The sequence below is a fragment of the Mus musculus genome, chromosome 17, assembly GCF_000001635.26.
Source record: "Mus musculus strain C57BL/6J chromosome 17, GRCm38.p6 C57BL/6J".
NCBI lineage: Eukaryota > Metazoa > Chordata > Mammalia > Rodentia > Muridae > Mus > Mus musculus.
In genome coordinates this window covers 69,372,082-69,516,260 of record NC_000083.6, presented here as the reverse complement: position 1 = coordinate 69,516,260, position 144,179 = coordinate 69,372,082, and the positions used below count along the sequence as shown (strand labels likewise).

General features: G+C 43.1%; 3 protein-coding genes and 3 long non-coding RNA genes across 9 annotated transcripts; 3 read left to right on the top strand and 3 right to left on the bottom strand.

Moving 5' to 3' along the window:
- Positions 1–27,027: 27,027 nt before the first annotated feature.
- Positions 27,028–78,350, bottom strand: Akain1 (A kinase (PRKA) anchor inhibitor 1). 2 transcript variants are annotated; one of them, NM_001145192.1, is made up of 2 exons: positions 76,720–76,935; positions 27,028–29,107 (listed from the first exon to the last, which is right to left on the bottom strand). In NM_001145192.1, exons 1-2 carry the CDS (start codon positions 76,733–76,735, stop codon positions 28,914–28,916), a joined length of 210 nt encoding a protein of 69 aa, NP_001138664.1. In that variant the 5' UTR covers positions 76,736–76,935; the 3' UTR covers positions 27,028–28,913. The 2 variants fall into 2 exon arrangements, with proteins under 2 accessions (NP_001138664.1, XP_006524478.1); XM_006524415.4 differs by lacking the exon at positions 76,720–76,935 and adding an exon at positions 77,148–78,350 and having other exon boundaries at positions 27,044–29,107.
- A730049N16Rik lies at positions 40,347–42,859 on the top strand. Its single transcript, XR_876920.3, has 2 exons — positions 40,347–41,296; positions 42,553–42,859. It is a non-coding gene; the product is annotated as an RIKEN cDNA A730049N16 gene (long non-coding RNA).
- On the top strand, positions 76,021–93,135 carry A930029G22Rik. The gene is made up of 2 exons (XR_003952217.1): positions 76,021–77,084; positions 91,733–93,135. It is a non-coding gene; the product is annotated as an RIKEN cDNA A930029G22 gene (long non-coding RNA).
- Positions 93,136–97,067: 3,932 nt separating this feature from the next.
- C030034I22Rik (RIKEN cDNA C030034I22 gene) lies at positions 97,068–99,814 on the bottom strand. The gene has a single exon (NR_026848.1). It is a non-coding gene; the product is annotated as an RIKEN cDNA C030034I22 gene (long non-coding RNA).
- A 25,694-nt stretch (positions 99,815–125,508) lies between these two features.
- On the bottom strand, positions 125,509–133,086 carry Zbtb14 (zinc finger and BTB domain containing 14). 3 transcript variants are annotated; one of them, NM_001356283.1, is made up of 3 exons: positions 132,992–133,086; positions 130,757–130,840; positions 125,509–128,949 (listed from the first exon to the last, which is right to left on the bottom strand). In NM_001356283.1, the coding sequence occupies exons 2-3, from the start codon at positions 130,757–130,759 to the stop codon at positions 127,603–127,605; spliced, it is 1,350 nt and encodes a 449-aa protein (NP_001343212.1). In that variant the 5' UTR covers positions 130,760–130,840; positions 132,992–133,086; the 3' UTR covers positions 125,509–127,602. The 3 variants fall into 3 exon arrangements, with proteins under 3 accessions (NP_001343212.1, NP_001343211.1, NP_033573.1); NM_001356282.1 differs by lacking the exon at positions 132,992–133,086 and adding an exon at positions 132,841–132,942; NM_009547.3 differs by lacking the exon at positions 132,992–133,086 and adding an exon at positions 132,036–132,457.
- Positions 132,080–135,518, top strand: Gm49894 (predicted gene, 49894). The gene is made up of 3 exons (XM_030250167.1): positions 132,080–132,161; positions 132,250–133,085; positions 133,963–135,518. The coding sequence occupies exons 1-3, from the start codon at positions 132,080–132,082 to the stop codon at positions 134,008–134,010; spliced, it is 966 nt and encodes a 321-aa protein (XP_030106027.1). The 3' UTR covers positions 134,011–135,518.
- The last annotated feature ends 8,661 nt before the right edge of the window (positions 135,519–144,179 follow it).

The following is a 144,179-nucleotide window of genomic DNA, read 5'->3' as shown; positions in this document are numbered from 1 at the left end:
TTCGGCCCCTTTTCATCTTCATTGTTATCCTTAGGCAAAGTATTTTTAAGGAAAATATTTTTGTCAGGAGGGTAACTTTTTCAGAAATATTTAGTTCACTAGAAACAGGAAAAAGCAAACTACTAGAAATGTACTGAATTAAGTTGTGAGATTTAATTTCAAACCCATGTAGGTCCATAAGATCTCATAATGGAATAACCACATTGCAGAGAAAGGAATGTGCAGAGCTCATAATGGTTTGCATCCTTGAGGTGATACAAACAGACAAACCGTGTTAGCTTCCCATGGCTGTGACAAACAGTCTGTAGTAAACAGTGGGGAATGGAGAAGGTTCATGCGGGCTGGGGTTTTCAGTTCATGGTCTCATGGCCTCCAAGACCAAAACCTTCTGGAACAGCAAAGCTGTCCTGGAAAGCACTGTGAACAAAGCCAATAATTCCAGTCACCGTCTCCAGGACGCTTCTATTTAAATGAGAGAAACGGTTCTTCAAAGTAGGGCAAGAGAAGAAATAAGAAGTCAGGAGACAAGACTGTATTGTGGGGGAACAGGTAGCTCTCAGACTCCAGCTTCTAGTCAGCAGAACTTTAGTATCTGGCCAATCAGAAGCCTCCACACCTCAAGAGTACAGAGTGCTCAGGGCCCCAGGACTCGGGAAGCTCTGACACACTACCTAGGCTTATCATCACGGCTGTAGGAATCCCTGTTTGGAATGAGAGACTGCAGGTTCTTACATCTTGTTCAAACACTAAGAAGGAACACACTGAAAAGCAGAAACAAAGAATTGTACTCAGAAGCAAAGAAAAACAGGCCGCAGGCCAGACAGATAGCAAGAGAGCAATGGACTCTTGATCAAGCACACAGCTCACTAGAGCCCTCTACTATCTGGGCTTCTTTTAGTGAGTCCAGGAAGAGGAAAATCCAGTTTCTAGGCAGGCTTGTAGATGGCCCTTTGGTTTTAGTTGATAGGTTCAGATTGTAAGCTTTATATCCTTTGCCATGATGCATCTGATTTTAATAAGGCATAAGATGTGAAATAGGGAATTCCCCCCTGAAAGTCTATTCAGGGCAGTTTGTCTAAGTGTGCACACACCCAAAGCAGTAATACCACAGTGGTTAAAAAATGGCAGAAATAGTGAGGCTCACCTCCTGCTCATAGTGTACACAAGCCAGTGGGGCAGAGACAAGGTAGGTGTGAAGTCATGACTCTAATCCCAAAGACCAACACCAGTTGAAATATATGTTTTTCTTTTCTTTTAAAAAAAAAGTGTGTGTGTATGTGTATGTGTGTGTGTGTGTGTGTGTGTGTGTGTGTGTGTGTGTGTGTGTGTGTATGTGTGTGTGTAGTTGAAATTATAAGCCGGGGCCTGGCAAACACAGAAGTGGATGCTCACAGTCAGCTATTGGATGGATCACAGGGCCCCAATGGAGGAGCTAGGGAAAGTACTCAAGGAGCTGAAGGGATCTGCAACCCTATAGGTGGAACAACATTATGAACTAACCAATACCCGCCCCCCCCCCCCGGAGCTCGTGTCTCTAGCTGCATATGAATCAGAAGATGGCCTAGTCGGCCATCAGTGGAAAGAGAGGCCCATTGGTCGTGCAAACTTTATATGCCTCAGTACAGGGGAACGCCAGGGCCAAGAAGTGGGAGTGGGTGGGTAGGGAGTGGGTGGGGGAGCGTGTGGGGGACTTTTGGGATAGCATTGGAAATGTAAATGAAATAAATATCCAATAAAAAATATGGAAAAAAAAGAAATTATAAGTGGTTGTAACCCATCCAACATGGGCACTCAGAACTGAATTCTAGTCCTCTAGAAGAGCGGCAAGTGCATTTAACCACTGAACAATATTCCAAGCCCCTATATTTGTTTCTGAAAACATTATTATACACTTTAATACCGTCTAGTTAATTATAAGAATGAAATTTAACACTAGCTGTGAATTACAAGTGCTCTTACGTACCAGATAAATAGACAACATGTGTTTACTAAAAATCAAGTTTCAAAAGTATTCACACCCGGTTTTTAAAGTCCAACTCACTGGCAACTAAAATTTTATAGATATAACTTCAACCAGGTATAGTAACTCATGCCTGTAGACCAAGCACTGGGGAGACTAAAGCAGGAGAATTGTGAGTTCAAGCAAACCTGTGCTACAGAGCAAGAATGTCTCACAAAAGAATGTCTGGTACTATAGTTCTGTGATCAAGTACTTGTCTCACGTGTAGCCTTTTCCAATGGCCAATCCCCAGCATTGTTATATGTAAGAGAGAGAGAGAGAGAGAGAGAGAGAGAGAGAGAGTGTGTCCATGGATGTGTACATGGATGAATACCTTAATCTCTTGATTTAAGGTTGTCCTCCTTATGCAAATCCCTTATGAAAAGTTACTTTCTCACTAATATGCTCCAGCATTCTTTATTTCCCTGGAAGATTGGCTTATCTGGGAAGAAATGGCAGAAGCATGTATTTGAGACAAGGAATTCCATGGTGGAGTGTGCTATGGTTGACAGAAAACCCCACACACACAGATGTTGTCAGTTGTTGGGGGTGATGGCATGTGCATGTGTTACATTTTGTTGTATACATGTATGAAAGTCTCGAAGAGTTTTGTAAACAGTAATGAAAACTGAGGGGGAAATAAAATAATATGGACAACTGACTCACTTTAAATATGAGAGGTCAGCTTGAGAATGTGGCTGGGTGGACCTTATGCAAACAGAGGCCAAAGAGCAAAGATGGATGCTACCTGGAGAAGGAGTTGTATCTCTGGGTTGTAGCTCAGGCATCCTGCCTCAGTTTCTAGCCCACTCTGCAAACTTTAGACGTTTTATACCTCCACCCTCACATTAGCCAGCTCCTGAAAATAACCTGCCTCTCTGTCTTTTCTCTCTCCTTCCTCTCTCTGTCAGAGAGAGAGAGAGAGAGAGAGAGAGAGAGAGAGAGATCTATAGAACTCTAATATAGGAATCACTTCTACAGTTGGAATGGTACAATTCTGCACAACTAAGACATTAAGATGTCCTCTTGGGATCATTTGAAGCAGGACAAGAAAAGACACAACAGTGTGTGTTTTCCTTTTCTTTTTTGAAATTACATTTTGTTTGCCACAGTATGGCCATAGAGGTCACAGGACAAAATGTGGGTGTTAACTCTCTCATCCCACCATGTGAGTCCTGCAGGCTGTGCCACCAGGCTTAGCAGACTTTCTTACACTCAGGGGCATCTTGACAACCCCACTGGGTGGGTTTTATTACAGAAGAGCTAGTTGTTCCTCTGCCATTTAAATGAGTCCCCACAGCACCACAGTGGCATTCATCAGTGGCCCAAAATGACAAGGTCTAGGGTCCACAAAGCAGATGCCATACTGACAACCAGATAGATCAAGTTTAAGCTCCAAGCTGAAAACAAAACACCAGCCATGAAACCCAGCGAAGCAGCTTCCGTGATCGGCAGAGGCAGTGCGGATGGTCCAGCCTCATGCCTGTCACATTATGCTGTTGTAAGAACTTGGGCATCATGTATGAACTTTCAGAATCCCCCGGATTCCCTTGTGTACTTGCCTGTGATGGTGTGCACTGCAGACCAATAAAACTATTGTTCACAGAATCAGAATCAATGGAAACATGTGGAAAGGAGAGCCTACGGGGAAGCGTGGGGTTGGAGGAGGGTGGGGGGACTGTGGACTTACATAATTCTGTGCGTGGGTCATTGTCCCCATGTGCTTAGTCGCTATTCAAAAATACCCATACCCAATGGCAGCTACCCTAAGCATAGTAAGATTACCTATCATGAGGCTTTCTGTGTTGCCTGGTATTGATACAGAAGTACCCAGCTATAAATATCTCTGGAAAACCTGTTCCTTGCCTCTGGTTTAAGCAGCTTAACACACATTTGCTGTCTTCAACACAAACAACCATACCACATGGAACGCAGAAGGGTCTTTCGACTAAGTGGTGACTCTTCCATTTTGGGGACTAACCCAGATCAAATTTCACAAAGCAGAGAGAAGGTGCAGATTTGACGAACCACTGACCTACCCATCAAAACACTAAGAACTACACACCCCAAGTCCTCTTCCCCTCCAGAAAAGTCCAGATGAAAGTCATGGACTGTCCTCTTCACCCCACTGCTGTGGGGCACAGAACATAAGCTATTGTCCACATCCGTGGTTACAAGATCTCTTCTTCCTGTCTTCCTTCACACTTACCTCCTCTCGTCTCCCCAAGCAGAGCCCTCCTCACCTCTGTTCCTAAGTCCTCTCCTGCCCATAAAGAATCACTGAAGCAGAAAATGGCACCTGTGGGTGACCCGTCACTCACTCGGGAGGACAGTGTTCAATTGTTTACTATTTAAAGTCCAGTGGCTGAGATCGGGAAACAGGGGACACTTACCCTGCCGTTTCTGTAACGTTTCTGGTTGTCTCTGAGGAGGACTGTCCAAGAAATCACATAGCAGGGAATTTTTTGTTATGTTTTAGTTTTTATTTTGTTTCGTCTTTTCTCAAACGGCGTGAACATCTAGGAGTTATTCATCTTGAAGGACAGTGATGTGCTGGACCCTCCAGCAAGAATTATGACAAGTCTTCAGATTTGCTCACCGCTCCTCTGGCAGGCCAGCGTGGTGAACGCAGGGTAAAGCGCGACGAGGTGCAAGACACAGGAACGGCTGCCCTGAAGCAACCATATGTGCAGTTATCTAGCCACTGATGACACCGTGGGACACAGGAGCAGAGGACAGTGCTGAAGGACTGTAATGGAGGGAAGGCGATCTGTACTCCAGAACATGAACAGACCTATCTGGACTGGTTCTTATCACGAGTGCCCCATAGTGCCCGTAGTAGAGCATCTCTTCACTTTTTACCAGGAATCCTTCAGCTACTCAGCAGTCTCATCCATTCATGAGGCTAGAGCCAGGTTTGCACAGCTATCCCTTGGTGGTCCTCTAGGAAGCCAGGACAATAAGACTCTTCCAGAACCAAAATGTCACTCGGGCCATGTCCATGGCTCCTACTCAAGTCATTCCTACTGCCCCAGTCCTTGACCATTTGTTGACCACGAAGGTGAGGTTTAACCCCAATGGCTGCCAAGTCTGCTGACTCCTAAGTTGACAAGTAAAAAGCTCCCATTGTCACCTCCACCCAAAGCATGACCTTTCCCTACTCCGTGTACCCCATCCCTCTCTGTCACGGGTAGCTCACCTCATGAATGTGAGGTTCCTGGACTCCGCTCAAGTCGCTGAGTTTAAGGGAGCACATGGCCTGGGTCTAGCCTCGGGATCCTGAGAAACAACTTAGCTCGTAGCTACCTAAGGAGACATACAGGACCTGGACTTCTTCTTCAGGAGAGAGGTCTCCTCTTCTCTCTTGGATAATAGGTCGGGCATGCACACCAACAAGGTGGACCCTTCAGCACTTCATTATTTTTTAGATGAGGACAACCGAGAAGCAACAGGTAGGAAAAAACCTCTCTCCTGCTGCTATTTGCCTACAGACGGGAAATAAATTTGGAGAGTGTCCCTCTCGCCTCGTGGCAGAAAGTAGTTAACCACACAGACTATTCTAGACCCTCACCTGAGGTGCCTCCAAAGCAATTGCATAGGGGCTTGCCAGCTAGGCATTACCCCCAATTCACTGGTTTGTATGTTTGTCTTTCTGTAATTTACCTCTCTAGAAGCTCAAAGACTTAGTCTTGGGTCTCCCTTTGTCACGAGGCTGAGTCCTAGACAACTCTGAGGATGTCATGGCTCACAAGTGTTGCATGCTAATGAACACATGAGAATGAATTGCAATGTCCATGCTAATGAAACTGCCTGAGTTTTCTCTAGCTAGTGTGCCCCTTTCAGTCTAGTTTGCAGAACCTCATTCATTCATATGAGGACATAGAGGAAGGCAAAGTGATGTTTTCCCCCCACGGGGATCACGTCAGCTGGAGAAGCCAGTGTTGACCTGAAGCTGCTATATGACCTCATTTCCCTCTTATCTTAGTGACTACTGACCTTGCAAGGTTTTCCTCTGTGTGTGTGTTTGTGTGTGTGTGTGTGTGTGTGTGTGTGTGTGTGTGTGTGTAGGCCCAAGGTCGATTGCAGGTGTCTTCATTCCTATTCTATTGCTGTGAAGAGACCATGACCAAGGCAATTTATAAAAGAAAAACATTTACTTTGGGGCATGCTTATAGTTTTAGTTTATAGTATTAGTTCCATGATCATTATGGTGACAGGCAGGCAGATATACTGTTAGACCTGGAGCTGAGAGTTTATATCTTATCAACAAGATGGTAGCAGAGGGACAGCCTGGGCCTGGCTTGGGCTTCTGAAACCTCAAAGCCCCGCCCCCTGCCACCAGTAACACTCCTCCACCAATAGGATCACACTTTCTAATTCTTCCAAAACAGCCCACCAACTGGGAACAAAATGTTCAAATGTATGAGCCTTTGAGCCCCTCTTATTCAAGCCCACCACATGGAGAATCTTCCTCCATCCTACCTCACCATATCCCTTTGTGACAGGATCTTTCGCTGGAATGGCTAGTCAAGATAGCTGGCTTGCTCCTGGGATACTCTCTGCTTTCTCACCTGCAGGGGCTGCCACACTCACCTGGCGTTTACTTGGGTTCTTGCACGGCAAGCACTTTAACCTCTGAGCCATCTCCCCAGCCCTGTGTGCCAGTTCTGACTTTTTTTTTAATTTTTAAAGCAAATATTAATTTTTTGAGATTATCATATAAATTACCTATATGTCCCTCTTTAAGATAGTCTTTTGACACATAGCTAAGGCTTAGGAAATTCAAAATAGTGTATGAGAAAAACAGAAAGGCTCAGAGATTCCTCCAAGAGAAACTTCTCTGTGCCCATGATGCCTCCTTCATGCCAGCATCTGCATCAGCATCGGCATCTGCATCTGCATCTGCATCTGCATCTGCAACAGCATCACCACTGGTCCAATCTGCCTGAAACTTCATCCCTGTCTGTAAGCTGTTTGACTATATGCCTACTATGAAGACCAAAAGATCCCTGCTAAGTATTTTCATGCTTATCTTCTCCCCAAAAGTTTAGTATGAATATACACTGTCTTACTGATCACATATCAATAGCTTACTCTTCTATTAATTAAACTTGCTCTCTGATCATTTTAAACATGTATATAATGCACTCTGGTGGCTCTCAAATCTACCATCTTTCATCTCCCTCCCACAATTGTCAACACAACACCCCCTCCTAAGAAGTCTCTTTCCCACATTCACATCTTTAGTCTGTTTTTTTGTGATCCAGTGAGGTGAACCGTCTGTGTAGCTGTGGAGTTAGAACAAGCCACTGGAGTGTGGTAGGCGCCTCAGTGGGCAGACAACTGGAGACAATGACTCCCCTTCTCACAGAACCGATCTGTAGCCGTCAGTTCTGCAGGGAAGCTTGTAAAGGTGACTGCCCCTATCCACTGTGAGCTTTGTCTATCCAGGCAGCTGCATCTTCTTCTTCACTATAATGTATAGCGTCTGTTGCAAGATGTTTCACAAGTAGTTCCAAACCAGTAGAGAAATGATCCAAGTTCTCCCAAAAAGGAGACACAGAGGATGGACACATAATTTGATTGTAAAGCCAGAATCCCAGTTTATGATTCAGAGTCCAAGGAGTTTCACTATAATTATTTTTTTAAAGATAATCAGAGCTTATTCAGAAAGATTCTCAAAAAAGACTAGAAGAGTGTCTGGGTTTCAACATCGGACCAAACTAATTTATAGAATTGTTTTCCTGCTCATATGTCAAGTTTGCTTTCTAACTCATAGAAGGAAAAGATGGAAAAGCTTGCAAAGGAAAAACTGTCTATGAAGATGCGTTGAACGCCAGCAGGCCCGGCTAGTGCAAGTTCCAAGAAAACAGAGAGCCAGTACGTTCATCAAAGCCACACAATTAGGTGGGAACTACCACACTAAATGAAGTAAGGGACTCAGAGGAGGATAGTCTCGTTTTCTCAAAAAGAAAGGCCATAAACCTGCACTAAAAGAGGAAAGCCAACACACATCTCTAAAATGGTGCTGTTGTGAGTGAGGCACTGCTAAGTGAGGAATTTATAAACAAGAAGAAAAAACTGATGGTTCTTCTGTGTGACATACCAATGAGTTTCCAGAACAGATCAGTAATGTGCATTGAGCTCCTTAACGATGTTCGTTCTTCTTGTCCTGATATTTCTGTTTCTAAAGTCTTCTCCTTGAGAAAGACAAAAACTAAAGCTTGACCACAAAGACATTGATCTTCCCAAATGCTGGGAATTAGTGCAGCTATCCTATCAAAAGAGGCAAGCAGGCTGGCTGGGATTAAATTTGTCTACTCACCAATGTCAAACTCACCCTAACACACCCCACCCCACCCCCTGTGTGTGTGTGTGTGTCTGTCTGTCTGTCTGACCCTGTGTGTCTGTCTGTCTGACCCTGTGTGTATGTAGTTGTATGTGTGTGGATGTGTGTATATCTGCCTGTCTCTGTGTGTCTGTGTGTCTATGTATGTCTCCCTGTGTCTCCCCATTATCTGCTTGATGTTTCAGTGTTGTTTTTCAGTTCCAGGGGACTTGTACATGCTAGACCAACTGTCTACCACTGAGCTACATCCCTAACCTAAGCTATTCTGATTCAAATTAGAAAGCTAATACATTCCCTTTAATTAACCAACAACCCAAGAAATTAGTCCCTTGTAGTAATCAATGAAATTTAATCTTTTATTGGTCTTTTGATTGTCTTCCTGGAGTAGGCTTTTCTCTCCAAACATAGAAATGGTTTTTATGTAATGACCTTTCTACAAACATCTGTCGCATATTATAATGGGAATGAAGAACTCCTATCTTTAGTAGCAGTCCATCTGTCCTGTTATGAAATGGACCTTGATTTACTTGTGTGTTTAAATGGTGCTGATGGAGGCAAATCCTCTCCTCCCAAATGAAGTGATAACACATAGAATTAGGCACAATGCAGAAAACTTGGGATTACATGGGTATGCTACTGGTTTAGGTATTTCTATCGCATGGCTTAGTGTGATGTCAATGCACTCACCCTACTAATGAAAGAGTTTACCATGGATAGGATATTAAGCCATGTTACACTGGCAGCAGTGGGCAGCTTGAATTCACCAAGTCTCTTCACAGGATCCTTTTCTCTTAAGCTTGACCTGGTTTCACATTGCTTCCTTTGTACTGGTCTGAAGAACAATAGCCTATATCATATCTGTGTGTGTGTGTGTGTGTGTGTGTGTGTGTGTGTGTAAGTATGTCTATATGTATATGTGTGTACATTTATGTATGTATGTCTATATGTGTGTATATATGCATATAAATGCATGTCTATATGTATATATATATATACACACACACACACACACACACACATACATTCACACACACATACACACACACATGATACAGCTGGCCCTCAGCACCCTGATCTGAGTAAGTGCACTCTATGGTATTCATCGCCAGTGCCAGGCAACCATGACTACAGAAGCACACACTGGCACACAACACTTTATAGTGCAGTGACTTTGTCCAGGTCAGGCCTTGGTGCTGCCATGCACACTGGCCACATATGGAGCAGGTAAGCCTGGCTTTTGAGAGTCCACACCGTGCATAGCTTATTAGAAAGGTAAAGGGTGTTTTGTGTGCTTGTGGGCCAACTTAAAACCAAGTCAACACCCTCAAAACCAATGTTTAGTGGTCCAAGACAGTTACTTAGACAGCTGATTGGCATTTGGCACTTTGGAGTTTGGGCTTGTTTTTACTTCAGACTAACAGATGAAAGAAAAAGAAAAAAAAAAACTAATACTTTTCCCCAAGTAGGCAAGTAAAGGCAGAGTTTTAACCCAATCAAAGTGTATGTCTACCAACGCATGTACTAAAGAGAAAACGCACAACTCAGAAAAGAATTAAATAGTCATCATTGAAAATTATGAATTTCAATAGAGCCTCCTGTTCCAAGAATCACCCGGAATGTTTCTTTGCATCTAGGGTGCCATCTAGTGTCTATCTGGAGAAGTGACTCAGCTCTCAGGTGTTAGCCTAAGTCAGTTTTTCTCTTACTTCTAGTCCTTCTGGATTCAACTGCACACTCACAAGATTCTCCTGTCTCAGATTTAGGACTGAAAGTTCTAATCCCTGCTGCTCAAGTTACCATCTCTGGCAATGTCAAGGAGAAATTCAACTTACAATTCAGAGTGCACATGACACTCCCTTGGAAATTCAAGTTCAGAGTAGATTAAAAATTACTATCCTAAGGTCTAGAAACACTCTTTAACATGAGATGTATTAAATTACGAAAAAAGACTTTTAGGAAACTGTGTGACTCAAAGTTTAGAATGTTTATTTACACGGGAGAGAAGTGTTTGGGCTATCCTGCTAAGAGGGGAAATGTATTTAAAACACCAGATACAGAACCTTGTAATTAATTTGTTATAAATATATTAAAATTCCCAAAATAAGCATGGTCAGAATGTCCTTAAGAACAACAGTATTTCCCTGTAGTCAGTATGATTATGGGTGATTTTGTTTTCTTTCTCATAAGCACATATTACATTCTAAAAAAAATTAGTTTAAAGCTATTTTTTGTGTGTTGAGTGTTGTGTGTTTTTGTTTTGTGATGTGTGTTGTATGTTATATGTTATATGTTTTATATATATGTCTTATATGCATTATATATGGTGTATATGATATGTAGCATATAATATAAAATATGTATGTTATATAATTTTGAATATTTTGTAATAATTGTATGTGTGTAATAATATGTAATGTATAATATATAATATATAAAATAAAATAATTGAATAATGACATAATATATAGTAATGTAATATCTAATTTCTAATACAGTATATATTATACAGCATATATACTAGACTATATTATAGAGTATAGATTATATGTAACATAGTGTACATTATATATTATTATATACATTACCACAAATTAGATAAATAGAATCCCAAAATGGGAGCAGGCTTATACATACTTGGGTAAAAAGAGATACATTCATAGATATCAAGTCATCAGGGATGTCACCCATCTTCCTGATCCATCATCTCATCTCCTTAAACATTTTCATCTCCCTGTCCCATCTGCTATAACATTGCTATAACATAACTCAAACGTCCTAAGGGTCAAGGATATGTTCGGTATGGGTAAATCAAGTTACAAACCAGAGTCACCTGTAGGATTCTACAAGTATGTGTATGAACACATTCAACCTCTTGTCTTCTACCCTCTCTCCCACTATAAATCATACACGCTACTGAATCAAGACCTTTTAATGCACTATTGTGATTAGCTTCAATAACCTTGATATGTCACAATGAGACTCATTTCAGAGTGTGATGGCTGGATGAGCACTCATTCAGGCACCCCCATTTCCTGTTCAAATGCCCTGGGTAATCAGGATCAACACTTAACTGTCCACTAAGAAATTAAGCCGGTAGTGAGCTGAGTTAAAGGTGCCAATCTTTAGACACAAGCAAACCCATGATTGACCCAGTCCGAGGGTCAGTCAACGGAGTCTGCAAGAGAGAGAGTGGGGACTGAGGGACAAGAGACTCGAAGAATAGAAACAAAACAGGCGATCAAGGATCAAGTCTCGTTTACTGAAAGGCAACTATGGGTATATATGCACTGGCTGGGGAGTGCAGCTGGAGACACTTAACCACAGGTCCAGGATGTGTAGGAGAAAAACAAGATGTTATCAGAGTGTGTTTAGCTGTGGTGGGCTTCTTGCAAAAACATCATGCTAGGAAGACAAGTCTCTCGTCAGGGTGGAAAAGTACCACCTGTAAGTAAATAGCCCAAGATGGCTACAGAGATGATAGCCGCTTTCTGCTGAGTCGGCTCCCAAAAAAATGATAATCCCTGTTTTGCCACCGTTTAATACTTTCAGAAAATATCTACCTACCCTCTCTTAGTGTTCACATCTGTGTGTGAACAATGATGGTGTGTGGCTGTGGTGTGCTCTGTAACACCAAGAGTGCTCCTCCCTGCTCGTCACTGCTCGGAGCTGGTGCTCCTACCATCAAGTAGATGTCAGTCTGAACGCTGGTTAAAAGCTGAGTCTGAAAATCAGGAGTCTTCCCCCCTCCACCCCATTCTTTGCCATCTTCTTTCTCAGGCTTGCTGTTCTGTTGGTTCAACACTTCATCATTTCACACGGAATGCAGCCCTCACAAAGTCACTCTCTCAGCTGTTCTGAATGGTCGGCCCTCAGTTTGTAAGTCAGCCGGTAAACATCGCGCTATGCTGAGGAAAGACTCAGGACTCTTGTGCACACAATGCCTACACAAAGCTCCACAGTCCCTCAGTCCCCTCCAGGTGTCATTTGAGACTGGCCCCTCCTAATCCCTCTACTGCTATTGTGGGGATTTTCTCAGCTCTGGTGTGTCTGTAGCGAAGGATCAAGATTGCACGGGTACCTCAGATTTTCCTGACTGCTATTTTCACTACTAATCCCTGTTTTCAATAGGTTAATTTTGACTTTGTTGGGTTATCTTTCACAGTTAATGATGCTATGGTGAAAGCAACTTGGGAGGAAGGGGTTTATTCTGTGTATATTTATATCGGTCGGTGTTCTAAGGAAGTCAGAACAGAAACTCAAACAGGGCAGGAACCTTAAGTCAGGAGCTGATGCAGAGGTCATGAGGGGGTGCTGCTCACTGGCTTGCTCCCCATGGTTTGCTCATAATACTTTTTAAAAATTTATTTATTTATGTCATGTATGTAAGTACACTGTCACTGTCTTCAGACACACCAGAAGAGGGCATCAGATCCCATTACAGATGGTTGTGTGCTACCATATGGTTGCTAGGAATTGAACTCAGGACCTCTGGAAAAGCAGTCTTAACTGCTCTTAACTGCTGAGCCATGTCTTTAGCCCTCATCCTACCTTCTTATAGAACCCAGGACCACCTGCTCTGAGGTGATGCCACCCACAATAGGCTGGGCCCTCTCACAATGATCACTAATTAAGAAAATACTCTACAGGCTTGCCTACAGCCCCATCTTATTGAGGCATTTTCTCAACTGAGGCTCCCTCCCTCTGATGACTCTAGCTTGTATCAAGTTGACATAAAACTAGCCAGGACCACTGACCACATACATGTCAACTTGACAAACAAAATCATCACCGTTGATCCACAATCCTTCCTTTCCGTTCATCTCCGGGATTACGCATTAATAATGGCATCACAATATAAAACATTTGACAATTTAAAATGTAAGTTTCACAACCTTACAAATTCACTTTAAAAGTTGTCTACATAAAAACACCAAGTCTTCTTCAAAATTCAAATTCTCTGTAAAACTAAAAAAAAAAAAATCTCTTTTAAAAGTTTGAAGTCCCAACTGTGGGCTCCTGTAAAATCAAAATTAAATTTAATACTTTCTTATTTCAAGAAGGAAGAACCAGGGTAGAGTCATGATCTGAACAAAACAAAACCAGACTCTAACAGTGTCAATAACTCTAGGCCCAATGTCTGGGATCCACTAATGGTTTTCTGCTTTCCTCCAAGGATCTTGGATCACCTCTCTGGCTCAGCTCTCTGTAGCACATACAGCTTGTCTTTGAAATGCTACTGTTGCTGCTGTTCTTGGTGGTCATCCCAGGATACTGGCATCTTGAAAATGCTGGTGTCTTCTGCTGAAACTGGACTGCATTTTTCACCAATAGGCTGTCAGAGACTCTCTTCATGGTGGCAAGCCCCAACTTCTCTGCATGGCCCCTTCAATCCTGCACCTTCACCAAGGGTCTTTCCTGGCCTCTACAGTGCCAAGTTTCAGGTGTTGTCCATGTCCTCTTCATGCCTTTAAAAGCAAATACCACCCGTGTGACTCTTACACTACCAAGTTCAGCTGTAGTACAAGGTACAACAAGGTACAACACAAGGTACCTTCTCTACTTCTGGAACACAGATGCTGTGTGCCAACTCTGAGGAAATACTTGCCAGTAGATTTCACCTCAGCGATGCTGGTCTCTCCTTAATCATGGCTACATTCTCAACTTCAGCTAACTAACATCAACTGCCCCAGTAATACACAGTTTTCACTTCGATCGTGCTGGTCTCTTATTAATCACAGCTGACTGACTCTTCAACCCCAGTTGATCAGAATTGGCAAACAGCCCTGATAGAGTCTTGAAACTTCCCTCTGAAACTTCACAAACCGGGCCTCCATTGTCTACACTGTTCTCAACAGTCTTGTCTTCCAAACTCCTAAAACTTTGAGCCCTCAAAGTTTTCACTCAATGGTTTTCCCAACCTGAAATCCTTCAACAATCTTTCCAAAAATATGATCAGGTCTGTCACAGCAATACCCCAATATCCTGGCACCAACTTGTCTTCATTAAGGTCGCTCACTATTGCTGTGATGAAACACCATGAACAAAACAACTTGGGGAGGAAAGGGCTTATTTTGCTTATGCTTCCACATCACTGTTCATCATCAAAGGAAGTCAAGACAAGAACTCAAACAAGGCAGATGCTTGGAGGGAGGAGCTGATGCAGAGGCCATGGAGGGATGCTGCTTACTAACTTACTCCTATGGCTTGCCCAGGCTGTTTTCTTATAGAAACCAGGACCACCCACAATGGGCTGGATCGTCTCCCATCAATTACTAATTAAGAAAATGCCCACACAGGATTGTCTACAGCCTGATCTTATAGAGACATTTTATCTGTTGAGGCTCCCTCCTCTATGATGACTCTAGCTTGTGTCAAGGTGACATAAAGTTTTATCCAGGAAGATATAAAAGAAGACATAAATATATCATACTAAACAAACATTAATCCAAGTGTATATGATACCTTTTCTGGGAAAAAAATCTAGAAATACCATAGGGTTAAAATCTAATTATGGTGTTATAATTTGGATATTACGTGTTTGGTGATCATACGTGTGGTAAAGCCTGCGTCTCCAGGATGTTGCTACTGGGAGGTGAGGCCTAATGGGAGGTCTCTATGTCATTAGAAGCATACTTTTGCTGAGAAGAGTGAACTCTGGGTCTCCTAGGTCCTCTCTTTGTGGAAGTTTTGCTTTATGACATTCCACCATCAGGGGCTACCTAGTTATAGATTCTAAACAAAGTGAGTTACAGTTCCTGGTCAGAAACCTAAGTCAGACAAGATTTTTGTCTGATCTTGTCTGATCTTATAGAGACATTTTATCTGTTGAGGCTCATTTTTCTCTAGAAATGCTCATTGTCTCAGGACTTTGTTACAGCAACACAATGCTTTCTAATGCATTGAGCACATGATATACACAGCTTTAAATCTTTTAATGTGCCTTTCCAAAACTTAAATGGCTAATACAGACATTCAATTAAATGACGCGTCATTAATGTTGCTATACATCACTGCCTTGATCAAAATGTAATGCAATGATCCACCTTTTTTTTTCTTTTACAATTAAAGAATAAAAGGGAAAATTATCCAAGATGTATAAAGTTTTAATGTAAGAATAATTTATTGCTTTGAAGCAATTAAATTTCCAAACCAAAATATGCCAGGTGGCCCTTGAATATGTATTTACAGAGCACTGTGAAGCCAAAACAAAAATTAAGATTCAAAGGACTGAAGAGTGATTTCAAGTTGCAAAGCATAGTGATTACAGACTAAGGGATTTGACCAAAAAAATACTTTAGAAGTATGACAGAGAGGATTTGCAAACACTTTCATAAGATAATCACTGGGGGCTGGAGAGATGGCTCAGTGGTCAAGAGCACCAACTGCTCTTCCAAAGGTCCTGAGTTCAATTCCCAGCAACCACAGGTAATGCCATCTGTAATGGCATCTGCTGCTCTCTTTTAGTATGTCTGAAGACAGCTACAGTGTACTCATATGCATAAAATAGACAAATAAATTTTGATATAAAAAATAGACAATACCTAAAAGTAATCATATGTCCTCTAATACTGGGCCATAAGATATATATATATGTGTGTGTGTGTGTGTGTGTGTGTGTATAAATATGTATTATGTATGTATATATATATATATATGTATATATATATATATGTGTGTGTATGTATATGTGTGTGTATATATATATATATACACACCATATATATATATGGTAAACTATACCGGATATCTTGTCAATAACAGAGTGGGTGATGGACTTTGCTACATCTCAGGGTCCATGCACACTGTAAGCATACTGACCTTTCCTTTGGAAAGGGAAGATATATGAGCATTGTTTAGTTAGATATAAGTTTCATATAAGAAATATGTAATCAATATCCTGTTGTAATTTCCTTTTGTGTAATGATTTTAATCTGCTTTTGAAGAACATGTCCTTGTGGCGATTATCTCTGGAAAAATGTGTAACTTGTGGCTATGAAGTAATTGTCTTTCTACTAGAAAAACTTTGCCTTAAGAGATATAAAAGGGGTCTAAGAGAAAAATAAATCACTGTGGCTTGTCTATTTGCTTCAACCATTCTGTGTGTGCAAGCATGCTCTCGAGAAAGGGAGAGAGAGAGGGAGGGGGAGGAGGAGGGGGAGGGAGAGGGAGGGAGGTCTTAATCCCCCTTCTCTCATTGCTAGCTGCCACAGGCAGCAGCCCCCCCCCCACACACACACACACAATCTGAACTGACCCCTGTCAGCTGCTCTCAGCACTAACCCCCGCTGAAGCCACTCCTCATTGTCTGCCTCGGTTTGCCCTGTGATGTCAAAGCTACTCTTTGACAGTGGAGCCACGGTTGCTCTCCATTGTTTTTGTAACGTGGTGAGCCTATTGGCTTCTATCTTCTGATTGACGCATTTGCATGAATATCATATTTCATGTCTTCACTTTCACACACCTTTAATCAGAAACAGCCAGCCATTGCAGAAACTGCACTTGCTAAAAAGCATGAGCACTTCTCTTAGATTGCCAGGTAATGGACAGTAGGATGAAATCTTGGAGCACTGCCTTTATTTTGTGTCCCGACATTGTTGAAGGTGCAGAGATAAGCCACTATCCTTAACCTCTCTCTTCAGTCGCTTTGAATTCTGGGAAGATCAAAACATCCCAGGGCCTACATCCTCACCTCCAAATGGGGACAGTTTTCTGAGTTTTGGGATGCACCTTAGTAACAAATTACCAGCTTAACAGCTTTACCAAAACACTGGCAGCACAGGTCACTCAGCTCAACGCTGGGTGGCACCACACACAGACCACAATACTTAACTGTGCACACCAACTGTGCTATGTTTAAACATAGAGCTCTTGGGTTTATCTGTTTCTTCCCCAGTGCAGCCACATTGGATAAATCTCTCTCTGCAGTTTTTTTTCCCTTCCTGCTTTCTTTTTATTAGATATTTCCTTCATTTACATTTCAAATGCTATCCCCTTTTGTACTTGTCTGTTTTTAACTGGTGTGTTGGGAAGTGGGGAATAAACCTACCCTGTTAAAGCTGCCATTACTCTGGCTTTTGCTTTGAAAACTCTGACAACAAATCTATCTTGAGTTCCTACACAGTTCTATTATTATTAATTATTATTATTATTAATTGATTATTTTATTTATTTACATTTCAAATGTTGTCCCCCTTCCTGGTCTCACCTCCACAAGCCTCTTAACCCATTCCCCTCCCTTTTGCCTCTAAGAGGGTGCTCCCCCATCCACCTACCCACTCCCAATTTACCCCTCTAGCATTCCCCTATACTGGGACATCATGACTCCACAGGACCAAGGGCCTCCCCTCCCACTGAAGCCAGCCAGATAAGAGCATCCAATGCTACATGTGTAGCTGGAGCCATGGGTCCCCCTATGTGTACTTTTTGGTTGGTAGCTTAGACCCTGGGAGCTCTGAGGGGTCTGGTTAGTTGATATTGTTCTTCCTATGGGGTTGCAATTCCCTTCAGCTCCTTCAGTTCTTCCTCTAACTCTTCCATTGGGGTCCCCGGGATCAGTCCGATGATTGGCTGTATCTGCATCTGTTTTAGAGATGCGGAACCTCTCAGGGGACAGCCATACCAGGCTCCTGTCAGCAAGTGCTTGTCGGCATCAGCAATAGTGTCAGGTTTTGGTGTCTGCAGATAGGATGGATCCCAAGGTAGGAGGTCTCTGGATGGCCTTTCCTTCAGACTCTGCTCCATTTCTTGTCCCTGAACACAGCTCTTTTCCTTTTCACCCGACTCTGTGCAGTACCTTGAACTTTTCTAAGCTTGTAGGTTTCCTTGAACAAATCCCTTAGTAGTATGAATGACACACTTTTACCCCTAGAGGGAGTTTGACACATTTCCTTCTACTCCACAGTCCTGTTGTTGTTGTTGTTGTTGTTGTTGTTGTTGTTGTTTAATGAATCAAGAGCAAAAGGCAATATTTAAATCTAAATCTAGATCTTTAACCAAGAGATATATCTTCTAAAAAGGCAGGTGTAGCTTTGTGGGAAGAAATATAAATAGAACTGGACCCTTCTTTCTTCCTTTGCGTGGGAACAACCTTTTGGTGGCTCCCAGTCTTCTACGACTAGTAGAAGACCTTGCCTAGTATTACACACCCTGGGAAGGCAAGTAAGAGAGAAGGAGACATCTTAAAGGACACAAATCAAAGGCAGAAAGGCCTTCTCCTATTATAGAACAAAAGGTTTGTCCTGCTTCAGAGAGAGACCACCGGGTGGGGTTGGCATTGCTATCTAGCTAGTATTAAAAGAGATCGTCTACACAGCTTCCTCTTCATTAGTCCTTGGGACTCCTCTGGATCTATTTGAGTAATGACAACATCCTGATGCCAGTACCGTACTGGACTGACTGACAGAAAATGGGATTGGTATAATAATCCTCTTTCTCTGAAATAATGAGAACAAAGAGGGTAAACAAATGTCCGTTTGCTTATGGTCACAAATCCAATCAGCTGTGAATGAATGTCAACACAGTCATTTATAATAGTTTAATGATCACAGTAATTCAACATGAACTCTCATTTTCAACCTTTAATTCATAAAATAAAAAGTTTGAGCCAAATCATGATCTCAAGCTACTTCAGAAAGAAAAATCACTTTGCAGAAATAATAGAGGGTGTTTGCTATGTGTCTGTTATGTGCGCTTTCTGTTGCTTTATGTTGGATTTGTTTTATTTTCTAAAACAACAGCAGGATGTGAACTCTATTGAGCAACTCAGAATGATAATTCTTGGGCCGGGGGCTATGCTCAGTGGTTGGGTCCTTACCTAGCACGGCCAGAGCCTCTGGGATGTGAGGTAGAGAAGAAAGAATTCTCCGTGGAAGTCTTACCAGTAGGTTACAAGGAGATTATGAAATCTGTGTCTAAAGAGAATTATTTGTAATTTTCTTGATGCCATACATCACCCACCTCTAGGCAGAGACCAAACCACAGTACCTTTATATAAGTTATCAATATCTTTACCAACTGTTACAAAGCAGGCTCATTTTTCACTTAGGACCAACATTTTTAAAATTGCTAATTTCACCCTAAGCCTATGAGTTTGGATTTAGGAATTAAATGTGTGTAGGCACCATTACACACATAAACCACTCTCTCCCCACATTCATGTGAGCCTCACGTTTCATATTCCTTGCTGTTTATGGCTCTGTCTTCCACTGCTTGGGGATGATGATGAGAAAGAAAGCTTAGTGGGGGGTAGGAGGAAGACGGCCGAAGAAGAAATGCAAAAGGACTTGAGGAGACCCAAACGACAGAAACATATGGTAGGGCAATTGTGTAATAATTCTGAGGGTCTGTTACTCACTTCAAGCCAAACTTTAATTGACTTTGGTCCCATAAAACATCCCCATGCAGAAAACATCGGCAGGCTGAGGGTGCCTCCAATTTTACGATTCTGAAACCAACCAAAGTGAAGATTATCTCTATACTTGAATTTTACCTCAAAATATAGAGACCATACATTTAAAATAGATATATGGCCTAAGCAGAATACTGAAGTCACTGACACCAGCTTTGCTTACTCATGCTTACTCATGCTTACTCATGGGAACAGAGGTCCCATGCTCTGGAGAATGAAATATCTCAGAACTCTCATTGCAGAGACTTTAAAATGAGTAGAGACGTTATTCTTAAGTGGTTTAAACAAAGCAGAATGGTGTGAATACAGTGAGTGGGCTGGAAGTCTACTGACCCAGTGGGTCCACAACTGATCTCTTACAAGGGAAAGGTTACAGGTGTGTTAGCTAACTCACTCCAGAGACTGAAGGGAGGGGAAGTAGGAAAAGATTTTGGGCACTTGGATGAATTTAAAATAACTAAAGCAAAGTCAGTTTTCCCCCCCCAAAGAATTTCTGCTGAGTTGTGTGTGGCACTACACAGCAAAAGGGAGAGTGAAATTTTCTGTAACCTTATGCTGTTTACAAGCAAAGCCTCTTTGGGGAAAGATATGACTCAAACACAAAGCGATTTAAACTGACATGGTACTCGAAATGTTGAGTGTTCAGCCAGGCAGATGCCATCAAAAAATCAGAGGTGTCCTGTACAACCATCTTTTTTCTGGTTAGGATCCCCTTGGTGGGTAGGCACTGAGTAAGACACCTGAGGAAACCACAGAAACCACAGCTATGCCTTTGGAGCTGTCTCCCCCTGGTGGTTAAAATGCTCCTATCAATCAACATCCTTAAAGCTATAGCTTGGCTCTTCCACCAAATCAGAAATAAAGGTCCCAGGGCACTTTCCAAAATGACTGCACATGTCCACCAGCAAAGAAACATCCTGAGAAGCAAAAGAAGAAGAAGAAGAAGAAGAAGAAGAAGGGGGAGGGGGAGGAAGAGGAGGAGGAGGAGGAGGAGAAGGAGAAGGAGAAGGAGAAGGAGAAGGAGAAGGAGAAGGAGAAGGAGAAGGAGAAGGAGAAGGAGAAGGAGAAGGAGAAGAAGAAGAAGAAGAAGAAGAAGAAGAAGAAGAAGAAGAAGAAGAAAAGCAAACCACAGAGACATCCCAACTCCAGAGCATGCGCAGTACAGTGGACTAAAACAAAGATGATACCCAAGGGGAGAGACTTAACAATGAGGAAAACTGTCTTAGTGAGGGTTTTACTGCTGTGAACAGACACCATGACCAAGACAACTCTTATAAGAACAACATTTAATTGGGACTGGCTTACAGGTTCAGAGGTTCAGCCCATTATCATTGAGGTGGGAGTATAGCAGTGTCCAAGCAAGCATAGTGAGGGAGGAGCTGAGAGTTCTACAACTTCATCTGAAGGCTGATAGAAGACTGACTTCCAGGCAGCTAGAATGAGGGTCTTATACCCGGCCCCCACAATGACACACTTGCTTCAACAAGGCCATACCTAATCCAACAAGGCCACACCCCCTAATAGGGCCATTCCCTGGGCCAAGCATATTCAAAACCACCACATGAACCAAGCTTAAAAATGCAAAACTGTAAAATTCCCCAACCCAGAACTCCTTGGTTATTCTCACACCTTGAACTATGCCACCCTGAACCTTTGGGTACATGGGGATTGGTTTGCTTTACTGAGTCAACTTTTGCTTAACCTATTTCTCAGCTCCATTCTTTCCTTTAAGGAGAACTAAGGAATACATTCCATCATATAAGAGTAGGAAGATTTTTAAAAAATAAAAGAGTAGGAAGATAAATTAGTACTACCACATTGGAAACACCTTCAGCAGGGTCCTTCAAATTAAATATATATATATATACTATGATCCTGTAATTCTATCCCTGAATACCTACCCAGGGGAAGTGTCATATACCTAGCCAAATATGTGTATAAGAATGCTTATTAGGATCTATACTTATAATAAGCAAGGTTAGTGTACCCTAATATTCAGTGTTTGAGTAAGTAACAAGTGTTATATTCATACAATATGATATGCAGCAAATAAAAACAACATATTACCTCAGGTTTCAAGGCCATGATTAAATCTCTTACTGAGTGGGAAAGAGTATACACATTCATATACTTTCATATGAATTACAAAATGAGTAAGGCTGGTCTATGATTATACAAGTCCTGCCACTATTTTGTCTGGAGGAAGCTATAAAAAACAATCTTTCTAGAGTAGTGGATATGTAGGCTATACATATAAATAAAACGGCATCAAGCTGCCCAATTTGGTGGTGCCTCAGCAAAAACCATGAAACACAGAGGATCGTTTACTTTTAGAAATAGAAAATAACATAACAGTGTTTGCCAGCATGGATTCCACACATGAGGAGACAAGTGGGAAAGTTAATAAAGCTTGCTAATATTGTGCAACTAAAGAGTCCAATGTTAAATTCACTGGGAGCTTACCCTTTGCTGGAACTCTACTTAAGCCATACATGGGTTCAACAGAAGAGTCATCCTAGTTTTCTCTCTGAGGCTGTGATAAAGCAATGACCAAATCAGCTTGGAAGAGAAAATGAGTCCTTTGGCTTAGGAGTTACACTGGAGTCAGGAGCTGAAGCAGAGACCACAGAGGAGTATTGCTTACTGGCATGCTCTCCATGGATGATCAACTTGCCTTCATATATAACCAAAGACCACCTGCCCAGGGGGCCTACAGCCCACAGTGGGATGGGCCTTCCCACACTAGCCATTAACCAAGAAAATATCCCATAGGCATTCCCACAGGCCAATTTGATAGAATCAGTTCTTCAACTGACATCCTGTCTTCCCAACTGTCTCTAGTTCCTGTCTACTTGATAAAAAAACAAGCCTGTGTAGAACAGTATCCCTTTTTTATGAAGCACATGGTATCACCATGAAGATAATAATTAAACAAATAATCTAATAATAGAGATATTTTTCCATTAATGTTGTATATATGAATGGGGAGCCCAGGGTATTTTTTAGCAAGTAAGCCTGAAGTTGAAGACAGATCACTGGCTCTCAGAGTTCTGTGTTCTTGAATTTACCCATCCTACCATCTTCCAAAATCTGTAAACTCAGCCCTCTATGGAGTAATTTCTCAATATTTCAAAAACCAGCAGAATAAATGGAAGGGTGTCTCTGTGTCTCTTCTCCAGTACTTCCCCCCAAATATTCCGTTTCAGAAAGGAAGTCTGATAAAACTATTGCTCCTGAAATTTGACTTCTACACACTAGGTCTCTTTTATTTAGCTTTGTAAATTACAGAGCCTGGTAATAGTTTCTCTGCCTCCTTCCCTTCAGATATCTGCCTCCTGTGTCTATTTGATATGTATGTGGACCCAACGTAGCCAACATAGGAAACAGAGCCAACAGTAAATTCATCCTGAGATAACCAAGACATCTGCAATAAAATCAAAGCACACATCTGAGTTCTCAACCATTCTCTGAGTAACAAGCCACAGGTCAGTATTTGGCTGGCACAATTTGCTGTGCAGAAAGATTCCTCTTGGTTCCATGCAACAAAGCACAAATCACGAGTAGCCTCAACTTTCTTGGACAGAAGCACGGTAACACCACTCTTCAGGGTGGAGCGGTTTGAAGTAGATGCTGAGACAGGACTGGAGCAAGCATGATGGTTTGATTCAAGAACTCATCCTAGGAAAGCAGGAGAGACTAGAGAAGGAGAATGCTGGGTTGTATGCATCTGGCCTCCATCAGAAGACAACTAGGAGGCTGGGAGATATATTTCTGAGATGGTCCACCTGAGAGGTGGAGAACGCTGGTGTGTTTATGCCCCAGCTCCCATCAGCAGTGCCTGGGGCGCTGCTCTTGTGGCTTTAACTCTCTCCGATTTCCAGTATGTCCCTTACAGAGGCTGAGAACACAGCTATATGTAGCAAAAGCCCACAGGAAAAAGTCAACAGCCTTCGCAGCAGGACACCATCTGTGCAGAGGGAAGCGGCAAATTTGAGACCATATGGATGGATGGTAACACAAATAACTCAATTAGTGAAGCATTCACGTGAAAGCATGCAATGGAGTCATTCTTTGAACACAAGGGCCAGGTGTGTGGTCTTACTCAGTCCTGTGAAAATTCAGCTGAAGGAAGACATAGACTTCACTAGCAACTGCTTTCAACACTGGAGAGCCGGCTAGGGATATGCCATCCTTTTCTCCCCCCTTACTTAAACTGTGGACAACCTTCGGCCTAATTCTAATGCTTAAAAGAATTCTTGTTCTCTGCAAAAGTTACTCTTGTCCTTCATCTGCAGCAAAATGCTTCCTGTGCATCAAGGGATTCTTTCCCTGGCCAAAAGAAAGAAAGAAAAGAGAATAAAGTCCACATATATTATATTTGATATATTCTGAACGTACCGAAAAGGTAAAAAGAAGTGGAAACTGAAAGAACATTTGCACAACTCTCTCCTCTTCTACTATTTTCTGAAGCACTGCTCTAAGGTTAAGAAGAAATTATAAAATCTAATAAAAGGTTGGGACTCTTAGGATTTATGACCTAGATCATTCTATTTGAAGCCGTGTAAATGTTTTCCTTTCCTCAGCGGATGACCTCATGAGCATAACGTCATTTCCCTTTCCCATATCCTTAGCTCTGCTACTGACCTTCCCATTCCATTGAGACACACCAGTTTACATACTTCTTCCTTTGTGTCAGAATTGTCAGGATTCTCCCTTGACCGTTTTATACTTAAGTAAGAGCCCTGTTCTTACCCATCCTTTCAATATGACCTCTCCATTCCTTAAGTGTTTATTTTCATATGTCTTTTTGTTGACTCAAGTTCTTGGTGAGAAATTTGCTTGCACGGAGGAGGCTCACAAGCACAGGTGACCACTAAGAATTTCTCATCCTTGCTTTTAATGTAAAGTGGCATGCTGGATGCAAATATGTACTTCCTTCCCCCGTCCTCCCTTCCACTTCTGCTTCCTCCCCCCTGACCTCACTTCCCCCATCCTCCCTCCCCCCACCCTCCTTTCTCCCTGTCCTCCCTTCCCTTGTCCTCCCTTCCCCCTGACCTCCCTCCCCCTTCCTTTGGTCACAGCTCTGTGTTTGCCTTTCACCCCTGTGTTGGGGCATTGAACATCATTCTGAAGAAATCTTATATCTGTCTGGAAATTGCTCTTTGAAGATGCTCTCTGTCAGTCCAAAAGTTTCACGATTTTTTTTCTTATACTCTGGTAGTATTTGTATTGAGCATTTTGTATATATTTTTCTAACGTATTATATATTCTAGAAATATACAGATTTCCTTCTCTTTTCCTTTGTTTTTTCTTTCCACTTGATGAGTTCAACACTTTTACCTGAAAACAGTCTCTTCTGCGTTCTCACGTATTTCTTCCCAATGGTCTCGACTATTGCACTGTAGCAAGAACACCAAGAGCAAAGAACCTTAATGTCCTCACCCCAGGCTCAGGCTACAGTTTACACACCATATGATCTTCTACTTTGCTACCTACCATTCCCTGTTTCCATGACTACTAGTATGGTTCAGATGAGCATCTAAGAAAGCCCAGGGGTTAGAGGTTTGGTCCCTCAAGGTGATGGTTTCAGAAAGTGGGAGAGCCTTTATGATGGAGAGCCTTGTGGCAAGTGCTTGGATCATTACGAGCAAGCCTTTAACTGGGGTTATGAAGCCTTGGTCTGCCAGCAGTACCCTGAGTCACACTGTCCCCCGAGTCACACTGTCATTGATCTGCTCTTGTTCCAGCATGCCTCCATCAGCAGGATCCCAAAGCTATGAGACTCCCAGCCTTGGAATAGATCCTCTAAAACAATCAGATAAATCAACTTTATGTCGGTATAACTTGACTGCCCCAAGTATTTCATTATAGTAACGTGAGGCTACAAGTGTTTGCGGTTATTGGCATTGAGCTGCTTCTGCTGGCTAATAGTTTTTCTGGTTCTTTGCTATCGTAATTTTAATGTATCCAAGAAAGTATTCTGTAAGGCTATCTTATGCTTCCATTCTGACATAGGTACTCCTAAAATTTGTGTTTCCATTGATTCAAATCTTCAGGTTGAACTCAGCGGTCTCTTTTATGAAGCTGGGCACTGCTTACTTTTTTCCATGTGTTATATTAATCCCCACCCAGACCTAGTCAAATCTTTCTCTGCCTAGGCCTTACTGTGAAGCCGTAGCAATAAGATAAACAAAGGTCACGCATTTGAGAAAATGTCACCAACTCAAGTTCCCTTAGGAGAGGAATTTGCTCAAATATGGGCTCTTCAACATCACTGGGGGCAGTACAGGTGTTAAGTGAGTTGTCTGTGTCAGAGGTGTCATTTTCTTTACTTGCCACTCCAGTGAGTAAATTCAAAGATCTCTTCTTATGTAGTATTTTACTACAGGGGTCATAAAACTGCCTTGAAAAACACTCAGGTGATCATTCCTGAATGGTTCAAATTCAATGATTTGAAAACACCTTAATTTATTTGCAGCCTAAAATCCTATAATGGAAAGACTAAGCAACTGGGTATTTTAAAGAATGGGGGTGGGGAAGGTAAGATAGAATGAATCCGAGGCAGCCAGTAAGTTGTTCATGTCTATTTGTAAAAAATGTTTGCATACTGAAGATATAACACAAAAGGGTTTCTTTCTTTAGTTCTGTCCTGAAGATCGATAAGCTGAGATTAACAGCTGAGCATGGAGGGGGGGGGGGTGGAAAATTCTTGTGTGCTTTACCTTGCCATAAATCAAAGAAATAAAAGACATTAAATAAGTTTTCCTCACAATTTTGAAAAATGAGAGCTGAGTACTGGCTTGTGACAACAACCAGATGGAAACTCACTGTAAGTTTATGTGATGTGAAGCCCTGCAGGTCCCTGTGAAACCCAGTAGTTCTATCGTCATACTGGGGGTGAATTAAGCCATGTTTCTTCTTATGACTGGGCTTCCATAGATCCTTCATAACGTTCTCACCCTGGAAGGCTCTGCCCCTCTGTCCTCTCAGAACTCAGTGTCATGATTCCTTTTTCCAGACTCCCACTCAACCAAAAGTACAATGAACACTTAGCCAACCAGATCTCCTTATCTTTGCTTTCCACTTCTTAGTATGCTTCTTTTCCATAGACAAAGCTACCCTGAGTCACAGTAAAGTAACAATTACGACATACCTCTCCTGGCCATGGTAGGAAAGTGTTTAAAGACACACTTCCATGGAAAGCCTTCGGTGTCATAGGCAGGTGAGAGACACAAAAACATAAGGCAGACAAGAGCATGTCAAAAAACTGTTCTATATGGATACTGGATACGTATCTCAAAGCTGGATATAGTTTATTTATAAATAGTATTTAGATACAGAATTTAATAATATTTCCCAGACCCGTAGCGTAGTAGTACATACACACCAGAGAAGAAAGATAACATATTTATGTTTCTGACATTTGACAGAGAAACAAGGTGGGTTATAGACAGATGTCTCAGCAGAGACACAGTGGCAGGTCACCTGCAAACTACAAGCACTGGGTTTGCTTCTCATTTTGGGCACATCTGGATAATTTCTCCAAGTGCCCTTATCCCGACTTGCCGCCCTGGCTACACTACTGTGTCACCATATGATCTTAGGTTCATTGTTTAATTGCCATGAGCTCTGCTTTTAAAACATCAATGAATAAACAATATCTGAGATTGCAAACCTTCTGCCTCCCATGGATTCTTTCTCTCTAAATTAATTTGTTCCACCTATGCACCACCAAATATAGTCTAATATAGCAAAAATAAATAGTTTTACCCATCTAATGTTATCTGTATTATCCCTGGTCACACATAGCATAGAATATTGGAATTCTGGAGGTGTCTGAACACCAGCCACATTTTGTGTGCTAGCAATACTTGGCATTTAGAACACGTGTCAGTGTAGACACTGACACTCTGTAGACCAGAGGTTTCTAACCAAGGCTAAATTCTTCTGCTATCCCAAGGAGCACCAGCCCAGTGGCCTCTGCAAAGCACGGTAAACAGACTCTAAAGGATGTCTTCAGAGAGACATCTATTGTCCACACAGGAGCAGCAAGAAGTTATGGGGTTGCATGGAGATGGCTACGTTGATACACATGCGCACACATCTCTCCAAACCCCTTCAGCCTGCAGCCACTTCACTCTTCTCGTTCTGTTTACGCGCCTCAGAGAATTAAAAATAAAACAGTTTCCTGAGCCGTGACCTTATGGTTTTTGTAGTGGTCATGCTGATTTCTTTTGTGGAAGAAGGAGAATCCCTGTCAGTAGGGGGCCCAGTGGAAATGCAGGGCTGGGTGATGGAGCAGTGATCATAGGGTCCAGACTCCCTGCCAAGGATGCTGCCCTCTCCACCCATAGGGGTAGGTCAATGCAGGGTGAGGAGCAGCGTGGGGACTCAGAGTATATGCACAGAGTATGGCTGTCCAAGATGGCTGCCAAAGAACTGCATCGTCAGCAGTTCTGCATACAGACTCAGTCATCTCATTTAACCCACAGCTAAGAACACCAGATCTCCGCACTGAAGGTAAACACCAACCGCAAACAATTCAGAGAACAGAGATTAAAAGGGCTGAGTTCTCACACAGCATAAACGCGTCTCCCTCTCTTTTTCTTGGAGTGTTATAAACATAGGCTGTAGTGCAGGGCTGGGCTCAGAACATGCCTGTTCAATTTGACCTTGAACCTATACTTATACCATTGTAACAGCCTGTGAGCCTGTATTTGAACAGGGCTAAATCCCTATCCCGTCATCTCTCTAGTGTGTCTTTTAATAGTTATGAAGAACACAGGACTGCACTCAGTAGCTCTGAAGGGGAATAAAGGCTGCTGGTTGAATTATACATAAAAAGAATGTATAAATAAACAAGATGTAGAATTTTTTTTCTTTTAAAGAACTTGGAAAATAGGTTTGTTATAAAATGACTTTCGCGGTGTGAGTGCCATGTCTGGCTCAACTGCTTCCAGAGGTATTACAAAGACATGAAGAGCCCCTAACGCAGCTTTGCAAACCACAGCTTGTCGTAAAGGCTAGCGTGAACTCATTCTACTGACAGGCATCCATGACGCTGCTTCGCTTATTGGCAACATTTTGGCGACACGTCCTATGCTAACAGGAAAGGCAGAGACCAAGCATGGGACAAGAGCCAGAGCCAGCAGCACCCGTTACTTCTTTTCATGTTTCTTGGTCAGCTCGCACCCTCCCAGCTGGCCCCAGGCCCTGCTGTCACCGGGTCTGCCTTCCCTCCGCAGGCTCTCCTGGGAGACTTGCCGCATGGCTTGCAGGATGGCATTCTGGACAATCTGCTTGCTGGTGTTCTGCAGCTTCACCTCCTCTAGCTCCTTCCCAGACTTCTCACCTAAAGCAAAAACATGAAAAGGGGGAAGAGAAGAGAAATCAGTCCCGGGAGCTGTGACCCTGAAGGGGTTGAGGAGCAAGGGAGAAAGTGCTGCTGTGAGGAGCCCTCATGGAGCCCTCATAGCCCAAGACCTGAGATGGTAGGCACCTCCCGGCTCCCTGCCAGATCCCTGGCCTGGAACACGGGCCACACTACTCACACAAGGAAGCGTGTCCTATAGTCATGTAGGCCCAGAACAGAGTTCTCTATGCTAATGAGGTACCTAGAAGCCCTGAGGGCTTATCCAATAAGCTCCCGTTCCCAGACATTCCTCCCTGCAAAAGGTATTTAATCTCGGGTCCATCCTGAGAAGTTGGTATGGTAGGCATGCGTTTTCCACTATGAACAACCAATAAACAGTTTGGAGCCAAGGACTGTCTCTTTCATTGAGAACCACCATGGGGAGCATGGAGCATGCATGCCTTCATCTACAAAGCCAATGTCTAAATCTCCTGAGATGTGGCTGGAGCCGCTGTGGTGGTTGACATTGTTGACATCAGGACCTCCCAAACCTAAGACAACGAAACTCCCAGACCTGTTGCCAAGACAACAGGCACCATATTCTCAGAATCCACTTGGCTCACCTCCCATCTTTACCTGCGTCATTTTCCATATAAATAAGGGGAATGCCCCTCCCTTTCTCTCTCTTTCCCTCTTCTCTTTCTGCCACCACCTTCCCTCCCACCCCCTTCTCTCTCTCACATGGAACTGTTTGGGCCCAGTGTGCTGTGTTCAGATGCAAACCTCTATTTTAACACATCAGACATGGCTTGTGCTCCAGGACCTCACACAGGTCTGGGTCAGCAAGATTTCCCAAGCTGGTCCCTAACTCTGCTCAGAGCTCTTTTAGAACTCTAACAGCTCCAGACACCCCCAGACAACCACCTTTACCATTGCCAATGAGCTAAGCTGGAGCACCCAACCCAGGCCCAAGCTAGACACTGTCCTCAGCCAGAGGACTCCAACAGTCCTGTTGTCCTAGTGAACCCATGGATTCCTGACTATTCCTTCCCAACTTCTCTGTGTAGTTTTCTACCAGCAAATAAATGCCCAGAAGTTAGGGAATACCCGTTTCAGACTGCATTTTCCCACCCCCAACCCTCCGGGCAGTACAGTCAAGCTCTCTGCATTTCACCTCCCCAGTGGGCCATGCCTAGCATCAGGGGGAAACTCGGACCCACAAAGAAATAGACTCCAGGGGATTGCTATTAGGAAAAAACTTTTATTATCGTTGTTGTTGCTTCTTTTTTCTTTTGAGATTTTAATATAATTACATCATTTTTCCCTTTCCTGTTTGACCATGCAAATCCTGCCGGTGGGGGCAGTACATTTATCCCTTTCTCTCTTCAAATTCTTGGCTTCTTCCTTCATTAATTGTTGTTGCAAACATATATGTATGTGTATGTGTGTATATATATATATATATATATATATATATATATATATATCCCTAAATACATAAATATAACCTACTCAGTCTGTATTGTGTTGGTTGTATTATGTTTCTGTTAATAATGTCAGAAGCTATGCTGAGAAAACCTCACCCACATCACTGCCTAAACATGAGCTCAACAAAGGCAACAATATACATGCTAAGGTGGGTGACTTAAGACAAAGGGGGCTCAACCCTACACAAAGAACTACAGCAACTAACAAATGCTAAGGGAGGAAGAAAAAGTCTCACCAGTGGCCAAGCACACCAATTGGCTAACCAATATCAAATGGTAGGCCCTGAAAACATGCTGTAAGAAACAGTGGGGCTTCGTTTAAATCCTACTATGCCATACAGCCGTGAATCTTGTACAAGGCATTTGAACTTTTGAAGCTCACTTACACATCTGTAAAATGGCAGGCCACACCTAGTATAGAGGATTTCTATTGAACGAAGCATAAGACTGCTCCATGGTGTGTGTGTGTGGGGGGGGGGGGGGGTTGGTGGATATCTTAGGGTCTCTGTTGCTGTGGAGAAAGTCAGTGACATAGAAACTCTTATAAAGGGAAACATTTAATTGGGGCTGGCTTATGGTTCAGAGGTTTAGTTCATTATCATCTGTTAGGAGACATCTAGGAAAAGCTAAGGCTAGCAGGTGACTTTCTTGGATGTAGCTAGCCCAGTGGTTTTTGCATGGCTTAGGGATAGGTGAGCTCTGAGAGGCAAGGTCCTAGGAGACGTCATCTTAGTATTGCTTCTTGTAGCTGATATGCCTTTCCCTATCACTAGTGATTACATTGTCGAATGATTTCTGAGCATCAACCCACCCTGTTGGGCAGATTTCCTACAGCTCAACATGAAGATGAACTTTCATGAATAAATGCTGTTTTTTTTAAGAGATGGTTTTAGTTGTTTGCTAGTAAAATGTAATAAAATTAGAATCAAGAATAGAATGTGCCCACCCCTCATAGAATAGTAAGTAAAAGCTGCATAATAAGGAATACGATTAGTTTTCACAAATACACTAAAAAGAGAAATAGGCTTGTGACAAATTTGTAATCAAATTCATTCTAGGTCAGATCCAAGGATGAGGCCACTGGTGTGCACTATGATAAAGCAAGGCCATGGGAAACTGTTGCTTTGCACTTATAATGAGATTATAGAGTAAAACACTGCTTTGAACTTAACAATTAGCATCCCTCTGCAACTCCCCTTTTGTGTAACATTTTATCTATGTGGCAACTTTCTAAAGAACTTTTGTTTATGAAGATATAAAACCGCAAAGAAGAAGAAGAAGAAGAAGAAGAAGAAGAAGAAGAAGAAGAAGAAGAAGAAGAAGAAGAAGAAAGAAAGAAAGAAAGAAAGAAAGAAAGAAAGAAAGAAAGAAAGAAAGAAAGAAAGAAAGAAAGAAAGAAAGAAAGAAAGAAAGAAAGAAAGAAGATCGAGGCTCTGGGGCACTGCCCATTCAACACACCAAATGTATATGTATGGCTTGAAGGACTCTGCCAAATCCACTAAAGGTATATATGTATATGTCTGTCTGTATTTATGTATATACATACTTATGCAGGTACTTAGCCTGGTGTGGCCCTGATGAAGACAGAGTGGCATAGCTCCTGCCCCTGGGATAGGGCCCCAGTGTGATCCTCCACCAGTGTGGATGGCTGCTGTGGGCATAAGGCTTGGTGTTTGTTTGCTTGTTTGTTTGTTTGTTTTTGATACAGGGTTTCTCTGTGTAGCCCTGGCTGTCCTGGAACTCACTCTGTAGACCAGGCTGGCCTTGAACTCAGAAATCTGCCTGCCTCTGCCTCCCAAGTACTGGAATTAAAGGCGTGTGCCACCACACCCAGCAGCATAAGGCTTATTTGTATAATAATGTACATATTTTACATTCCTCAGAGCAATGTCTCCCCAGTTAACATTAATGACACCATGATAATCAGATAGCACGAGTCCAGGAGTCTAAGGTGTGAAAGATGTCTCAGCAAAATGATGAATGTTGGACCTTGAAGACAGCCCTTAAGGCTGTGGGAAAGAACTCTAAATACATGAGTTCAAAAGTATATAATTTCTCAACTATGCAAAATATAAGGGGCTTCATGAATCTAAAGGAACAAAGGCAGTTACACTGTAAACCAGCTTGTCAGGCAGATATAAAAGCAGGCAGATTCCTGAGTTCAAGGTCAGCCTGGGACACAGCAAAGTTAGGCCCAGGTGTGTTAGAAATGGTCATTTCAGGGCAGGGTCCCATCCAACTAACTTACTGTCTTTGCTTAACAAAGGCAGACAGATCTCTGAAATCTTTGACAATGTTAAGAAAAAATAAATAAATAAATAGTGTATGTTTGCTGTCTCCCAAGAATCCAGGGTCTGGGTGGCAGGATGCTGATTCAAAAAATAATCAAAATGAAAACCTGGAGTAAATGACTGGATTGTTATGTAAACAAAAAACTGAGCTTCTGGCCTACATGAGATGAGCTAGCAAAAAAAAAATGCAGTTCTTTAGAAATTTCTCTAGTGAGAACAGAGCTATCTGGAGATCTCTGCAGAGCAACACAGCTCCTTGAGAAGATTTTTCTAACAGAATTTTGGACTTGGTCAGAAGATCCAATAATTTTTTTATAGCAGCTTTTCTGACTTGGGTCAAAAAAGCCATGAGCTATCCAGATAGCATTTAGAATTTTTACTAGCAGAGAGAACTATCTCAACCGGAGTGTTTTTAGAATAGCAAGGAAAAGCTGTGTAGGGGGGAGGGGAGAAAGAGAGAGAGTAAGAGGGAGAGGGAGAGGGACAGGGACAGGGACAGGGACAGTGAGAGAGAGCGAAGTCTGGAAAACCATCTCAACAGAATCTAGGCCACCAGCTTGGACCCACAATTTGACTTGAGTCATTCTTTTTGCTGCTCCCAGACACAGGAAGGTATATGTGTATATATGTAAGTAAGTATGCATGAAAACTTGTGGAGTTGACAAAACAAGTGATCGGGCCTGACCAGAATGTGTGTGTGTGTGTGCGCGCGCGTGTGTGCGTGTGCATGCGTGTGTGCTCACATTCTCAAATTCTCCCTTTCTTCCTTTTCTTTTCTTTCTAGTTCACAAAGAGTTAACAAGTCAGAACCTCTTGCCTGGCCAGTGAGGCTAGAAAAGAGCCCTAGCAGTAAATCTTTTACTTAATCCGCCCACCCCCTGCTGTTAAACAGCAGATACTAATTGCCTGAATCCAGCAGTTTCTGGTCTCAGAGTATCAGAGTTAAGAAAGATAAATATTACAAATTAAGCAACATTTTAGCTCTTGCAAAATTTAGTTTTGCCCCTGGAAATCTCCACTGCTGCCCCCATTGATGCCATCAATAGTGCTTGGATAACTGGTGCTTGGGCAGGCTCCCAGCAATCATCATGGTTGGAAGCATGGTAGCATGCAAGTAAACATGATTCTGGCTGGAGGGGTAGCTCAGAGTTGTATCATGGAGATTCACAGGCAGCAAGAGACTGAGACACACTGGCCAGACATGAGCTTCTGAGACCTCAAAGCCCATGCCCAGTGACACATTTCCTCCTACAAGGCCACACTTCCTAATAGTGCCACTCCCTATGATCAAGCATTCAAACAAGCAAGTCTATAAGGGCCATATCTATTCAAACCACCACAAGGGGTATTTGTGTTCTCCCACATCTCAATACAGATAGACCCCATGTGTGTCTGTAGTTTTGTCTCCTAGTTGTCTGAGGACTTTTCTTCCCCCTGTGTTATTATCCAGATGTTCTTACAATATGACCTTCACTTGCCTGGGCGCCACCCCAACTGGAGCTGGAAAGAGAGAAAAGAAGTAACAGAGAGCAAGAAATTTCCTTTCGAAGATGTGTAAAAGAAGCAAGGTGTGGTATTATATGCTTGTAATCCTTCACATGGGAAGCAAAGGCAAGAGGGTCAGGACCTCAAAGCCATTCTCAGCAATGCAGTGAACACAAATGGATACTAAGAAGTCAAAATTAGTGTGCCCCAGACTCAGGCTAGAGGTCCCTTGAATGACCAGAAGGTCGGTTTCACCAAAGCTCACTGTGAGCTAACCCTTCACTGTCCTCATTAACACTTTATCCTGGATCATGAATATCTCCTTGCAGAGGACATGAGCTGCAAAGTCATTTGCAGGGAAGGCATAAGGAAGACGGAGAAATGACCAGCCACACTTTGCAGACAACCGAAGACAAAGAAAGCCATGTACAAGAGTCAGTCTCATACCTGTGCATCAGGCATTTGGGTCTATCCTACCCTTTCCCCCTAAGCTATAAGGGTAGGGACAGGGCTGTGACTATGAGATCTTGGTTATCCCAGATGGCTTATTACCTGAACCGCATTGTTCCAGTCATTGTTTGTCTGGGTTTCCTCTGTTGAGACAGTCAGCCCCTCCTTTGCTCTACCAGCTAACACCCTCTTCCATTCTTCTTCCTTCCCCCAATCCATGGCACTGGTTATCTATGACTTGTCTCGTTGCACGACTATACAGGCTTCTCACAGGTATTCCAGCTGAGTAACCACCTGCCCTCTGGCATCTCTTCAGCTGAAACCCTTTGGAGAGAGCCTGTTAAGATACAGCACGCCACTGCCATCCTTAGAAAGCCACCCTGCCATTCGTCAAGCTAGCCATGTCTCTTGTCAACGGTCACTGAATATCTGTCACTCATTCTGGCTCATTCATCATGTCTAGGGAGATCAAGTCTACAAGTAAGAAGACAGCTCCTTAAAGGAAGAAATCACTTGGACCTTGCAATGTGGGCAGAACATGTGTCCTGTGTCCAGGATAGTACTGATGGCTCAGCCAAGTATTCATTTGCAGGAACATAACAGTGGAGAAACTCTTGACTCAAGATTTCCCATGAGTACAGTATGAAGATGTATACTATGACCCAACAGAAGGCAGAGGCAGCCACAGAAGTGCTTGGAGCCTTGCCATTGACTTACAGGCATTTCACTTGCTTCTGTGTAGCAAATAATCTATACATTTTAGGTGGCCTGCTGCCTGGTTTTCAATGACGCCAATGTCCTCTAGCCTAACTGGCATTTTCAATACCATTTTCCTATTCCACAAAAGATGACAAATTGATTTAATTAGCTTTAAAGTCTGAGCACCCAATGCAAAGTCAAGAACAAGATATTGGTAAATTTGTCTTCGGCGTTTTCCTGTGGAAAGAGAATTGTTAGTCCCTTCTCTGTCCAAGCTCCCAGAATGCCTTACTTTCCAGTGACCATCCAGCTTTGTCTGTTAATGTGCCACCTTCCAGAAGCCAACAGAAGCCCTGCTGCTCCCAGCTATCCCTGTCAGAGCTTCTTCTTCAGAGTCCATCAAACCCACCCTGGGGAAAGGTCTCTAAGGAATGTAATTGTCACGTGGCTAATGGTTGGGGGCTAGAGTAGACTGAAGACTTCCCAGAGACCCAGATAATTGGATTACATGTTTTGCTCCCTGCCTTGCCAGGATCATATCAGACAGACCAGCTATGGACTTGCACCAGGGGCTGTAGTCCTATGGTCCAGGAACTGGCACTTGACATTTCTCTCATTGGGTGTGGCAGAGTGTTCCAGGGGCTGAGATGTGAAGTGCTATTTGCCATCCCAGAATGCACCTCACTAACAGGGAACTTGATATGTCTTCAAGTCTCTGTAATTCTGCTGTCTGATACTTTTTGTTGAACACACACACACACACACACACACACACACAAGAGCTGTGCATTTAACAAACTTGATGGCCTGGGCCATCAGTCCTTGGAGCCCTCCTGACCCAGCTTTTGCCTCGTTCCTTTCATTGTCTATTTATTTGGGGGCCCAATCACCCAACCCTGGGACTTGACATTTCTCTCGTTAGTATTAATTCTTCATATATCGCTGACAAAATTATGCTTCTGACAACTATAGGGAGATAGAAATTTCCATCAGTTCTTCGCTCCAGAACCCTAAATGCCATCACCTCTGTTAAGTTAAGCCTAACTTATCCTGTTCCAGTGGATATGGGTAAGGGCCACTCTTGCCATTCAGTTTAGAGGCAGAGTCCAGGTGGTGACCTTACCTGCATCACACTGAGAGAGGGACAGTGGTTGTGTCAGCAGCAGCAGAACCTCCAGTTTATCACTCTCTGGTGGGTCACCAAACCTGCCAGCGGTTAAGTGTTTCTATCAGGACAGGAGACAGGTTACCACCTGTCCCACGACAGGCTCTCTAATACATCAATCATGTTGTCAGTGGCAACCAGCCAGGCATTCCATATCTCCCCTTCTGATCATTTGACATTATAAGGGCAGCGCTGTCGTTCATCAGTGACCAGCATGTGACACACAGAGAAGAACTAATTCTGGTCCCTTTAATAATGTAATGATAGTCATTTCTCAGCTCTGTGCATACAGGAATTTTCCATGAAGGACCAGATGTTAGGTCTCACCCATCTGTGCCAATTGCTAATGAAGAAGTGCTGGCTGCCCTACTTTGGGACCAAAAGGGGTGACATACCATACCCTGGCTTTCCAGCTTGATGCCGACCTCGCCAATCTACTCTCTTCCCACCCACTCCATAACCAAATACAAAGGAGCATTTTGGAATCTCCAGAAATAGTTGTAACGATATAACATTGCCAGCAAGCAAAGGATACTTCTGATCATATTTAAGATGTACCTTGTTATTACAGCTCCCACCCCACAGCAAACCAGGTATAGGGCATCAGGAAAACTCTGCCTTCCGTGGCATGCGCTATGACTTCATGACCTGATTACTCTCATAACCTGTATGGAGTTCTTTATTAAAATTCCTACAGAAAAAAAAATGAAAAGAATCCCAAAGATTTTTTAATGAATGCATCTTTGATGGTTTCATATGCACATTTAACTCATCCCTGTTACATATTCTCCTCTAATTCATGCAAGGTCCTCTCCTCTCATCAAGTCTCCACCTTTAGTCTGTGTCTTTTTTGTTTGTTTGTTTGTTTGTTTGTTTTATTTTTTACTTTGTTACCAACTGGGCTTAACTAGAGCCTCAAGCACAGACCTGGGTGTGAAGCTCACCAGAGTAACATGGGCCACTCACCAATGGCTACAACACTCAAGACAATGAATTAGTTTCTCCCTCCCTGTAGCCTGGAATACCATTAGTTTCCCCTGTGTGTGGCAGGGCCCCACAAGCCCTTCTCCCCTCTATGCCTGAATATTTAGATGCTCAGTCTAACAACCACAATGATAGTCACAGATCACCTCTGTGCGTGGCACCACGGAGGGGAGCAGAGCCCTGCAGCCTGAAGCATCTGTTTGTGTGTGCATTCTTCCACAAAAATAATTACCGAGTACTTTCTGTAGAATGCACACTAGCTTGGGAATTAGAGGTCACAATATTGAACAGAACAGTCATGAGCCCTGTCCTGTTTGCTCATAGAATCTAATGGGAGAACTGGGTTTTAATTGAATAATTGAACAGGCTTTGAGCTTGTCTTGAGCTATAGCTTTGAGCTGAGACATATACACTGTGAGAGAGGAACAACCACATAGGTGACTGATCTAGTCTGGGATGAGCAAGATTCCTAGACAAGCAACCTATGTGTGGACAGGGAAGTAAGGCAAGGAGAACTGGAACAAAAGAACAGGTCAGGGAAGGAGGTCAGAGTGCAACGTTCCAGATGTGTGTAAAAGCAAGGCTCACCAAGATGTGAGGAATGCTGAATGGCTGGGTGTCTGTGACAGGGAGGGAGATACAAGAGTCACACTTAAGGGGGGGGGGGGGCATCCCAAAGTGCTCAGGCTGTGGAAAGGCTCGAGGGGACTTTGAGTGGTTTGGTGACAAAAGAGCATTGATTGTCAAATCTATGCCATGCAGCATAGCTGGAGGAACCAGAGGAGACCTGAGTCATCACACTGGAAATCTGTGCATCTGGAGAGCCCTAGAAAGACAAATGGAATCTGGACCTGTCAAGAGGAAAACAAATTGAGTCTCTTCTGGCCCCAGGAGGCCAGTCAGGCATGGGGCTCGCTAACAGAGCCACAGAAGGCTTTTAGCTTTAGAGCTGTTAAATTATTTTAGCACATAATTGAATTTCTACACTATTACTAGGTTGCAATGCCTTAGAGAAGCCAAACAGAGCAGTGCCAATAAAACCTGAAAAGGAAATAGCAATTTAATCTAGGATTCTGATTTGATTATTTCAGGCACAAAAGACCGGGGTAACTTGAGAAAGAAAGAAAAAAAAAAAAAACACATTAAATGCAAAGGCCTGAGTTAGCAGCTACCAATATCAGTTATAAAGCAACAGTGATCAACACAGAGTGAGAACAGCATTTACAAATGTCTTGAAAATCATACTAAAAGAAATGCAGGGACAAAATGGAACAGAGTCTGAAGGAAAAACCAACCAGTGACAGGCTCAACTTGGGATCTGTCCCATGGACAGGCACCAAACCCTGACACTATTACTGATGCTATGCTGTGCTCACAGACAGGAGTCTGCTATGGCTGTCCTCAGAGAGGCTCTACCAGCAGCTGATTGAGACAGCTGCAGATCCTTACAGCCAACCATTGGAATGAGGTCAATGACCCCTATGGAAGAGTTAGGGGAAGGACTGAAGGAACTGAAGGGATGGCAACCCCACAGGAAGAACAACAGACTCACTAACACAGACCCCTGAGAGCTCCCAGAGACTAAGCCATCAACCAAAGAGCATGCATAGGCTGGTCTGAGGCCCCCAGCACATATGTAGCAGAAGGCTGCCTTTTCCAACCTCAGTGGGAGAGGGTACACCTAATCCTATAGAGACTTGATGCCCCAGGTAGGGGAGATGGGTCAACGGGTCAGAGCCACACAGACTATTGACCAACTCACACTCCACATAATCTTTTCTAGGTCAATTTTATATCTATGTTCATTATAAACTTGGAGCACAGACGATGTTTCAGAAAGTGAAACTGCTCCTATAGAAATAATAGGAATGTATTATTTCTCATAGTTCATTTACCCAAACCCAAAGCGGCTCATGATACGAGGGAAATGCCTTTCTATGTGTACCGATTCATGAGCCATTGTCTGGAGTGTTGTAACTATGGGAGTTTGTACATGTGCAAGGGCAGAGGGCACATAAGATATCTGTGTGCTTCTGATTTTGTTGTGCACCTAAAATTTCTCTAAAAAAAAAACAATAAGTTCTTTATTTTTGTTATTTCTAAATGTGTTGGGTGTCTGATGGCAGAGCATTGTGCAAGCACTCACTTGAGTGGACTCTGGTGAGGGTGGAGGTCAGAGAGGGGTCTGTCCTTCCCTTCTATACTGAGGAAGTATCTTGTCCACCCCTACATTCCCCCTGACAAACCATCCCACTCCCCTTCTGGGAATCCTCTCGTCTCTGGTCCCATCTCCCAGGAGGTGCTCCTGTCACATATGTGGCTTTTAGGTAGGTCCTGAGTATCGGAACTCCAGTCTTTAAGTGTAGGGGGCAAGTACTTTATCCACTGAACCGTCTTCCCTGTCCAAACACGAATGAAATCTTAGAAGAAAAGGACACAAAAAGCAACTGTTATAAAGGGAGGAAATGTTCTGAGAAGGAATCACGGAGTTTGGGTGGCGGTTTGAAGGGAAGACTTAAGAGAGAGAACAAATTTTGCACTGAAAGGAGCTGGAGCAGGGCAAGTGTTCATGAAAGTGTTATGCCAGAGGTGTTTAAATGTTGCATTTTCTGAGCATGCGGAGATCGAGAAACTCAACCAAAAGTGGGTTATGAGTCCAGAGAGCTCCCAAAACTCCTGAGTACAAGGCTTCTAACGGAGTTTAGCAGAAATCTGGGTTTCTCCCTTTCACACCATTCCTTCCAACTTCTACTTTCCCGGCGAGCCACGGGGATGTGGCTTTCTATCTGTCCAGCAGCTCAGCTTGCAATGCTTTGGGCGAGATAAAACTTCCTGCCCCTTGTCTGAATCTGCAGGATTGGGGCAGTTGAAGGCAGATGGCTCCCGGCAACCGTCCCTGCAGAGCCTTAAGCACACACTGAAGAGCATGGTACCCGGCCCGGAGGATGGACGGTGGAGCGAGGTTCGGGTGGGCAAAAAAGCCAGACACGGAGTGGCCTCGCTCCGGGGCAACCGGACATAACTGGAATAGAAACCTGGGTGGACTGTGCAGCCAGACAGCGCCGCCCCACCTCCGCTCACGCAGCCTCTGCCGCCCCCTGCCGGCTGCAGCTGGAGTTGCCGAAGCCACGAAGACCCCACTCCACCCCAACCCCAAGCCCAGGGCTGAGCTGAGAGTCCTGACCCCTGTTTCTGATTTACCAAACCCACTTAAACTGCTCCAAGGACCGTGCTTGCTAGCCCATTTACTTAAAAAATGGACTTACAGGTCCTGCTTGGAGTTCGGAAGCAAACCAGAGACTTCCTGCTCAAAGATTTTAATTACTTGAGCACAATGCTGAAGATCTAAATACTTAACAAAATATTTTGATCTCCTAGGCAATATTAACCAGTTACTGGCTCTTCTCACCCACCGGGACAGTGGGAGAAATCAGTGTAAGTATAAATAGTATGAAAGATTTTAAACGAACTCTTTAAAAGCACCCTCTCATACAGACAACATCTTCTGCTACGGGAAGAGTCAAAGACCCGGAAATGACTAGCCATCGCAAAGTATGGTTCTAGATCAGTTTAACCAATCAGCTCTCACAGGTCACTCATGGTCTCCGAAGGAAAAGTAGCCAGAAGGGTAAGTAGAGGAAGATGTATGCCATTTCTTTGAACAAGTAGGTTCCGAACACTTGGAGACAATCCTTTTATAATGTCAAAATATCTCATGTGTTCTCCTTATATGCTAATGAAACAGGATATGGATTCAGTCACGCTTAGATGAATTTAGATAGTGAAAACTCATGCATGAAAATATTCAGGAGAAGCTGTATTCCAGCTATGGAAATTCATAACACAAACATGGCGTGCTGGTTTGAATGAAATACTCCCCCCCCTCCTTGGGCTTATATATTAGAAAGTTAGATACACAGTACTTGGAAGTACTTGGATACACAGTACTTGGAAGTACTTGGATACACAGTACTTGGAAGTACTTGGATACATAGTACTTGGAAGTACTTGGATACATAGTACTTGAAAGAATTCGGAGGTGTGGACTTGTTGGAGGAGGTGTATCACTTGGGGTAGATGGGCTTTGAGGTTTCAAAGGCCCACACCATTCCTAGTTCTCTTTCTCTATCGCATGCTTGTAAATCAGAACACAAGTTCTCAGCTACTGCTCCATGCCTGCTGCCATCCACAGCCATCCTTCCTGTCAGGATAATCATGGACTCTAGCCCTCTGGAACCGTGAGCCTGCAAATTAAATGCTTTCTTTTTAAGTTGTCTGGGCCATGGTGTCTCTTCACAAAAATAGAAAGGTAATTAGCACACTTGGCATCCTGTGCCCTAGACAATGGGCCGCTTGCCTTCAGCCCTACCAATCCTGCCTTGTGCCATCCGAGGCTGGCATTTGAAGCAACCTTAAAAAGCAGACAGATGTGAATTAATTCCTGGAGATGAATTTGCAAAACCATAATGAAGTCTGGAGCATGGTTGATGTGAGATCACAGACTTCCACCAACTGTGATTTCCGGTCTCTGCTTAATAATCGTGGTACATTAATTCGATGACTAGTTCTGCAAGGTTTGTACAAAGTAGACACCTTTAGGAGTAATGAAATGGCTAAGGTTTCTCACGATTTTAAATTTTTATGTTAAATCATACTTATTTATCTGGGGTCGGGGTATGCCTGCCACACATGTCTACAACGCATGTGGATTATAGTGCAGCGGGTGGGAGTCATCCCTCTCCTTCCGGTGTGTTGGTCTGGGGATCAAACTCAGGTCTGGGGATCATCAGGCTTGGCAGCGAGCAGCTTGACCCCCTCCCCCCCCCCCAAACCATCTTGCAGACCCAAATTCTTATGTTATTGTTGTTGTTTGCTTTTTTTTAGGTGCACTATGAACTGTGTTTATCGGTTGGAAGAACATGAAATCAACTCTATTCCCAATTTCTTTCCGTCTGGTTGCTCCCAATAAAGCTTTGATTAGTGTTAATAAGAGCATTGTGAATGGACAGCCATGGTCACGTTCTCCGTTTTAAAAGAAATGCTTTCAGCATTTTCCCCATTCCATCAAATGCCGGCTGTTGTTTGACATGTGAAGCCTTAATTCTTTGGGGATGGGACCCTTTTATTCCTAGTTTGTTTGGGGCTTTAATTGTGGAAAGATGTTGAATTTTATAAAATGCTTTTTACTGAATCTATTGAGGTAATGGTGTGTTTTTTTAATCCCTCATTCTGCCACTGCAAGATATTGTTATTAATTTGTATATGTTGAAACACCCTTGTAGCCCTGACATAAAACCACGTGATCATATGAACACCTATTATGTGTTCTTTAACTTGACTTGATAGGGTTTTACTAAGAATGTTTGCATCTCTGAGTACGTGGGCTTTTGCTGTGTCCTTGTCAGGGTAAGATGTCACTTGCTTTCATGGTGTAAATCTGGCAAGAGTCCTTCCCTTGCAGTCCTCTGGAAGAGCATGCCAGGGGTGATGTTGGCTCTCCCCCAAAGCCTTCTTAAAGCTCTGTGGAAACAAAGCACCTGTGGAAATGAAGGCACAGAGTGTTCTTTGGAGTCACCTTCTTGAGGCCAGAGCTCCAAGCTTAAGTCCTGACTAAGCTGGAGTCCTTTCCTTGTAGCCTTGTCTGAGGCTCCCAAGCTTGGGGTAAGGAAGGACTATAGCATAGGTAACGAAGAGCCCAGAGGCTCTCTGCTCTCCACAGGAAACTGACAGTTTTCTGGGGCAGCCTCACGCCCATTTCCTCAGAATCCTTTATCCCAACTTAAGTGACCATCTTGTCTTTGAACTTCCACTAGCTCCGACAAGAAGGTCTTTTGAAAATGAATCAGGCAAGTCGTGCCTTGGTGGGAACTATCTCACCGAATTGGAAATGGAAACTCAACACCCTGATACGGTACTGGTGGCTTTCAGGGCCTTCGAGACCATCTTGCCCCTGCCCCCACTCAGCTGATGTGGATCTCCCTGTGGTTCTCAAAGTCGCATACAGGAGAACCGACTCATAATGTATGACTGGCTGGCATGTGTCCACCGACTCTGAGACCCTGATCAAGCTAGTTTCTTCCTCTATGAAAAGAATACAGCAGAGGCACACCCTCATGTGCTTGTAATTAACAGTGATTATGGCCCCTCTCTCTTCTCGAGGGTGTCTGATCCCAAGGGGGACACTCCTGCCCTGTCTGGCTCACTTCTGTCCCCAATGTCTTATGTTCCTGGTTGACACTGACAAGCCTTGCTCAGTGGATGACCTTCCCAGTAAGTAGCTTTCTCTTTCTGCTCTAATTTCTCCCTGTCTCTTGGCTCCGTCTGCCCTTTTGTTACTTTGCAACAGTGTATTCAAGTAGGAGAAGAAATGGCGCTTAGTGAGTGAGTGATGTGTTCTGAACCCCCGCTCCAGCCCTTGCCAGGACAACTGCAGAGCACAGGCAGGAGTTGAGGTTGTTAGAAAACCTTTGATTCCCAGCCTTCTGGCCCATGGTGAATGTGTAGTTTGGAGATAATTACATTAAGTTCCCATCTTCTGCGGGGCAGCTTCCGACTCTCTCCATCTCTGCCTCCTTTTGCATCTCTGTAAGCCCCACGCAGGGTTCAGGGTTCTTGTCCTCAGCTCCCTCCACTTGGGGTAAGGAGCTTTTCAATGTGCGAATGCACCAAAGAGATGTCCAGACAATGCTGTTCCTGTCAGCCAAGCACTGTGTGTGTGTGTGTGTGTGTGTGTGTGTGTGTGTGTGTGTGAGAGAGAGAGAGAGAGAGAGAGAGAGAGAGAGAGAGAGAGAGAGAGAGAGAGAGAGAGAGAGAACATAATCCATGAGGTTATAAACTCCCAGAACCCTGGACACATTCGTACATGATCGTCAAGTTCCACCAGTCTCTGAGAAAACACTCCTCCAAGACACTATTAATTTAAATCTCATCTCGAAGCCTGTCTGGCCGTGACTGAGCACACACCTGCATTCTCATAGGTTCACATAACGACGGTGGAAAGCTTTGTTTCCTCTTTGAAGCCAGGGGAGAGAAGACGCGTTACCATCCCTTCACCTGAACAATGCAGAAGTCTCCCTCTGTGCGTGGACTCCCTCCCCTGGTGAAACTCGAGGATATGCGGCTTTTCTCGTACCTTGTTTTTTCTCTCTCTCCAACCATGTGTACCTTTTTCCCTCCACCCACAAAAATCTTGGCTCCTTTTACTATGTTGGGGTTAATTAGAAGAAGAGAACAGTTGGCTGGCAACAGAAAGGGAACTGAAGAACGAGATCAGATGTTCCGTGTCTTTTTCCCTTCGGTGGTATTTCAGGAGGGAAATGAAGCTGAAGAAAAGTAAGCTGACTTGATAAGTGTTTGTTAGAGCCATGCACCACGAGCTTCATGTTTTTACCCCCATGTCTCTGTGAATTTCATGTTGCCAGAAATAAAAACTTGAAGTTAAATGCGTTGAGATTTTTGCCTCAGAACTAGATGCTGGGAGAAGGGGTGGGGTGAGGAAGAAGTAATATCTCCAAGCATCCCAATTTGCTGTCCCAAATATAATTAAAAATAAAATTGTTGTTTCCTGTGTCTAATTGTAATGGGAGATGATTCTGTGAATATTTCTAGCAAACACGTTGGACAACAGGAATGAATTACAATACCCAGTAAAGACGTAGGTTGTGCTTACAGAATCGGCGTGGTAAGAGCTGTAGTTTTTGTTTTGTTTTGTTTTGTTTTCTTGCTCTTTCTGGAGAAAATGATCCACAGTGTACTCAATGCCCCCCTCATCTTCATTTTTCATAGAGCAGGATGCTACAACCACAAAACTGTCACTTGTCATCTGTTACCTGGTTGCCATCTTTATCCTCCTTCTGTGGAAGAACTAGCCCACATGACAAGCTTCCCAAGTATCGCCAGGCCAGCGTATCCTCTCTTCCCACTAAATAAGGAATCACCTGGGTTGTCTCACAAGCTCTTCCTTGCTTTTCTTTAGTATTGTTCCAAAGATTTACAGCGTTGCTGACAGTGGCAGTGTGATCCTCTTGGATGGCATGAACCATTTACAGAGCACATTCACAGAACAGATCAAACCCAGTACAAGTTTGGGGGCAGGGTTGCAAACACTGTTGTCTTGTTAAGATATGTTTACTTTTACTATATGCATAGAATGTTTGTGTCCCACCCCCCTCCCCGTGTATATTCAGCTTCTGCATGCCTGGTGTCAACAGAGGCCAGAAGAAGCTGTCAGATTCCCCCAGAACTGGATTGTCGGACAGTTCTGAGCTGCCAGAACATCAGCGCTGTTCACTGCCAAGTCCTCCCTCAGCTCCAGTATCCTGTTATTTGATGGTCAGAATTATACTCACAGAGAATGACTTATGTACTTAACATACATGACCAAGCAGATGATTCAAGCCCCCACATGCACAGTTTGCCTTTTGTATCTAAGCAGCTAATTTCCAAATGTGCACTGTACTTTGAGAAGCAGAAGCCGAAAATTAACGTTTGCCAAAGTTTTAAACCATTTATTTCAAAATGCTGTCTACCTCACCTCCATCTCTCCAGGCCTCCAGCCACTGTATCATTTTGAGGTTTGTGTGTTTTAATTATAGTTGAACTTGTCAAAGGCATGCAGTTTGTGGACAGTGTCTACTCAAAGACGTTTTGAGAGGAACTGTAACGATTTCTCAATAGTTCTATAATAGTTTTTTGACCATTGGCTACAGTAAATCACATAGAAAATTTTCCAATTGTACTTCGTGTTAATCCAAAGGCCAGAACTGCCATCGGGTATATGTGCTCCCCTCCCCCATAGGCCTCTCTTCTCCCTTTTCTCAACCCACCTTCTCCTGTGAGACTCCTCTGTCCCCATAGGTAGTCATGTTATCTATCATCCATCCATGCATCTATCTATGCACAGTATGTGCACGTGTGTGTGCAAAAGTGTGTATAGGTGTGTGTACTTGTGTGTTTGCACATGTGTGATGTGTTTGCATGTGTGTGTGCACGTGCGTGTACATGCCCGTGTACATGCCCGTGTGTGTGTGTGTGTGTGTGTGTGTGTGTGTGTGTGTGTGTGTGCCTGTATGTGTGTGCATGTGTGCGAGTACACGTGTGTATGCCCATGTGTGCATGGGTGCACATGTGTGTATCTGCGTGCATGTGTGTGCAAGTGTGTGTATGCACATGTGTGTGCATGTGTATACTCTAAAATCTAGGAACCACAGATGAAAGAAAAATGTAATACTTGTCTTTCTGAAATTGGCTTAACATTTTCTTTCTGGCTCCTAAAAAGCCATTTTAATTCATTGCTATTAACTTTAATCAAGTATTAAAAGACATTGTTAGGTGGCTGCCAACATGACAATGACTTTAGAGAATAAAGAACTGTGAGTATGTATAAGGGAGAAAGTTTTCAATCATAGAGGGACAAACGATACTAACATGAGGAAGACAGGTGATAATGAAAGAACTATGCCCACTATACAATATTTATGAATATAAAAGGATAAAAATGAAAACAAACATTTAAAGCTGAATTCTATAAAACCTTACTTTTCTGGGATGAGTGAGCCTGCATACAACAAGCAGAAATAAGAGTTAATTCAATTTTATAAAAGTAAGAAGATAAGAGAGGATCCACTTCCACTATCATGAGGCAGGAACAGGTGATCCAGCAGAGAGACATTCACAGGAGGAGAAGGAAATGCTGGCAGATACCATGACCGATACGGGTGTTTGAGGCTGAACAACATGACTCAATGTCTTTGGGATCCATCTGGTATACTTATTTGAATCACATAATGTCCTGGGCAGTTTATTTTTAAAATCCATTAGTACAACAATTATGCCTTTTTAGAAGACAAGGGGACGGGTACAATTCTAGCATTAGATGAACAAAAAAGTCCAGTACATATGTGGGGACATGTGACAAGCTGTGCAGCTGCAGGTGAGCTGCATGTGGGATGGATGCTCTAGCCATGTGCAGAAAACCTAGAGTAAGATTAACAAACCCATGCCAAAAAAAACCCTCATATCTGAATACAAAATGCATATAGAAATGAATTTATGCAAAAGCATACACTTTCAAGCTGTAGGTAAACTACTGTATAGCAAGATGATAAAAGATGTTAAACATACTTACTGGGCTCTGTACTTATTATTATAAAGGTTTTTTTTTAACCATTAACCAGAATTCAACCAATTAAAAGAATAAACATTTAATTTCTTAGAATTTGGGGTACAGTTAACGCAAAGAAATACTACTGGGTTATAAATGTATGGTAATTTTGAATTTAAAAGTATAATGTGTCTTGCCAAAAAAAAAAAAATCACCAAAGTAAAAGCATGTTAACTTATTTATTATATGGAATTAACTCAGTTGTTTTCTATAGTGTTCAGGGTGGACCTGTGTCTATAATTTGAACAGGTTAGAAGTTCGAGATCCCCTTCAAGGATACAAATAACATCTCCTTGTGATTTAAAAATCACCCTTAATTTATTCCTCAGCCATATAGGGGAACATGTGTTTGAAAGGCTGTAGCTTAGCAAACATTTGAAGAATCTATGGCATCTGCCTTGGTAGAAAAATTAATAACAGTTATACCATCTACATATACTGGAAAAGAAATCAAGGCAGAACTCCATTCCCAGTGGAGTTCCAGGTAAGGTGACGGACCAGCAGTTCCCTCCATGTGGCCAATTAAAGAGAACAGACAGAACAACAACAACAACAACAAACAATAGGCTGTTACAAAGTGAGAGGGTAAGACTTCAGAAATTCACAAAGGTAATCTCAGAACATCTGAAGAAAAATGCAGAGAAAAATATGGACATCTTACTCAACAGAAGCCAAACAAACAGGGCCAGAGACATGGAGGCCCCACTCAAAAGACATTCCACACAGCTCTGATGAAAAGTGACCCTCAGGACAAGCCCCAGCCCTCACAAGCCTCCTGTACAGTTATGGGTTCATTGGGTGAGCTAGTGTGACTCCTCCCGAGGGCGGGTCAGCAATGCAGAGGAAATCCATTTTGTTACTCCTGGGTGCCATCTTGAAAAGGGTCCTGTTCTGTCAAATAGAGATTCCTGGGAGCCTGATAGCAGGCAAAAACCACAAGCCATTTACCAGTTAGCAGGAATTTACCCTGTTACAACCCCCCTAGTGATAGACTTCCTGGGAAGGCAGCTGCGGAGAGCCAGGGATGCCAGACACTGACAAGCCAAAAAAAAAAAAAAGCGGGTGGCAGGATGCTCAGCTCAACCTTTGCCAACAGTGCTACCACAGATGCTCTTCACAGGACAAAACTGAAAGGAAAAAGGACATGACCCAAGCTCATTCTGCAAAGCCTTGCCCAAACTGAGTAAAGATGTAACAGATCAAGCAACAGAGAACAATAGGCTGTTACAAAGTGAGAGCACAGAAACTTCAGAAACTCACAAAGGCAATCTCAAAACATCTGAAGAAACGTGAGAGGAAAAATACGGGTCTGGACCCACACAATAGTTTGTTAACAAACGTTCCAGGAAGAACTGCCCCTTGCCTAGCCTGCAAGGCTGATTAACTGATGGGAACTTCTGTTGGGTAAAGAACTTGGAATGTTGCAATTCCAGAGCCAAATTACATTTACCTTGGACTATCTTTAGCTCCCTCAGTAGCCTTTCCTCTCTGTCTTACCTAAATAACATCCTGTGACTAACAGATAAAACCCTTTTAGAATACACGGACTAAACAAAAACCCGAATTTCTACCAACCAAAAGGCTAATCACAGCATCAAGTATCATTTGTGACCTCTGGCCCAGATTCTCCTGTTTTGCTCTAAGCCATTTGTGTAACTCTTTGGATATATTTGGAAAGTGCTTCAATTTAGGACTTTCTTCATTCCGTTACTATAAAAGCTTCATCAAGTTGTTACCACACTGAGACATAGATTTTTGTGGCAACCTAATTCATGTACTCCAGCCATTCTTTCTCATCTTTGGATCCAAAATAAACTATTTCCTGTCCTGTAGAGGTAAGAGCTGTGGTTTTGCTCACACAAGCTCGTACAAAGGAAGGAGAATTGAAAGCACCCTATTCAAATGTTTCAACCAGTGTGCTCTGCTGATGCTGGGGAATCATCATGCAAGGCTTTCATTGAGAGGCAGTCTAGAGGGGAGAAATGGACCACCAGGTCAGCCTGTGAGATTCATAGCTGGAGAATGGGCAGTAAGTCTATCAAGAACCCTCAAAGCTCCCACAGTAGCAGGAAATGATAAACACGGCATGTGAGCTATGTCAGCTATGCAGCAGGACCCTACCTGGTAGCAAGCTTTTTCTTAATTATCGCCCACGCAAGTGCACACACACACACACACACACATGTGCGTGTGCGCACGCCGCCGCCACCACCACCATCATCATTGGTAATTTAAAAATCATCGAAAGGACCATGACATTCTTGAGCTGTGGGGAGCCTCTGGCAGACCCCTTGTGAGCAGTGCCATCCCTGGGCTGGTAGTCTTGGGTTCTATAAGAAAGCAAGCTGAGCAAGCTAGGGGAAGCCAGCCAGTAACTAACATCTCTCCATGGTCTCTGCATCAGCTCCTGCTTCCTGCCCTGTGTGAATTCCAGTCCTGACTTCCTTTGGTGATGACCAGAAATGCGAATGTGTAAGCTGAATAAACCCTTTCCTCCACAGTTTGCCTCTTGGTCATGATGTTTATGCAGGAATAGAAACCTTGACTAAGACAAATTGGCCTTTGGGGGTGGGGGGGCTTGGCAGGAATCTGACATTGGCCAAGGACAAGGAAATGGCTTTCAGACAGGAATCTGACATTAGGTCATGACAAGGAAGTAAGTTCAGGCAGGAATCTTAATTTTAGGGTGGAACAAAAGAAGTAGGCTTCAGGCAAGAATCTGATTTTGGGCATGGACAAGGAAGTGGGCTCAGATATCTTGGTCATCCTGACAAGCCCTTAGACACAGTGATCATGGGACTTTGTTTCTTGCCTTGGTTGTTCCTTATTGTATTGCTTGCATGTAATTAAAATGGTATAAAAGCAGATTGGAAAAAAATAAACCTGCCTTCAGTCTCAGAATTGACTGGGGTCATACTGTGGCATTGTCTAATCGTCTCTCTTTTCAATCCTTGCTCCTGCGCTGGAGAACCTGTTGACTGACTGATTGGGCTTGGTCATTGAGCTATATACCCACTTCTCCAGGAAAGCAGAGGTAAGAGTTTGCAAAGATAGAACACCAATGTCTATCTTCTCTTGGTCTAGCCCATCAGGTAGTGAAGAGATCCGAAGTGGCCTACCTGGAGTCCATCATAGGCTAGCTAAGAATATCTACAAACCCAGATCCTGAGAACTGGAATTGCAACACAGACCACACATACCCCCACCTCTCCTTATCAGACACAGCAAGCCCACTGTGCAACTTGATAAAAGACAGCTTGGCTGGAACCTGAGAATCCTCCTGTACTGTCCCTCAAATGCCCCTTTTCCTTTGATCCTTGAGGAAAGAAGTTATGGGCTGAGTGTGAAGATCTGGGATACAGCCAGCCTTCCCACTAACCTATCTGATGTCAATAACCATGATGGGCCCAAGTACTCCTTCCTAGAAAATAAAAACCCCTCTGACACACAGAGCTCATGGATGTGCCATGCAGTTTCTGTGAGAAGTCATTATTTTCACATTTTAAACTGATTTCTGAGAAATTAATTAAAACGTAGAGTATCTAGAAAATAAGCACTTATGACTAAGAATATTTTCTAAGCTAAATAGCAAATTAAATTAAGTGATGGTCCTTCCTCCGACTAACGGTTATAGTACTGATTTTTCACAGGCGTAAAATACTCAGGACATATAATAATGCATTTAGATCTGTTTCAAGACAAACTCCCGGGGTTGGTTGGTTGTTTTGTTTCTGAGAACCTTTGATTCCACTTGAATTATAGATCATCAAATCTTCACTTTCAGTTTCCTCAAGAGCCACAGGAAGATGTTTTCACAAGCTTTCTCTTCTCTTTCTCATTCTTCAACCAGACATACAACTTCTACCCAAGGCTATTTCTCCATTCTATGCCCCAAAACACAAAGGAATTCCCCCCAACACCCTCCCTTCCCACACAGTTCACTGGAATGCAAAGCAAGCCATATCTCAACCAAAATCATGCATGAAGATGGAATTGGTCAATAAAAAATCTCAAGTCCCATGCCCCACCCCACCCCCAAATATTTCTCACCATCTGCAATGAGCTATGCATGCTCGGCTTAGGTGACCAAGGCTAGCCACTTGCTAAGCAAAGACGCAAGGATGTGAAAAATCACCAAAGAACAGCTCTCTTTATCATGTTAAAAGCCAGGTTCAGGATGCTGGCAAAATAGCTCAGAGGTTAAGAGCACTGACTGCTCTTCTGAAGGTCCTGAGTTCAAATCCCAGCAACCACATGGTGGCTCACAACCATCTGTAATGAGATCTGATGCCCTCTTATGGTGTGTCTGAAGATAGCTACAGTGTACTTATGTATAATAATAAAAATCTTGCCGGGTGTAGTGGTGCTCGCCTTTAATCCTAGCACTCGGCAGAGACAGGCAAATTTCTGAGTTTGAGGCCAGCCTGGTCTACAAAGTGAGTTCCAAGACAGCCAGGGCTACACAGAGAAACCCTGTCTCAAAAAACAAACAAACAAATATATCTTTGGGCTGGAGCAAGTGGGGCCAAGTGAGGCTGACCAGAGCAAGCGGGATTGACAGGAGGGAGCAGAGGTCCTAAAATTCAACTCCCAACAGCCACATGAAAGCTCACAATCATCTGTACAACTACAGTGTACTCATCTAAAATAAATAAATCTTAAAAAAAAAAAGCCAGGTTCAATGAAACACAGATGCAGTGCAGAATATTTTGCTACTCATAACTGAAATATTTCTAATGTATAATAATTAAAGCAGCAAGTGGCTAGCACAGAAATGTACAGATGACAAATGAAATAGGCCGAGACAAAGATGATTGTTCAAATGAGCAGAAAAAAAGGGACAGAGAAAAAGCAGATGCGTGGTTTAATCATCAAATCTATAGCTCTAAGTGGGAAACAATGACCTGGGAAGTGCTTCCCCTGAGCATACCAAGCAGCAGGTGGGTTCTCTAGTCCCTGTGGTCATGTGACCAGAGTTTCCTGTGTCCCAGGAAATAGGAACAGAACCATCAGCATAGCCTAGTGCAGAGCTTCTACCTGAGACTCACTGGCAAAGGCTAGATACCAGAGCAAAACTCAGAATGAAAAAACTCCCCGCTTCGACTCCAATAGGAATAGGGTGGGGGGGAGGGAGGGGTGCTGTGCCATTGGCTCAGCAAGCATCTACATCTGTCACACCAGTGCTGCCAACTGTGCAGAAATACCAGGCAAGATTATCCTGCGGGGAGCCTAACAGTTGACTTTGTGACAGAGGTGATGGTGCTCTGTGGGACAGATTCTTAACTTATTCTTCACCAAATGGGAGTGCTGGCAATAATAACCATAAAGCCAGACAGGAGTCATATGACATTATTCTACCCATACCTCAAGTATTTTGCTTTTTACTAATCTCTAGTGAAAACTGCTTTGGGGTAGAATACAAAATATGTCGTATTTATCTGCCCATCTAGCCTGCTGCTGCTGCTGTTGTTGTTGTTGTTGTTTGGATTTTTGTCTGGTTTTGTTTTGTTTTGTCTTTTGTTTTGGTAGTTTGTATCTAGATTCAATCTTTGCAATAAAATTGCTGCCATTGCTGCTGGCTACTGTGCTCAGACAACCTATGCTGAACTCTTGTTGCAACCCCAGTGCCACTTAAGCAACTTTTCAAGAGTGGTCCAATGGGTTCTTGTAAATGATATTATGTATCAACACCATCCTACCTTGATGCAAGCAGAAAAGCACGCAGGGGCTGTCTGAGAAGGGAACCATCATGTCTCCAGGGTTATACCAACACAACTTTTCCTGCATTCTGGTTACTACCAGAATTGTGTCACTGGCTTACTCCTAACCCTTCTTGGAAAAAAAAAGTGAAAAGTGTGTTTACCTTCATCAGGAATGACAGTCCTGTAAGTAGGGTATAATGGGAGAAACAGAAAAGGTCCACTAGAAGGAAACCTAGAGTCCAAGGCCTGCCTGGGCTTTGTGGTGACCTCAATGCCACCCAGCCCAGACAGGAAGGGAAGGAGGGAAACAGAGACGGGGTGGAGACAGGAAGGGAGGAGGGTGTGCAACAGGTAAGCATTTCATTATTTCCCCATCCCTTAATGCAATTTTTCTGAAGGAGTCGCCATTCCCTGAGCTCTGTAAGTATATACCTGCAAGAATGTGAGAATTGTAATGTTGCATTACACATAAAGAAAGCTACAGCTTGAAACTCTTAAATAGGACCGTTCAGCAGAGTAGTTTGGGTTCTCGTTTACCCAACTCAATTGCAGAGCTCATGCGCACCACCGTCGCTCCACTCCAGAGCTTCTTGACACTCCCCTTTATCCTGAAGTTAGACAGGTAGGTTGGTCAAGATGCATCAAAACAAGAGAGTTTTCCTTTAAGGACTTAGTTCCTGTGAGGGTGGAAGCTGATATTGTGCAAGGAAATGCCTGGAGACCCAGGAAGAGCTGAGGTCCCCATTTGGAATGCAAGTCATTATTAGGGCGTCATTTCAGCAAAGTGGACCATCTCCATGCCGCAGACATAAGGGTGATTTCACCAGCAGCAAACCCGGCGTTTTCTCTTAAGTCTGTTAACTATTGTGCAACATCCAATGGTATCATGGAGAATAATCTGCCTCACTCAAACACGATGATTCAAACGTTAGTCATTCCTAACCATCACCTACTGAGCAACACCTAGACCAGTGTTTAACCAAATTACTGACACCACGGTCTAGACAAGTTATCATATCCAGGTAACCACCACAGTAGGGATGAGCAAAATTCACCAAGATAGCAAATGCATAGCAAAAATGTATAGCCAACTCCTCGGCCTGGGACCAGGACTGACACTCTTTGACAGCCAGCACCCCCTCCCCCAAGGAATTCTCCACAGCTCAACTCCACTGGAAAATGAGGAATAACCCAGAGGCTATCGTGCAGTGCAGATCCATCGCGTGGGTCACCATCTGCCACTCCAACCACCCCCCCAGAGGTCTCTCTGAACTTAGCTGCGTTATGTCAGAAAGCCTTTATCAATTAATTTTTTAATTCATTTTTAATTAACATGTTTCAGATCAAAATGGCCAGCTTAATAATAAATCACATTCCTTATTCTCTAGGTAAGACATGATGATAACTCAGCAAAACCTCTTTGCATTACCTACCACTCGAGGTGCTGCTTGCCTGGCTACTGTCATTCTTCACGTGCAACCTTTCAGCTGTATGCTGGCCTGAAGATTTAGCAAGTGTAACCACAGGAAACCACATATTGTATGCAATTGTGCTTGATGCCAAGATGTGTGTGCCTTCTATAGTATCAATTCATACATTTTAACATTCAAAAGTACTCTAATATATATATATGTATATATATATATATATGTGTGTGTGTATATATATGTATATATATACATATATATACACACACACATATATATGTGTGTGTGTGCATACATATATATACACATATATATGTGTGTATATATATATCCCATTATATATTATGTAACATTCAAGATCTTGGTAGAAGTTCCTTGATCAGATTAATCCACAGAATAAGTGTTGAAAAACAACTTTGCAACTGATCATAAATACACTTCAAAGTAAAGAGAAGACCTAATTCTTTAGGGTCCGGGCTGTCTTCAAGTCAGGATCCTCAGCTCATGAACACTGGGTGTTCATTACACGCCTTCACTCGCTATTCAGAGGTCTGCTCTGTGGCTGCCAACTCGGCAGTTCTGTGTTGTAAAGTCTGACCTGTGGTGACCAGTTCAGTCTCACCTTTGGTCTCCTAGCCTCAGTTCCTTCTGGATGACTGAACAAGTTAACCCTCGGGCTTGAAGTTCCTCTGCCTGAACTGACAACGCTACAGTCTGGGTCTCAACAGGTCAGAGACCCTTTCACCGTAGACTGGCACAGTTACATATGCAGTAGCAATAGCACACTCACAGCTGCCAGTTACAGTGTACGGGCTATATCCTTTGTACATATCGGCTCATTGGATATTCGTTAGAGCTGTGTTAAGTAAGTGTGACAGTGTATTCTATAAAAATTTACCATAGCAATAATCCTCTCTGTCCTATATTCTTAAGAACTTTGCCACCTCCCAGTAAAGGGTCGCTACCCTGTCTCCTTGAACTGGCCTTAGTTAAAATACAATATAGTAATTCAGGAATCGCGAAGGCATGCTATAAAAGGTGACCTCGTCTTTTCTCCTTGTATGCAGCCATCCTACAAGAGTTCCAGGCCTTAAAGCAAGTAACACAAAGGGGATGCAGTCAGCCAATATCTTATCTGACAGGCAATGCCAATCACAAGTCATCGAGTACTGAGCCTTTAATCAAAACCTCTGACATCAAAGTCTTCCTGCTAGGGACAATTCTGGCAGAGCTGAGCTCTCTGCAGAGCCCACCCTCCAAATCGAAGCTTTGTGACCAGGGTTATTCAAAGGCTGGTGACCACACTGCTTAGCTGCTGAGCTCCAACGGAGCTCCGTTTGCAGAAATAGGTAACTAGTGTACGGCTAATTGCATGTCATCCTCGTTTTACACACAAGCCTGTGGCCAGGAGTCTTCTCACCGGGTCCTTGCAGACTGTATGTCTTCCTGTATCAAGGCCTTGTGGAAAGAACTAGTCCTTGTGCATAACTGCATTTACTCCTTAAAACGTTTCTCAGCACGCTTCACCTAGCCATGCAGATCAGTTAATACGAGTGATAAATTTAACATAGCTTTTAATGTAGCCTCATGTATTTTACCCAAGAAATCATGCCACCAGAAGGTAAGGTGGCTGGTGACATTATTGGAATAAAGGAAAGAAGAAAACTAATATCAGAAAGGAATTTGCTTCTCGGACTTTCCTGTGGATACTTACTTACCAAGAATATAAGAAACTGAAATTTTACTGCTGGGAACAGCAATTTCCAGGAAGCCTGACTCACTTCACACATCTTTAAGACTCTCTCTGAGGGACATCTTCAGACTGAACATGAGGCTCCTGCCAAGAGGTGAAAGAGCTACCATGGATGGGGTTGATGGTGGCATTGTCTAAATTACACAAAGGCTGTAACTCTGGATTGATTCCTGAAAGGCTTGTGTGTCCCAGATGTTGTCACCTCAAAATTGTGTATGTGGGAGCGGGTGGGGGGGGTGCACTATAGTTCGTTTAACAAAAGGGCAAAAAGATAATCATAAAAAGAGAAGAATGGGTAATAAAATCGGCACAAAAATAAAATGAGAACATAAAAACAGAAATTAGGTTTAATGGAAACTACATCAAGTTGTTCAAGACGCCGCATGCCTGTGCGATTACTACTTGAGTTTAATGCTACAGATTGCGAGCTCAGGGGCAGCCTGAGAACCACGGTGAAACGCACAGGAGCTGGCATCACCACCTGAGATTAGCATAGGAATTTTCTGACCAATTATGCAAGCTGAGCCTCTGACTGAGGTTAGAAATCTAAATACGATTATAATTCAATTTTCTATGTGATGTGTAGTTCATCAGGCACTTTACATGTTTCTCTTTAAGTCATGACTGTAATTCTATAGATGAGAAAGATTATTATAAATTCTATAACTAGGTCGTTGGGGGTTCAGAAAGACTAAGAGACTTCCTTCAAGGCAGATATCAAGTAACTAGAAAAACTGCTAAACCAAAATTTCTGATTCAATGTCTTAGTTCATCTTCTAACTGAGTTATATTTTTTAAAAGGACACTGTATAATATTTTACATGATAAAATATGGTAGCTTCTACTTTAAGTAGACGTGTGTGTGTGTGTGTGTGTATGTGTAAAATCACCCTTTGTAGCATTATAAAAACCAGTTTAATTCCTGGATTCTCAAAGCAAAGTGAGACACCTAGCATATGTGATTACATTAATGTTCTTTTCAAGGTTATATTTTCATTATATCCTCTATAAATAAAAGATTTAGTAATAAAAATTCAAGGTTTGGGTTTGAGAGGAAACTAATTCAATAATCTCCTTACCTTAATTCTATTTTCTTGTGTTTGAAATTTTCAATAATATGCTCTTCTGGAATATGAAACCAAGACAACTATCCCTATTTCTCCATCTGGTGCAGATTACTGTCTGAAAAAACACACCAAACCCTGATGAAAATGAACTGGAAAGGCTACCCCTGAGTTGCAGTCCTCATGACTCCTGCTTGACTCCTTCACTAACTTAGATTCTGTCTCAGAGTTGACTCTGATCAAACAGCCAATCAAGACACTGCTGGTGCTTGTTTCAAATCCATGGCTATCCTCCAAGTGGCAATGTTCTCCTAAACCCTGCATTTTACCCCCTTGCAACGAAGGACTTTGCCACCTCAGGTCTGGTGATTTGAATAAGCACCCCACCTCCCATAAGCTCATATAATTGAATGGTACTGTTTGAGAAGGATTGGGAGGTGTGGCCTTGTTGAAGGAAGTGTGTCACTTGGAGTAGATTTGGGTTCCAAAAGCCAGTCTCTCTCTCTCTCTCTCTCTCTCTCTCTCTCTCTCTCTCTCTCTCTCTCTCTCTCTGTCTTCCTGCTGCCTGCAGATCCAGAACGCTCAGCTAATTCTCCACCACTGCATCTGCCTGCCTCTTATCATGCTCCTCACCGTAATGATAATGGATTAAACCTCTGAAACTGTAAGCAAGCTCCAATTAAATGCCTTCTTTTATAAGAGTTGGCATGGCCACGCTGTCTCTTCCCAGCAACAGGACACTGATTTAAGGCACAGGTCTATCCCCAGCCTAGAATGCAGCTAGAGAAGGCCAGGCCAACCCTCCCACTACTCACTACTCGGTATTTCTGTTTGTACGAGAATTTCAATAATCAGACGATGGAGACGCCATCAGAAGTGGAGGGACGAGACCATTCCTGGTGTCTAAAGAGTGACCAGCCTTAGAGCTACCACACAGAGGTTCTCTCTAACTGTAGAGGGCCTTGGTAAGCAGCAGGGTGAGAAGCATCACTTAGTCTGTATTTGAATGAGAACACTAATAATGAGTATTCATCTGTCCATTCATTCATTCATTCATCTAACGAGTGCCAGGCCTCTCTCCACAACAAACAGAATGATGAAGAGTCCTGAAGCACACCGTGCTGACCTTTAATACTTTCCTGCACACCAACCATTGCCAAGAGAGCTATTAAAATCCTCACACTAGGGCACACCCCTGGGATTTCTGTTTCACTAACCTGTGTTCGAGCCAGAGCTTCCCAGGTGATTTTAATGAGTTGGTAGCACAGAAAACCCTGAGCCACAGCACAGATGGCAACTGGGTAAGCTGGACGTGATGGACCAAGAGGTAAATTACCTATGATCAAACCAAACTCCACCTTTTCAGAGGTGGTGTGTTTGTGTTTGTGTGTGTGTGTGTATATACAGGTGTGTATATGTGAGTGTGTTTGTGTGAGTGTGTGGATATACATGAGTGGGAGAGAGTACAGGTATGCATGAGTGCAAGTGTGACTACAGGTATGTGTGTGAGAGAGTAAAAATGTATCAGTGTCTGAACAAAGGTGTGTATGTGAACACAGGTGTGTGTATGTGTGAATGTGTGTGTGTGTCTGTGTGTGTGTACACAGGTGTGTTGTGTGAGCACAGGTAGTAGTATGAGTATAGATATATGTGAGTGTGTGAGTGCAAGGTGTGTATATGCAGGTATGTGTGTGAGATGTATGTGCATATGTGTGTGAACACAGGTGTGTGTGGATAAGTGAGTTCACATGTTCATATGTGGAGAGTATATAGAGGACCATCTGGACTGCCCTCAACAGGAACAAGATTCATCTGAAAGAGACAAGTTCTCTCACTGATCTAGATGTTATGGTTAGATGAGGTAGAGAGCCCAGGGGCTCCTTCTGTGCCCATTTTCTCAGCATGGCATCACATGCACCTATCGTCGTAGCTGACTTTTTTTTTTTTAAAGATTTATTTATTACATGTAAGTACACTGTAGCTGTCTTCAGACACTGCAGAAGAGGGCGTCAGATCTTGTTACAGATGGTTGTGAGCCACCATGTGGTTGCTGGGATTTGAACTCCGGACCTTCGGAAGAGCAGTCGGGTGCTCTTACCCACTGAGCCATCTCACCAGCCCCCTGTAGCTGACTTTTTGACAGAAGTTCTGGGAACCAAACCCAGGTCCTGTGTGTAAGGAAAGCGCTTTACTTACTGAGACATTCTCGCGCACCAGCCCTTAGGATATTTACCCAACAAACACACATAGAGATACGCTATGTCTCTTGGGTTTGCTCCTACTTTTTGGTAAAAGTTCACCTCAGATTTGCTTAGAGAAAAGAGAGAGTGATGCCTGCCCATGCTTGAGGTGCCTTTTTAAAGGAAGCCTAGCACACCTTTGTCCTGTCCTAGTAATAGCAACTGTCACTAAAGGAAATTTATCTCTATCCGGGCCACAGTGAGGAGCCAGATCAAACACGCCTGCTCCAATGAAAGATGTCTCCTTCTTGAGGCATCTTTATGGCCATTCAAAGGTGGTAGTGACCATTTCTTGGGTCTGGGATGTATCTCAGTGGTAGAGTTTGTGCCTGGGTTAATCTCAGTATCCCTTATTCAAACACAGTATACTTCCTCATAGGGTACATCTACGCACTTAAAAAGACATAATGAAAAGGACTCTTGGTTGTCCCTCCTCCCATCCTCCCATCCTCCCATCCTCCCATCCTCCCATCCTCCCATCCTCCCATCCTCCCATCCCCCACTCTAGCATTCAAATGGTGCCCAGCTGTCCTAAAGAGCCAGAGAAGAGGATTGTTCTGGATCTCAAACCTTTTTTCACCCCTCCAGAGCCACCCTCTCAAAGGGAGTCAGACCCAGCTAAGGCAGCTGCCACTCAACAGACTTAAGCCATTTTCCCTTTTGATCCCCTTGACCCTTTGACCTTCTAACATCTGTTGTCCTCTTTATGAAAATTCCACTGTCCACTGACTAGTAGACTATAGGATTCACAGAAGATAAGCACTTTAGCGAATATATAATTTTTTGATAGTGAAATTATCAAAAGCACGTGCCCACACACATATATAATAGCACACACTGATTTGAGTTCTCCTGATCTTCTAGCTCCTGCCCCACCATGGCCGCTATTTTCTTTCCTTCAGGACATGTGACCTTCACTGACAGGTCTGGTCCTTTATAGGGTTGGTGGAAGAGAGGTTATAACCAGAGTTTTGTTTTGTTTTGTTTTGAATCAGTTCAGCCTCCTACAACTAGCATCAGATTCCAGGTACAAATGAAATAAATAGCAAGGTGAATGAAGCTTTAAAGGCTGCCCTCTTTGATGTGAGTTCTTCTTGAAGTAAAATAACATATTTATTGACTTTTATGTCATGACCTCATAGTGTGGGAAAATAATATATTCTAAGCTATAGAGAATTTCAGCCTAAACTCCTCATTAGGGGTGATTAAAACCTCATGGATGATGCTGCAGTGAGCGCATGATTTTATTTTTATGAAAGTGTACAGTTTAAAAGCGTACTTGTAGTGACCCACGTCTTTATTGAGATGCATTTGAAGGGACTTGGGAGGAAGTGGCTCTCTGAGTTCAAGGTCAGCTTGACCTACATTACAAGTTCCAGTGATGCATGATAAGACTTTGTCTTAAAAGGCGAGGAGAAAGAGAGAAAGGCCACGATTACCTAAGAACTCTATAAATAAACCCCGTGAAGACAAAAATAACATTTCTCACCAATACGAGAAGTGGGTTGCAAAGAGGCATCCTATCCAAATACCAAACAGGCCACCACATTCACCCCGGAAGCAATACTAACTCAGACGCTGTGATTATTTCTCAAGAACCATAAGGACTATTTGTCTAAGTTTGAAAAAAAATACATTCTTAAGGAAACTGGAGAAATCATTTCACATTTGTCTCCTTATTTCAGCAAATAAATCCTCTGCAACTGCAAGGAATGTAGAGAAGCGCAGTGGCCACGGGTTAAAGGAAGTTGCAGACATCCCATTACCAGAAAGTTATTCCTTGCCGTAGCACTCCATGCAGCTCATTTGGCACGTGGCAGGCTTTCCCATAAGTCTCCCTCCCTTGCTCTGTGTAGATCATCTCTTCTGTTCATCCCGGTGATGAAAGGTCTGTACTGAGAAGGAAGAGGCTGGGCTGCAGGTGATCGTTTAGAAGAGGAACGGGAAAGAAGGCTCAACCTCGTAGCAAGCAGACGTTTCAAAACATTGGTCCTCTTGAAACCCCTTAGAGAGGACTGCGTGGTCATCTCACCAATAACACTGTGGCTGCTTCTCCCTAAGAGGATTCACACTGGGCCAAAGATCATGTTTGAAGAATAGTTCCTAAGAATGTGTGAGTGGTCAGGGCACAAGGCCACAGTATGGGAATTAGTTCTCAGACAAACCAACAGATACCAGATGGGGAATAGTGCCTTGATACACAAGTTGGACTAACTCAGTACAAAGTATTGGAAACGTGGGATATGGTACCCTCATCAGAACAGCAACTCTGCACTGCTCGGTGTTCTTAAGAGTTCATCCCTGCACCTAACTACAGTCAGAGTTTAAATTTAGACAAGATCAGAATTACTCAGATCAGCAAGATAGCCATTTGCTTTCAAGCATGCAGCTGGTAGCCTTTAAACAGCAGCTTTTCATGATTCATAACTTATTCATCCCAAGATGCGCTCAGACATCTGCTTTATCATCAAGTCAGCTTGGTGAGGCATTTTGCTTTAAAGTTACATAACGACTACCCAGGTAAGTAACTTTCCCAAGATTGATTTAAAAAAATAAAATCCAAACTCTAGATGTTCCCCCTAAAGTAACAATGACAACAGCAATAGCTACCATTTAGTCTACTGTCCCGGGTTTTACTGGCATGCACTCATGGGCTCAACCCACCAACGTTGCCAACAGCTACTGTTTAGTCTACTGTCCCCTGGTTTTACCAGCATATATGAACCAGGCTCAGCTCACTGCATTAGCACGCATTTCCACCTCCTCATGCTTGGAGACTTTGGATTCTTTCCTCTAGATGTCCCTAAACTATATAATAGATTGCTGTGAATTCCAGTCATCCTGTTGTGTGGTGGAACACCAGCACAAATTCCTTCTATTCCTATCAGTGTGTATTTTTAACTCACCTCCCTTATCTGCCTCTTTCTTCTTCCAGCAGTGACTGTTTTTAACTCAGGTCAACATAGGTTAGCTGTACCACAGAGAGTGTTGTCGTTTTGTGTCTGGTTCACTTCACATTACAGGATGTCCAGCTGCAGTGACTAGATATCACTATTTATGACCAAATAATACCCAGTGTGTGTGTCCAGTGTTCTTCACCATTCTTCCATTGATGGACATCTAGGATGGCCCCATATCTTCTCTATTTTGAAAAGTTGACACACTGACTTTATTTTCATCACTACTCTGGGAGTTACACATTATGATCTTCCTTTCACAGCTGGGAAAAATCAACAAGATTAAATAACGTACTCAATAACATTAATGGCAGGGATGGCAGAGGAGTGTTGTTGAAAACCAGATACATCTGTTCTCAAATTCGGACTTCTGCAGTAGACGATGCAGCACTCTTGTTGCAATGTCTACCCAGAGTTGAAACGTCTTCATCACACTACAAGGAACCCTATGACATTTTACCCTCAATCCTGGAAACCTTCAGGTGGCCCTTCAGTCATTGAAATGCCCTGTATACACTGAATGCATTCTTTGAACTCTGCTGGACAATTTAGGGCAGTCACAGCTACCCATTCTTCTTTCCATCGTTGTCCACAGCAGCTGGGAAGATGAGGAATCCAGGATGTACCCAAGGACAGCCTTATTCTATACTATCTGAAAGTTGAGATCCTGTCCACTCAAACTTGGAAGGAGCATTTAACACATGGGAGATTCTCTGTGAATAAAACCAGTTATGTTAAATACGTATATTTAACATATTTAGGTTATATCTAACACATACATACATTAAAAATTTAAATGACAGTGAAGTAATTCAACAGGTAAAAAGTACTGGTCTCCAAGTTGGTGACCTGAGTTTGATCCTCAGAGCCCATGTGGCAGAGGGAAAGAATGGACTCCCCATGGCATGCATGCATGCGCACACGCGCGCACACACACACACACGCACACACACACACTCAAAATAAATAAGATAGATGCAAAACCTGGCACAAACTGCCTGCTGTCTCCTGCTACCCAGGTCCTGATTCTGTGACCCAAAAGAAGTCAGGCTTCTTTTAAACCTCACATTTGTTGTTTGAAGTAAATGAAAATAACAACATTTTTTTTTGTTTCATCTTTTAACTAAGTAATATGTGGAAGACAGCTGAGAGGCATTAAATGCTGATAGCAATAAGTTGGGTAAGGAGTCATGACAAAAACAAAAAACAAAAACAAAAAACAAAAAACAAAAAAACAACCCATGTCAGGATAGTATTAAAAGCAGAAATTTGCTCATGAAGACAAAAAGTAGACATTTCACCTAAAATATTAACATTTACTTTGTATGATGATGATGGGTCTTTTTTTTTCTTCATTTTGGTTAGCTAAAATTATAGCAGCAAAAATTTCCAAATCATCAGATACAATTTAAGATATAATGGAGATGTAGAAAATATGTTAACTATAAAAGAAATGCATCTTGGCAGTTAGTAATCAATTTAAGCACCTTTGAGATAGTAGACCTGATTAAAACAAATCAATAATCCCCTGTGCCAAATACACCCAATTGAGTGTGATTTTTAAAATGCTAACTTAAAAGTATAGTGAATTCAGGCCTGATGGTGCACACAATTCTGGGGGGAGACTGAGGCGGGCAGCCTGTGTTTCATGAGAAGGCCCTGCTCCCCACTCGAAACAACAAAGCAACACGTTAAAGAATGAAAAGCTACACTTCATTTGCATTGTTGACCATAGTCCAACTATAGAAAGTCTTGCAGACAGTGAATTAGTAATTATGTGACCACAGCTCTAAAGGGAAACAGAGTTACGACCTCTATTACATTTGTGTCAACCAATGAGCACATAACCTTGATTTATGCTTTCCTCAGACATAGTGTTTCATGTGTATGATCTGTTCTCTAACCTCTCACATCCAACACCACAACAGGGCCTTATATTATACTTATATTATACTGCCTTATATTATATAGGTTTTAAAAAAAAACCCACCAAATCTGATTTATAATGTCTATTTGTATATGTGCCGATGAGTGGCCACACCTCTAAAGTGAGCCAACTGTCCTCTTGCTCTGAAGTCTGGAACAGAGCCTTCTGAAGAACATAGTTTATCTCTGTAAGTTTGCAAATGTCACATTGAAGCTGAGCACAAGGTTTGGGAGACATTTAAACACTCAGGTCCCCAGTGAAAACTCCAGCAATGGGGAAGGCACTCCAGAGTACCGAATAAGAGCTGAAAAGCTAGGGACATCAACCATGACTCGGGACAGTCAGGTGACTAACTCTTCACCATGAGCATATGCCTGGGTGTTGTTTTAGTAGTTATACAGTTTAGAAAGTAGACAAATCTTCACAAATAATGAAAGTGCCCAGCCTTGTGTGACCCCTACAGCAAAGAAATGTGTGCTTATTATTTGTCAAAAACAGACTTCAGAGCAAGAGGACAGTTGGCTTACTTTAGAGGTGTGGCCACTCATCGGCACATATACAAATAGACAGTATAAATCAGATTTGGTGGTTTTTTTTTTTAAAACCTATATAATATAAGGCAGTATAAATTGGTATATACAGGAAGTATAAATTGGATTTCATGGTTTTTTAAATCTATATAATATTAAGGACACAAATTAGGTGGGTATGGAATAGGTGGGTGGACTTGGGAGGACTTGGGGAGCTAATGAATATGAGCAAAATACAATGTATTGTATGCGATTTTTCAAAGAATTAAAATACTAAAAGCTTAAATTCAATTTTTTTCAAAAGAGAAAGAAGTTGGCCAGAGAGGTGACTCAGCAGTCCACCGCACTGACAGCTCTTACAGATTTAAGGGAATTCGATTGCCAACCCCCACATGGTGGCTAACTCTCTATAGCTACAGTTCCAGGGAATCTAGCACCCTCTCCTGAGCTCCATAGACCTGCATGTAAGTGGTGTATATACATACAAGCAGGAAAAAAAATCATACACATGAAATAAAGGTAAGTAAATCTTTTATTAAAGGAGAAAAGGTAATTTTCACAGTGGAAAATCCATTATTTTGATGGCAGGCACTATTGTCCTAGTGATCAATAGATCCACAGACTGAGTATCAGCTAGGGTCAGAACACACTACATCACATTGACAACTGTGCAGCAACCACACACCTCTTACAAAGCCGAGCATACTTATTTTCAAGTGTGTGTGAGGTAGTCTATGATATAAAACATTGTGCATCATAAGCATCTCACCAAATTTTCACAGCTGAAGGAGGAAGGTTCTTTTTATTTCTTTTATTATAATAGAAATTAAACTAGAAAGAAAGCAAGAAGGAATTAGAGGCTCCTCTAATGGCTAGAAATTAGGCAGCACAGTCCTAAATCAGGATTCTGAAAAGAAATCGAGAAAGCAATTCTAGTCAAAATATCTACAGAAAAAAGAATGCCTCAGTGGTTTTCTGTTGTTGTTTGGTTGGTTGGTTGGTTTCGTTTCGTTTCGTTTTTCCAGAAGGGTTTCTCTGTATAGCCTTCGCTGCCCTGCAACTGTAGACCAGGCTGGCCTCGAACTCAGAAATCTGCCTGCCTCCGTCTCCCAAGTGCTGGGATTAAAGACACGCATCACCACTGCCTAGCAATGCCCTCGTTTTTAATAGCTGGATAGTATTCCATTGTGTAAATGAACCACATTTTCTGTCCATTCTTCCACTGTGGATTATTTCCAGCTCCCGACTATCACAGATAATGTCACTATGAACATAGTGGAGCACATATGCCCCTGTGGCATGGTGGGGCATCGTCTGGGTATATGTCCAGTAGTGGTATAGCTAGGTCATCAGGTCAAACTATTTCCAGTTTTCTGAAGAACCACCAGATTGATTTCCAGAGTGGTTGTACCAGTTTGCAATCCTTGACAGCATGTGCTGTCACCTGAGTTTTTTATCTTAGCCATTCTGATTGGTGTGAGGTAGAATCTCAGGGTCATTTTGATTTGCATTTCTCTGATGACTAAGGACTTTAAACATTTCTTTAAGTGCTTCCAGGCCATTCGAGATTCTTCTGTCACGATTCCTCTGTTTAGCTCTCTACCCCATTTTTAAATTGGGTTATTTGGGGGGCGGGGTTAGGGAGGTTAATTTGAGTTATTATGTATTTTGGATACTAAACCTCTGTTTAATGTAGGGTCAGTGAATTTTGCAGGCAAATGGATGGAACTAGAAAATATCATCCTGAGTCAGGTAACTCAGACCCAAAAGGACAGACATGGTATGTACTCAATGATTAGTGAATATTAGCCAAAAAGTACAGAATACATAGGATATAACCCACAGAACCATAAGAAGTATAACAAGCAGAAAGACCTAGGTGAGTGGGCTTCAGTTCCACTTAGAAGAGGGAAGGAAATAATCACAGGAAACCAAGGGAGGGAGGGGCCTGGGTGGGAGAGAAGTGGGGGAGGGGAAAAGAGGAAGAGGATCAGATATGGGGGGAGGGCAGGATAGAAGCCCAGAGGAGTGCCAAGAGAATGAATGGAGCTAGGAAACTTCCATTCAAAGAGTCCACCTCCAGTGGATAGCCAGAGCCTCAAGTGGAGGGATGGGGTTATCAATTCACAGTCAAAATTCCTGACCCACAGTTGTTCCTGTCTAAAAGAAGTGTCAAGACAAAAATGGAGAAGAGACTGGAGGAAAGGTGGTCCAATGACCAAGTCCAATTTGGGATCCATCTCACAGGGGGTTGGGGGGAAGCACCAAGGCCTGACACTATTACTGATATGCTTACAGATAGGAGCCTGCCATGGCTGTCTTCTGAGAGACCCTACCAGCAGCTGACTGAGACAGAAGCAGATACTTACACCCAACCATTAGACTGAAGTCGGGGACCCTCTATGGTTGAATTAGGGGAAGGATTGAAGGAGCTGAAGGGGAGAGCACCCCCATAGGAAGACCCCTCAACTAACACAGACCCCAGGGAGCTCACAGAAACTGAGCCACCAACCAGGAGCATACACTGGGCAGGTCCAAGGCCCCTGGCACATATATAGCAGAGGTCTGCCTGGTCAGGCCTCAGTGGGAGGAGATGTACTTAATCCTGAGAGACTTGAGGCCTCAGGGAAGGGGGAGGTTTGGTTGGGGGAGCACCCTGTCAGAGGCAAGAGGGAGGAGGGATGGAATGGGGAACTGTGAGAGGGGGGACTGAAAGGGAGCAATGACTGGAATGTAAATAAACAAAATTAACAACAACAACAACAATAATAAAGAATGCCCGCAAATAAAGTAACTGGGGACATGAATGATCTCTATGATAGAAATCATAACATTGGTGAAAGAGATGGAAAGACATTCCTTCTAACAGAATAATATTAATACTGTCCCCATATGGTCTAAAAAGGTAAAAGTCTATGTGCTTCCTCTGAAATAATGACAGTTTTTACTTAGCTAGAAAAGTCCGCTTCTACACTTTTGGGCCATAAAAGTCTGGAAGAGCAAAGAAATTCTAAGCAAAAGGATATGCATCGCACTATCCAATTTTAACAAGTTACAAAACTATCCTCATTAAAAGAGTGTGATCACATGCTAAAGCAAACAGTCTCCAAATACGGCCCACAAAATTCAAAAGCAACAAGAGCAAAACCAGACAACTTCTGGTGCGGCACAGGAAGCAGCCAGCAACGTGGGCTGCAAAGTGATGTCAGGGAAGGGGGTGGCTGCGGACCCCTCATGAGACCAAGACTGGAATAAATCAGAAATATTTAAAATTCATCAACACAAACAAAATGCTTTTAAAATTGGACAAATGATATAAATATGCCTTTTGCAAAAAAAAAAAAAAGAGAGAAATGCAAATGGTTGACAAATCTATGAATGATATTGGCCATTGTTAGTCATTAGGAAATGGAAATCAAAACCACAGCAGCATGCCCTCTCTCCCCATTACCAAAAAGAGGCAACTTAGCAAGCACAGACACCCTGTGGAGAATAGAGTGCTTACCTTACAATACAAACACAAATTAATATATCATGATGGAAAGCACTTGAGATGTTCCTCAAAAACCCAGCATAGGTCCCACACAGACCTCACTTCTAGGTACAAATGAAAAGGAAATAAAACACAGCACAGCACAGCACAGCAAACAGACACACACACACACACACACACACACACACACGTGCGCGCGCGCGCGTGTGTGTGTGTATAAGTATAAGTATATATATGTGTGTACGTATGTGTATGTGTATATGTGCATTATGTGTGTGTGTATATGTGTGCGGGGGGGGTCTGTTTATATATGCACTATTCACTAGTCAACTATGGAATCAGTGAATAAGTGAATAAGGAAAACGTGGAGCAGAGGCAGGGAGAGGGGCGGGGGATATTATTAAACCAAAAAAAAAAAAAAGATTATCTGTCATTTGCAAGAAAATTTACAAAACTGGAAGACTCTAATATTAAGTAAAAGAAGACAGATGCAGGAAGAAAGCAGCATATATCCTTTCTCCAGTGCAGAAGCTTAAGGACCCAGTCTAAACAGGATAGCCTAGTAATGATTTATGGCTGTGAGGGGTGGATGATGAGAGCCACAGCACAGCTGAAGAGATGGCATGGCTTCCTGTGCTCTGCAGCACCATGGCACTGGCTATAGCTCGCAGTGGGGCTGGCTAGAGCTCACAGTGGGGCTGGCTAGAGCTCACAGTGAGGCTGGCTAGAGCTCACAGAGGAGCTGACTATAACTCATAGTGGAGCTGACTATAGCTCACAGTGAGGCTGGTTGTAGCTCACAATGGGGCTAGCTATTGGCCATGGGGACTTGTTGTACATCTGACCAAGAAGAGAGGAACTTAGGCTCCAAACCTAAGGAAGCCAGAGGGAGGCAGAATTGATGACTTCCCTGGTGTGATCAGAGTGTGCTATAGCACCTACAAAAGTAACATTCTGCAAACCCCAGACACACAGCTGTTACATGTTAACCAAAAGGAACAGAACTCTTGAGAGGATTTTTTTCAATGCACCGCAGACTGCCCTGGAACGTTCTATGACCTGGTCCACGAGGTCTAGACCTTCCTGCCTTATCCTCCTGGGTACAAAAGCATAGGTTTCCTACCACAAGTGAGTGAGAGTAACTTTAAAAAGCAACTTAAAATAGATCATAGACATAAAATTACAAAACTCATGGAGGAAACATGGAGAAAGAGTCTTGAAGACCTTGAGTTAAGCAAAAATTCTTAGATGTATCATAAAAAAAATATAGCCTATTAAAATGCATGAGCTCCACTAAAATTAAAAGCATTCAACTTCAAAGTGGTCTTGAATGGATGAAAAAAATTCAGCAGCAAATATCATGTATATGAGACAAGACTATATCAGGAAATCCCCAAACCCAACATCAAGAAAGAAAACATTCTCCTGATAAATCAACAACATATGTAAACAGACACATCAAGAAAATAGACACTTGGCAAATAAGCTCCTAAGAAATTATCTGCAAATGGCCGGCAAATGGTTCGGTAGAACAGGGTGCTTGCACCTAATCCTCAAGAGACTGGAGACCCCAGGGAGTTTAGAGGTCAGATGGGGTAGAGGGTGGGGGCATCCATGTGGAGACAGGGTGTGGTGGGGAGGAGGTGTGGGATGTGGGGCAGATGGAGGGGGGGGAGGGCAGGGGTGGGAAATGGAATATGGGGTGTAAAAATGAATTAGAAATAAAATTAAATTTAAAAAGGAAGGAAGGAGGGAAAGAGGGAGGGAGGGAGGATGAGGGAAGGGAAGGGAAGGGAAGGGAAGGGAAGGGAAGGGAAGGGAAGGGAAGGGAAGGGAAGGGAAGGGAAGGAAAGGAAATGAAAGGAAAGGAAAGGAAAGGAAAAAAAAGAGAGAGAGAGAGAGAGAGAGAGGAAGGAAGGAAGGAGGAAGAAAGGAAGGAAGGAAGGAAGGAAGAAAGAAAGAAAGAAAGAAAGAAAGAAAGAAAGAAAGAAAGAAAGAAAGAAAGAAAGAAAGGGGCGCTTACAACTGAGTTCAGTCTCCTTGACCCACATGGTAAACAGAGAGAACCAACAAAACCTAGTCCTGCGGATTATCTTCTGACTTTTGTCTGTGTGCTGTGGTATGCATATGAGCACATGTACATACATACAGTCACATGCCCATGTACACACAAATACCTACACACATTAAAAAGATACATAAACTCAACACATTATTTTAAAGAACCATGGTCATTGGTCTTCAAGGAAAGGCACATAGAGCCACGCTGTATGCCACTACCTATCCATTAGAATGGCAGGGATAAGGAGATCAGGACTCCTCACAGATCGATGGAAAGGCAAAACAGTTTGGTTTTAAGAGAGCCACTGAGGGTTAACCTCCTACAAGCCCCAGCAATCAAAGCTGGTGTATTTTCCCCAAATGAATAAAATTAGACTTATACACATGCACCTGTGAATATTTAGTACAACCTTATACATAATCTCCTCCACCTAGAAGGAACCTAAGTGTCTTTCAGTGGGGAAGGCATAAGCCACTTTAGGTATGGCCAAACAATGGGATACTACTCAACAGTAAACACGTGAGCTCTTGATGCTCACCACCCATCATGCTGAGGGGAAGAAGGCAGTCTCCAAAAGGACGTGATTTGATTGTTATGGCCTATGATAGCTGTTCCTGGATGTCAACTTGACTATATCTGAAATGAACTACAATCCAGAATTGGAGGGCTTACCAGTGGTCCAGAGCTGGAGGCTGGAAGACACAAGTTTCTGACCTGGATCTTGACATGGAGATCGTGAGGCATGGTGACCATGAAAAGCTTAGGCCCAGACAAGGTAGGACAAATCTTTAATTCCAGGAGACTAAGGCAAGGAGATCTCTGAGTTCAAGGTCAGCCTGGGACAAAACAAGTCCCAGATCCAGGTGTGGTGGTACACATTTTTAATCTGGGCCACACCTTCTGCTGGAGATCTACATAAGGACATTGGGAGAAGGAAGATTAGCTCTTCTTTGCCTGCTTGCATTTACTTGCCAGCAGATCTGTTGGAACCTACTTCTACAAAAGACCTGCTGAAACAACTAGCCTCATGGGACTGAGCAACTACTAGATACTTGGACATCCCATTCACAGCTGACCGTTTTGGGGTAGTTGGACTACAGACTGTAAGTCATCACAATAATTTCCCTCAATATTGAGAGACATCCCATAAGTTCCATGACGCTAGAGAAACCTGAATAATACATGGCCCACCACTCTTCTGCTAAAATCCAATTGCCTACAATGACACTGTGAGCAGGACATGGAGGTGTGCCTTCCTGACGGACAGCAGCTCTGTTATGAAAGATCTATAGAGACTCTCGTGCTCTGCCATATGAAGTCATGATGAGAAGGTAGCTGTCTGCAGGGAATCTGCCATACCCAATCTATACCACTTTGGTCTTGGACTACCCAGCCTCCACCTCTAGGAAAAGATCTCCTTTATTTAGAAGCCACCTGGTCTGTGAATCTCGTTAGTGTTCTATCAGTGGCTAAGGCCCAACGTGACTCCATTTGTATGACATTCTGAACTGAGCACATGGTTAGGGGTGGAGGACCTGTGATGAGTGCAGGTAAGGGGAGGGAAGATGTTGACAGAAAAGGTTAACAACAACAACAACAAAAACCCCAAGACTTTAGTGCATTAAAAGTGCTCTGTGGTGACTACATGAGCCTATGTATGTTTTTAATCTCATTGAATTGTATGCAAAAATTAAATGCAGTGTATGTAGTCTTTAAAGAAATGAATGCATTTTTAAAAGACTACATGTATAGAAAAGAATTTGTAAAGCTAGAAGATTATAAAACTGACAGTTAAGATGGTCTGCTATATAATTCACTCATTGCTTTTTTGGAATTGATAGATTTATATAAATGTATAAAGGCTATCTTGTAATAAATACTTTCTTAAATACATTTGATTGCTTTCTTTGGAAACACTGGTATTAAATGCTCTCCAAATCAAGCTTAGACGTCAGGGTCTGTCTACCTAATTGCTTGCAATTGCACACCATTTTATGTCTCTATGAAATCCTTATTATTATAACCTTACCTGATTTATGCACAAGAGAAAAGATCTTTTTGTTGGTACAGGATCTAACTTGAAGCAAACCCAACTGCCACATCCACAGGAGAGATGAGTTAATCCCTGAGATGTATGGTTCTCACCGGAAGAAAGCAGTGTGGACCAGAGATGAGAGAACCTGTTTCCACTTCTCTACTACATTTTTATTCCTTACTGATGTAGGCATTCTTTAGTCAGAATAAAATGGCAGTGAAAAGACTTGAATTTGTGAGTGTATATTTTTCCCCTTCCAGGAATTCAGCCAAGAAATATGCTCTGCTACATTTTACCAACTTTCATAACAATGGCCAGTGGTCTCTCTCTCCATGCTTCCTCTTTGGCTTTGTCTATGAATAGATAAGAACACTGAGATACCCTGACTCCAAACACCAGCAGCACCAGAGATCTTACAGTATTTTCCTGCTTCTAAGTGGTAACTGTTGCTATGTTCCCCACAGAGAAGTAATGTGGGCCAGTTTAACATTACACACAGGAAGCAAAGTATTTCTCCATACTGGTTCTTCAGCCTCTTCCTTGGGATTGGCCATTTACATTTGGGGAGCTTTTCAAGTTGCTCTGGAAACATTTGACCTTCAGTTTGAGGAAACAGAAAGAGGAGAATGGAGAGGTTTGAGGAAAGAATTGATCACAGTGCCTCAATTTACCCATGTGCTCCGACTTGGTTAAATCTCTGTTTGAGGGTACCTAGTCAGTCCTTGCAGAGGCATTGATATGTCTTGCTGCACATCCAACTGCTGCCTTTGTGTAACCACCACAAAAGGTACAAGAAATGACTAATTGAATTCAGATCCAAACTCTTTTTTAAAAAAAATTAGTAGGCATGAGCTTGGAGAATTTTTAAATTGGTTTTTCACAAAATTAAAATTCTTCTAAGTTACAATGTCTATTAATCATATAAAAGAAATGAAAGATGGAGAGTTTATTTTTCTAGTCTAGTCAAACCAAGAAAGACTACTCAAGGCTCTTGCCCAAGCACAAAGCCTTGTTTCTTACAATGCATAGATACCAAAACTCAAGAATATGCACGTGTTCTATAGCAAATGGTAAGAGTGGCTTCCAACTAGGGTTATATAGAGCTTCATTCTGGTGCTTCCCGCAACACCCACCCCCCACCCCTTCCCATTGCATTTCTAGACTGAGAGTAGCTTTGCCTTTTACCAGTGCCTTTGAGGGAAGCAAAGAGCCATTTAAACACAGGTCAATCTACAAAAGCAAGAGCAAGGCCAGGTCTTAAAACCTGTGGCCCCTATTTATTGCTGTGAAAATCCAATAAGAACACAATACACATGAGGTTTATGAACAGCTGGTTGTTGGGTTCTGAGTACTTTTAGCCCACGAGTCTCCCTCCTGGGTACTAGGTTAGCTTGGAGGAATGCAATGGGAAGGTATTTCCAGTTTGGAGTGATCTGGAAGAGTAATAGACTAGAAATGAGAATACAATAATGAAATTCTAGCCGAGATTAAAATAATCACCGTTACGGTTTTCTTTCAGAAGGATGTAACCACACATATGAGGAGAGTAAGCACAATGGTGCGCTGACAGTATCTTTAGCCCCCAAATGCTTATGATTTTCAAGAAACTCAAAATTAGGGGAGGGGTGACTCACTTCGCGGGTTTCTGTGCCTGTCATACCCAGGTCAATTTCTGAAATTTTAATTTTTTTATTTTTTTATTTTTTATTTTTGGCAGATGTGAATCATCACTATTTTCCTCCACTGCGATAAACAGGAACTACACAAACTTGAAGGTTAGATGGCAACAACATCTGTTGAAATTCTGAGCTGCTTAAATCCAGACCGCCTGCCCCTCCAGAAGGAGTCTAAGTTCATTACACTGCCTCCACCCCTTCATTCGTAGGAAAATTGAATAGATAACAACATCCCACAACATAGCACTAGACACTGCTCCACCTCGCACCTCTGTAGCTGGGGTGTGTCTCCTCAGAGGAATGGCTCTGAGGACTTAAAGAGGCGGAGTCTAACTCCAAAGAACCTCAGCTCCGCCCCCCAGGAAGCGGTAACATTGCTCACACCACAGGGCGACTGAGTCAGAGGGAGACAAGAGCTGTTCTGACTGAGACCTGCTGCTTTCTGACTCTCTGACCTTGCGCTGACTGACCGACACAGACTGGACCTCCACCTCATTTCCCTTAAGTTATCTGTTTTGGAAGGAGAGCGACATTCCTAGTCTAAGGCAAGGGTTTCCAACCTTCCTAATGCTGTAACCCTTTGTTGCCGTTCCTTATGTGGTGACTCCCAACCATAAAATTATTTTTGTTGCTACTTTATAACTTTATTTTTACTGCTGTTGTGAATAGTAATGTAAATACCATCTGATATGCAACCTCTGTGAAAGTGTCGTTCAACCCAAGGGATCGAGACCCACAGGTTGAGAACCACTGCTCTAAGGCACATGTGCACTTGTGGATCCTGTCTCCTTAGCTAACCTCTCGGGGACTCAGGGACTGTCACTGGTCATTGACAGGTGGAGAGCTTCCTCTTCTTTCAGTGAAAAAATGTAAAAACCAGACCCAATTCTTTCCTTTTAGAAATGCTTTCTTTTTCTTCTCCAATGTCTGTTCCCCTGCCCAGGACATTTTCAAACCTGTTTCTCAAATTAAAGACCCCCAAAGCTGACAGAGTGATGCTATGTGTTTCCTACTACCTGCTGTACACTGCCCCTAAAAAGAAGTACAGCCAAAACAAACAAAAACAAGAAGGGGAACTGCGAGAGGGAGTCAGGGCAGGCAAACTGAAAAAGAAGGTTAGAAAGATGAAAGAGAAAAACCAGAGAGAGAGAGAGAGAGAGAGAAACTTTGGACGTAGAAATGTTAACTATAAACGGGTCCACGCTTCATTCAGCCCACCACACACACACACACACACACACACACACACACACACACACCTAGGTCGAGGCCCTAGCAGAAGCACCTGAACGCGCGTGCGCGTGCACAGAGAGAGAGAGAGAGAGAGAGAGAGAGAAAGAGAGAGAGAGAGGGGGGGGAGAGGGAGAGAGAGAGAGAGAGAGGAGAGAGACTGATAAACCCGCCAACCTCAGATAAATTTGACTCTTCAACTTGTAGCCTCCAATCGCAGCAAAAGGACGAAGGTCCTTCGCCACCTGCCAGCAGAAGACGCTGCAAGCGCCCGCGGCGCCGCAGTAGCCTCTCTCCTGCTGCAGTCCCGACAGAGTTTCAGATCCAAATCCATAGGGCTAGCGCTCCTCTTCCCCTCGCCCCGCTCCCCTGCCTTCGACCTCCTCTGGAGGCCCGGAGGAAGGAAGCAGGGCACTTTGCCACTTCTAAGGAAGGGGAGGAGAGGCGGCGACAGAGACTCCCACAGAAGGAGCCCCAAGCCCTGTATCCTTCTCCCCACTCCCCGCCCGCACACCCGCGCAGGTCCGATGCTGGCGAGTGGGCCACTTGCCAAGGTGTCGGTGCTCACTCCGGGTGCCGGGATTCAGGCGGGACTGTGAGACGGAAAGGTTGGGGTTGCAGATGAGGCGGGTGTGGGAGAGGGGCGACCCGGCGGTCTCCACCCCCCGGGCCACTGCAACTCCAAAGCACGCATAGGGACCCCCGTCGTCTTAAAGGCCTTCCCTCCGGGTGCGTTCGCCTCCCGCCCCGCTCCCCGCCTGGACGTCTGCGGAAAAAGAAGATAAAAGAGTACCTGGAGCGAACACCATGACTTCCTTCAGCCGCTACACCCTTGGGTTTCTAGAGGTGGACAGACAGAGGGCGGGAGCCGACGGGGGACCGGGGAACCGCGGGGCCGGGAGCAGACGGGCGCGCAGGGTGCGGGCGGGACGGTCAGCACCTCGGACAGCTCCCTGCGCGCGGTCCCGGGCCGCGGCTCAGCGCTGGGCGCGCGCTGCCTCCACAATGCACCGCTCCGCCGGCGGGAGGAGGAGAGGCAACCCGGCTCAGCTCCTCCTCGGTCCCCGCGCCAGCTTGGCGATTCACCGCCGAAGGAGCAGGGCGCTTCTACCGCTTCCACCGAAGCAGGAAGGACGGAAGGGGAAGCCAGACAGAAAGGTAATTGCCCGGTTTCCCGGCAGGCGCACAACTAATTGCTTCTAACTACCTGCTGTCACTCACCCCCAGGGATGCCGGGCTGACATTTAAGATGAGTTTGTCCCTTTCCCCACATCGCACTAGACTTTACTCCAGAGGCTGAGTTCTTGGAGTGTGGCTGTCTCTGAACAGAGGGAGGAACCACCAAGTTAACCCGTCTTTGCTGTTCACGACTTCTCTGGCTGCCCCAGGCCTCTCAATGTCAGCAAGAGAGCTAAAAGAGAAAAACAGGATGACCTTGCAATGCATGCATGACAAGGGCGCTGCTCGCGGGTCCTGTTCCCCGTGACCACTGGGTCAACTCCCACATTTGCAGGTTCTCAAGGTCATAGCCTGAGAGGAAACGGTGTTAGTCACTGCAAAAAAAAGTACAGATGAGACATGTCTCGGACAAACTCCAACTTCTGCACGGATGAGGAAAAACATCTCTGACATTGATTACATACTTAAGAGCTTGCCCAGATCTGGTTCAGTTGGTATCTGCGCCCTTTACAGTTGGTTCCACCCTGAACAAGGACTTGCTGGATGCTCACTGCAGGCTCCTAACCCGTAGTTCACTTGAAGATATCTGTTCCCTGATTAATGTTGGTGCGGTGTAGGCAACGCTCATTAGATGCCACCAGCTTGCAACACGCGCGTGTGGGTTTCAGTGACAGAGTCAAAAACCACATAAGGATCCCCTTGCCTTGGCTTTTATCCTCCATCTCTGTAGTTGAATGGGGTTGTCCAAAACCAAAGGCAATCAGAGTTTTTGGGCATTCTTCACCTTTTCCTGGAAATAATAGCGCTGTTCTAAAAGCACAGTACTAACAATTTGATTAAAAGCCTTAAGCTCTACCCTGTTTTGGCAAACATAGGCATTTAAATAGCCAGGCTGGCACCGAGTTTGTTCAAAGCCATAATAGGTTGAAAATGTAAATAGTTTCACAAATCTTGAACTACGGTTATCATGGAGGCATCTGGGCAGCTTCAACACAACACAGTCACAAATGCTCTTAGCACCTGGTGTCATAGGAGATGAAACAGATGGGGCCTGCCTCAGCACGATGCAAATCAGCCAATGGGTAGGAAAAATACCCATGCACAAAGGGGTGGAGTCCTCTCATATGCCCAAGATACACCCAAACCCTTGGGAACAAAAACTATCTGCCCCTCTAGTTTCAGCACCGTGGGACACATGAAGCACTATTTGAGATTTGCTTGAATGACTGCCGACTGCTTTAAATAAACACCCCTCCACCACCCTTAATTTTTTACAACTTTGTGTGTTCATGGCCTTTACTCACCGAATGCATAAACAAATATCCACAGGAAAATATCGTGTTAAGAACATCTGAAAACATTCTTAAGGATCAACCAGATGCAAACGCAGGTCCAGCACCTTCCCCATTAACTCACTGTTTAACCTTGGATATGTCACCCTATTTGGCCCATCTCGTCTATACTACAAGAACTGAGGCATCTGCAGGGTTTGCTGTGAGGACCCTCTGAAATATGGATCTCAGTGAATTAAGAAAGAGCAAGGGGTCCTGGTGTGGTGCTGTGTGTCTTTGATCCCAGCACTCAAGAGGCAGAGGCTGATGGACCTCTGTGAGTTTGAGGCCAGTCTGGTCTACACAGTGACTTCCAGGACAGCCAGAGCTACATAGTGAGACTCTGTCTCAGAGAGATAAGGAGAGAGGGAGAGAGGGAGAGAGGGAGAGAGGGAGAGAGGGAGAGAGGGAGAGAGGGAGAGAGGGAGAGAGGGAGAGAGGGAGAGAGGGAGAGAGGGAGAGAGGGAGAGAGGGAGGAAGGAGGAAGGAGGAGGCAGAGGAGGAGGAGGAGGCAGGGAGGGAGAGAGAAAAAGGAGCATGACCCAATTAAACTCACTCCAGAAATCATTGACAAGCTAGGAGGACATTGTGCCCTACAGGAAACAATTAGTAGATCAGTGGATCATAGATATTAATGTGTGTGTGAATTCTGGGGACCAGGCTAAGCTGTAGCCTGTGAGTCAGGAGGGTACAGTAGAACCCGAGAGTCTTCCTTCCTAACGAGTTTCAGGGGATGTCCACTCTGTAGAACAGTGTTCTATCCTTTAGTGGCCAGCTTACAGGCATATCAGCAGCTTTTAAAAAGTATGTACGTTTCTCCCAAACCCATCACTTATCTTTTCAAGTATTAAAAACAAACACACAAACAAACACACAAACAAAAAAAATGGAGACAAAGTCCTGCATAATGCTAGACTAGAAAGTAGCCAAAGAGGTAGGAGAAGTAAAAATAACTAACAGAAACATCGGTACATAGACCGATGGGCCCTCTAGCTTTTTAGTGAGCCTGGAGTGGCAATAGACAGAAATGTGATCTAATAGGAACCAGAACAACAGGCCAGTGCTAAACAAGAATTTCTCAGCCCCCGTTCCTGAACAAGAGTTGTAGACTCTGTCCTTTCTCAAAGCATCTCTTCATTGACCCTCCCCCTTCCTAATGCCATTCCTACAGAGCCCAACGACAGTATGTTCTCAGTCTAATGGGGGTGTGTGTGCGCAAAATTTTGTTTACACTGAAGATCATTCCTGGACCTCACACAATATAAGCAGGGGATCAATTACCAAGCTATAGTACCAGGTCCTGTCTATATTTTAGTCAAGACAATTAATATTATCTGCGAGTCACTTTGGTGATATGTCTTAGTTTGTTTAGGTGGTTTCAGCTGTAGATTTCACTCAGCGTTATCTCAAATTTGTACCATGACCAGAATTATTTTGTTGATTTTATTTCAATATCCTGATGCAGCTTCTGGGCTTTAATACTTTTATATTTAATATAAGTGCTAGATTTGGTATCTGAATACCTAAGAGAAAGATAAATGTTCCCATTTATTTAGCTATACTATGAGTTGGATTCATTGACAGATCTTTTACCCAGACTCACCCCAACGAAGCTTTATCTCGTGGTGTAGTCCCCCTGTGTCTCTGTTTGAATACTCCATGCATGGCAACTCACCCTGCTCAAACAGCTTTAAAGACAGCCATTCTACCAGTGAGGTAGCCGTGGCTACCATCTACTATATTCTGACTTCTGCGGTCACTTCTGCTCAGTAATGGGAGCAGCAATAAAAAGCAAGACAGTAAACAAGCTATAGTAGATGCCCAACTTTCTTAGCCCAGCACTGAGCCTATCAAACTGGACACCCCCCCCCCCTTCCAGGGGTACTCGGAAAGGTTTTGGAGGACCCAGAAAGCACATGTGGAAAAGTATCTCCTTATCAAAACCACTCGGGATTTGGGAGAAATGTTGGCTTAAAATACGTGGAAACATTATGAAGTTGGAAACAGAATTCTGGTGGTAAACAAATGCTAAAGAATGGGTTCTGGGGAAAAAAAAACACTACAGGCAATGAAGAGCTGCACTTCTTGGGATTCCTCAAGCCCTTGTTTCTTGTATTTACTTTTATTTTATGTGCATTGATTTTTTTTCTGGATGCATGTCTGTGTGAGAATGTCAGATCTTGAACTTACAGATAGTTGTGAGCTGCCATGTGGGTGCTGAGATTTGAACCCAGGTCCTCTGGAAGAACAGTCAGTGCTTTTAATCGCTGTGTCATCTCTCCAGGCCCAAGCCCTCGTTTCTTTAGCCAGCTTTTCCTCTACTCTGTGTTAGTGTTGAAAAAAAACTAGAAAAATTTGCAAGCACATCCTGGACGACACTCAAGACCCTTACATGTGGAGACATGTGGTTCCAGACAGACCCTGATTCTTTTTGCTCAACACTCATTTTAAATACATTATTCAACCAACTAGAATTTAAAATAATTTTTCACCCCTGGTACTGTTGAAGTAGATTAAATAGGGACATTTTCATCATGAAAAATTAAGCCATGATTCTTTCCAAAATGTCTGAGCACATGAGTTTTGAATGATTATAGAAATAAAATGCTGGAAATGAATTCTTTCTCAAACTATTGAGTTGGCCCTCGGGAAGGACACTGGGTGATGAAAAGCATAATTAAAACAGGGGTGAGTGCCTTGTGCTGAGACACAGAGACAAAAAACCAAATGAAGAAGCCAAGAACACTGATTGTCGTTTCTGGTCTGTAAAGACAAAAAGGAGACTTAGGTGAAAATACACAGAAAGAGGAAAGACAGCGTCACTGAACAATAAAAGTGAGGGAGGACAGGCGATGAAATAAAGAAAAGCAATGACTTTGCTGTGCTAAAGCAGAAAATATTAAGGCATTCTTCAGGCTTGAAGAATGAAGAGCCATGCCTCTGCGGGTTTGCATTTACGAGGCAGTTTATGAGTCCCGTGGGATGCTTTAAAATGTGCAATAACCATATTTTCTTAAAGAGGAACAATAGCAAAACCTCCATGTTGGAGAAATTGCATCAGAACAGTTAAATTTTTACACTGTGTTCACAGAAAATAAATAATTTCCTGGAGAACATCGACTTCATTGAAAACCCTTTTCCCTTATTAATGATCCATGTATCCACATTTATTCTCTAGATAAAGTTCTCCCAAATTCCCAAGTAAAACTGCTGATTTTATTAGATAGCATGAATGGAAAATGAGACAACATGCATGGCATGGTGAACATGATAGAACATGGGCAGACATGAGATAGCATGCATGACATGGGTGGACATGATATAACATGGGTAGACATGAGATAGCATGCATGACATGGATGGACATGATATAACATGGGTAGACATGAGATAGCATGCATGGCATGGTGGACATGATATAACATGGCTAGACATGAGATAGCATGCATGGCATGGTGGACATGATATAACATGGATAGACATGAGATGGCATGCATGGCATGGTGGACATGATATAACATGGCTAGACATGAGATAGCATGCATGGCATGGTGAACATGATATAACATGGTTAGACATGAGATAGCGTGCATGCCATGGTGAACATGATATAACATGGGTAGACATGAGATAGCGTGCATGGCATGGTGGACATAATGTAACATATGTAGGCATGACATAGCATACATGGCATGGTGTACATGATATAACATGGATAGACATGAGATGGCATGCATGGCATGTGTGGAAGATGAATAGCATGGTTAACATGGGAGGAAAGTGAAATGACAATATTCAGATTCAAATCAACATGATTATCTCTAAGACACAGCATGGAGCTTCCAACTCACAACATTCAACTTATCTTCAAAAAGTGGATTGACCTTATAAAAATTTGTTCAGTAAATTTTAAGCATAAGAATCTACAATAAATCATGTTCAAGCAGATAGTGGAGAAGAAATGGAAAACAGAAGGAGACAAACAGAAAAATAGAAAGGGGAAGAGGGTAAAAGGAAAAAAGCAAATGCAAGAAATACCTCTTTAAACAGAAGAAGGAAGAAAAGCAAGGGAGAATGGTGATAGCCTGGAACTCACTCTGTGGACCAGGCTGGCCTCAAACTCATAGAGATCCACTTGCCTCTGCCTCTCTGCCTCTCTCTGCTCTCTCTGCTCTCTCTGCGCTCTCTCTCTCTCTCTCTCTCTCTCTCTCTCTCTCTCTCTCTCTCTCTCTCTCTGCCTCTGCCTCTGCCTCTGCCTCTGCCTCTGCCTCTGCCTCTGCCTCTGCCTCTGCCTCTGCCTCTGCCTCTGCCTCTGCCTCTGCCTCTGCCTCTGCCTCTGCCTCTGCCTCTGCCTCTGCCTCTGCCTCTGCCTCTGCCTCTGCCTCTGCCTTTGCCTCTGCCTCCTGGGTGCTGGGATTCAAGGCATATGCTACCATACCCAGTGCTTTTAAGGGATTGTTTTGCCTTGGCTTCTTTGTTGAGACTGAATCTCACAGTGTATTCCAGGCTGGATTTGAACTGGTTGTAGCCCAGGAGGATCAGAGAGAGAACCCAGCTGTGGACAGCAAAGGTCTTGAGTGTCATGGACACATGAAATGAGGGTACAGATTAGAATGCCACTAAATAGCATGACCTTATTTAGGGAGGAAAGGTAAGAAAGGAAGTTATGAAGTCATTCTGTGTACGCAGTAATGAAGTCAGAGCTCCGGCTTCCTGGTGACAAAGAAGAAAGTTAACAGGACCAAAGACAGGATGTGTGCATCTAATAATGTTTCAGATATGAAGCTATTCTGAATAACAACAGGACCTAGAAAGTGGCCTGTACATGACTGCTGAGCAATCAGGGATAAGAAAACTCATGACAGTGAGGTGCTGAGCTGCTGAGTCATAATGGATGATGAGTGGACACAGGGGTGGAAGAAGGCAGCCCACCCCACAGCATCCCCAGTACCTAGCCCAACCTCAGTCATACAGCAGTCAGTCAACCCAGATCCAATGACTATGCTGAATTCTGTGCTCATTTCTTTGCTTGGATTTATCTTATTTAACTCTCACATTTGTGTGGGATTATGCTTCTGTTTTTATTTGAAAGACAAGCATACTGAGATACTGACACTTAAATACCCTGACAATGGTTATACAGGCAATCTGTGGTAAAGCCCAGATTTAAATGCAAGTATAAGTTAGGAGAGGGATGACAGAGCTAACCATGATTGATGGACACCATTTGCTCTCCTGTGTCTTACACAGCATCTCCTGCACATCTCTGCAAAGACAGAGGCATGGACCTCTAGCCATCCAGGTGACACCAGAGCAAAACCAGTTTCTATATCATTTCTGGAAACTCAGTGGGTTCTGGGTTATTTGGAACCAATGATAAAGAGAGTTTTCTTGTTGACAAAGTAGAAGTTTCCAACATTACCTGTGAGCTGGCTAGGTTTGTTTCCTTGTCTTGTTTAGTGTTTGATGGTTGGGTTGGTTAGTTAGTTAGTTGTTTGGTTGTTTGGTTTTCTTTTTGTTACCTTGATATAAAGAAGGATCATCTGGGAAAAGGTTACATCAATTAAGAAAATGTTTCTATCAGATTAGCCTGTAGGTAGGTCCGTAGGGAACTTTTTTTTTCAATCAATGTTTGATATGAGAGTGACCAGTTTACCATAAGTGGTGCCATCCCTGCTGAACAGGTGGTCCTGGGTGATATAAAAAGCAGGCTGAGGGGGCTGGAGAGATGGCTCAGCAGTTAAGAGCACTGACTGCTCTTCTGAAGGTCCTGAGTTCAAATCCCAGCAACCACATGGTAGCTCACAACCATCCATAATGAGATCTAACTCCCTCTTCTGGTGCGTTTGAAGACAGCTACAGTGTACTTACAGATAATAAATAAATAAATAAATAAATAAATAAATAAATAAATAAATAAATAAATAAATATTAAAAAAAAAAAAAAGAAAAACAGGCTGAGCAAGCCACAAGGAGCAAGTCTGTAAGCAGCACTTGTCTATGGTCTCTGCCTCCATTGGTAACTCAGGTTCATGCCTGGAATTCCTGCCCTAAGCTCCCTTTAGGATGGACTGTAAGCTGTAAGATGAGAGAAACCCTTTCTTCTCTGAGTGATTTTAGTTGTGGTATTTATTGCAGAAGCAAACAATGAAAAGAAAGCAAGATGGCTTGGATCATCATGAAGGAGATTTCACACTGCAAGGAAGAAAGAGATATGTTTGGTTTGCGAATTCTGTGGCATAATTGTAACCCAAACCATGGGAGTCAATCACTTTTAACCACTGTGTACTGACAACCAGACTGGTCATAACCCTAGACCTTTCAGTAAGAAGAGAGCCTCATAAGTAAGGGTTGGGTGAGATGACATATGAAAGCAGGTTTGCCATATTTAGAACTAATATGTTTTTTTTTTAAATCTTACCCCCATTTCCACAGTTCTCTGTATCCTTGCTCTGCCCCAGTGAGTAGCAGCCAAAGTCTAAAACAGATCCCAAACTTGGCACTGTTTTTTTTTTTTTTAGCGTCTTAAAGTTACAATTCACTCTCTATTCCTGGCAACCTTGCTCAAATAAACCCACATTCTATCTGTCTGTCCATCCATCCATCCATCCATCCATCCATCCATCTATCTCTACTAACCTATCTTTTTAATGTTGTGTGAGTGGGTTTTTTGCCTGCTTGCATGTCTTTGCACCATGTGCCCCACAATGGTCAAGAAATGACCCTATTTCCCCTGGAAATGGAGTTAGAGATGGGTGTTAGCGGTGTGTGGGTGCTAGGAATTGAACCCAGGTCCTCTACACTAACACAAAAACGTGTGCTCTTAACTGATAAGCCATCTCTCTGGCTCTCCTTTCCAACATTTTCTCCTTCCTACCTCTATTACTGCAGTACTATTAAAATGGCATTTTTAGTCTCCTATTTTTATATCTGTTTATTTGTATGCTTTGTCTGCTACACGTTCACAACTACTAGCTGCTTTCAGAATACAGAAGCATAGCAGACAATGTGAAAATTAATAGTCATGATGGTGTTTCAATAAAAGTTTATTTACGATGACAGGTGGAGAGTCATGTTAAACCCCAGTGGAGACAGATTACTGAAATGGAATTTTCTGATTTCTTTGGAGACTCAGTTGTGTCATGTGATTTTTGTTGTTGTTGTTGTTGTTGAAACTGTCTTATAAAAAGATGTTTTGCGGAGAACAGACATGTCGTGTTTCCCTAGAAGCTGCCTGGAAAAGAGGCTTGTGGTATTTGGCTGGAGTGGACGCTAGAGAGGACACATGATGTTTGGAGAGTGGACAGTGTTTGGAAAGGGTATAAGTATGACTCAACAGAGCGGACAATGCTTTGGCGCTGGTTTGCCCTGCCACTCTTTGCTGGTTTTTCGCTGGGCTTTGCTGGTGCTGTTCTTCACCGACAATGTGATGACATTGGTTCACCTGGCTTTCTTCACTGATCATCATTTGTCTTGACTTTGTAGAGAGAAATGCACCAAAGAACTATGCATGATATTCCGGCAGCTTCTTGCTGCTCCTGTGTGGACTCTGGCTGACTGGCAGAGCCTCATGGTTACTTCTTGAGTGAACCCCCATTGCTGATTCATGAATGGTGTTTGCAGGTGGATTGAGCTACCACTGCTGATTCATATGAACTGAACTGCAGGTATCCTGACAACAAACACTGGAATCCCCCCCAAAAGAGCTATTTCTGAACAGGACCATATTCTCCTTTGCCCAATTAACCTTTCCTTTCCACTACCTCTGGTGAGTGGAAAGGGAAGTTGGAGCATTTAAGAACTCTTATCAAAGTAGGTTTTGAGAAATCTAAGCCTACGGTCACTAGGGTTTTCTGTAAACAATACAACACACACCATGTGGTTATGTCACTTCTTTTGGAGAAATGTTAGACTTCTGAAGGTACCATATGGTCTACAAAATCAGAGCCTGCGTTTTTTGTTTTTTTTAAAAAGTGAACTATGGATGTGGTAGAATGCAGAATATGTGTCCCAAGGTGTGGCCTTCTAGAAAGCATTGTATAAACAAAGTAGATGTACTTGAAAGAAAGGATGAAGGAACTGTCCACATTACCTCTGTGAAAAAGGCAGAGGCCTGGGAGGAATATTCTTGGCTCTTTTCACATGACCAAAGATGATAAGAAAGAACACCAGGGGGTATTCCCTCATGGTACCCACTGTGTACCATCTACACAGTCCTCTGCCCACTGGGTAGCTTTATAAATTGCCACTCCCTGCCTAGGACTTCATATTTCCTGCGATGCTAACAGTTTCTACACAGTCTGGTGTTCTGAGGCTGGCATCTATTTCCATGTCTTCATCTTGCATAGGCAACTCTGTGAACACTTCCTCTTCACTTGGCTAATTCCTGCTACACTTCCAGACCTGGCCCAGCCTCCTTCGAGCTTCAGTGATCCACATAGGGTTAGGTATCCTCCCTGTCTTGCTAGAGTGCTTTTTGTCTTTGTTTTGTTTTACACAACACCTACACTGGATTACTGCTTTCTGCTTTCCATCACTGAACCCTGGGTCCCTCGGGGAAGGTTTTGCTTGCTGTACCTTATGCATTTTTGCCATCCTCGTTTGCCTTAGCAAATATTAAAAGGTCTAGATAACTATTGCATAAGAATGCAGGGATACTGATGACCCTACAGTTTTGAAACAAGAAAATGGGGGAAAAACTAAAATCACATAGGGTTGGCAGAAAAGCAATATAACAAATGACAAAACACAGGTCTTTTCTATAGACGAATATTATATTTTGTCCTATATCATCATTAACAACATCATTATTTATTAGTATTATGGTAGAATAAGTATTTAAACAAAGACACCAAAGGTAGTGAGTTTATAAAGAGAGGTCAGGGCTCAGTGAACACATAGCATTGTTTCTACCATATACAAATTTTGTTTTGTACTCATACATATGCACACATACACATGTGCGTGCACCTATAGTTCTTGAATTTTAAAACTCTGTAAATATAAAAGTCATTTCTATAAAGTTGGCAGCATCCCTCATCAGAAATGCTTTGGACCGGAGGTGTTTCATCTTTAAGATTTTTCCCCCCAGATTTTGGCGTAACAAGGTATCTTTAGATTGAACCTATCAAAACACAAAATTCATTTTGTTTCATGTCTAGGCTATACACAGTTATTGTAACTTTATATCATTTTCAGTGAGCCTGTGTTTTAAGTGACCAATCACATGAGGCCAGGAATGGAATTTTCCATTAGTAACACCATGTCAGTACCCTGAACAGTTTCAGGCTAAGGAGTCCGAATGTCAGCGCTTGCTTTTATAACTATATCTTGACAACGGCATTGATGCCTCCTCTAAAAAGCTGAGAACATTCTGAGCCTACTCCCCAGCGTGAGGGGTATAGAAGGGCAGTGGACAGGGCCAGAGGCTCCCCATGTCCAATCTCAATGTACTACGCCTTTTATTCCAGAGTCCTGAATTGGAATTTGCTTCTACTCCTTCACAAGGTATGGTGCCAAGAACATTCTAGGCACTGTGGGTGTTTACTTTCAAATAAGCATAATTTATTCCAAAGATAAGGTTTTCATCTGAGCATTTACATGTCAAACCTAAGTAATTCATATTACCTTTCTAAATACATGTCAATCTCATTGCTTTTCTTGTGCGATTAATAAGAGCAATATCCATCACCTGAACTTTAGGATAGTATTATTATTATTATTTCCATTTTATTACATTGTAGACATGCATAGCAAAACTGAAATTTAAATTTATATTGCAAACTAAGAGAAGGCCACATAGGAGACTGTGAGTTGTGAGTTGAGCAGGTCTGGCTTTGAGTATCACACGCAGAGAATGCAGGGATATAGATGATGCTACAGTTTTGAAACGAGAAAATAGAGGAAAAACTAAAATCACATGGGTTTGGGGGGGAAAGCAATATAACAAATGACAAAACACACAGGTCTTTTCTACAGACAAATATTATATTTTCTTCTATATCATCATTACCAACATCATTATTTATTAGTTGTTATTCATACCAAGTTTAATGATTATGTTTAAGTAAAAAATACTATATAGTGCTTTCCTCTGAACGTTGCTGAACCTTACAGACATTATTGAGAACTGGAAATTACTTTTAAATGGTATTATAAATGACATTTAAGATTATTTCTTATTAAATATTCCTTTAAAATATATTTGATTAATAACTTTAATAAGCAAGGCAGAGGGGTCATTGCTATGTAAGATATAAAAATACCATTATATGACCTCTACACTGAAGTAGGTTACATATTAATAAAAAAAGAGGATGGCTTGGCATGGTGGCACATGCCTTTAATTCCAGCTCTAGGAGGCAGAGGAAACATAATTTCTGTGAGTTTGAGTCCAGCCTGGTCTAAATAGTGTGTTCCAGGCCAAGCAGAGCTACACATTGAGACCCTGTCTTAAAATCACAAAAGGAAAAGAAAGCAAAAATACAGATAGAATATGAATAATTCTAAGGCAAATAGGATTAAATGCCATATACGGTGTAAAAAATCCAACTTTATAGGGATGATTTTTATATAGGTTAAAATTCAAGAATCACAGGCAAAAACTATACAGATGTCAGCTTTGTAGATATGTATCTTTAGATACCTGTACTTGTTAGAAAATCACACATTTGACACTGGTCCCAAGATTTAGGAGCTTAGGTGAAGAGCAACCCAACACAAAATAAAGCTGAAATATCATCAGTATTGTCATGCATTCGTGGTTTAATAAAATAGCTATACTCTTGGCTGAGCTCAAATGGAACACATATATAATACTTGTATTAGACGACACATTCTTTATTAGATGACCAACACTGTTGTGTGTGTGATGTCAGTCAAACGCAGTGATTGCCTGAAGTTAACATGTAAGCCACTACAATGTTCATCTTGAGCACGCCTTTCTGCACCATTCCAGCAGGCTGGTTCTGTACCACACTACACCTCTGCATACTATACCTCTCTCCATTCCTGAGAACTAAGACATGTATATCAGCATTTCTTTCTTCCATCTCATGTCATACAATGCAGTTTAATCTTGTTCACCCATCCCATCCCCTCCTAGGTTATTCCCTTTTCCCCACCCATTCAGCTTAGTGCCCCACCCCCTTTTCATCCATCAAATCCAACTTGTGCTGATCATATATTCTAATATGGATAGCCTTGTACTGGAGTGTGGTCAACCTACCACAACACTATTAGGTGCGACACTTAGTAATGTGTGTGTGTGTGTGTGTGTGTGTGTGTGTGTGTGTGTGTGTAGGTGTTTTGTCTGCATGTATGCCTGTGCACCACATCACCACATGCCAGCCTGGTATCATGAAGGCCAGAAGAGGGTATCAGATCCTCTGAAACTGGAGTCAGAGATTGCTGTGGGCTGCCATGTGGGTGCTGGGAATGGAACCTGGGTCTTCTGTTGAGCCATCTTTCCATCTACTGAACTGTAGATGGAAACTGACTACCCCTTTCCTGGAAGTTTTCAACTACCAGTATCCCCTAGCCTGTGAATAGGATGCCATGTCCCCTTCCTATCTCCATGGTAGGATTTGATCTGGCTTCAGTTTACACAGGGCTTGTGGATAGTGTCCTAATTCCTGTGAGATCATATATGCAGCTATGCTGCTGTGTATGGAAGACACTGTTCCTTGTTCACTGTTTTTCTTTTTTTTTTTTTTTTTCAAGTCTTCCAGATCCCTCAGCCTTGGAGGTAGGGGGTGCAGGGGGCTGACAAAATAAATTTCTATTGCAACTGATGCCTTCTCATACAAAATACCCTGACCCCCAATCAATGAAATTCACTGCTTAACAAAGTTACTAGCAATGATGAAGAATTTTAATAATTTTTTTAAGAGTGACAAGTGGGGAGTCACTCACTTTAGAGAGGTGGCTCAGCAGTTAAGAACACTGACTTCTCTTCTGCAATACCTGGGCTTGGTTCCCAGCCCCCAGACAGTGGCTACCAACCACCTGTAACTCCAGTTCCAGGAGATCCAATGCTCTGTTCTGGCCTTCACTGGCACCACGCACGCACGTGGTGCAGACATACAGACCGACAAAACAATCATACACATAAAATAGACATTTTAAAAAGGGTGATGAGTGGCTAGGGAAACGACTCATTGGGTTAAACATTTGCTATGCAACATGAAGACTTGAATTCAGGTCACCACCACCCAGTAAAAGCCAGGGGTGCAATATGTGCCTGTAACCCACACGCTGGGGAGGGATGGAAAGACAGGCCGGTCTAGGGATCTCACTTGCCTGCTAGTCTAGCTAAAACCATGAGCTCAGTGAGTGAGTTCACTGAGTGACCTTGTCTCAAAAGATAGATAGATAGATAGATAGATAGATAGATAGATAGATAGATAGATGATAGAGGATAGAGGATAGATAGAGATAAATGATAGATAGATGATAGATAGATAGATAGATAGATAGATAGATAGATAGATAGATAGATAGATAGATAGATAGATGATAGAGGATAGATAGATGATAGATAGATAGATAGATAGATAGATAGAGATGATAGATAGATAGAGATGATAGAGAGAGAGAGAGAGAGAGAGAGATAGGAGAGATGAATGAGGAAGACATCCCAACAACCACATCTGGCCTCACACACACTCACTGATACACACACACACACACACACACACACACACACACACACACACACTAACAGAGGTCAGGTTGGAGGGTAGGATAAGCAGAAGTTATTTTTGAAATTCACTTGTACTTCTTGTCCTCTTTAGATTCTCTCAGCTTAAATAACCCCACGCCTGATGTTAACTAATTCATAAACCTAGAGCTATAATTCAAAGAAAAGGTCTACTAGGGCTTGGATAATTTCCTCTGGTGATTCTAGACCCTGACTTCAAGAAACATTTGGTAGACAGATATTGCCCATGGACAATAAACAGAAATATCGAGCATTTTTCACAGAAAGTGGTGACTGCTACAGAAAAAGTAGAGGCAGACAGTGAAGAGCAGAGGACCATGAGGTGGAGGAGACAAGAAGGGGGGAGAGAATAGGACCGGAGTTCTCGGGGTGGAACCCAGAAGCTTTCCAACATTTAGTCATCAGAATGATAGGCCAGCAGGGGAAATCTAACCAGTAGCAGCCACTGGGGTCCCTTATGCTGGCCTCCCTCTACCCTTCCCTTATTATCCTCTAAGGAGGAGTAACTTATTTATCAATACATTTTGAAGATAACATGATAATAGAAGGCTCCATTCCCTCTTCTTTGCCTGTAGGGAGCTGGCTGCCAATATAAAGTCTGTCTTCCGCTCTGCCCGCCTATACGAAATGCTCCCAGAGACAATGTGAGAAGGCCTGCAATTTTCTGTGCTTCTGGCAATGGGTGAGTAATACTGCCTCATTCTGGAGTTCAGTATCACACAGCCAATTTATCTACAGCTCTAGGCCATGTTTTCTGATGCTAGGTTTACCGGTAATAACAGTAATATTCTATCTATGTCTGCCTGATCAAATTGTCTAACAACTATGGGCAACAAGAACAGCCAAGCTCATTAGATCCCCTCAAAACCCAATATTCTAAGGTATATTTCAGACACATATCATTTGCAAGAAAATGTTCTACTCCAAAGAATGTGCAGCTGCACTATTTATGGAGATTTTAGGAAAAGGAAAGAAATGGTGATCATGTGTAAGCAGCATTTTGATGGGAAAACTGAAATACCAGCCTGAGCCTGGCAGTGGCAGAACTGGGGGTTGTCTCTTGACTCCCACCCAAGGAGGATTGAAGTTCTCAGCCAAACCTCACTTCATTGTGCCTCACTTATTCCTGAAGGAAACCAAAACAGAACACTCGACCATCTTCCAGAAGGCTTTCCTCCAATTCTGCGATCATTCTCAACATTCACACCTTGCCTCACGAGAAAAGCAGGCGCTTGCTCACCCGGTAACATCACCTTTAAATCTTTCCTTCCACGGATGATTTCATTGGATCATAGAAAGCTTTCCCTTCCCGATACCCAGGTAACTTAAAGGACATCTAGTGTTGGTCTGTGATGGCCAGTCTCAAAGGTGCCCTTAGCAGCACTTCCTTAGTGGCTGTCTTCCTACTGAAAATGCTAGAAGTCCCAAAACCTTCCTCACTCTCTCAGTATTTTTACCTCCTTGGTGGCAACTAAGGCAAGGTCCTCCCCTCCCACTACCAACCTCAAACTTAGCCCCAAGTGCACACTGCCTCTTCTTCCTGTTTTTTCTTGAGTTTTTTTTAACGAGAGTGCCTTCCATAGGCTCATATATTTGTATGCTTACTCCTCAGTTGATGAACTGTTTGTAAGGTGTGACCTTGCTGGAGTGTGCCCTTGTTGATGGTGTGTCACTGGTCGTGGGCTTGGAAGTTTCAGAAGCCCAAGGCTCTCTGCCTGCAGATCAGGATGAAGCTCTTAGCTGCTTCTCCATGTCTGCCTGTACACTGCCAAGGTTCCCCATTAAATGCTTTCCGGTATAAGAGTTGCCTTGGTCGCTGGGCGTGGTCCATGCCTTTAATCCCAGCATTCTGGAGGAGGCAGAGGCAGGCTGATTTCTGAGTTCGAGGCCAGTCTGGTCTACAAAGTGAGTTCCAGGACAGCCAGGGCTATCCAGAGAAACCCTGTCTCGAAAACCAAAAAAAAAAAAAAAAAAAAAAAAGAGTTGCCTTGGTCATGTGGTCACGGTGTCTCTTCACAGAAATAGGACTCTAACAAAGACAGTATCTGTGTTAAACCTTCCATGACACAATGAAAATGTATTAACAGCAAATGCCTGTGTCACAAAGGAAGAAAAATCAAAAATCTCAGTGTTGAACTTAACATACTGTATTTGTGTACTAGGGCCACCAAAACAAACTCCGCAGACTGGGTGAGAAACTGCAGGAAATTACTTTCTGTGGTCCAGGAAGTCTAAGATCAAGGAGGACTAGGGAGGGTTGGTTTCTGAGGAGGCATGTCTTCCTGGCTTGCTACTTTTCCACTGTGTGCTCACTTGGCTCACTCTCTGTGCATATAAACAGAGAGCTCTGTGATATCTCCTCTTCTAATCAGGAAACCAACTGTACCACTTAAGACCCCACCCTATGACCTCAGTCATCCTTAATTACCTACCTAATGAACCTGTCCTCAATTAAGAGTCAAATTGGGGTTTAGGGCTTTAAAGTATGAATATAAGGTTACGAGAATTCAAAATAATAAGTAATAGAACAGGAGTAACTAGCTAGCACTCTAAGGAGGAAAGAGCATTGTGGAAGGGATAAATGAGATAGAAAACATTAAGAAATACTATCAGGAGCCGGGCGTGGTGGCGCACGCCTTTAATCCCAGCACTCGGGAGGCAGAGGCAGGCGGATTTCTGAGTTCAAGGCCAGCCTAGTCTACAGAGTGAGTTCCAGGACAGCCAGGGCTACACAGAGAAACCCTGTCTCGAAAATAAATAAATAAATAAAATATTAAAAAAAAAAAAGAAATACAATCAGTGAATGAAATGTTTGTTCCTAGGGAAACCGTCAACAAGACTGACAAAAGTTTGGCCTGACAAAGAAAAAATTAGAGGATATGCAAATAGCTAAATTCAGAAATTAGAGTGGAGACCTTACTAAACATCTTCAGATTTATCTTTATTATTTTCACCTGTATGTGTGCACTCCGGAATGTGTGCATGTGTGCACATGCACCCATGTGTCTATGTGTGTCCATATGTGCATAAGCACAGGCACCACAAAGACCAGAGGCTTCAACTTCCCTGGAGCTGGGATTATAAGCAGGTGTGTGCTCCCTGCCATGGGTGCTGGGAACTGAATTCCATCTTCTGCAAGAGCAGTAAGCACTCTTGACAGCTAAGCCATCTCTTCAGACCCTTACTAATACCTTGCAGAAATAAAAATGATCATAAAAGGATGCTATGAAGGATTCCACACCATGATTATATACATCACAAGTAAGTGGGATTTGCCTGGGCAAATCAGTACCATATTCTACCTAATAGAGTCAAGGAGATTTTCATGACCATCTCATGCAAATCAGTACCGTATTCTACCTAATAGTGTCAAGGGGATTTTCATGACCATCTCTGCTGACACAGAAAAAGCATGTGACAAAATTCAACTTTTTCATGATTTAAAAAAAAAAGAAAAACAAACCTAGGAATGGAAGGAAATTTCTTTAGTATGGAAAGGGATTTACATGAAAAGCTAACAATATAATTTAATGGAGCAAAAATTCACCCCAAAATCAGAAATAAAACATTATTTTTCCATTTGTTGTGAACAATGTATTGGAGTTCTAGACAGAGAAATTAGGCTATAAAATTTTTAAAAAGTCATATAAACTAACAATAAAAGTAAAGCTACCTGTATTTACAGATGGTATATTGAAAATTCACACACATACACACACACCCCTACTATGTTAACTGGCAAAGTTATAGGCCATACAGTCAGCCAGGAAAACATCAGTATTTTGTGGTTGTTGTTGCTGTTGTTTGAGACAGGTTTTCTCTGTGTAGCATCAGTTGTATTTTTATACACCAGCAATAAACATTCTGAAAAAAATTAAGTGGAAAATTCATGTGCAGTAATATCCAAAATAACAAAATTTTTAAAAATAAACCAAAGACATCTAAAACTATGGAACTGCACTGAAGGAATTTAGAGATTTTAATAGACTGCTCCAGATTAAGAGACCTAACAATGTTAGTGTAGCTCTTCAAGATTATCTACCAGTTCGGTGCAGCAACATGAAAGATCCAAAGGCTTTTTACGAACAAACCAAGAAGCCCATCCATAATGTGATACAGAAATTTAAGTGGCCCCACAGAGCCAAAACAGTGGTTTTTTTAGAGCTAGAGTAACACTTCCCAATTTCAGAAGGTATCACACTACACACAGCTCATTTCCGACATGCGGATACACAGATCAACCGAGTAGGATTAAGAGCCCAGAAGCAAATCTGTTCATCTGTGGCCAGCTGACTTGACAAGTGTGTCAGGATCATGCAGAGGGGAAAAATATTCTTTTCAAACCATGATGGAAGCAGATGTGTACATAGGAGTTAGTGTGGACTCCTCCCTCACATCACACAAAAACTAACTTAAAAGGACCAACAATCGAACAACAAGAACCAAAATAATGTAACTCTTGGAGACCAAAGCAAGAGTAGATCTGCCTGATAGAAGATTGGTAAAGGATTCTAAGTTTATGACACCTAATGCATAAGCAACAAAATAATAATAAAAAAAAAAGCAGCACCAGATTTTTACATCTCTGTGTAAGGGGCATTATCATGAGAACCAGCGACATGAATGGAGACATGGCGAGTGCTCACTTACACTTCCTCCTCCTGCATAGCACCAGGCTCAGTTCCCAGCACCCACAGCGGCACCCTGAAGTCTAGTTGCTAGGGATACAATACCCTCTTATGATCTCTGTAGGAACAGGCACACAAGTGATGTACACACAGACACACTGGCAAACTGCTCAATCAAATACATGAAAGGCAGGATGGTCTCCCTCCTATGCAGAATCTAGTAAATAATATGTTTTCTTTTCTTAATGGACAATAACAAGTGTCAGAGAGAATACAAATAAAAGTTTTGATATTGATTTCGAGAATATGGGAAATAGTTTGGTGATTCAAGAAATCAAATATAAACTTTTCATTAAGCTAAGCAATTGCACCCCTTCCCGCCCCCCCCCAACAGTTGAAACAGGTACTAAAACAAGTATATTGTACACATTGTTCATGGCAGTAGTATTCACAGTATCCAAAGGACTGAGACAGAGCTCCGGGGGATCTGCTCTCCTCTTCTGGCCTCCACGGTGCCTGTACTGACAGTCACATTCCCCAACACAGATACACACACACACACACACACACACACACACACACACACGTAACTAAAAATTAAAAACACAAAAGAAGCCTATAAAAGCTGTATCAGATATTGAACATAATGCTATAGTCAAGCCTATAATTTACCAGCACTACTTGAGACAAGGGTGAGTAGCATTAAAAGCTGAAGCTGATTTAAATACTGTATGTTAAAATAATGACCGCTATTTACCAAGTATGTATCACTTGCGAGGCACTATTCTAAGGTTTTCAATTGTTAATTATAGCGTCATCTATTAGTCAATTTGAATGGGATACTTATCTGTCAAAATATGAAAGTACTCTTCATAATGGCTGTGGTATAACTGAAAGGTATGCCTGTTTAATATTGTATAAGAAAATGTTGGGGGATAATTCAAATGGCCATTATCAAGGAACCAGACACAGAAATACAGTCTATTTGTAGTGAAGTATTATATATTGGTGAAAAGAGCTGACAAAACAGGCCATGGCTTGGAATGCTAGAAACAAAATCACAAATTAGTGAAGCTAGTTGAAAACCTTAAAACACTGCACATATGATGTAATGATAAACTATATTGTAGAAGTAGATGCAGGGCTGAGTCCCACAGTTAATGGCGCACAACCAGTTTTAACTCCAGCTCTAGAGGATCCCACGTCCTCTGCCTCCACAGGCACCTGCACTCACACATCCACATTCTACATTCTAGATCTTAATATCAGTCATAGATTCGTGTTTGCTTTTTTTTATTATGCTTTATTACTTTAGAACATATGCATTTATTGAGCATCTATTTTAAAACAATTTCTTATAACATATGATATTGCAAAAGACTGCACATGGACACTACTGCCCTCAATGAGAGGAGCGCATGTGCCCAGACTTCCATGGGTTTCAAAGCCTTTTACTCCATACCGACTGTCAAGTGCAAGCGACATTTTGATCTCTCTCTCCAAGTAAGTCCCACAAACTATATGGTGACTCATTTTTCTTTTTTGAAAAACAAAACTAAAAACAATAACACTATTCTTTCCCACAACAATGAAAATAATCTTAACCTATAAAACTACAGACAAGAACTTCATGTCCTCCAGACTAAGCCTGAGACTGAAAGGTGTCTGTTTAAGCCTTGTCCCACCCCTCCTAGATCCCAAGAGCCCCTTCTTTGATGTGTACGATTTACTTTTCCACACCACTCAGAGAATTTTAATGACTAACATTAAGGTACATCGAGGTGGTAACTGCACTTTTGGAACTATCTTATCCCAATGTATGACCTATAGGTTCAACAGAACAACCGTTTTATTAAGTTAGATTTCCTAGTAAAATAGCCAAGAAATAAATTTGGAATTTTAATTTCCCACGTCCATGGAAATGACAAAAACGACTAAAAACTGTTCTCTCTCAAAAGGCAAATATATACTCTTTGGGGGTTGGAGAAATGGCTCAGTGGTTAAGAGCTCTGGTTGCTCTAGCACATCGTGAATAGACACACATCCAGGCAAAGAACTCATACACAGGAAATTTAAAAAGAAAATGTAAATGATCTTTAAAGCAAATTATAACCGTTATCACAGTTACTCATGTTTACTCGTGTTTCTTAGTCCTCCTGCAACTCTCTGTTCACTCTTTTATCTTGGATATTTAACTCATGTGATAGTCCACAGGGTAAGCTTTTTTTTTTTTAAAGTAAATTTACTGCCAGACAATATCACACTTGAATGCTTCCATTTGGATACAATCAAAGTACTGAAAACTCAATAACCTAAGACGAATTTACACTTCAAACAGTAGAAAGGAGAAGTAGATAAGGAAAGATCCCCCTCCAGATGATGAATGCTACCCGAGCTCATATCGGTGAAGGGAACCTGTGCTATTCGGTCGAATGCAACCGCCCTTGCAAGACGTGGCTTGTCAGCGCTACTCATCGAAGTGTAAACCCATCTCTGAAGACCTGGCAGGCAGAAGTACTCTCCCCACCCCAACCCCACCCACGGACTTTGCAGCATCAGTCCATTTGTACACTCGGATCTCTAAGGAAAACAGCATCATCGACGTGAATGACAGCTGCAGCGGGAGCCGGGGAGCGGGCGGTCAGATGCTCCGCCGGGGCTGTCCACTCCGCGGGCACTGAAAACGTCAGGGAAGGTCTCTCTTGGAGCCAACGCGGACTTGACAAAACAGTTGACAATTAGGGCAAAGCACGTACGGCAGAATCATTAGAACCCACAGAAGCCCCGGCCCCAGCGGCGACACCGCGGCGTGGCGATGCCCCCGTGGCTTCGGAAATACCCGCTATCCCTTTAAAAAGTACCCCCCGCAGGCCGGAAGTGACCGCTCGGCGCCACGAGTCGAGCCCCTCGGTGCAGCACGGCCTCGAGCCTCGCGCACGTCCGCGGTCCCGTGGGTTTCCTGCTCTTGCTGCAGTTCTCCGCCGCCAGTCCTCTCCGCGCGGGCAGTTCGGTCACTAAATCTCAGAGACCCGGCGCCTCCCCCAAGCTCCAGCCTACGCCAGGCCTGCTTCCGGGTTCGGCCTGCGCTCCCGGCCCGCTCTAGTGACGCACTTCCGGTGGTGACCAGGCTTGGCTCCGCCCCAAGCTGACACGCGGGCTGATCGGGTTCCCAGCCGTGCACTGTGCTGGGAGGACAGCGAATTCCTGCACCGGGGACCAACTGCTCCGCCACGGCTCGGTCTCTGGGGTTTCTTACCGTCCTGGGCGGAAATGGATAGAATCCGCCAGACCACACGACCCGGGGCCTAACTCTCCAGCCCTGTGACCGCGGCCGTCTGTGTCAAGCTCTCCCTTGGCTCTGCCCAGGGCCCTTGTCGCTTGGCGCTGGGACCTTCAGAAGTTGAAAGGGTTTGCCAGAGGCATCTCAACCACCCTTTCTTAGACTGGCTTTGAAATGGTGTCACCCACCCTCTTGGACTGAATATCTCAGGTCATCTTAGGGTTTCCTCCCGGAATTACTTAGTTTTACACATTCTGGTTCATCCTCTTCTCAAAGGTTGTTTTTTGGATCGAGAAGTTCAGGCAGAAAGCGTTCACTTTCAGTTTTTCCTTGTATCTCTCACGATGCTGTATGACTTGACCTCATAATCTGGTGTCTGGTTAAGTATAAAACTATTCTTTACTTCTCACCCCTCCACAGGGCTGTTTGGATTGTTTCTTTTGTAATAACGTATTATACCGTTTAGAAAACACAGGAAACACAGCTTGGGCGAGTTGGGTGTTTCCTGCTGAAAATTGTGAATATAACGTTTCATGAGAAAAGGAAAAAAAAAAAAGAGCTAATGAGTGGAGCACCCCATCTGAGCTGTGTCCACTTGCCTTGTTCCCTTAAACTAAAACTAATTGCTTCTTGCTAGCACCACCATTGGCTTTTGCAGTCCCCCCAACCCTATTCTGATTTTGTGCTCCTTTCACTGTTTTCTGGCAGTTTTTCTCTGCTTATAAAGATCTTTAAGAAAAAAAGAAAAGAGGAAAAAAAGTTAAAAAAAAAAAGTTTGTTTAAACTCATTCTTTGTATACTCCAAGAAAATTGCAGCTCTTGTTGAAGGCCTTTATCTTTGCACCACTTCCTGTGTTTCTCTGCAATTCATGTGCATTCTTCTGAGGGCTAAGTCAGTTTCTCAACACTTTTACAAACCAAGAATGGATTCCCCCTTGGCCTGGAAGCCATCTCAATAAAATTTTATCATGAAACTATCACTTCTGTCTCCCAGCTTTCTGGAACATTGTCTACCTCAGTGAATACTTGGCTCCAGGCTAAATCTACCCCCAGTAGAGAGATTGGATGTTTGCTTTTTACTTTGAATAGGGAGCAAATTTGTGGGTACTGAAATTGCCTGGTGCATTTAGGATGGCCTCCGTGTAGCTAGTGGTGTCAAGTTCTTTTACTGAAAAACTAGTTCCATTGAGAGTATGTATATAATGGATTCCATCAACTTAGCCTTTGGGCGAGTCACCTCAGCAGATGTCCAGTTACACATATAGCATCCAAGCATAATGCTTATTCAATAGAAAGAGAACTGAAACCTCTCTCAGCAGGCTGATTGGAAAGATACTTGTATTTGTATTTTTCCAGCAATAGTTGAGGCCACACTTAGAGATCTATTGTACAATATAAGATTAAATCAGAGCATTAGATTTCTCTCTAGTTCTTTGAGCCTGCCCTCATGGTTTCTCAAAGACTCTTTAAATGTTTGCCTTACTGAACTTGGATTCTATCACCTGCCCCTCCTCATAGTCTATAAAGTTGAACACTCCCTTTATGCTTTCCAAATCAGTAGTGAGTCTTGGAAAGAAAATACAAAAGTCTCCAGAGCATGGCAAAGCCCACATTGTTATTTGATGTCCAACTGTAGTTGGACAAGTGTATGGCACAGACTGAGAGGCACCAGGGGGAGGAGCTATGGGAAAGGCAATGCTGCCTGGAGTTCATGACTAGAAGAGGGAGAAACTCTTCAGTGCAATTTTGCTTCAGTTGGGAGAGTGTTGGAAGTGTAAAGGTGTGCCTATTCCAGCTGTTGGAGTCAGGGTAGCGTCCTAGGACAGTTTATCCAACGGATCAGCAGGAATAAAGTGAGGGGGGGGAATTATTGGTCTATAGGCAAAAGGATAGCAGTTGAAAAGGTCCAGAGGAATTAAAATGTTCGTGTTCAGGGAACTGCAAATAGGTATCAGAATGGGAGCTGGGGTGATAGGTGCCACTGCCAAGCACACATGAGCAGCCAGTCCCAGATCTGCCTAACTGCAGTGCTACCTGGGTCTCTCTCACGACGTCCACACTCTTTGGTCAAAGTATGTAAAACTACTGAGGTGTGCTAGGCATCCTTGCACCCTCCTGTGCACATAATGACTGAGATGAAGTAAGCTTAACAAGAATGTCTATACTGACTTGCATGTACGTTTTCTCCTGATAACTATGGCTTCCTCAAGCAAAATACAAATTACTGTCCCAATACATTCTTGAAGGCGTATCTATCAGTGTTCTGGTCTAGGAGTTAAAAGGATCTTTTACATCTTATTTTGACCTTTGGCCATGGAGGAGTGATGCTTGCTTGCTTCTTCCTGTTTTCTTATAGAACCCAGGATAACAAGCCCAGGGGTGGTAGCACTTACCACGGGCTAGACTCTCTCCCCTTGATCACTAATTGAGAAAATGCCTTACAGCTAGATCTCATGGAGGCATTTCCTTAACTGAGACTCCTTCTCTGATCTGTCAAGTACAACCAGTTCCTGTAATTGACCTCAATAGATTCATTGGTTCCACCAAGCCAACTCAGTTGGGATCATATCGTTGATTTGCTGATGTCCTCTCTTGGGTGGTTAGGTATTAATTCTGTTCATCTCTCCAAAAGTCATGCAACAAACAAGATGAATGATTTCCAGATGAACTTGCTTCATCCCTCTTTAATAATGAAACTCAGGGCCCTTCTCTATGTTTTCCATTTTGAAGAGCAAGGAAAGCTAACAACAGTCAAGGAAATCTACCTCCCAGCATCCTGTCCATCCTTTTCTTACTGAAAGGTGTCCTTAGAAAGTTCTGTAAAGCCTGTTGTGCTGTATAGTTTATACCAACTTGAAACAAGCTAAAGCCATCAACTGGTGAATAAAGATGCCAAAAGCCAATAGCTTGGCAGAAGAGACATAGGTGGGGTTTAGGGTTCCCGGGCTCTGGGTTGCAGGAGAACCACAAGGAGAAGAAGAAGGTGAAAGAGGAAGGAGAAGCTGCCATGGGTTCGGTGAGCCATGAAAACATGACCAAGAGGGCTGGTCAATTGGAGTTAAGAGCACTCCAGATGAAACATAATAGCTTGGGGTTATTGATAGAAAAGTAGATTCTAATACCATAGAGGGTAGTATCTGCCCAGCTCTTGTGCTGTTGAAGGTTTATTGTAAATAATAAACATTGTGCATATTTTGTCTGGGAACTGAATGATCAAGGCAGGGTAGAAATCCCAGATTGGGATTAAAAGTTTCTACAACATATTGGAGTTTCAAGATTCCTTGCACAGTGTCCTTGAGAAGTAGTATATGAAGCTGTGAAGGTGAAACCTGAGCTACAATGGAGACTTCAAGAAGTCTGAGATACCAAGAATGGAGACCGTAGGGAAGCTGCGAGCATTAAGCATAACCACCCTGGTAGAAAGCCCACATGGACTGCAGCCATTAAGACTGTAGGGATGGAACTGTTCAAGCCCACTGAAGCCAACAGCATGACGTAATGTGGCCCAAAATGTGGACTATGGGTTACAAGACTCAGTGTCTATCCTGCTGGCTTGGCCTTGGCCCCACTCCCCTCCCCCGCCCCCCCTCCCGTCAGCCTTCTTTCTGTCCATTTGGAAAGACGTACTTATTCTGCCCCGGTTTATTCTGAGAGTTTGTAACTCAGCCTGGGTTTTACACGGCCTTGAGCCTCAGAGGGTACTTCAGAGTTGGATTTTGAATAATGCTGTGACTGTTATGATTATGGAAACCCTTCAAGATGGGCTACACATAAAAATATATCTTGAATTATGAGATGTATGAACCTTTTGGGGGTCAGGCATAGAATATTATGGCTAAGATACAGAGTACCCCCCCAAATGCATACTTATAGAAAGTGTGTCATCAGGGGTTGTGTATTGTCCTAGATTGATCTCTCTCCCATGCTCTCCTGTTCTCTCCCCTGGTGCCACGAAGTACAAATATAACATTTGCTACCATATAACAACCCAGCTGCATGAGGCCAAGACTATGGACTGAAATCTCTGCAGAGATACAAAATTAATCTTTCTTGTAGTAACTTGTTCTATCAGATATCTTGTTCCACTGATAAAAGTTGGGTGAACACAGGGTCACACTTCCTGTGTTGGTTCCTCTGTGTCTGTGGCTACACTGTGGAGTGGCACCACACCCGCGGTCTAACTACATACGTCCTTTCTCAATTCCAGTCAACTGGTCACATTGATTACAGCTACTTTTTTTTTTAAACCCCAAAATAGTAAATTAGATTTTCCCAAACATATTTGGAAATCTACATTTGGACTCTGATGATGGGGATATTATTAAGACTCAAATTGATTCTACACTTTGATACTGCAGAAGTATCATCTTCATGATGTCATATCATCATCTTCATGATATCATATCATCTGTTGCTTATCACTGTCTCACTGGACACTTGCTCAATGCCAACTCTTTGTTCAGAGATAAAAATATCCATACATAAATATAAAGAAAGGAGCATTTTCAACTGTTTAAAAATTAGAAAAGTTAATGATATTTTCCATCTTTAAGATCTTATTGAAAATGAAAATATTCATTTAAAGTTATGAAAAATGCATTCACTGACCTTTAAAGTTTGGCAAGCCCCAAAAGAGCAAGACAATTAAAAGAAGACAAGCAGAAACTTCAGGAAAATATATGAAGCCTGACTAACAGGCATGCTCAAGATAAACTGTGTCTGTATGAGTTACTTGCTGGCCTTATTATTTCTGAGTTCTGAGAAAAATGTAACAAGGAGTGACTTGTGTAAGGTCATCCATGGTGTGTAAAACCCAGCTAGCTCATTGATTATTTGATAACTGATGGTTGTACAGAGAATGACAATAAGCAGAGAAAACAGAAGGGGGTACTTATTAGATAGGAGCCCATGGTTAGTTCATAGTGTCCCTAGAATTCATCCCTCAAGACAGGACATGGCAATATCTGCAGATTCAATGAGTTAACATGTGCTCGTACCAGATAAAGTGAGCCCCGAATCTGATTCTGATTAAATCCCTTACTAGAAAAGGAAAGAACAGAGAATCATAGGAGAGGAAAGCCTTCTAATAAGAGGGGAAACTGAGTGATAGAGCTTCAAGCCTCGGAGCCAAATACTGTCCGTAGGTGCCAGAAATATCGATGAGCATCGTGGGACTTGTGCCCTACTTATCCCCAGAACCAGCCCCCAGGATAGTGGCATGTTACACTTCTCTTTTATTTCCATGAATTTTCACGTTGTTGCTGCCATCCTAGGAAACTAGGACATTGTTCAAAAACTGAAACATTTAGATGAGTATTTAATTTTAGAAAGTCAAATGATGCCATAAAGAATGTCAAACAGGGTTGGTGAGATGGCTCAGCAGTAGCCGGGTGTGGTGGCACTTGCCTTTAATCCCAGCACTCGGGAGGCAGAGGCAGGAGGATTTCTGAGTTCAAGGTCAGCCTGGTCTACAGAGTGAGTTCCAGGACAGCCAGGGCTACACAGAAAAACCCTGTCTCGAAAAACCAAAGAGAGAGAGAGAGAGAGAGAGAGAGAGAGAGAGAGAGAGAGAGAGAGAGAGAGAGAGAGAGATGGCTCAGCAGTTAAGAGCACTGACTGCTCTTCTGAAGGTCATGAGTTCAAATCCCAGCAACCACATGGCGGCTCACAACTATACATGAGAAACAAATGAAAAACTAGCTGGGTGGGGAGTGAACAGGGTCAGAGCAAGAAGAAAGGGAAGGGGGAAAAGCCAAAGGGGGGGGATGTTTTAAAGAATGTCCAACAATTGTGATAGTGTCAGCTACAATTTCTAAATCAGATACTATGTTCAGTGTTTATATTTGCCAAATCATCGGGCAAAATAACAAGTCATATATCCACATATAAATTTTACTAAATATATTTAGTTGCCTTCCAAAGGAGCCTGAACAAGCTAACACTGCAATTCAAGTAATCATGCATCTTGAGCAGCTTCATTCATTCCGAAAAGAGCTCAGCAACACAAGAGCCCATATAATAAAAGAGCTCAGTAACGAAAGAGCCCGGTATAATAAAAGGCACAACATTAAAAAGTCACAGGACAATCGTAACGAGGATTGAAGATGGCAGGAGCCTCAGAAAAGAGATGAGCTGCAGCTACCAAGCTGTACTCTAGGAGCCAAGGCTTCAGCACTTTAGCACAGACCATAAAGGTCTCTGGGCACCAGGCTCCCTCTGCTTCGGCACACAACACATATAACTTAGGTATGTAGAAGTCAAATTTTGCTTTCAAATTTATCATTCTTTACTTTATATGCAATTCTGTACTCCTTTAATATAAGTACACAATTCAAGAATTTTCTTAAATATGATCACTTGATGCTCAAAATGAACACTGTTTATATCCAAAACACACAGCTGAGGAAATTTGATTACCAGATATCGAGGAACTGATCTATTGTTGAATTAAGCTTTAAGTCAGTTTTATCATCCCTGGGTGTATAATCTTGTTACTTTAAATATTTCTTTTCAAAATTCCATTTTAAGTAGTCTAATGTGGATCACTGTTGAATATTAAAATACATATACTCACAAGAAATTGCTATAAAATTTTATTAGTGTTCCCAGAACTCAATAAATTGCTTTTAAAGAACTAGTGGGCCGCCCAGATCTTGGTAGCCAGGACTGTTCTCTAAAAAAAGTAATCAAGATCCCTTCTAGAGTCAGACTGTTATGAGGATGGAGCCAACAACACACAAGCTAATCCCAGAACTAAAAAGAAAAGAAGCATGACAGGGGGTGGGAGGGACAGCTCAGAGTACTATTCTGAGACAGCTACAAGTTGATTGACAGGACAAGTGTGGTGCTGGGTCATAGGTCACAGAAGAAAATAAACATCTGCCGGTCCAGATCCCACACCAATAAATGACCGATAAGTAAACAAAAGAGGAAAAGTGACATCTGTCCTAAAGAATTTTTAACAGTTTTTAACCGTCTATACAGATTCTCCATTAAGGAGGGATCGGAGTTCATGAGTATGGGTGGGGTATACTCACTTGCTTCCAAAGGTATACAATGTATACAAAGGTGGTCCAAAACCTACCCACCATGAAGAAATCTGGCCAGCATCATAGGTGGTGGTCAGGCATGCTGATTACACATGCCCTCCATAAAGTGAGATGGCCACAGCATTTCGTATCAACAGAACGTCTCTCTGCAAACCTACAGCCTCAGTCCAACTGTGGGAAAGCTATCAGACAAACCAAAATTGTGGAAAATTGCATAAAATAGAGAACATTGTGACGCATGAGAGGCAAGAAACAAGCAACCTCCGTGGTTGCCTAGCTTACATCTTGAGATTCCAAGTGAAGGTAGCTTGTCCCCTGAGTTAAGAATAGGCAAAAGTCAAGGTGTCTAGCAAAAATTTGTGAACAAAAGACCCAGGGATGACCAAACTTCGCAGACAAGACTTGAAAGTGACAGAGGGATGCCTGAGATCAGCTGATACTAACACACGTGGAGAAGAAAAGATGAAGGCAAAAAGGAGCCTGCATAGCAGCCCTGGGTCTCAGCGCATCAGAGATAGTGTTCAGAGAATCCACAAAAGGCTGTTACCTCAGAAGGGCCACATTCACCCCGGAATCAAGGCTGTGCTGTCCCCCCCACACACTAGAAAGTTCTAAGGCTTAAAAAATCAAACTGCCTCCCGGCAGTGGTGGCACATGCCTTTAGTCTCAGCATATGGGAGGCAGAGGCAGGCGGATTTCTGAGTTCGAAGCCAGCCTGGTCTACAAAGTGAGTTCCAGGACAGCCAGGGCTACACAGAGAAACCCTGTCTCGAAAAGCCAAAAAAACAAAAACAAAAACAAAAACAAAAACCAAAAAAAAAAAAAAAAACTGCTTTTAAGTAAAGTATTCATATCCCAAACTTTAATATTGTTTAAGAGATATGGAATGATCTTGTCCAATAAAGTACAATTTACAATGTCCTAAATCAAACCAAAGAAATAAACAGTTTTAAAAAAATTACCAGGTATATAAAGAACCATGGGACTTCACCAGAGGCAAAATAAAGTGTTATATAATCCTGGACTTTTAGAATGCTCTTATCCTTATAATGTATCCAGACTCTAGTACTTTGTTATAGCAACTAATAATGGACTATTCAAGTTACATAGACTTTATGCTCACAGCCCTTCCAACTGACTTTAAATGAAAAGTCCCTGAACCCACAGGGACACACCTACTCCAACAGGGCCACACCTTCTAATAGTGCCACTTCCTCGGACAGTATGTATGTTGGCAAAGTCTTTTTCTGTATCTAATAAAATCATCATGTGGTTTTGCCTTTCAGTCTGTTTATGTGGTGGGTTTTATCAATTATGTATATTGAACCATCTCTGCCTCTCTGGGATGGGCCAACTTAATCATGGTGAATGAACTTTTCTATATTTTCTTGGACTCACTTTATAAGTATTGTAATTTTTTGCATCTATGCTTACAATATTGTTATGTAATTTTTAGTGTGTGTGTGTTTAAGGTATCAGGGATATAGGTGCCCTCGTAAAAAGAATTGGGTAATGTTCTTTTAGATTCTATTTAGTGGAATAATTTAAAGAGTATTGGTGTTAATTCTTCTGTGAAAGTCTGGTAGAATTCTGTGCTAAATACATCTGTCTCAAGGAAGGAATAAAGAAAGAAATTAAAGACTTTTTAGCGTTTAATGAAAATGAAGCCACAACATACCCAAACTTATGGGACACGATGAAAGCATATCTAAGAGGAAAACTCATAGCTCTGAGTGCCTCTAAAAAAAAAAAAAACTAGAGAAAGCACACACTACCAGCTTGACAACAAACGTAAAAGCTCTAGAACAAAAGGAAGCAAATTCACCCAAGAGGAGTACAAGGCAGGAAATAATCAAACTCAGGTGCAAAACCAACCAAGTGAAAACAAGAAGAACTATTCAAAGAATCAACCAAACGAGGAGCTGGTTCTTTGAGAAAATCAACAAGATAGATAAACTCTTAGCCAGACTCACTAGAGGGCACAGGGACAATATCCTAATTAACAAAATCAGAAATGAAAAGGGAGACATAACAACAGATCCTGAAGAAATCCAAAACACCATCAGATCCTTCTACAAAAGGCTATACTCAACAAAACTGGAAAACCTGGATGAAATGGACAAATTTCTAGACAGACACCAAAGTTAAATCAGGATCAGATTAATGACCTAAACAGTCCTATATCTCCTAAAGGAATAGAAGCAGTCATTAATAGTCTCCCAACCAAAAAAAAAGCCCAGGTCCAGATGGGTTTAGTGCAGGGTTCTATCAGACTTTCAAAGAAGACCTAATTCCAGTTCTTCTCAAACTATTCCACAAAATAGAAACCCAATTCATTCTATGAAGCCACAATTACTCTGATACCTAAACCACAGAAAGACCCAACAAAGATAGAGAACTTCAGACCAATTTCCCTTATGAATATCAATGCAAAAATCCTCAATAAAATTCTCGCTAACTGAATCCAAGAACACATCGAAACAATCATCCATCCTGACCAAGTAGGTTTCATTCCAGGGATGCAGGGATGGTTTAATATATGGAAATCCATCAATGTAATCCACTATATAAACAAACTTAAAGACAAAAACCACATGATCATCTCATTAGATATGGAGAACACATTTGACAAAATCCAACACCCATTCATGATAAAAGTCTTGGAATGATCAGGAATTCGAGGCCCATACCTAAACATGATAAAAGCAATCTACAGCAAACCAGTAGCCAACATCAAAGTAAATAGTGAGAAGCTCGAAGCAATCCCACTAAAATCAGGGACTAGATAAGGCTGCCCACTGTCTCCCTACCTATTCAACATAGTACTTGAAGTCCTAGCCATAGCAATTCGACAACAAAAGGAGATCAAGGAGATACAAATTAGAAAGGAAGAAGTCAAAATATTGCTATTTGCAGATGATATGATAGTATATATAAGTGACCCCAAAAATTCCACCAGAGAACTCCTAAACCTGATAAACAGCTTCAGTGCAGTAGCTGGATATAAAATTAACTCAAATAAATCAATGGCCTTTCTCTACTCAAAGGATAAATGGGCTGAGAAAGAAATTAGGGAAACAACACCCTTCACAATAGTCACAAATAATATAAAATACCTTGGTGTGACTTTAATTAAGGAAGTGAAAGATCTGTATGATAAGAACTTCACGTCTCTGAAGAAAGAAATCAAAGAAGATCTCAGAAGATGGAAGATCTCCCATGCTCATGGATTGGAAGGATCAATATAGTAAAAATGGCTATCTTGTCAAAAGCAATCTACAGATTCAATGCAATCCCCATCAAAATTCCAACTCAATTCTTCAACGATAGAAAGGGCAATTTGCAAATTCATTTGGAATAACAAAAAAACCTAGGATAGCAAAAACTCTTCTCAATGATAAAAGAAACTTTGGTAGAATCACCATGCCTAACCTAAAGCTGTAGTACAGAGCAATTGTGATAAAAACTGCATGGTACTGGTATAGCGACAGACAAGTAGACCAATGGAACGGAATTGAAGACCCAGAAATGAACCCATACACCTATGCTCACTTTGACGTGGGAGCTAAAACCATCCAGTGGAAAAAAAGACAGTATTTTCAACAAATGGTGCTGGCACAACTGGCGGTTATCATGTAGAAGAATTCGAATTGATCCATTCTTATCTCCTTGCACTAAGGTCAAATCTAAGTGGATCAAGGAACTCCACATAAAACCAGAGACACTGAAACTTATAGAGGAGAAAGTGGAAAAAGCCTGGAAGATATGGCCACAGGGGAAAAATTCCTGAATAGAACAGCAATGGCTTGTACTATAAGATCGAGAATCGACAAATGGAACCTCATAAAATTGCAAAGCTTCTCTAAGGCAAAAGACACACTCAATAAGACAAAAAGGCCACTAACAGATTGGGAAAGGATCTTTACCTATCCTAAATCAGAGACGGGACTAATATCCAATATATATAAAGAAATCAAGAAGGTGGCCCCTAGAAAATCAGATAACCCCATTAAAAATGGGGCTCAGAGCTAAACAAAGAATTCTCACCTGAGGTATACCGAATGGCTGAGAAGCACCTGAAAAAATGTTCAGCATCCTTAATCATCAGGGAAATGCAAATCAAAACAACCCTGAGATTCCACCTCACACCAGTCAGAATGGCTAAGATCAAATATTCAGGTGACAGCAGATGCTGGCGAGGATGTGGAGAAAGAGGAACACTCCTCCATTGTTTGTGGGATTGCAAGCTGGTACAACCACTCTGGAAATCAGTCTGGCAGTTCCCCAGAAAATTGGACATAGTACTACCGGAGGATCCCGCAATACCTCTCCTGGGCATATATCCAGAAGATTTCCAACATGTAATAAGGACACATGTTCCACTATATTCATAGCAGCCTTATTTATAATAGCCAGAAGCTGGAAAGAACCCAGATGCCCCTAATCAGAGGAATGGATACAGAAAATGTGGTACATTTACACAATAGAGTATTACTCAGCTATTAAAAAGAATGAATTTATGAAATTTCTAGGCAAATGGGTGGACCTGGAGGGTATCATCCTGTGTGAGGTAACCCAATCACAAAAGAACACACATGATATGCACTCACTGATAAGTGGATTTTAGCTCAGAAACTTAGAATACCCAAGATACAAGATACAATTTGCAAAACACATGAAACTCAAGAAGAACGAAGACCAAAGTGTGGTCACTTTGTCCCTTCTTAGAATTGGGAACAAAACAGGAGTTACAGAGACAAAATTTGGAGCTGGAGATAAAAGGATGGACCATGTAGAGACTGCCACACCCGGGGATCCATCCCATAGTCAGCCTCCAAATGCAGACACCATTACATACGCCAGCAAGATTTTGCTGAAAGGACCCTGATATAGTTGTCTCTTGTGAGGCTATGCCAGTGCCTGGCAAACACAGAAGTGGATGCTCACAGTCAGCTATTGGATGGAACACAGGGCCCCTAATGGAGGAGCTAGAGAAAGCACCCAAGGAGCTAAAGGGAACTGCAACCCTATAGGTGGAACAACAATATGAACTAACCAGTACCCCCCGGAGCTCGTGCCTCTAGCTGCATATGTATCAGAAGATGGCTTAGTCAGCCATCACTGCAAAGAGAGGCCCCTTAGTCTTGCAAACTTTATATGCCTCAGTATAGGGGAACGCCAGGGCCAAGAAGTGGGAGAGGGTGAGTAGGGGAGTGGGGGCGGGAGGGTATGGGAGACTTTTGGGATAGCATTTGAAATGTAAAATAAGAAAATACCTAATTTAAAAAAACAGCACAGAAAAAAAAAATACATCTGTCTCTGGGTTTGTTTTGGTTGGGAGACTTTACTGCTTCTATTTCACTAGGGACTATGAATATTTTTACATTAATTACTTAGTGCCTGGAACATACATAATAGGATAGTACCCGCTCCTGTAAGTTGTCCTCTGACCTCTACACAAACGCTATGGCAAACATCACTCAAACACACACATACTCACATTAATTAATTAATTAATTAATTAGACATAATTTTTTTTTAAAAGGAGGATGCAACCGTTCATGTTTGATAAACATAATTGTATTAAGCCTTTAAAAGAAGTACAGGCTTGGCTTCTTTTATGATGGCATCCCAGCATTTAGAAGTCTGAGGAATGAGGATCTGGGATCCAAGCACATCCTGGACTACATAATGAGACTGTCTCAAAACAGGGAAATGGGTAGTTCATACAGGGAGAAGCAGGTAGACAGAGAGGTCAATTAAAAAAAAAATAATGAACCAAAGGAAAAAAGATAAAAGAATACAATTTGGTAAAGGAGTAGATAACAAGAGAAGAAACTATGCAATCAACTATTATGCCTGGGCCTAGGGTTATTCTATGGCAAAGCTGAAGTGGAAGTTTCTGGATATATCATGTGATACAGACATGTAAAACCTGTGGAAGAACACGTGACATTTGGAGAGGATATAAATAGGACTCAGCAGACAGTGATAGCATGCTTGCATAGCTAGCCTTGTCATGCTTAGTTGGTCTCCTGCCTTTGTTGATCTTCGCTTTGTTGAGAGAAGCACAGCAGAGAAGGTTTTCCTGGCATCCTGGCTGGTCCTGGTCGGTCTTGCTGACTGGTTCTAATTTGGCGGAGGCCTGGCAGTTTCTGCTGGATCATGCCACTGCTGCAGATTTGTGTTTGGTATCCTGACACTACTGAACTGAACTGATGTTATCCTGATAAACAGAGACTAGAATCACCCCTCAAAAACAGCTCTAAACAGGTCCACATTTCTCTGTCCTGTTTACCATCTTTTCTACCCTACCTTTGGGTGGTGGTCTAGAAGGGGGTTGAAGCATTTGAGAACCCTTATTAAAAGTCAATTTTGAAAAGTCGAAGCCTACACAAAGTACCATGCCCGGGGCCAAAGGACAATCTCTAGTACCACAAAGAATAATGTAGACATGAATTTAGGAAAAAAAAGTTAGTATTATACATTGTGAATGACAGTGATGTCTTATTATAATAAAAATTTACTTCTGAATGGCAAACTTAGAAAAGTTATTTAATACCCAGGTTGGGTAGTTTTTGCCTCTAATCCCAACACTGAGGAAGCCAAGACAGGAGGGTGGCAAGTTTAGAGACAGACTTGGCTGTGCAGTGAAATCTTGACTCAACCCAACAAATCAAAACTATATATTTAAAACACAAATAGTAACTTTTATAAAGCTAGATCAAGTGGCACTCACCTTTAATCCTACAAGCAGAGCTCTGTGAACTCAAGGCCAGTCTGGTCCACAGAGAGAGTTTCAAGACAGACAGAGTTACATAATGAAGCCCCATCTAAAAAAAAAAATAAGCAAAATTAACTCATAAATTTATATTGTATAAAACTGACTTGGATATCACCTTATGGCACTTTGTTCTCTTTGTGTGTGTGTGTGTCTGTGTGTATGTGTCTGTGTGTGTGTTGAGGTGTAAATGCTCAAAGTATATTATATTACTTGAACAAAATATTCCATTCAACCCATTACTATGCACCATGAATATAGCATGTATGCTATGCACAATGGATGTCCTAGTATATACTAGTAAAATAAGTTTTTAGATTTTGTTTTCATTTTGTATTTGTGTGTGTCTGAATGAGTGTGTGACACATGTGTGTACCTGGGTGTTCTTGGAGACCACCCAGAGGGCATTGGCTCCTAGTATAGCAGCTGAAAGCTATTGTGAGCCACCTGCTATGGCTGACAGGAGTCAAACTCATGCCCTCTGGAAGATCACACTGAGCCATCTCTGTAGCCTCTAAAATAATTTTTTGTGCATCTAAAAAAAAAAAAAGTCAAGTGTTAAAATCCAACTCTATTAATTGAAAATGAAAGGACATTATTTTACAATACAATGTCTGTTTTACCTTCCAAACTAAAATTATTCTTTTGAACAGCTTTGGTTTTATTTTTATGTGTACCCCTCACCTCAGTGACCATGACGAAGGGTTGCATCTGTGATGAAGTTGTTCCTCGTACTGTAAGGGCAAAGTCCCACCTCAAGTTCTTTGGCTATTTCAGAATTCCGTAGGCTAGATTATATTAGATTAGTTTTGTATATATTTAGCGAGTTCTACAAAACCATTCTCGAAGAAATAAAGTTGTGGTGGTAGAGGGGATGCGACAGTCACTGGAACGAAGACAAGCAAGGCCAGGTCGTGGTTTTAGTGATGCCAGGATGAGTGTGAGCTCTGTGAAGGCTTCCCTTTCTACAGAGCAAGCCAGTGTCTGTTGTGATGCATAAATGTAGTACAGATATTTTCCTATTTTATGTCTGATTTGCATTTTGCTGCTCTTGAATATTTCATTCAGTTGATGCTCACTGTGCACAATGTGATAATGTTCTTCTAGGGGCAGAAGAGCACAGTCACTCCTTGAAAATGAATAACCCAGTCTGGCCAACTGGCGATTCCACAGAGATGTTTGACTTCCATCTGACTAGGGGTCCTTACTTTGTTTTAGAAATAACACACCTTCCCAGTGAGAAACCACTCTGCTCACTTACATCTCTTTAATAGCACTTGTCTGCCTGGGGTCAATGCCCAAGGAACAGCTGGCCCTGAGTAGAAAATTGTAATAACTTATATATACTGTCCTAGGATCTTTATTGCTGCAATGAAACACTATGTATGACCAAAAAGCAAGTTGGGGAGGAAAGGGTTAATTCAGCTTACATGTCCATATCACTGTTCATCATCAAAGGAAGTCAGGACAGGAACTCCAAACAAGTCAGGAACCTGGAGGCAGGAGCTAATCTAAAGGCCATAGAGAGGTGTTGCTTACTGGCTTGCTCAAGCTGCCTACTAATAGAACCCAGGACCACCAGCCCATGAATGGCACCACCTGCAATAAGCTAGGCCCTCCCCCATTTATCACTAATTGAGAAAATGCCTTATGGCTGGATCTCACAGCGACATTTCTTCAACTGAGGCTCCTTCCTCTCTGATGACTCTAGCTTCTGTCAAGTTGACACACCATACACTGTCGTAGACTTCTGTATTTTACATACACGGTCATCTCTAGATCTCTTTTAGATCCTGGCCCCAAGTTACACTTTAAACAATTTAAACAGAGACAGGAGACTGCATGTCTGGCCGTTTTGGCAAATAGTAGATTTACACAGCAAAAATATTACAGTATTTCTTAAGTATGCCTGTGTTGTTCTTTTTGAATAGCTGTTGCCCAGAGTTATCTTGCCCATACTTTCTCAAGGAGGGAACTGTGGGTTTTATGGTAACCCAGGACTTCACATTTGTTTTGACAGTCTGCTGCCCCCTTGAGCATGACAGGAGGCATGCTCTTTGGGGATGGGCCTAATAAGTCCTGGTGAACAAGTGATTATATACTAGCATTAAAAAGTTCCCTTGTCTCTAACAGGCTGGCTTCTCTTTGTGGTATTTTGGAGGCGGTGTTCCCTTAGCTAAATTCTACTTTGTGTGATTTAATGTCTCATAAGCACATCTATTAGAAGGTCTTTTATGATGGCAATTCTATTACTTTGAGTTTCTCCTACATCAATTTGACCACACTGAGGTCAGTCTCCTGACCCTTGACCCTTCTCCTAGGTCCTGTGCACTTCCTTGTAAAGAGCCTTACCAAGCCAGTCTCTCAAGAATCCCCAAGCATAGAATCACCAACCCCCAGGGGATGGCCATCTGTCTGTCCCGGCTCAAGCAAGAATCTACTTGCTGGGTTTAGACAAAATTCCTTGCTTGCTGCTCCACTGGAAAACAACAACAAAAATGGGGAATAGGGGTTGGTTTTTAAAATTGTATTTACAGTATTGGCCAGAACTGGGAGAATAGAGAAATTTTCCATCTCTGCCTTGACGGAAGACATTTTACAATTTATATAAGACATGAAACACAATCTGGAAATTCATGCCTACAGATTTAGTTGTGATATGCATTATCAGAATGGTAAGGATAACCTTTGCTGGGTGATAGCTCCTTCTCTGGTGTTCCCACGCGACCCTCCCCTTGCTTTGCAAACTCCTGGAGTTCTCCTCACTTGGACACCGCTTGTCCTAGAATGTTCTGTCCCTAGCCTGTTTCCTGGTCCTGTGTAAACTCACACCTCCGAAAGCAGTGGTCAAACTGAGTTCACTTCAGTACTGAGGTCTCTTATCTACTACTGCAGGAGGCTTAGATAAAAATCAGCTTTTACGCTTTAGGTACTGTTCTAGCTCTGGTTTTCCCTTGACGTATCAAGGGTTAATCAGTTATTAGCTGTCTTGACTTCTATTTCCTCAAACTTCTGAAACAGAATGTTCTAGAGTGCACTGGTCCAGAAGCTGGTCCACCTCACTCTGCCCCCAACTGAGGCCAGAGGAGATAGGCCAGTGGCAAGTCTCTTGATTCACTGTCTCGGAGATGCTTCTCAGACCCACATCAGCCCCACTGTTTAGTTTTGTTGGTCACGCTGATTAGTTTCCTAGTCAAACTCTTGGCTGAGGTCTTGTCTCTGTTCTGAAACATAGCTTGGTCTGGTCAGACAGCAGAACACTCGTCAGGTTCCCACTCCTGAGGAGAGTGAGCTTGCTCGTGTCATGCATACAACTTTCTTTTTCCCCACAGGACAAATGTATGTGGGATTCTAAAGAAAATCTATTACATGAACACGTTGGCATGAATTTGAAAATCACCATCTTCGTTTTTTACAAATGAACTACTAATGCCCTTTAAAAAATTATTTAACCTCACCCTCTAAGGGAATGTATAGCTTCTATACTTAAGAAAGTAAACATTAGCAGGGCAGTGGTGGTTCATGCCTTTAATCCCAGCACTTGGGAGACAGAGACAGGTGGATTTCTGAGTTCGAGGCCAGCCTGGTCTACAGAGTGAGTTCCAGGACAGCCAGGACTACACAAAGAAACCCTGTCTGGAAAAAAAAAAAAAAAGAAAAGAAAGTAAACATTAATCAGATTTGTATGTACACACATGTTTTTTTCTTATGGGACTTATACGAGCCTAGAAAATTAAACAGTAAAATAAAGTATAATAAAGACAAATGTTAAGACTGTAATGACTGAAAGCTACTTTAAATACTAAACAATTACAACAGGCTTAGTTCATAGGTGCATCGGCTATGAACACATCTCAAGGCTCTCAGCTTGACCACATCTGCAATTAACTAAAGCCCCAGATCCTAGGTTCACCTGTGAGGGATTTTTCTTGACCGGATTATTTGAAGTGGGAAGAGTCACCCTAAATCCAGATCTTTTGAGGTGGAACAATCTACCTTAAATTTGGGGCACACCTTCTGGTGGCTCTCTATATAAAAGACATGGAAGAAGGATGCTTGCAGTCTGCCTGCTCACCCTCACTCAGACTGGCAAAGTCCATTCCTTTCGCTAGAATTAGAGCTTCCTTCTTCAGGATTCTGGTGTGTGCAGCAGACCAGCGGAGACATCCAGCCTTGTGGATTGAGCTTCTGGATTCGGTGCTTGTTGAATTAAAATATTATAAGACACCCACGGTGGACAGTAGCTGAGGGATAACAGCTGGTATGTTGTCCTCCGGTCTTCACACTCTTGTGCACACACCTACCCTGTAGTTTTATTCTACTGGTTAATTGGAGCAAGGTCTCTTGTTCTCAAGTGAGCCCCAAACTTTTGGACTCCTAGGCTCTGATTCCTCCTGTCTTAGCTTCCCCAGTAGATGGGACTACAAGCCCCCATCACTACATAGGGTTTCCTCCAGCTTGTTGTTATTTATCTATTTATTTTGATGGGGTCTTATTCTGTAGCCCTAGGTGACCTGGAGCTCATGGGTAGACCATGGTTTCTTGGAACTCGCAGGGTTGAGGTTAAAGGCAAGCGCCACTGTGGCTGGCTTTCTTGGAGCTTTAAAGAAAGAAAAATACACAGAAAGCAAATATCAGAAATTCAAATGATTTCAGACATCTCGGGAAATTTTGGAAATTTGAAGAGGGGCTTATGATTTTTGTTCATTTGGATTTTCCAGAGAGTGTTTCACTCGTCACCAGAGCCTGGCCTCAGGACTGAAGTCCTGGACTGGGATTCCAGTCTGTCCACCACACTTAGATCACATAATACCAATACCTAACTGAGTATCGATTTAATACTGAACACTATTCTGTAGTTACAGCTCTGACTGCCAGATATCCTAGAGTAGATGACATCTACTACTACAGCCAGTGCTGTCTACCCTGCCACTCAGCACAGGGCCTGAAATGGTTAATCTGTGAGATGCACCACTGTCCCCCTCCCCTCTGGAGGGACACAAAGACTCTTTAGGCATTAACAATCATTTGAAGTGTAAAGACAAAGGCATTAACAATCATTTGAAGTGTAAAGTGTGAAGGCTTAAAGACCCTGTTGTTAAATCTCACCTTTGAAATTCAAGCATGCCAGGAGATGGGGTTTCAGGTCCTTTCAGAACTCTGGCTAATCAGGAACTCTTCTAGACCTGTTTGTTTTAACCTGGTACCATTAGAACTGTCCAAGAACCCTCTGTGTAAAGGCAAGGAATTGTTCACACCCTGGCAGAGTTTTTTTTTCCCCCTTACAGTTTAGAAGCCAGCCATCATCAGTTAGGTGTGAAAGCTGAAGTGAGGCTGCTGAACCCCTGTTGGAGGATGGGTTCCGTCCAAACACAGGGAGGAAGTCTAGGAACCACACAAGGGACCCCAGCTCAAGAATGGAGATCTAGAACAGTGCAGAAGGGAACAACTTAAATGTGGGTGCTCAAAAGCTGCAGCCTCATGGCAGGAGAGCTAGCACCAGTCATACAGTTTTAGGTGTGCCCCTCGTGCTTGCAGTAGTATGCTAAACATCTCAGTTAAAACAGCGAGTAAACAATAACCGTGAACAATGAATCCTGACCAGAAAAAATAACAACACACAGGTGTCTGTATTTTAGCTCTAGCCTAAGGGACTAAGCTTACTCTCAAGTCAAATATGAATGATCAGAACTCGAGGACACGGATTCAGATGACAGCCAACGCTAAGTCACAACTGTGTAACAATTCTCTGGGGGTTTTTACAATTACAGACCAAAAGAGAGCAACAAATCAAGACACTTTGGGAAGGTATTGATGGAAATGTTACCAGGTCCGAGGGTTACCATACAGCAGAAAAACCTCCTTGGAGGTTTCATGTAGGGTCTGCTGACAGTCTTAGCCTTGAGCTGGGGATCCTGTGAAAGGCACAAAGTTTAGATCAACAAGTGGCTACGGAGGAGCTAAAGACAGTTCAAGGTCACTTGGCCATCATCACGGGGTTTTGGATCAGCTGACCAGCTTTGCGGAATCTTTAACACAAGCCTGTCCCACAGTCCTTGCCTCAAGAGGAACAGGAATGTCCATGCCTGAGAGGCAAGGGAAGGCTCTCCACAGGAAGGAAATAACAGTCTGTCTGTCTGTCTGTCTGAATAACTGAGTAAAATAAACTAAGTACGCTTGTTCTTAGAGGGACTGAGATGAACACCTAAGTTAGCAACTAAAATAACTGAAATTCAAGAAGCCATACTCATTCTAGCCAAAGGAGATGGTCTCCAATTTCTGTTAACTATTTTACTCCGGTAAGGATCATAAATCTCTCCATTTAGTGTGTCTGTTTCTCCACTTCTCTCCAGTTTGCTCTGTGGGACAGCAAAGTAAAACTGAACCCTGCCTATTTTATTTTGGCATAATAGGGTTTGAACTACAATTATGTAAAGCAAAACAAACAAACAAACAAACTTAACAAACTACTTTTCCTGTTTTTATTTATTGTTTGGTGGAGGAGTGGTTGGGGGAGCAGTAGCACATAGTAGGACCAACATATTTCAGCACATTATCATGAATGTTTACAAAACCTATATGGTTTTTTGTTGTTGTTGTTGTTTTGTTTTGTTTTGTTTTTCTCTTTTAAAAAAACTGGGTCCAAATGGCTCCAAAGAGTTGTGCCCGCGTGCGTGTAGCAAGGGATAGTGAATTCTATCAACAGAAACAGTTGCTGTTTGTTGTGCAAGATAAGAGAAAGTGAAAGTGCGACTATTTGCACGGGGGGGGGGGGTGGGGGGTTGGGGGGGGGGTTGGGGGGTTGGGGGGGGGTTGGGGGGGGGCGGGGTAACAACTGTGGCTTGCTAGATTCTGGCCCCGAATGGAAAAGGTTAAGAAACCACTGCATAAAGGCGGAGGCAGCCAAACAAAACAAAACACCAAAACATCCTCAACTGTTCCCATGGCCTGTCTACCTCCTTGCTGGCAGCCAGGAAGTATGCGTTCTCAAAGCAGTGGTCGGAAAGCCTGGGCTAAGACACCCGACCACACCAAGTGAGGTCTTTTGCTGGGAGCTGTGGCCACTTGTGGAATCTTTTCATTTCCGAGTACAGGGGTGACCTGCCTGCTCTCAGCAGCGCCCCCTCTTAAACGATCACGGTTAGCGCTGTTTGGACTGAGAGGTCTGGACATTTTCAAGTGGTTTCATTAAAAAGTTCCTGGAGGATAAGCCAAATAATTGCAGAAGAATGGGCTTGCAGTGGAAATAACCGAGACAGTCCTAAAGGCCCAAGTGTATTCTGTTTCTTCGGGACAAAGGAACCGATCTAGGATGGTGGAGGCTCATGCTCGCAGCTGGAGTGTCTCCCCCACGAATATAATCTATTTTCTGTTGTCAATAACACAATATCACCAAACGATCAAATTCTAAAGAAAAGGAGTTGATTTTGGCTCACGATGTCTTTCTTGCTGAGAAATCATCACAAGGCCTCATATGGCAAAAGACAGGGAGCATGTGCTTGTGTGCATGTATGCATGTCTCTATGACACCCCTCCCCTTTTGTATAAAGCTGTATGAATCCTATCATGGAGCCTTGCCTGAACCTAATCACTTTTCAAAGCAGGAACTTTTTAGAGAGGTGGGCTATTTCTATGCTCTTTGTCCCCTAAAGGCTTATAGGTTGGTCACCAATAGTGCTCTTGGGAATGGATGAAGCTTTAGGCTCTGGGGTTGGTGGAAGGGAGGTATATCACTGGAGCCTTTCGTGGAAGAGGTTATTGAAACCCCTGAGCCTGAGTCACCAACACACCTCCATACTTCATGCCTGCTGTGAGGCTATTATTTCATGGCCCCAGGATTGCCTGTGGGGCCACAGACCTGAAGTAATAGAGACAAGTGACCATGGCAGAAACTGTAAAACTGTCAGCCCAAATGCATGCATGCTCCCATGTCTGAGCTCTCTAGGGAGCTGCCACAGTAACAGACGCTCACCACATTCAGTAGCAGTCCCATTGTCTGGAGCTCCACTCTGCCACTATCTGAGGAGGTATCCAAACCATATCCAGACCATGGCACCAGGTATTCTATGTGATTCCTATGTTATTATTCCATTTCATGAGTTAGTTAAATCTGGAAAGCCGCTCTCCCCAACACCACTTACTCAGAGGCAGAACTCAGACCAGTTCTCACAGACCAAGGCTTATACTCCAAATACCACACTGATTTTGTAACTTGTACAAATATCTTCCAAGTGTAGTCATAGAAAGAAGACAATTACAATTGCAAAAACTTCAGATCCAGAAGTACAATGGCTGTGTGAAAGTTCACTTGTCATGGAACAAGGTTGGACCACACACTGGACGAGAATGAGCAGAAAAATCATATATGGCGAACTTGAAGACAAATCTGAATCATATCCACTTGTGCTAGAGTTTTACAAAGAGCCAAAGCTTTATATAAACCAAACAGATGTATTTCTGGTTGCTTATAATTGAGACAAGTAAAAGAACCAAGGTCTCAGCCTTTCTTCCTCCTCTTCTTCTTCTTCCTCCTCCTCCTCCTCTTCCAGGCACAAATGGTAGCCTGGCGTGGCAGCACATGTCTGTAATTATATCACTTGGAAAGCAGAGAGAGAAAAAAACCCTCAGGATTGCCAAGTCATTCACAGCTATACATTATGTTTGTGCTAGCCTTGGCTACATATAACCCTATCTCAAAACAAAGGTTTGCAGATGGTATGCGGATCTAGAGGGAACCCCCGTCTTAGTTAGGGTTTTATTGTTGTGAAAAAACACCATGACCAAGACAACTCTTATAAAGGACAACATTTAATTGGGGCTGGCTTACAGATTCAGAGATTCAGTCCATTATCATCAAGACAGCAGCATGGTAGCATCCAGGCAGGCATGGTGCAGGAGGAGCTGAGAGTTCTACATCTTCATTTGAAGGCTGCTAGCAGAATACTGATTTCCAGGCAGCTAAGATGAGGGTCTTAAAGCCCACACCCATGGTGACATACCTACTCCAATAAGGCCACACCTCCAAATAGTGCCACTCCCTGGGACAAGCATATTCAAACCATGACACCACCTGCCCCCCAAATAAAACCTACTAAGAATAGTAGTTATCTCACAGCGTGGACAAGTAAGCTAGCCATGGATACCGGAGACATTCATCAACATACAGCCTAGTTGCAGGTTACCTATGACCAAAGTTTCAACTGGGTTCTGGACATTTTTAATGTAGTATCCGAAGGTCCCATTATCTCATAGCTTCCAGAAGTTTGGCGGACATGATTAATTATGGAGTCTCTAAAACAAATTGTCTCTTGTTTTTTCATTTCTCTTTTCGAAGAGCCACATTATATCTATCAGTGGGTACTCAGACCTTCATCTTGTTCACTCCAGTACCTACTGATCCAGAGCACTTCCTGTTGGTGAGGAGATTGTAGCAAGAACAGCATAGCCAAAGAATTCCTGGATTTAGGAGAATGGTGCTCATATGCTCTGTTCAATTACGTGTCAATACGCTAACAGTGAACCGTGATCAGGCTCACCAAATGCTCGCCTTCTGTCTTTGACATTCTGTCAATGATACATTATGGCAATTATATTTAATTCCAAGGTTACATTTCTTTATATTTTTTGAAATAAGAATGATATAAAGTGAGCCAGGCGTGGTGGCGCACGCCTTTAATCTCAGCACTTGGGAGGTAGAGGAAGGCGGATTTCTGAGTTCGAGGCCAGCCTGGTCTAAGAGTGTGTTCCAAGACAGCCAAGGCTATACAGAGAAACCCTGTTTCAAAAAACCAAAAAAAAAAAAAAAAAAAAAAAAACCAAAAACCCAACCAACCAACCAACCAAACAAACCAAAACAAAACAAAAGAATGATATAAATTGGGCAGGGAATAGGGAATCAAACATATATATATATTTGTTGGTGTTTCAAGACAGGGTTTCTCTGTGTAACCCTGGCTGGCCTCGAACTTGCTCTGTAGAGCAGGCTGGTCTTGAACTCAGGGATCCTCCTGCCTCTGCCTCCCTCATTCTGAGGCTAAAGGCATGTTGCCATCCTGCCCAGCTGCAAATTGGAGTTACAGTCAGTTGTGAGCTGCTGGGGATTAAACCTGTGACCTCCAGAAAAGCAGCCAGTGCTCTGAACACTGAGCCATCTCTCTCTGGTCTCAAAATAAATTTCGACCAAAGCATTTAAAGAAGATCATTCGAGCAGCAGAGCTTGTGAGGGAGAGAAGTAGAACGCGAATCTAAGAATCTAAGACTTATACTAAAGAGCGGGGGAAGGCCAGCAGGATCTCTAAGCACAGCTGACCAACCTCACAGCTGTTTTTGGCCCCAAACTGCATAGACTTTGGTATTGTGGGGACTTTCCTGGGTCACTTGTGAAGAAAGCTAGTTCATGGCATTTGGCCAGTGGGCTTCCATGTTTGGGGACAGGTTCTAGAATTACGCAAGACAGGTAAGGTCAGTTTGGAATCTGACCCACTGCCTAAGAGACATTCCTTGAATTTTGTTACACTTATTGTGTGCATGTGTGTGTGGGAATGCTATAGCATCACGGAGTCCGAGGACAGTAAGTGTTCTACCACATGAACCCTGGGGATCAAGCTCGGATCCTCAGGCCCAATGGGACGTGCCTTTACCTGAGTCATCTTGCTGGCTGGTTTTGATACCACTAAACGTCATGAGAACAGAATGAAGCCCTTAGTTAACTTTAGAAGGAAACCAAGTTCTATGAAGTGTATTAATACACTCCCAAATTGAAAAGCATCTTGCACATTTGGATGATACATACTATCTTCACAGGTGTAGAATTCTGTGAGCATGCATAGGTGAGGCCTTTGTTCCTGGACAGTAGGAAGCCGGTCAGTCCCACTCCTGCTGGGTTCTCAGTACCTAGCCCAATGCCTAGCTCAGTAAATAGCAGACATTCAGCCAGTATTGTTAATGGACACTAATCGGACTCCACATAAAGTGTCCTCCTGGAAGGTTATTGATAACATCCTCGAAAGAAAGCAAGCAGTAACTCCAGACTAAAGTCAAAATTCGGGGGTGGTAGTCTTAACCCCTTCAGTGAAGAAACAGCAGATATTCTTGGAATTTATGTAAACCAGGACAGATAATACTGAGTGTAGTCTAAAACACATTCACTTTGGGAAAGGTTTATATAAAAATATTGTCTAAATGGATAACTTCATGTGTGGCTCTCAGAATTGCAATTCTGCCTGTGTTGTTATGTCCCCTGAGTAGATTTGGAAGCCAACCACATCAGGGTGTATGTATACACTTGACTACACGCCAATGACCTACTTAAAAATGGGCAAATGAGGTGTGATTATGAAACCAAAGAAAATTCTAGAATGAGTATGTAAGCTGTGAATGGACAGCTTATAAATGCCAATTAAACAGAACTTTCTTAAGACATTCTCAGTTGTGAACACTTTAAAAAGACGTGTCAGGCTACAATGCAGAGCCAGCAATTATAGAATTGACAGGTGTGGGGAGCGGGGGCGGGGGCATCTTGTTTCTGTATCCACTGAGAACATCCCTGATATGGTGCAGTTTGCTAGCACATCCTTAGTTCCAACCCTAAGGATGCAGAGGCAGGCATATATTGGAGTTTGAGGTGAGCCAAGTTACCGACTGATAACATGTCCAAAATGAACCAGTACAACAGGAACTACTCATGGTGAACCCAAAAAGCAGGATACTGGGCTCAGTGTTGTGTTAATTTTCATGTTAAGCAATGAGGAAAAAGGCCACATTTTTACCTGAAAGGTGAAGAAACTTTCTAAACTCACACTCAGGGCAGTTCAAAAGGTGCTTCAATTTGTGTGTATCCGTCAGCACATAAGCAAGCGCTTCGCCTCTGTACCATATCCCTAGTGTCAAGTCATTTGGTCAGGGTGGTCTCGAACTCACTCTTTAGCCAGTCAGGCTGTCAACCTGTGATCTTGCCTCAGCCTCCTGAGGGGCTGGGTTGATAGGCCTGTGCACCGGGGATGCTTAATTTTCTTGGCTGATTTTACAGTTACATGAAATTCCTTACAATTCCTTGCATTTATCATCTAAACCAATGCTAATATGAGGGGGTCAACACAATGTTTGTGGACACAGATAGTGTACAGGAAGAAGTATTGAAGTATTGATGGAAAGATAGCCTATGCTTAGAATTCCTTTCTTTCTTTTTTATTTATTTATTTATTTATTTATTTATTTATTTATTTATTTTTGAGACAGGGTTTCTCTGTATAGCCCTGGCTGTCCTGGAACTCACTTTGTAGAGCAGGCTGGCCTCGAAATCAGAAATCTGCCTGCCTCTGCCTCCCAAATGCTGGGATTAAAGCTGTGCGCCACCACTGCCCGGCTTAGAATTCCTTTCTGCTCACACTGCAGATTGGGGGCCAGCGCATCTCAGCAGGAACTCGCCATGCCTCTGCGGGTGGGTCCCTCCTACCTTAGGGATGACTAGAGTTAGCTGGATGTAGAGAGGCACTGTTCCTGTTCAGGGCCAAGGAAAGTAATTTTAAGAGTCCACCACCACTAAAAATAAAAACAGGTACTCCCATAAGAACCCAGAACCCATGGTAGAAGTTATAACACAAATACAAAAAGGTTCAAACACTAAACATGTAATACGAAGTATTCAGAATTCTACTTTGTTTTCTCAGATTGGGACACAATGACATGATTACCTGTCCACAAGGCTTTTTATAGGGACTGATTTTAGATCAGGAGTGTGACCCTCTATGAAACCATGACTATGGTAGCGTATAGATCTGGACATTAACAACAGTGGTATAAAGAATGATCAAGAACAAGAGGAGTGTATCATTATCTTTATATACAAAAACAAAGGCCCAAAATATGGTTTGTTGAAGTAGTTATCAACAGGATGCCAGCTGATTTCACATTTGCTTTGGTTAACACAGCCTAGGATCACCAGTCCGGCCCCTCCTACTAACTGCACAGACGAACTGATGGGATTGCCTTCAAAACAGAAAAAAAAACACTCAGGAAAGATTAATTTAAGCTGAAACATTTTAACGATAAATAAAGAAAAAAATTTAAAGGTAGCCTCCCCTCCATCCTACAATCTCTGGCACAACATGGACACCGGTTTTAAAAATAAAATTTTTCTCACGACAGTAATAACAGATGTTAGTACAGCAGGCCATGTAACGAAATTACTTTAATGCATTTTTTTTTTAAAAAGAAAACCTTAAGAACCAAACATGAGCTTTTAAAGTTGGCACCTTCTACAACTGTACACATCCTAAAACAACTGTCTACACTTTCCTACAGAACATAATTCAAACTCTGTGGGCATTTCAATATATCCTTAAGGAAATAGTCAAAGGAGCGTTTTAGTACACCCAATCTGAAACAAAGTTCATAATTCCGATTTATGGCTATGACAGGGCAATCAGCTTCTATTGAAAACTGCAACCAGTGATAAGACATATTTGGAAAACATAAACATTTGGTCTGATAGTCTTTAATATTGGTTAAAGGGGTCTGATATGTGTTGCCAATGAAAGGTACTTTAATCCACTGTATAAAAAAAATAAAAAGGAAAGAAAAAAAATGCAGCTGTCCCTTTTCTCGAAATACATAAGACCAACAATACTATTTACACACGTGAAGGGTTTCAGACGTATTTAAGGAAGCATCTGCTCCAAGGGAAATTGAGTGCTGCAGAGATGCAGAGACCCCGAGGCCTGACCATCTGTAAACTACAAAAACGCATTTGAAGAAACATTGCTGCTGCTTGTCCTAATTTTGATCTTAAATACAAAACCATTTCTGAAATCAGTCACGATTTCAAGACCTAGGGGTTTTTTGTATCTGTGAAAACCTTGTGTCAGACTCTTCTCCTGTCGATGCTGGTCCATTGCACGGACACACACAGACAGCATGGCCACACTGAATGAAAGGGAAACTGAGTCCCAACACCACCAGCATCCTGGTGGTCTCACTCATCCTGAGGTATACATGACCTGCAGCATTTGGGGTGGGTACAGGGGCCATTGTAATGGATGAAGGAACACTTCAGCAAAGCAACCATTATTTGTCCAAGGAACAGTGAGAAACAATGATATATATATATAGAGAGAGAGATTTAAAAATCACAAACCAAATATAAAACTAAAACCATTCCATTTTTCCAAATTTGGTTTTGTACTTCTGCAGTGTTCTGGGTCAGCGCGTGCCAACATTTTCTGCATCCATATAAAGGTCTTGTATCCAGTTATTAAAACTGCTGTTTTGACATAAGTCACATATACTGGGACTAGGAAATCAATTTATTCCATGACTCTGTGCAGTGCACTCACCAGCTTGGCAAGAGTTGAGGAATTAAGAATGAAACAGAAGCCACTCATTTTAAACCAGACAAAGGAGATTTCAAATTAAAACCATAAAGAAGGGTAGGGGAGCTTACTGGGAATATGAATACTAGACAACACACACACGCACACGCACACGCACACACAAACCAAAAGATAAAAAAAGCAAACTGTTTGGTCAGAACGTAGGAACATAACTGCCTTGAGAAATTTGAGAATCACCTAACCGGAGTGCGCACTGTCTTAGGTCCAGCCAGCACAACGCTGTAAATTGCCACAAAGCGGTCAAAGGTGTTCACTGACTACAGCCAATGCAATCTTAGCATCCACCTCCCAGGCCCAGTGTTCCTAACCCATCACCTCTAGCTACAGGCAATTGTCTCCAGCTGCTGCTCAGCCTCAGCGGCCATGGCTGCGGCCTGCAACTGTTCTGTCTCACTCTGGATGGCACTGGGGGTGACCTGTTTCCTCTCACTGTGCATATTGTTCTCATGCCTCTTCAGGTCTGAGGCCTTGGCGAAGGCCTTGGTGCAGGAGCCACACACAAAAGGCTTTTCCCCTCTGTGTCTTCTCTCGTGGTCCTTGAGGTGAGACTTGTGTTTGAAGGCTTTGTCACACATGTGACACGCAAATGGTCTTTCGTTGCTGTGAACCCTCTCGTGCTTCTTCAGGTCTGGGGCGCGGATGAATGACTTTCCGCACACCTCGCAGCTGTAGGGTTTGTACCCTGTATGGATTTTTAGGTGTTCTTTCAGGTGGGCCTGGGTGGTGAAACCTTTTGTGCACATCTCACAGACAAACGGCCTGTCAGCGGTGTGGAGCTTCTCATGTTTCCTCAGCCGGCCTTCATCGGAGAACGTCTTCCCACACGCCTGGCAGGCGATCTGCTCTCGATGGTGACCGTAGAGCAAGTACTCGAACTTCATGTCGCTGGCCGCCGTGGTCCAGCCCGGAGTCTGTTCATCTTTTACTTCGCTCATCCCATCATTAAAGGTTAAGGCCTGAGGGGTCTGAGAGCCCAGATCTTTGGATTCGGGAGTCTCCATGGACTCCACTTCCTGGCCGTAACAGTTCACTTTCCGAACTTCCTCACTCCCCAGCTCTTTCAAAATTGCTTCCTGAACCCTGAGAGTGGTTGTGGGAGACTTGCCGTCCTCTTGACTCGGGGGAGTGCCCTCTACCGTGTCATCAGAAGGGCTGTCATCTTGGTCCCCGATTTCTTCCACATCATCGTCCTGAGCATCAGCAGCGTCTCCGATGGGGCGGTTTAGTTTGAGGCAATACTTACTCTTCGACTGGCCGTTACTTTCATCCGGACTAGACACATCGCGCTTCTGAGAACACAGTTTATCCAAAAACCGGATACCGAGAATCTGCCCGGACGACATCATCAAGTTGACGTCCTCCTTTTTCACGGAAATCTTGGCGGTGTACATGTAGTTCAGCACCTCTTCAAATATGTCAGAGCGGAGGAAATCTATCTCTATGACGGACGAGCTGTCTACTTCTAGCTTCTTGAAAAGCTTCTTAAAGTACGTGCTGCAGGCGGCGAGGACACACCGGTGGGCTCGGAACTTTACATCTTCAACCACGATGGCGATGTCGCAGAATTCTCCCTCCAGGCGCTGTTCGTTCAGTGTTTTCAGAAACAGCGTTTTATGATCATCATCATTATATTTTATGGTTTCAGACATACTGATGAAAAACTCCTGCAAAGGAAATTTTAAAGGTGTTTAATATGAACCTAGTACACCCTATGCAAAATTTAGACATATCGTGAATATTTGGAACCTGATAATTTAGAAAGTCTGTTAAAGATGGTCCCAAACTGGTAAAAAAACAAAACAAAACAAACAAACAAAACAACCCCAGACAAGGGATTTCCATAATGCAATTTTAAATTACTTTCTGTTTATTAATAGTTCCCTGGTTATAATGACAATGGCAGCTTTTCACAAAATATAGACCATGTACTACTCTCCAAGTTTTAGGTGGCTCAATTCACTTAATATCACTTAATGTTAATGTCCTATTGGGTAGGTGGTGTCCTCAATTTCTAAAAGAAGTTAGGAAGCAGCCCAACATCCTACAGCTTGTAAGATCCAGTAATTAAATCCAGGAAACGTTCACTCTGTTAAGACAGATAAACAGCCCAACAATGGAGACTCAGTCCAGCCCATGGCGGCCACCTGTAATTCTGAGACGGTGTCAAGGTGGCTGGCTCTGCTAGCTAAACAGTGAACTCCAGGCTGAATTGAGAGATCCTGTCCCAGTGGACAAAGCAGACATCAATCAAAGAAGATGCCTGTCTCGCCAGCTTTGGGGTCTCCGAGGGAATGGCCACATACATGCACCAGCATGCATGCACACACATGCAGATGTGTATACATACACCACAAATGCAGGGAAAAAAAAAAAGATTCCTCAAGACCTGACTTCAGGTGTGGAGGACTTGACAATAACACCGGGCTGGGCACTGTACTTCCTTGAGAGAAGAGACAAGCCACCACTGAAGAACTAGAGAGGGCACCACTGCCACAATGGTTCTGTGTTGGCCTCTAGTTTCTCCATAGTAGTTTTGAGCCACTCCTGGATGAGTTTCTAGGTGTAATCTGACCCCCAAGACCTCTGGGAAGACAGTGATGAGTGGCTTTATGCTCATAGGATGCCAGACTTCCAGCCATCCAGTTAAAAGTCAACAGATGTACAGGTTGAGTGTCCTTTCTCTGAAATGCTCGGGACCAGAAGTGTTTCAAGTTTTAGATTTTTTTTCCTCCAGGTTTTGCAATACGTGCATACACATAATGAGATAAATTGAAGATGGTAGGCCAAGCCCAACTCCAAAACTAGTTGTTATTTTATATATACCTTACACATACAGCATGAAGGTAATTTATATACTATTTCAAAAAATACTTCTTTTTCGAGACAGGGTTTCTCTGGGTAACCCTGGCTGTCTTGGAACTGGATCTGTAGACCAGGCTGGCCTTGAACTCAGAGATCTTTCCTCTTGCCTGCCTCAAATAATATTCTTTTGTTTATTTTGTTTTCTCAAATAATATTCTCAACAAAACTTCATAGCACAGAATTTTCATCTATGGCTTCTTATTGCCCTTCAAAAAGCTTCAGAGTTTGAACATTTTGGACTTAGGTTCAACCTGTACTTGGTTAAGTATAGACATATTTTTAAAACAAAGTAATTTCAGAACCACCACAGAAGGCCTTCCACTGCGAGTTCAAGAGCTTATCGAAAAATACTGTGTTTTATGTAAAAACAACATGGTCTTACTTTTATTCAACCCAGTTTAAGTCTGAAGAAAACAGGTTTTTCCTCATGGAAGTAGAATTACAAACGTATGTGTAGAATGTGTGTATGTGTACACACTGGGGATCAGGGACTTGCTTAAACCGAGGACGTAGATTTAGCCCTTACTGATACCCCTAGACCCGAGATACTTATGTTAAAATCAAATGCCAGATGATAGTCTGAGGCTTACTACTCTAAGGTACACTCACCATGAACAATTCAGGCTATGTTCTTAATGCCTTAAACACCAAAATCTTCAGATCAGACTCAGGCTGATCAGGGGCAAGCCAGATCTACAGGAAGAAAGGCACAGATTAAGTAAGATTTTTTTTTTCTACATTAAATCCTAAACCAAGTATTTACAAGAGTCACAAAACACTCTGTCCCACCTCTTGCCTATGAACCGTTTTTTGGGGAGACACTGTGAGGCTAACAGTAGTCAGGTCTGGTTCTATGTAAGGACTAGACCCGGAGTAGTCCGTGGTATATATTCTTGAAAACATCAGCACATATATGTTCTTTATCCACACCACTTCCTGTTGGGTGCACATTTTCCTTTAAGAACTATAGACATCTAGATGCATGTTTGAATATCGGACGGCTGCAGGAACACACATACCCAACAGCTAAAGAGTGGAGAAATAAGCATGCCACTTTGTCTACTACACAATTACAAACTTGTCTCCAAGACTGCCATGGAGAAATCTTACATTTTTCTCCCTCCATCCCCGGATGCAGGTTCAAAGAATTTTCTTTCGTTCTTAACTCTCACCCAAAGAACTCCACATCCTGCAGCCCAACAGGCTTTGAAGAACAAAAATTTCCTCTACTGACCACCAATCCCACAAGTGCAGTAGAAGCAGGTGGCCGTGTTACAATACAGTCCTACACAATGACTTTGTCCGAGATTCCACCAAAGGGTCGACATCCTGAGAACCCATAACAAGTTCATACTATAGGAATCACAGGGCTCTGAGTTAGCAGGCTTTCCCATGTGCACGGAGTGAGGGCTGGTAAGATAGTTTCTAAGGATGCTCCCTCCAGTCTTCACCTCAGCCTTCCTGGGTTCTAGATGCACCCTGGGCCGGCAGTCAGCCTAAGGGAAGGCATTCCCTGCAGAAATTCCCTCCGTGGCACTTCTGAGGTCATGGACTTGGGAGAAGAGTGGCCCTATGGTAGCTATGGCAACATATCAGCGTGCGTACGCCTTCTCGATTCTGGTGAGTGTGTAATTCTTTTTCAAAGGAGGTCACAGGGCAATCGGCTCGGTTTTTTTTTCCCCCTATAGAGATGTTCCCATTGCTAAGTTCAAATGAGTCAAACCTGAAGATAACCATTGCCAGTATGTGTGTAAGTAGGTGTAGGACAAGACATAGCCCAACACCTATAATACTATAAAGCAGCTCCTTGCTAGCAGCTCCCCAAATCGCGGGAGCGTTAAGGCGTCCTCACCGAGCACAGAGCCAGGCTTTCCCAAAGCAAACTTACATAAGCAGCCGCAGCCGCCTCCTTATTCCGGAGCAGCTGCGACAATGGCGGCCACACCACTTCCCTGTTGCGACCGCACAACTTGGGAGTGGGGAATCCGGGGCCCCGCGAAAGACATGGGGCGCAGTCCGCGCGTGGGGAGCCCACATTCGCATTTCGCAGCCAATGAGCCGCCGGATGCAGCGAGCCCTCAGCATTCTCTCCTAAACAAAAGCTCCCCTGAGCTGTGCCCGCCAGCGACGGGCCACCTTCCCTTCCACCATCCTCCACTTCTCCAGGTCGCGGCGCGGGCGCGAGGCTCTCTTCCTTGGCCCGCAGCAGCCCCGGCGGCGCGACGAGCTCGGGAGCGGGCATGCGGCCGGTTCCGCAGCCCCGCGCCGCGCCGCGCCCTGCTCCGCCCGCGAGCCCCGAGCTCGCGCCCCGCGCACTCCGCGGCCTGCGCGTCTGGTCCTCCCGCGCCCTCCCGCGGCCAAGGGCGGGGGCGGCGCGCGGCCGGCTCCCCGGAGCTCGGCGGACGCAGGCGGGGGAGCGTGCGCGGGGGGTCCCGTCGGCTCCGGGGGAAACCACAGCTGCGAGGGGCGGCGCCCCGCGGGCCGCGCTCGGGCCCGGCTCGGCCGTCCCCACCCCCACCGCGGTGCACTGCGGCGCGGAGAGCCAGGCGGCCATGAACTCGGCCGCGGAGAGAGAGCGCGCGCGCGGGGCCGCCGCCTGGCCTCTTCCCCACCCGCTCGCTGGCCTGCGCAGCCACCGGGGACGCCCGGCCCCCCACGCCCAACCGCGGCCCACGCCCCGATCCCGCTCGCACCGCGCTGCGCCGCCACATCCTGCAGCTGGCTGCTGCCCCGGAGCTCGGCGGGAACGCGCCTCCTCGCAGCCGCCCCGGCCGCGCCCGCCGCCGGCTGCCCCCGCGTCCCCGCGCCCGTCCCCGGCCCTTCCAGCACCCGGCCCGCGCTTACCTGCAGCTTGGCACCGCTACAGACGCTCGCTGTCGCTGTGGGCTCCCTCGCTCGGCAGCGCGCAAGCCAGGGACGGGATGGACGCGGGGGCACGGTGGGTGGCAGTGTTTTGGATTTTTTTTTAATTTTTTTTTTTCTGAGTTTGGGGAGGGGGTGGGGTAGGGGGGGAATCGTGCACGTCCCTGGTGGTGGCAGCCCTCCTCCTGCACGAGCACACACTAGCCAACCCGCCGCGAACACCCCCACCACCCCCCTCCCCGTGCATGCGCGGTGCGGGCTCCGGGGTAGTGGGGGGGAGAGAAGGCGCGCCGCCGCTTGCGCAGGCACGGAACTGGCTGGGGCCTCCCTCGTGAGCGAGCGAGGAAAGGGTTAATCTGGGACCTGACGGGTGGTTGCTTTCCCTGGGTCTACGGGGCCGCCCGCGGAGAGCCCTGGCCTGCGCACGCGCGCGCACGCGCGCGGCAAGGGGCGCGCGGAGCCCGCGCGCGGGAGAAGGGGGTGGGCGGGGTCGGGGCGGGGCTTCTGCCGGCCAGGGGAGCGAATGCACGAGCTCCTTTCTCGAGCACCCGCCCCCTCCTGGAGCTCCCGACTCCAGGGCTCCCGCCGGCGCCCGGCCTCGGCACTGCGTCGGGAACGCGGGGAGCCTGCGCTCCCGTGCGTGTGCGTGTGCATGTGCGTGGGCCATGTCTGCCCCTGGGCGCGCACGGTTCGGGCGCTGAGCTCGGCCTGGCTTTTGGGCAGGTGTCCCGGTGCACCGTCTGTCTCCCCTGTACCGTCTCGACCGAATATCCAGGCTCATGGCTTGGTTCGTGCCACTGAGGCATTGTTTATGGGGAGCAGGCATTTGCAGAGCAAATGAAGTGCCATTTTTGATTTGGAGTATAAGGGGAAATTCCGGTCACCCTGGACAAACTGCTCAATCCCAAAGCTCTAGATCTACCAGACTAATTGGTGCCTTTACGTTTACCCAGGTACATCCCTCTCTAGCCATCATGTTTCCAGAACTAGGTTGCACTTGATGCTCCCATGGAGAGATCTGATAGCCTGGTAATGTCAGGACATCCATGTAAGTTATAGCTCCGCTGCTGCTGAAACCTTGTGTTCTCTGTGAGGCACTTCCTGATCCTCTTTACCTGCCCTCAGGCCCACGACCTGGAAAGTCCCTTTAGCCCCAAAATTTCTGTTCAACCTGCAATACTGGCAGCTGGATTGAGCTATTGTGCTCCTAAATGTCACTTCACTTCTGCTGCTTTGTCACACTTTCAACAGTCTTATGTTAAATCACGTGAATAACATCTGCAATTAGGGCAGGACCATGGACTTCTGGGAAGATGTAAAAGAATGCCTGTACCGGATGCCTAAGTAAACATGAAGGAAAACTATGGTCGCCTCAATTTTCTAAAGGACACCATATTCAGCCTCAGCTAAAATATTAACCAGTACTGGTTTAATGTCCCCCACGGTGTTTAAATACACGCCTTCAAATTTTTATTTTCTGTGTATGAATGCTTTGCCTGCATGAATGTGTGTGCACCACGTGTGTGCCTGGTGGCAGCGGAGGCCAGTCAGAAGGGGGTTCAGATCCCCTGAGACTGGAGCAGGATGATTGTTAATCACCATATGAGTTCTTGGAACTAGACCTGGGTCCCCTGAAAGAGCAGTAAGGGCTGTGAACTACCGAGCCAAAGTTTTAGCTCCTACTCGTGTCTTTTGGTGCACACAATAGCCTTTGTGTTAGTAGGGTTTGGTGAAAGACTTGAGATAGAATAAACCTGGTCTAGTGTTACTTTTTTAAAACGATTTTATTATGCGTGTGTGTGTGTGTGCGCGCGCACACAGGTGAGTATATGGGGGTAGCGCATATGATGCGTATGCTCCTAGAAGCCAGAGGCCCTGGATCCCCTGACCATCATGAGCCACCTGAGATGGGTGTTGGCCCTCTGGTCCCCTGGAAGAGGAGCAAGTGCTTAACTGTGGGTCATCTCTCCAGCCTTTTAAGCCCCACTCTCTTTTCTGGAATGGAGACAAAGAAATCAAGGCAGTCATAAAGACTGACCAACACCCAGTTAAGCTTTTAGTGCAAATATTAATCCCCTGATATGCTACTGTTGGTGTTGGATTCTAGCATCATGGCAGGAAGTGGTCCTCATACCTGACACTCCGCCTGTTTGCGTTATTCGGGTTCCTTCGTACAGCTCTGTGTTTACACTTTAGTCCTGTCTGTGTTTTGCTTACGGGGCACTAGTAATACCCATCTGTCGTGAGGTTATGTCCTGAGGTGATAGAGCAATGGCTTAAGTTCACGGTGTGGGAACACGGCCAGCTTCCAGTAATCTTCAGTGTCACCACCTGCTGCTGCTCTTGGAGCACACCTGGAAGGGCTTCACTCCTCCTGGATTTATTGCTTGCCTCCTGTGTAGACATGGTCCTCTTGCCTATGAAAGAGAGTTTGTCCTTGGATTTTAAATTTAGTTCATCAGAGTTCATAAACATCAGAACAATAAAGTGCTTGACTTTTTTTTTTTTCCTTTTGTATCAATGACTCCTTGAATTCAGATGCATAGCAACTGTACTCTGCCTGGCTGGTCCTTGCTTATCATCAGGACTCAGGGGAACTAACAAAAGCATCACTCTCTTGGGAAGGAGGATGGGAAACTCCTTGCCTGGTCCCACACCCTTCGCACCCATGAGGCTCATAGAAGACACCAGCTGATAGCAAGAGTCAACCCAGAATTCAGAAATAAAGGGCACAGTGTGCAGTAGTTAATAGGGATCAAGGCCCTCGATGGACGTGTTCTTTCTCTTCTACTAACAATGGCTACCGTGGAAGACAACTGCTGGGGTCATTTAGAGCACGCTATTTTCCTCAAAGAATGCTCACAGCCTCTGAAACAAAACCTGTTTCTGAGAATTGTGAGGCTGGATTGTAGAACATAACAGGGTGGCCTGTGGGATACCAGGGCTTAGATAGACACGTAAGGGACAGCTGAAAGGTGTCCTGTTTTGTAGGGGGTTTATGGGTGAGTGGAGTTGATGTCTCCCTCACATTGACCATTGGGGTCTACTGTTGGTTTTGGCTATAGATACAAGTAGTAGAGATTGGACAACTTGTAAGTAGAAGCTTTGAGTAGCCCATGTTCTGTACGTCACGCCCTTGGTTGACTGTGTTTAAATGAACCATCCGGTCACCACTTCCTCTGCTGCCTTGAATGACAAATGTCTTAGAGGATGAGACCCATTGCAAATAAACTGAACCCAGCCAACTCTGGGTAGGCAACAGCTCAACAAAAGGAAACAAATGTCTCCCCTAGTGCCATAAATACCCTTCCACCTTCCTGCCCCAAGAACCCTAGATACGATGAAGAACAAAGTGAGCCGACACCACAGAGATAAAGATGTACACACTCAACAAATGTCCCAGCAAGGACCTTAGCACAAAGGTTTTAAAGCATACACTACCATGAAAAGGGAACAGGGGAACTAGATTCAGATGGGAAATCAATAGAAGCTTCATTATACCTTTAAGACCTGTAGGCTGAGAGGGAACTAGCAGAAGGGATGGAGGAAACCAAATTTCAGATACCAGTGTATTAGGGTTCTCCGGAGTAACAACTTACATGATGAATCTCCATATAAGAAGGGGGTTATTAGAATGACTTACAGACTGATACAGCAGTGGCTGGCTCTCAACCAAAGTCTGAGAATCCAGGAGTTGCTCAGGCCACACAGGAGGGAGGAAGAGACTGCCATGAGAAGTAGACCCTGAGAACAGTTTGTAATCCGGGGAAGACTCAAAACAAAACCCACAAACCAGCAAGTAAAAAGGGGCATACGGTTGGGGTGTAAGTTTGAATAGCTCACAACCTGCCCAATCTAGGCTTAGAACTTATAAATAAATTACCAGTATTTTGTGTCTTTTATATGGGCTAGCTAAAATAAATAATATATTTACAACAGATCAGAACGCTATTGCAGTACATTACCAGTATTTTGTGTCTTTTATATGGGCTAGCTAGAATAAATAATATATTTACAACAGATCAGAACGCTATTGCAGTACCAACGAAGCATTTTCGTGGTTTCACAAAGAATGGAAATACTTGCTGGAAGCTGAGTAAAATGGAGGCACTTCATTAGATTTAATCTCGTTACAAAACTGCCTAAGAAATAATCATATCAGACGTCCATTTGAGCCATCCTGTAATCTCTGCATTGATGGCGATTAGGGAAGAAGCTCAGTTACTTTAATAGAAAGGTTGAACAGCCAGACCTTTCATCGCCGTGACACAATACCTGATCAAGTAGCATAAGAGAACAAAGTTTTTCTCTAGCTCATAGTTTCAGGAACTTAAGTCCACAAACCATGTGAAAAGCACCATGATTGCTTCTCCATCAAGGTGCAGCAGAATCACAGGGGTAGGGACATGCACTAAGCAAACAATTTGCCTCACAATGTGCAGGAAGTAAGGAAAGGGGCGGTGGGTCAACAGACAAAATACAGCCCCCAACGAAGTCTCCAAGTAACCCCCACAAACTAGAAGCCAGCCTCCACTATACAAGCTTATAAGGGACAGACTATAATTCAAACCATATGTAGTAGCTATTCCTGGTTGTCAATTTGACTATATCTGGAATGAACTACAATCCAGAATTGGAGGGCTCACCTGTGATCCAGATCTGGAGGCTCGAAGACACAAGTTTCTGACCTGGATCTTGATGTAGAGTTCTTGAGGCATAGTGGCCTTGAAAAGCTTAGGCCAAAGCAAGAAGATCTCTGAGTTCAAGGTTAGCCTCCCAGATCCAGGAGTGGCGGTATACACCTGTAATCTAGGCCACACCTTCTGCTGGAGGCCTACATAAGGACACTGGAAGAAGGAAGAGTCCTTCCTCTTCAATGCCGGCTTGTGTTTACTTGCCAGCACATCTGTTGGAACCTACTTCTACAGAAGACCAGCTGAAGCAACTAGCCTCTTGGGACTGAGCAACTATTAGATTCTTGTACTTCCCATTCACAGCTGACGTAAGTCATCGTAATATATTCCCTCAATCTAGAGAGACATTCCAGAAGTCCATTAAGTGTGACTCTAGAGAACCCTAATAATACACCATACAGAGCATTCTGTGTTGAGTCCCAAAAGGCTAATGTCCATCTCACCATGCAAAATGTAAGTAGCCAATTTCTAAAAGTCCTGTAGTCATGGCAGTCCTGGCATTGTTCAGAAGGCAAAGCTGAAACTCTTCTTTAAGAGCCAGAGAAAACTCATAGCCACAAGCCCCCGTAAAATCATAAACAATTATATATTCCCAAGGTACATTTCCATTCAAAAAGTGAAGACTGGCGGAGATGTAAGAAGGGTTCACATTCCAAGCAAGACTGAAGCATAGCCTGGAAGACATTAAGTCCTGTAGCTTTGTGTCCTATATATGGGGCACATGATGTCATGATATGAGCTTGTTTGCCTGAGCAGAGTGTTTGTAGACCACATGACCTCTTCCTTGGACTGGCTCCACTTATCTCTTGCAGCCTCCTTAGGCAGATGTTCCATATTGCATCTTCCAGGGTTTTCACTGCAGCTTGTTAGAAACTTTAACTTGTAGATTTTTGTCGCCTAATTCCAACTGTCACCTTAATGCTGCCCTCTGATTATATTTTGGATCATTTTAACTTCATGTAACCAGATTCTGTGTCTTTTTAAAGTCCCATGGAAGATATTTACATTTTTACTTCAGTAGAAAATCACTTTACGTTATACCACTCTATCTTAGGATTTTACTGCTGTGAACAGACACCACGGGCAAGGTAACTCTTATAAGGACAACATTTAATTGGGGCTGGATTACAGGTTCAGAGCTTCAGTCCATTATCTTCAAGGAAGGAGCGTGGCAACATCCAGACATGCATGGTGCTGGAGGAGCTGAGAGTTCTACGTCTTCATCTAAAGGCTACTAGTAGAATCCTGGCTTCCAGGCAGCTCGGATGAAGGTCTTAAAGCCCACACTCACAGTGCCACCCCTACTCCAAAAAGGCCACACTACTTGAACAGGACCACACCTTTTTTTTTTTTAAGAATTATTTATTTATTTTATGTATGTGAGTGCACTATAACTGTACAGATGGTTGTGAGTCTTCATGTGGTTGTTAGGAATTGGATTTTTGGGACCTCTGCTCACTCCAGTCAACTCCGTTTGTTCAGTCTCTGCTTGCTCCAGCCCAAAGATTTTATTATTATTATTATTATACATAAGTACACTGAAGCTGACTTCAGACATACCAGAAGAGGGCGTCAGATCTCATTACAGGTGGCTGTGAGCCACCATGTGGTTCCTGGGATTTGAACTCAGGACCTTCAGAAGAGCAGTCAGTGCTTTTACCCACTGAGCCATCTCTCCAGCCCAGGGCCACACCTTCTAATAGTGCCACTCCCTGGGCCAAGCATATACAAACCATACACTCCCAATCACAAGCTGACCGTGTTGTAGATTGGCACATTGGTGTGACAGTTGGATCTATCTTGCTGTGTTCCAAGTGTTGGCCATGTTCCAAGTGTTGGCCAGGAGTTGATCTGTTAGTTCATACCTGAGAACCTCTTGCGTGCTTGCTAGAACAAGATCTGTATATCCACAGCTCAGAAGTGAGATTGAGTCTCCCTCTTTGTGACCTCTTTCTCTGTCCTCTAGAAACTGGGGCATCACAGCTCTATAGCTGCATCTGCATGTAGAAGCAGGTGTCAGGATAACCAAAAGAAAAAGGAATAGCCAATGGGTGCCTGACTCGGTGATGAATCATCATGTTTCCTGATACATCTGATTAACTTATTTATTTGATCATTTGTAGCTTAATTTTATTGTATATATTGGTGGTGGTGGGGTGGTCGTTGCTATGGCATCATGAGGAAGTCATAGGACAACTCTAAAGAGGCGATTCTCTCTTTCCACCGTATGAGTTCCTTATGAACTCAGGTCATCTGGCTTTATGTCAGGAGCATGTAGTGCTGAGACCATTCCTTGGCTCAATACTTGTATTTTAAGAGTTATACATATCCTCCTAAGGAGCTTTCCTTTCATAGTGTATTTCTCTATGTAATTCTGTTTACATTCAGCTCTGTATACTTCCTGTATACCACTGGTACGTCCTTTTAATTTATATTACTTAATAATGTGATTAATCTAAGTGTGATGTTGGCTTAGATTTTTCAAAACCTACTTTTAATAAGGGTTCTTAAATGCTATGACCTCCCTTCTACCCACCATCTACCAGCGGTAGTGAAAAAGAAAGGCTATTAGGATATGGGGGGGTTGGACCTGTTTAGAAATAGTTCTTTGGAGCAAATCCAGTCTGCATTGTCAGGATATACACCAGCAGTAGTGCCAGGAGAGCAAACAGGAATCAGCAGTGGTGGCACAACCCAGCAGAAACAGCCAGGCCTCCAGTGAATTGCCACAAGTCAGCAGGCGTGACCAGCACCAGCTGGGATACCAGGACAAGTTCTCTACCATCAGGGACAACTGTAGACCGACTAAGTGTTGCAAGGCTCACTATGCAAGCTGTCGTTATCTGTTGAGTCCTATTATACTCCCTCCAAATATCATGTGTCCTCCCATGGGTCTCGCCTCAGCCAAGCACCACATAAGTTGGTCTTAGCAAAACTTCATGTCTATCAGCTGACATCATTCTGCCAATCAGCCTAAGTCCACGGAAGTAGCAGGAAGCCGCCAGACCACCACCAGAAAAATTTTATGAAGTCGAGACGCACGATGACCATTAAGGAATGGCAAGGCATACCAGTGCCATCCAGCATTGTTCAGTATCATCCACTGACTGTTGTGTCCTTCTTGATATCATGCTTCATTTCATCTGTTTGCTTTAGCAAAACATCTTTTTGCCTGTGTCTGCGCCAGTGAAACACCATCTGGAACAACTGACTTCCCAAAGAAACCATAAGTTTCCACTTCACAATGATTTAGTGAAATATTATTTTTCAACTATATGGTAGTAGTTTCATTACCTTTTTATTGATAGTTCTTAATTTTATATGATTCTACTTTACAATTTCCAAGGATATCATAAAAGAATTATACGTGTGTTTAGCTTTCATTTATTTTATGTATGATAAACATCATTTTATTTTGTTATTAATATGTGTGTCTTCATATTTAAAGTGGGTCTTATGGAGATAACATATGGTAGTTTTTGTTTGTTTTTATTTTAATCCAAAGAAATATGCCCTTTAATGTTGGTGGACTCACGACATTGATGAAAATGGGTTTTGATATGGTTGAATTAATATAAACTATGTTTGTAACTATTTTGCATTTGCTATCCTTGAACACCCCCCCCAGACCCAGACCCCTCCAAAACCAAGCCAAACACAAAAATAAAACCAACCAGCCAAGTCAAACCAAACCAAGCCAAACCAATCCAAATGAACAACCCCCCAAACCAACCAACCAACCAACCAAACAAACAAACAAACAAACAAACAAACAAAAAAACCAACCAACTGTAGTAATAAATAGACCTTCCATCAAGTAGTCATGTCAGGAAAAAGAACTGTTTTACAGGCGTGGATTAAGTCTGCCCTTCCTAAGACTGTGACCCTGTGAATGTCACCCATACATCTTATAATCTCATGATCCCTGCCTTCCTGGGTGGAACACCGTGTCTGTAGCAGGCTGGCATTCTGATTTCTTTAACTTCCTGGAAATCTTGGTGTTTTTCTCTCCACCAGGTCATTGAGGCTGTGATAAAACTGGAGGAAGCTAGGTTTAGCTAGAACAAATTACTCTGAGGACGGTTTTTGTTAAGTAGAAACCAATGCCCTGCCATATGTATGAACGGTTCCATTTACCATCCTACTGCCAAAATACACAGGGAGACTTTATTCTAGCGATTAGTTTGAGAATCAGTAGAACCCCTGAGTGAGAAGTGAAATCCACAGTGGTTTGATTGGAACGTAACTTTGATTTATGTCTACTGCTGGTAACAACTCCTTCTCACCGTTTGCCCAGTCATCTTTCTCCTATTTCTGTCCATACAAAGGTACACATTTGTTTTGACCCAGTTTGTAAGAGCGCATCACAGATACATTCTTTTCCTCTAAACACCCCGATGTTTTTAAAAGGAGGATAATAGCTTATGTACTGTACCGCCATGAGCAAAGACAAGTAGCTTATACCTGGGAGATGCTGTTACCTAACCCATAACTCACATCCCGGCTCCCCATGTATTCCAGTACTTCTGATTACTGTTAATCTGGTTGTCAAGGGTTAACCCTTTCATCACTCACCTCTAAGCTTGCCTTTGCGGTTTTTGGTATTTATATAGGCATCTTCTAAATTCCATGGTTTGTGTTATGGGGAAATACCTCATTGGAGTATTTAGCATCACTTTAAATTTCGTACAGAAGGACATGGTACCCTTTCACCAGGCTCCAGTTATCCTTAATATCAGAGACTCTTCCTATAGTCACATCTTTTTGAAACCTGGGAATAATTTTTTGTTGCTTTTCTTCCTCTCTTCTGCTTGCAAAGCTCCACTACATGACTCCACAGGGGAGCATCGAGCCACACTTCAGAGTGTTTTCCTTTTCAGCGAACAGATATGAAAATTTTTAAAAAATATTTATTTATTTCATGCATGTGAGTACACTGTAGCTGTCTTTAGACACACCAGAAGAGGGCATCGGATCCCCCATTACAGATGGTTGTGAGCCACCATGTGGTTGCTGGGAATTGAACTCAGGACCTCTGGAAGAGCAGTCAGTGCTCTTAACCGCTGAGCCATCTCACCAGCCCAGACATGAAGATTTGTATTTTTGTCATTGATCAAGGAATATTCCATCTAAGAAAGGGGAATGTGTATTCTTAAGGTTAATATCCCACACGTTACATTCCCTTTGAGAAGCAGGTTTTGAAGCTGAATTTAGTTTCTTCTTCATTGAACTTGAACTGTGTCGAGGAGCGCTTCACCAGTCTACTGGGTGGTGCGTACAGTACAATTTCCCTTGTGGTCTGGGACAGTGTCCAAGCGGCCACTCAGGTTGTTTGGACTGTGACACTCTACAAGACTAATAGTTTCTCACTTTGAAAGTGGAATTCAAGTTATATCTGTTATAAATGCTAAATCAAAGTGCCAATTGAACTCTACCTACATCAAGTTGATCTTCTGTGTCCCCATATGTTCATTATCACTGTGTGACTCTTTAGAAGTTGGCCTATCATGTTAATTAATACCTTCAAGCATACAATATAAAAGTTCTATGTTATTTACTAATGGTATTTAGTGAACTGCATACTATACACCTTTTATACTTGAAGCTAGTTCATCAGTGTGGTATAAAATGTAATAGTTTATCAAAATTATCATTCTGCCAAATATTGTTTAACTAATTTTAAAGGGCTGAGTGCATCAGCATCACTACAGGTGAGCAAACATTATTTTCATCTTTTGGAAATCAAAAGACCATGCTGTTTTCTCAGCCATGAGTAACCTACTGTCAATGTAATTAATAAATAATTGAGGTAAAAATTTCGTTAGCTGGCATTTGTGATTGAGTTGTTCTCTTCAACTCCTTATCCAACTTTGTCCTTTTCGACCCCGGGGCACATTGTTGTACCCATTGACTTTTAGGTTGTATGTTTTACATATATTTAGGTTCATATTATCTAAATAAACTTGTTACGGCTGGTAAAATGGCCATTGACCTAGGCCATTAACATCACAATATTTAGTTTCTTATCGATACCAAAACTCAGCGTCCATTCGCAAAGATAGTGCATAAATGTTCAGGTAAAGACATTGAAGCTTACATCAAGGGGTAGCTCCTTACCTGGTCTCTGGGTACTGAACTCCAAACAAGTATCACCGCATGTCAATCAACATTCCTCGAGCAGGCTGCGTTGTGGCTCAAGGTTTGGTTTCCTTATTTGTACAACCAGAAGAAAGCTAGCCCTTCCTCTAGGGCTAATTAACGTAATACATGGAAATACTAGCTTCTTGATAGACATAGATTTGTTCTAAACTGTCTTGCAGATGTTCTCACATTCCTTATATAAAATGGTACAGAACTTATATATATAACCTGCACGTGTCTACTCCTGTGTATTTTAAACCTGGATGACTTACAGTACCCAATAGAATGTTAGAACTTGTAAAAGTAACTTTTATTCTCTGATGTCATTGTTGTCT

Coding starts and splice junctions, on each gene's coding strand:
- Gm49894 (XM_030250167.1), top strand. CDS start 132,080: ATGGCGGCCACACCACTTCCCTGTTGCGACCGCACAACTTGGGAGTGG. Junction 132,162..132,249: donor CGCGAAAGACATGGGGCGCA/GTCCGCGCGTGG, acceptor CCTAAACAAAAG/CTCCCCTGAGCTGTGCCCGC. Junction 133,086..133,962: donor GGGATGGACGCGGGGGCACG/GTGGGTGGCAGT, acceptor ACGTTTACCCAG/GTACATCCCTCTCTAGCCAT.
- Akain1 (XM_006524415.4), bottom strand. CDS start 77,199: ATGTGGGGAAAGGGACAAACTCATCTTAAATGTCAGCCCGGCATCCCT. Junction 29,108..77,147: donor TCAGCCCGGCATCCCTGGGG/GTGAGTGACAGC, acceptor TTTTTGCTTTAG/GTGAGAAGTCTGGGAAGGAG.